Below are 109,504 nucleotides of genomic sequence, written 5' to 3' on the forward strand. Positions count from 1 at the left end.
TGTGCTTGTTCAGGTTCCCTGAGTGCAGCAAACGGGAGAGTTCCCGGCTCGGAGAGGCCCCGCTCAGAGGGAGTCACTGGCCCAGGAGAGCTCCAAGGGCTCCTTTTGGAGCGCTGTTTGCAGGGCCCCAAGAGAGGGGCTTCAGTCCCAGCAATGCTTCATCCTGGCCGCACTGGGCACCAACAGCTTTCTTTGGCAGGGTGAGAACAGGGATCTTGTGCCACTGAGGGAACAAAAACAGTTCCCAGGGCTGCTGCTAAAGGAACCAGGAGCTGGTTGGGCAGCAGTAGTGCCTGGAGCAGACAGTGTTTGTGATGAGCTGCAGAGGAGCTGAGCCCAGGGGCTGTTGGCCAAGGCCGAAGCCCAAGGAGCATTTCTCAGCTGGCAGAGTGGCCTGAGAAAGGCAGGGGGGAATGCACCAGGACAGGGCCATGGAACCAAGGGACCATTGTGACACTGTAGGGTCCTGTGAGAACAAGGGACCATTGTGACACTGTGGAAACTTTGAGACCAAGGGACCACTGTGACATTGCTGGGCCTCATGGAACCAAGGGGACTGTACTGACACAGTGTAGCTCCATGGAATTTAGGGATCATTGTGACACTGAGAGGCCTCATAAAATCAAGGGTCCATTGTGACACCAGGGGGCCTCATGGCACCATGGAGACCACTATGACACTTTGGGGTGTCATGGAACCAAGGGGCCATTGTGACACTGCAAGACTCCATGGAACCAAAGGTTCATTGTGACATTGCAAGGCCTCATGGAACCATGCAAAGACAATTAAGACACTTTACAGCCTCATGGAACCAAGGGGCCATTGTGACACTGAGAGACACCATGGAATCACAGAGACCATTGTGACACTGAAGGGCACCATGGAATCATGGAGACCATTGTGCCCCTGGGGGTCCCGAGAGAACAAAGAGGACCATTGTGATATTGTGGGGCCTCGTGAAACCAGGAGGCCTTTGTGACACTGCAGGGCTGCATGGAACCAAAGGTCTATTGTGACACTGCAGGGCCTCATGTCATCAGTGGTCCATTGTGACACTGAGCAACCAAAGGAGACCATTGGGACACTGCAGGGCTGCATGGAACCAAAGCTCCAGGGTGACACAGAGTGGCCTCCTGTCATCAATGGTCCATTGTGACACTGTGGAGCCAGAGGAGACCATTGTGACACAGCAAAGCCCCAGGGTCCAAAGGTCCATTGTGACATTGCAGGGCTCATGGAACAGGGGAGTCACGCGACATTGTGGGGCCTGGGGAACCACGGAGACCATGGTGACACTGCAAGGCCTCATGGAATCCTTGGGACCACTGTGACACTGCAGGGCCTTATGACACCTGGGGGCCACAGTGACATTGTGGGACACCCTCGAACCTGGGTGCCAGTGTGTCACTGCAGGTCTTCTTGTAATCAAGGGGCCATTGTGACACTGCTGGAACCCATTGAATCAAGTCACCATTATGACACTGCGGGGCCCCATGTGTGGAGAGCTTTGTGGACAGTTGGCTAGCTGAGAAAGGTCACGTAGACATGATACCGCTGATTAAGATAGAAGAAAGCAAGTCTAGGAGTCAGCAGTCAGTGTCCAATCACTGATGCAAGCTTGCTGCAACATTAGGATGGGGGAGAGGAACTTTTGCCAGAAATATGGAGATAGTTTCAGCAGAATAACCACAAGAATATAGAAGTAATAACAAAATAACTATAAGAATATAGAAGTAGGTGTGGTTGCCCGATGAGTAATTAACCAATAATGAGCTCAGCTTTGCAATATGTATAAGCTTCATTAACACCAATAAAAATATGTCTGAAATATCTCAATAAACTTGGAGATTTGCTGATCACTCTTGTTGAGTGCCGCATTTCTTCCGCTGATCCGACAAATGGTGATCCCGCAACATGATACTGGCAACGGCAACCACGGTGGATCGGTGTAGGAGTTCGGGTCCTGTCGCAGCAAGGACGGCAAACAAGCACCGCTGAAAAAGGGAAGGTGCCGCGCCCTGGGTGACCTCAATGGAGAGCCCGACCGATACGTGCTGCCGAGACCTTGTAGGGCTGCAACAGCGCGCTGACTTTTTTAAAATGGATAGAGAAAGGCAAGCAGCATATGATTTATTTACTTGCTTTTTACAAAAGCATCAGTTTAAGGGCATAGATTTGCAGAAAGAGCTTCCTGGGTTGTTAGCTTATGGGTATGAACAGGGAATTTTTCAAAATCCTCGTACAGTACATGAGTTGACAGAGTGGCGCAAATTTGGGGACAAGATGTGGGAGGCAGTCATAGATGATGATAAAACTGCAAAAAAGTTGGGAAAGTTGTGGCGAGTTGTGCATGATGAGTTATTACAATATCAGGCAGAAGAAAAGGCTGCTAAGCACGCTAGCGTGGCGCATGAAAAGAATAAGATTATGGGGACTGGTTTAATTGTCCTTTACCCCCTGCTACATCCACAGTCATTTTGCCACCAACATCGGCTCCTGCTTCAAGCAGCAGCTCACCCCCCGCCTGTGCTACAACAGCACTGTCTGCACCGCCTGTGTCAAACTCTCCTCCTCCTAGTAATGAGCCGATCCCTAGGTCAGAAAGTGACCTAGTGGGGGCCATTGCATGAGAGCGAAGGGAAGCATAGGCAGCAGTAGCAAAAAATATCATGGATACAGGGGATGAGGAAGCTATAAAAGCAGCTATGGATGTTGCTTGTCCAGTGATATATTCTCCTGTAGCAGGGGGTGGGTTTCAAGCAACAATAACTGCTCTAGACTGGAAGTTGTTGTCGCAGTTACAGTCCACAGTTAGTCAATTTAGGGTAACCGGTGAGCCCACTAAACAAATGCTTGATTATATCTGGGGGACTCAAGTTTTGCTGCCGGCTGATTGCAGAAGAATAGAGAAGCTTATCTTCACTCAGCATCAGCAGCTCTTATTTAATGCACACTGGCAGTCATTCTGTCAGGAATGTGTAGCAGTAATACGGCAGCCAGGCGACCCATTACATGGGGTAACCCTAGAGGAGTTAATAAGTCTAGAGCCTTTTCTTCGGACAGAAGCACAGGCGTTAATCAGGCCTGATAAGTGTTGGGAGGCTATGCGTCTGGTGCGGTTGGCTATAGATAGGATAAAAGAGCCAGTGGGAATTCCTTCTTATATGGGAATAAAGCAAGGAAGAGATGAATCATTTGGAGCTTTTATACATAAGGTAGCCAATGCTATTGAGCAAGCAGGAGTCCCTGATTTCATGAAAGGTACTTTGTTAAACAATGCGCCCTTCAGAACAGTAATCAGGATACAAAGAACATATTAAATACCCTAGGAGTTAATTGGTCTATAGAAGAAGCTTTAGAACGATTGGCAAATGTGCCCGAAAGGACTCAAGCAATGTTAGTAGATGCTATTAAGGAGTTAGGAGCAGGATTACAAAAACAGGCAGAAGTTTCACAAAAACAGGCAGAAGCCTCACAGAGTCAGGTGTTAGCTGCTCTTGCCCCCCTACAAGCAGCGGCAATAAATACTCCACGGGCTCTATCTACTGGCCGATTCAAATGTTACCGGTGGGGAGGTATAGGAGACACGCGACAGGCCTGTCAAGCAGCCAGCGTCTGGTGCCAAAATTGTCGCTCGGATACCCACAACACCAGAGCCTGCCAATGCCACTCGGAAAACGGGAAAGCCAGCACATCCACCAGCCGCCGCGCCCAGACACAAGTAGCTGCTGTCAACACCTCAGCCCAGCTTCCCTTCAACCAGCCACCGCCGGGAGCCTTGGATTGGACGTGGCAGCCGCAGCAGCAGTAACCTTAATGACCACCCAACCGGAACAGGTTCCGACTGGAATAAAGAGACCAATCATTATTGATGGATTACCTATGGGAGCTTTACTTCTGGGTCATTCCTTGGCTACCATGATGGGATTATTTGTTTTACCTGGGGTAATAGACGCTGATTATACAGGGGAAATTTGTGTTGTGGTGCATACTCTTTTTCCACCTATGCGACTCAAAAAAGGACAAAGGATAGCTCAATTGGTTCCTTTGGAACAAATGGCTAAAACTTTAGCCCCTCATCAAACACAGTTGAGAGGGGAGCAAGGATTTGGTTCCACTGGAGGACTTACTTTATTAACAATGAACGTGAATGATGGACCAAAGCACACTGTAATAATGGAGTATCGGGGTGAAAGGCAAACCTTGGAAGGATTATTAGATACTGGCGCAGACTCTAGCATTGTTAGTCCAGATTTTTGGCCCCACAACTGGCCATTGCAGTCAACAACAGTGCCAGATACTGGGGTTGGAGGCCTAACACTTGCAAGAAAATCACCCATGTTATCTGTAACTATTGATGGAAAAATTTGTGGAGTGTTTTATCAATTGTACCTTTGCCCCCTACTGTACAATGCCTTATTGGTCGGGACATTTTGGCTCAAATGGGAGTAGTACTGACAAATGAGCACCCTTTGTGCTAATGGCCATTGTGTGGACTTTCCAAATCCCATAAACCTGGACCACGGACGTTCCAGTATGGGTTAAGCAGTGGCTGCTAAAAAGGGAAAGTCTGGAACAAGTTCATAGACTAGTACATGAACAATATACACAAGGTCATTTACAGTTGTCAACAAGTCCATGGAATACCCCTATCTTTGTTATTAAAAAGAAGTCAGGGAAGTATCGCTTACTACATGATTTGCAGGCTGTAAATGAACAAATAGAGCCTATGGGAGCCTTACAACCAAGATTACCTAATTCGGCCATGTTGCCAAGGGACTGGCCACTTTTAATTATTGATCTTAAAGACTGCTTTTTTACTATTGCTCTTAACCCTCGAGACACTCGGAGGTTTGCTTTCACTGTGCCAGCTTTAAACAGGGAGGAGCCAGACAAGAGATTTGAATGGGTTTCTCTTCCGCAGGGCATGCGCAACAGCGCCACCTTGTGTCAACTGTGTGTTGACAATGCTTTACAACCTTTGCGGCAGCCCTGGCCTGAAACAATCATTTATCATTATATGGATGATATTTTATTTGCGCAGCCACAACCTTTTACAAGCCAACAAATTCAAAAGATACATGATGCCTTGAAGCTACATAGATTAGATGTAGCTCCTGAAAAAATTCAATTATCTGCACCTTGGAGATATTTAGGATGGATACTTACTGATCAAATTGTTACCCCCCAAAAACTGCAATTAAATATTAAACTACATACACTTCATGATGCTCAAAAGTTACTTGGTGATCTACAATGGCTGCACCCTATTGTAAGCATCCCTAATGAACTATTAGATGAACTTCAACCTTTGCTGAAGGGAACTGATCCGGCACAGCCTGTTCATGTAACCTCTAAGCAGGTTAAGACACTTCAACAGATCCTGGACTGTGTGACACAAGGCAGTGTTCGGAGACACGATCTTAACCTCGCTATACAGCTGACAGTTTGGTGTGGAACTAAATTTTTACTGGGTGCGCTTACTCAGCAAGACAGAAAAACGGGGGAGGTATGGGCCTTGGAATGGATATCTCCTCCACTTCAACAGCATAAAACCCTTCTTCAAAAAATTGAAACTTTGGCTGATTTGCTGAAAAATGGTTGTGAACGGGCGTTACAGAGTACGGGAAAGGAACCTGATCAGATACGGATACCAATGAAGAAGGATACATTGACCTGGTACCTGACAAACAGTATGGAATTACAAGAGGCTCTCTTGGGAGCCGGTAGCGTGATTGCCACTGATGATATTCCCAATATACCATTGAATTGGATAGGACAGTGGGGTTGGATTCAATGCCCAAAAAGATCACTAAAGCCCTTATCGGATGCTATAACTGTTTATATGGATGCAGGAAGAAAATCCAAAACGGCTGCAGTGACCTGGCAGGAAAAAGGACAATGGCATCATCATATACTCCAAGCTACCGAGTTGGACACTTTGCAAACGATGGAGCTATTGGCTGTTGTATGGGCCATGATGCATTTCTCTGGGCCTCTCAACATAGTGACAGATTCTTTGTATGTTACAGGAGTGTGTGAACAAATAGAGGATGCCTCTATAAAAGAGGTTCAAAACAGGAGGTTGCATGAACTGTTTATGCAGTTGCAGAGGGCAATTAAGCTGAGGAAGCATTCTTTCTCTGTTATCCATATCAGAAGTCACAAATGGGAGATTGGTCTAGGAGAGGGTAACGCACGAGCAGATAAGCTAGTCTCAATCACACAAGCAACTCCAATTCCCAGGCAGACTATGGCCAAAGCGGCACATTCCATGTTCCACCAAAATGCAAAAGGCCTCCATAGAGAATTTCAGATATCTATGGAGGAGGCACGGGCAATAGTCAAAGCCTGTCCCATATGTAGTCATCATAATGGGAGCTGCAGGTTAGGTCTGGGAGTTAACCCAAGAGGGCTGAACACAAATGAGACCTGGCAGATGGATGTCGCACATGTTGCTGAGTTTGGAAGGAGGAAGTATGTGCATGTTACCATAGATACTTATAGTCATTTTATATGGGCCACAGCACAGACTGGTGAAAAAGCAGGGCAGGTGGAGAGACATCTCAGTAGTTGTTTTGCAGTAATGGGAGTGCCACAACACATCAAGACAGATAACGGGCCTGCTTACTGTAGCAAAAGAATAAAGCAATTCATGCAAATGTGGGAGATAGAACACGTGACAGGCATCCCTAATTCTCCTACAGGGCAAGTGATCGTAGAGAGAGCAAATGGTACCTTGAAAAGATATTTGAGTAAATACACAGATATCAGAGAGTCACAAGAAAGATTGTTAAAGTGTTTATTTGTTTTGAATCACTTGTGTGTTTTTGGGGAAAGTAAAGTTCCTGCTTTAATTCGTCATTATGTACAAGAAAAAGATGGTGTGAAGAAAGATGTATGGGTGAGATACAGAGATCCTAAGACAAGACAATAGCAAGGTCTTGCTAAAGTGTTACACTGGGGCCGTGGATATCTTTGTGTTTCTACCCCTACAAGGTCTTTTTAAATACCTGCTAAATGGACCCGAGCAGCTGTGTTTGATGGAACACCTCAATCAACTCAGCGAAGAGGATCGTCAGCAAGTGGAGACGAAGCTGTTCATCCTTCGACCAATACTTCTTAAACTGAAAGGACAGTGTAGTTTTGCCATTGACCAAGCAGTTGATCAGTGCAAATCTGTTGATAATATATTAAGCTTGCTTTCAGCGCTTTCTACATTTGAATCTAGAGGGCCTAGGATTTTAGCTTGTATTAAGTGTCATAATAGACATTGTGCTGGATAGATACTGCTTTTTTGCGGGGGTTGTCTGGAAACTAAGTGGGTGCATCAGTCCCAATTACCTGAATTGTGGTGAAGGAGCTGTGATTTTTCTTGGTGGTTAAACTCCTGGCAGAGAGAACTTAGAGCATTTACAGGGCTATCTGGCCACCAAGGGTTACAGCTGTATGAATCCCCAGAACAGAAAATCCTTGCATGGTTTAGGTGGGAAACCCAGCATTTTGTCAAACGCACTTTAGGGCAATCTCAGTCATGTATTTTACAGTCTAACTGTGGTAAAGGTATTCCCCTGTCACAGTCAAGTGTGATTGGTCCTATTTCAGGAGGTCAGGATCCCAACCGAGTGTGGGATGATTGAGAGAACTAAAGAGGTTAAATCTGGGCAGATCAAAGGGGAAGGAGAGAAGAGGAAAAAATAGATATTCTTAAAGGTTTGTGACAGACATATTTGTTTCCAAAATGTCTGGGTGGTTCAACGTAGTGCCTGGAACGATCAGGGTGACGTGGAGACCTTATGCTATTACTTTATTAATCTTTGACCTTTTTGCGGACAGTGCAGACCATCAAGCATGGGCCCCACTTCAGCCCAAGACTAACATAGGGGTCACCCTGGCAACCTTAACTAAACAGGAGGCTATTTGCCTGTCATTATCTTCTCCTGGCAATCCATTTACAATCTGTTTGGTTGGGTTACCAGCAGACTCCTGGCCATGCCCCTCACATGTACCCACCTGTAGAGTCAACAATGCTAGGGCAAGTGTGGATAATTGGGATCAATGGGTTTCCTTTTTTCCCATAGCACCGCAGGAACCCCAAGAATTGGAGCTGTTAGGTTCAGTGATGGCAGATGCATATATTCATTTTAACCATAGAAGCCAGCTGCCAGCCAAGAACCATTCCAATATTGTAACTTCCAGCATGGCTGTCTACCATAATGCAACAGCCTCGTGCAATTATACCACAAAGAAAGTGTCAATCTCATCAAATGACCCTATTCAATTGCCAGCAGGATACTTCCTGATATGTGGGGACTGTGCTTGACCCGGTATCCCATCAATGCTGCACGGGGGACCGTGTACAATTGGACGGCTGTCTCTACTTACACCCAACACATCCATGATACTAAACATGAGCCACCACCATCGTCGCAATAAATGAATGGCTCATGCATTTGCTGCAGACTGCAGGGATGATGTAAAATTCTGGTCCCTAGGGGCCATAGTTGCAGCATCTTTCTTGACTCCAGGGGTATCAGCAACAGGTGCTCATGCTATTTTAAACATTTAAGATGTTGGCTTTCTAAGCAAACCAATGCCACCTCTCTAGCACTTTCTAGCCTTTTGCTTGATGTTGATTCTAGTTGCCATGCAACACTTCAAAATAGAGCTGCAATTGATTTTCTTTTACTTGCACAAGGTCATAGTTGTGAAGAATTTGAAAGCATGTGTTGCGTGAGTCTTTCTGATAATTCACAGTCCATTCACTCCCAACTCTCTGAGTTGCAGAAGTTAACTAGAAACCTACAGGTAGAATCGGGCCTTGGTATTGATGGATGGCTCAAATCATTAGGCCTGGGATCATGGTTACGCTCTACTGTTAAGGTCAGCATTATAGTGGGAATTATAGCTTTGTTGGTAGTATTAATTTTGCTGTGCTTTTGCATGTGCCTACAGAACATGGTGCAAAAGATGATATCTGCTGCATTTAATCAGACCATGCTTATTCAGCAGAAAAACGGGGGAAATGTGGAGAGCTTTGTGGACAGTTGGCTAGCTGAGAAAGGTCACATCGACATGATACCGCTGATTAAGATTTACAGAAAGCAAGTCTAGGATTCAGCAGTCAGTGTCCAATCACTGATGCGACCTTGCTGCAACATTAGGATGGGGGAGAGGATCTTTTGCCAGAAATATGGAGATAGTTTCAGCAGAATAACCACAAAAATGTAGAAGTAATAACAAAATAACTATAAGAATATAGAAGTAGGCGTGGTTGCGCGATGAGTAATTAAACAATAATGAGCTCAGCTTTGTAATATGTATAAGCTTCATTAACACCAATATAAATATGTGTGAACTATCTCAATAAACTTGGAGACTTGCTGATCACTCATATTGAGTGCTGCATTTCTTCTGCCGATCCGACACCCATGGATCCAAGGGACCATTGTGACACTCTGGAGCCCCATAAAACCAAGGGAACATAGAACAGTTCTGGCTGGTTTGGCCTCCCATGGGCAGCCTGACTGCTCATGGGACCTTTGCATATTGAGGGTCACTTCTCATCTGCTGTTGAAACACTGGGGCTCTGTGCTTCCCTTCCCAAAGGAAAAAAACTGTCCTTCTGCTCCAGGCAGCCATGGCCAGAATTGGGATTTCACCTCAAATTTCCTTCTATCCTGGGATTCTTCCCATAGGAATATTACCAGGACAAGACTGGCTGGCAGTGGTTCACAATGGTCACCTCTCATCTGTCTCCAAAACACTGGGGGAGGCTCCATGCTCTCCTTCCCATGGGAAAGAACTGTCCTGCTTCTCCAGGTGCCCATGGCCGAGATTGGGTTTCCACCTCCAAAATTCCCTAAATCCAAAATCTGCTATTACTGACAAGTCTGGCTGGCCTTGGCCTTCTGAGGCTCTCACCTGCCTTCCAAACCTTGGAGCTCTGTGCTTTCCTTCCTATGGAAAAGAACTGTCCTTCTCAGCCAGGTGCCCATGGCCACAACTGGGATTTCACCTCCAACATTGCCTTTTGTGACAGACTGGAGGAGATTGTTTGCTCCAAATATTTTGTGTGTGAGGGAGGAAGGGGCAGGTCCGGCCTTGCCCTGCCCTGTAAGCCCAGCCCTGCCCTGCCCTGTGACCCCAATGCCCCCAGGGACCTCCAGTGGGTTTATGGTTTCTACCTGAACCGCGGCACACTGAACCCCCAGCACCGCCGTCCGAGCCTGGGCACTGGGGCCCTCTTGGCTCTACTCAGTGCTGCTGCTGTACTCGGGGCACCCCAAACCCCAGTAGGGACCCGTGTCCCCCCACTCCAGGGATTGTGCGCAACTCACACTGCCCCGATCCTCCACGCACCCGGAGCTCCGTTCAGGGTTTGCGTGCCAACTCACCAATTCATCTGCCACCCTCAGCACGCCCTGAGAGCGCCTACCAAGCCTGAAGGGGGAAGGCCGACCCCTTGCTTGCCACTCACATTTCTATTCCTCCCACGCCCGGAGGGGGGCCCACCTTATCCCCCTGGGAGGCGTCTCACTCACTCAGGCTTCTCCTGCTTCCCTCCGTTTCTGGCCAGTCCCCTCGCAGGAGTCCGGAACCGCGGTACTCGGCGGCCCACAGCTGCTTCGGGGCTCCGAGCTGCCGGGCCCCGTCTCACACACACTTCTTTCACTTGCCTCCTACTCCTGACACCGCCTTTACTTACCCATGCTCCTCCACACTCTTTGGTCCTAGGCTGCTGCCGACCGCTCCAGATAGGGCCAGATATCCCGCAGGCCCTCAGTCCTCTTCGGGTGTGGCCTGTCCCGGACCAGTCCCCCAGACTGTTATGAATGGCACATGAGCAGCTCTTTAGTGATTTCAGCTTTACTGGAAACAATCTAGGTAGGGGACCCATGGAGTGTGCTCACACCACCGCTCCTCCTGAGACAGCGTTGAGGAGGAGGAGGTCAGCTCCGTCCTCCAGCAGAGCTGGGTCTTCTTTCCTCACAAGAGTCTCTGAGTAGACGCCTGTTGATTTCAGGTTCATAATCTTTATAATGCTCGTGGCCTGCTCTGGTTAGGGTGACGAAGGTGAAAAGTTCTGACCAGGGTCTTTGATATTGTCTTATGTTCTCCTTGTTTAGAGGTGGTATTTTGTTTCTTTATTTGCATGGTGGTTGGTTGTTCAAGGGGATTTTGTTATGTTATCCTTTTCTGCTAAGTCTTATGGGAGTTTCATATTTGCTGATTAGGTGACGTAATCATCCTCTTTATGGTCTCGGGTGGTTTGCCATTTTAGATGAGAGTGGGAGGAGTGGGAGGAATACCCAACAGTAAGGGGATTTACATAATTATAAAACCTTTAAAAAAACAATTAAAACTAGCACTGGCACTTTATATAACTATAAAACATTAAACAAACAATCTATACCTATCATTGGAACTTTCTATTAACTCCTTTAACAATGTATCAACACTGTTGGAAGTTGTGGAACCAAGGGGATCATTGTGGCGCTGTTGGGGCACATGGAACCAAGGGGCCAGTGTGGAAACAAGAGGCCATTATGTTACACCTGTGGGGTGTAACAGCCCAGAACACTGAAATGCTGCAGGTAACCAAAGGCTCCTTTACTTGAGTTTGGTGCACAGCAGGAACACCAGCCAGATATTCTCAAGAGGTCAAAATGACACAAAATTTTACTGGCAAAGTGCAAAAAACCAAGAAACTTTGGAAGAGGATTTAATGCAACATCCAATTACACAGAAAACACTTATCATAGCAGTAACTTCATTAACTTAGCTCATTTAACCTAGAAATCATTGAACACGTAAGCTGTTGAGGTACCCAAAAATGTTGCATATAATGAGCATTAGAAGGAGAAGAAAGAGAGAAAGACAGAAAGACAGAAGCTCTATAGAAGACACGCATATAACTAACAGCTCCTAGGGTTCCAGTGTGGGTGAGACACAAACCCCAGGAGAAGGCAGAGTCCATACCAGGGGCTGACCTTGTGCTCCGTGTTTTTAAGCTCCTGGGCCTTTGTGGGCCTCCCCCAGGTGGGATTTCTCATCGCTCAGGCGATCAGGGCTGGGTTAGCACTGTCCCCACTGTGTGACTGATTGACAGCTCATCCCACGGTGTCTCAGGACATTGATCTCATCCAGCCTCTGACAGTGACCATGGTGACACCGGGAACCTCATGGAACCATGGGTCAGTTGTGACAATGTGGGTCCAAGGACACCACGGTGACACTGGGGAACCTCATGGGAACAAGTGAAGCTGTTCCACAGCCATTGTGAAGCTGTGGATCCCCATGGAACCAAGGGAACATGGAACAGGCTGATGCCTTCAGTTTTAGCTGTCATATCTCCAGATTCTGTACTGCATTAGTCTGTAACTCTGGACTTCATACAGAGTGTTAGCAAGTTCTCTTCACAGTGTAGTCAGACAAAACAATCCTTTGTTCCTTCTTTGAGGAACTGAGGCTCATGGAGTTGGCACCAAATCTCCCATGGGGCTCCTCAGAGTGCACAAAGCCCTGCTGTGAGGCTTCCCTGGGGCAGTGCTGGCACCAGTGGTTCCTTCAGTATTTGAACTGGAGTCAGCGAACACAACTGAGCCCTGCTGAGCTCTCAGGATGGCCAGGGACAACTGATCCACCTGGACCAACCCAAAATTCACCCAAGTCATGCTGGAGCCAATGGACCCAGTGGCCATGAACAACCCCAGAGCCAGGTAGAACCACTCGCCCTTTTCCAGGACACCGCAGTGGCTCTACCCCACTGTGGCCAGGCATTACAGGTGACCGTGTAGGGCCCCTCACCCAGGAAACCCCACAGCCCCGCAGTGCCCGTAGACAGGTAGACCCAGCAGCCCCATCCTGCCAGGGAACCAAATTTCAAGACCAATAAATAATTTCAACATACTTGTGATATATGAAGATTTATTTTTAGCATTTAATTTCTTTTGAGTAAATCAAGAATTTTGGGGGTGTTCTATTGTATTTGCAGGGATGCCCGACGAAGGCAGGAATGTTGCATTTGAGTCCATATTCTCAGAAGGCTAATTTATTACTTTATATTACTATAATTTATTAAACAATACTATACTATACTATTCTGTACTAAAGAATACAGAAAGGACACTTACTGAATGTTCAAAAGATAATAATGAAAACTCATGACTCTTTCCAGAGTCTCAACACAGCTTGGCCATAATTGGCCAATGAGTCAAAATAACTCAAACCAGAATTCAATCAAACAATCACCTGTGGGTAAACAATCTCCAAACACATTCTGCACATGAGCACAAGACAGGAGAAGCAAATGAGATAAGAATTGTTTTCCTTTTCCTCTGAGGCTTCTCAGCTTCCCAGGAGAAAAATCCTGGGCAGAGGGATTTTTTCAGAGAATGTGAATGCCACAGTGTTAGAGATGATTAATGAGATGGTTGGCTCTCCCATTTAAAGGGTGAACATGATCAGTATGTTAAGAGAAGTTGTACAGATGTAGAGTTCTGTTACTGCAATGTGTCACCCCGCCCAGCATTGTTATCCCAGGATAATCTTGGTAGTCTGGGCATTTGAGGAGAGGCAGATTGTTCCTAAGAGGCACGGCTTAGCAACACCTGATCTCCAATCTAGTTCCAAGAAAGCAGTCTACACCAATGGACAGCGACCAAGAGTCAACAGACAGCCTTTGGGAGGAGCTAGGGCTGCCTGTTGCAACAGCAAGGATATAAAAGGGAGAGCAGCCATTGTGTGGATGAGCCAGCCTCGTGGTTACCAGCCACAAAGTGAGGGAGGCTCCCAGCACTGCAACTTTTTCCTTATTTATTCCTTTTGTTGTAAATTTTTCCTTATTTAGTCCTTTTGTTGTAATTTTTTGTTTTAATAAACTTTTCAAAACTTTTCAAAACTTTGAGAAGTGAGCAGTCATTTCTCACAGGGAGAAAAAGTTTTAAAAGAAAGCTTATTTTTATTTTTTTTTTCTTTTAAACCCAGGCCATTCCTACCATGCTCACAGTGAATCACAGCCTTTCCCACCACCTGGACTCCCACCTCCCTAGTCAACCCAGTCCCCCTGGACTCTGCACAACTCCCAACACACCATTTGTCTGGGGGAAAGCACAGACTGGGTCAAGGCAGCAGAGCCCAGACCTGGCCTGACTTCCACACACCACTGGAAAGGAGGAAATCCAGACCCACAGACACACACACAGACACAGAGCAAAGCTTTACTCAAAGGGTTTGTTGATTCTTGATAATTGATTATTCAGGGGAAATGGCCCAGGGCTCAAAGGGTTCAGGGAGTTCCTGCAGGGATGATCATCTCCTCATGCCACTGGAGAGGAAAAAGGACACTGGTCCTTGCAAGCCTAAAAGACAAAGCCCAGAAGGTGACCCCTGGAGCCCACTGGGCCATGGCTGGGCTTTGTCCCCAGCCCTGTCCCTGCAGGCACGGCTCACCTAGGCATCCAGAGAGGCAGCCAGGCGCTTCTGCCGCAGGAGAGCCCGCAGCTCTTTAGCCACAGGGGGCTGGGGACAAAGGCAGCGTTAGAGACACACTGGGGGCACTGGGCTGCACTGGGAGTCAGGGGAGAGCAGGGGGGCCTTGGGGAAGGGGCTGTGGGAGCAATGGGGTGCAGGAGCTGCTGTGCTGCTGCCCAGGACCACTGGGCTCCTGGCCAAGAGGCACAGCTGGGGCAGGGGCTGCATCCTGGCTCATCCAGGGGGTCCTGGGCTGACAGGGATGGGAATGCAGCAAGGCCCTAGGCAAAGGCTTCCCTGGGGAGCAGCCCTGGGGCAGGGCATTGTCTGGGCTGTCAGGAGGGGTGCACTGGGCTCTGCTGGGACAGACAGGGATGGCCTGGGCTGTGGTGGCCAGGCAAGGGGAAGGTCTGACAGCGGCAGAACTCGTGGTACCCACCAGAGGCGTCTCCAGGACCGCGACATTGTCTAAATCGAACTGCAGAGAGACCAGGAGACCTCGCTGGTCACTGGGATGTCCCCGGTGCCAGCAGGGGATGGGGGGACACCACTGCCCCCCAATGCCCTGAGGGGATGCCCTCCAATGCCAGCCGCCCACTCACCTCCCGGAGATCATCTTGGGTTCCTTCCAGGAGTGCCTGGAAAGGAGAACAAAGGCTGGGTCTGGACTGGACCTTGTGGGGCTGGGGGGGACACGGGTGCAAGGAGCAGGGTGCAGGCAGAGGGATGGGAATTCAGGGCCTCCAAGGAGATCTGTTTGAGGTGGGGGGAGACCCAAAGACACTGATCGGGGGTCACTTGAGGGCACAGGGGACAGTGCTGGGGGTGTGGAAGGAGCAGGGTGTGAGGTACAGGGGAGGAGAAAAAAATTGAGGTAGGGATATGGGAGGGCAAGGGAGGGGCTTGGTGGGGACAGAAGAATGAGGACAGGTGGGGACAAAACCAACGGGACTGGGAGATCATTGGAATATGGGGGGTGAGTCAGGGAATTCTATAGGAGGACCCTGCTACAATGGCCAGGAAGAAAGGCAAAGGACTGAGGGGGGGACAGGGAAGGAAAGGGCTCAGGAATGGTCAGTGGGAGGGCATGTGGGGACCCTGAACGGGACCCAGAGGAGGCACCAAAAGGGTGGGATGGGAGGCCAGAAAGGGCAGGATGTGGGGACAGTGTTTGGCTGGTGCCTCACCTTGGCCTGTGCCAGGGCGCACAGCAGGATGGAGAAGAGCAGGGCCACGCTGAGCACAGCCACCTTCATCTTGCTCTCGCTCTGGACAGCGCTGCCTGAGGCTGCAGCAGGTGAGGAGCACCTTTATCCCTGCCGGGACTCCTCCCTGCACCCTCCTTGCCAGCCCCCAGGCCAAAGCCCAGTTTGGCACAGCACCCAGCCCTGGCCAAAAGCCCAGCCCTGGCACAGAGTCCACCCCACCCCACCTGTGGCACGGATCCAGCCCCCTTGCCCGGCATCTGTTGGATCGGTGGAAGAAATGCAGCACTCAATATGAGTGATCAGCAAGTCTCCAAGTTTATTGAGATAGTTCACACATATTTATATTGGTGTTAATGAAGCTTATACATATTACAAAGCTGAGCTCATTATTGGTTAATTATTTAACCATACCAACGGTATCATGTCGACGTGACCTTTCTCAGCTAGCCAACTGTCCACAAAGCTCTCCACATTTCCCCCGTTTTTCTGCTGAATAAGCATGGTCTGATTAAATGCAGCAGATATCATCTTTTGCACCATGTTCTGTAGGCACATGCAAAAGCACAGCAAAATTAATACTACCAACAAAGCTATAATTCCCACTATAATGCTGACCTTAACAGTAGAGCGTAACCATGATCCCAGGCCTAATGATTTGAGCCATCCATCAATACCAAGGCCCGATTCTACCTGTAGGTTTCTAGTTAACTTCTGCAACTCAGAGAGTTGGGAGTGAATGGACTGTGAATTATCAGAAAGACTCACACAACACATGCTTTCAAATTCTTCACAACTATGACCTTGTGCAAGTAAAAGAAAATCAATTGCAGCTCTATTTTGAAGTGTTGCATGGCAACTAGAATCAACATCAAGCAAAAGGCTAGAAAGTGCTAGAGAGGTGGCATTGGTTTGCTTAGAAAGCCAACATCTTAAATGTTTAAAATAGCATGAGCACCTGTTGCTGATACCCCTGGAGTCAAGAAAGATGCTGCAACTATGGCCCCTAGGGACCAGAATTTTACATCATCCCTGCAGTCTGCAGCAAATGCATGAGCCATTCATTTATTGTGACGATGGTGGTGGCTCATGTTTAGTATCATGGATGTGTTGGGTGTAAGTAGAGACAGCCGTCCAATTGTACACGGTCCCCCGTGCAGCATTGATGGGATACCGGGTCAAGCACAGTCCCCACATATCAGGAAGTATCCTGCTGGCAATTGAATAGGATCATTTGATGAGATTGACACTTTCTTTGTGGTACAATTGCATCAGGCTGTTGCATTATGGTAGATAGCCATGCTGGAAGTTACAATATTGGAATGGTTCTTGACTGGCAGCTGGCTTCTATGGTTAAAATGAATATATGCATCTGCCATCACTGAATCTAACAGCTCCAATTCTTGGGGTTCCTGCGGTGCTATGGGAAAAAAGGAAACCCATTGATCCCAATTATCCACACTAAACCATGCAAGGATTTTCTGTTCTGGGGATTCATACAACTGTAACCCTTGGCGGCTAGGTAGCTTTGTAAATGCTTCAAGTTCTCTTTGCCAGGAGTTGAACTGCTAATAGAAATCACAGCTCCTGCACCACGATTCAGGTAATTGGGACTGATGCAACCACTTAGTTTCCAGACAAAGCCCGCAAAAAAGCAGTATCTATGCAGCACAATGTCTATTATGACACTTAATACAAGCTAAAATCCTAGGCCCTCTAGATTCAAATGTAGAAAGCGCTGAAAGCAAGCTTAATATATTATCAACAGATTTGCACTGATCAACTGCTTGGTCAATGGCAAAACTACACTGTCCTTACAGTTTAAGAAGTATTGGTCGAAGGATGATCAACAGCCTCGTCTCTACTCACTGACGATCTTCCTTGCTCAGTTGATTGAGGTGTTCTATCAAACACAGCTGCTCGGGTCCATTTAGCAGGTATTTACAAAGACCTTGTAGGGGTAGAAACACAAAGATATCCACGGCCCCAGTGTAACACTTTAGCAAGACCTTGCTATTGTTTTGTCTTAGGATCTCTGTATCTTACCTATACATCTTTCTTCACACCATCTTTTTCTTGTACATAGTGGTGAATTACAGCAGGAACTTTACTTTCTTCAAAAACACACAAGTGATTCAAAACAAATAAACACTTTAACAATCTTTCTTGTGGCTCTCTGATATCTGTGTATTTACATAGATATCTTTTCAAGGTACCATTTGCTCTTTCTACAATTGCTTGCCCTGTAGGAGAATTAGGGATGCCTGTTACGTGTTCTATCTCCCACATTTGCATGAACTGCTTTATTCTTTTGCTACAGTAAGCAGGCTCGTTATCTGTCTTGATGCGTTGTGGCACTCCCATTACTGCAAAACAACTACTGAGATGTCTCTCCACCTGCCCTGCTTTTTCACCAGTCTGTGCTGTGGCCCATATAAAATAAGTATCTATGGTAACATGCATGTACTTCATACTTCCAAACTCAGCAACATGTGTGACATCCATTTGCCAGGTCTCATTTGTGTTCAGCTCTCTTGGGTGAACTCCCAGACCTAACCTGCAGCTCCCATTATGATGACTACATATGGGACAGGCTTTGACTATTGCCCGTGCCTCCTCCATAGATATCTGAAATTCTCTATGGAGGCCTTTTGCATTTTGGTGGAACATGGAATGTGCCGCTTTGGCCATAGTCTGCCTGGGAATTGGAGTTGCTTGTGTGATTGAGACTAGCTTATCTGCTCGTGCGTTACCCTCTCCTAGACCAATCTCCCATTTGTGACTTCTGATATGGATAACAGAGAAAGAATGCTTCCTCAGCTTAATTGCCCTCTGCAACTGCATAAACAGTTCATGCAACCTCCTGTTTTGAACCTCTTTTATAGAGGCATCCTCTATTTGTTCACACACTCCTGTAACATACAAAGAATCTGTCACTATGTTGAGAGGCCCAGAGAAATGCATCATGGCCCATACAACAGCCAATAGCTCCATCGTTTGTAAGGTATCCATCTCGGTAGCTTGGAGTGTTTGATGATGCCATTGTCCTTTTTCCTGCCAGGTCACTGCAGCCGTTTTGGATTTTCTTCCTGCATCCGTATAAACAGTTATAGCATCCAATAGGGGCTTCTGTGATCTTTTTGGGCATTGAATCTAACCCCATTGCCCCACCCAATTCAATGGTATATTGGGAATATCATCAGTGGCAGTCACACTACCGGCTCCCAAGAGAGCCTCTTGTAATTCCATACTGTTTGTCAGGTACCAGGTCAATGTATCCTTCTTCATTGGTATCCGTATCTGATCAGGTTCCTTTCCCATACTCTGTAACGCCCGTTCACAACCATTTTTCAGCAAATCAGCCGAAATTTCAATTTTTTGAAGAAGGGTTTTATGCTGTTGGAGTGGAGGAGATATCCATTCCAAGGCCCATACCTCCCCCGTTTTTCTGTCTTGCTGAGAAAGAGCACCCAGTAAAAATTTAGTTCCACACCAAACTGTCAGCTGTATAGGGATGTTAAGATCACGTCTCTGAACACTGCCTTGTGTCACACAGTCCAGGATCTGTTGAAGTGTCTTAACCTGCTTAGAGGTTACATGAACAGGCTGTGCTGGATCAGTTCCTTTCAGTAAAGGTCGAAGTTCATCTAATAGTTCATTAAGGATGCTTACAATAGGGTGCAGCCATTGTAGATCACCAAGTAACTTTTGAGCATCATGAAGTGTATGTATTTTAATATTTAATTGCAATTTCTGGGGGGTTACAATTTGATCAGTAAGTATCTATCCTAGATATTTCCAAGGTGCAGATAATTGAATTTTTTCAGGAGCTACATCTAATCTATGTAGCTTCAAGGCATCATGTATCTTTTGAATTTGTTGGCTTGTAAAAGGTTGTGGCTGCGCAAATAAAATATCATCCATATAATGATAAATGATTGTTTCAGGCCAGGGCTGCCGCAAAGGTTGTAAAGCATTGTCAACACACAGTTGACACAAGGTGGCGCTGTTGCGCATGCCCTGGGGAAGAGAAACCCATTCAAATCTCTTGTCTGGCTCCTCCCTGTTTAAAGCTGGCACAGTGAAAGCAAACCTCCGAGTGTCTCGAGGGTTAAGAGCAATAGTAAAAAAGCAGTCTTTAAGATCAATAATTAAAAGTGGCCAGTCCCTTGGCAACATGGCCGAATTAGGTAATCTTGGTTGTAAGGCTCCCATAGGCTCTATTTGTTCATTTACAGCCTGCAAATCATGTAGTAAGCGATACTTCCCTGACTTCTTTTTAATAACAAAGATAGGGGTATTCCATGGACTTGTTGACAACTGTAAATGACCTTGTGTATATTGTCCATGTACTAGTCTATGAACTTGTTCCAGACTTTCCCTTTTTAACGGCCATTGCTTAACCCACACTGGAATGTCCGTGGTCTAAGTTAATGGGATTTGGAAAGTTCACACAATGGCTATTAGCCTAAAGGGTTCTCATTTGTCAGTACTACTCTCATTTGAGGCAAAATGTCTTCACTAATAAGGCACTGTACAGCAGGGGGCAAAGGTACAATTGACAAAAGACTCCACAAAGTTTTTCCATCAATAGTTACAGATAACATGGGTGATTTTCTTGCAAGTGTTAGGCCTCCAACCCCAGTATCTGGCACTGTTGTTGACTGCAATGGCCAGTTGTGGGGCCAAAAATCTGGACTAACAATGCTGGAGTCCTTGCCAGTATCCAATAATCCTTCCAAGGTTTGCCTCGCACCCCGATTCTCCATTATTACAGTGCGCTTTGGACTGCAATACAGGTTCAGTATTAATAAAGTAAGTCCTCCAGTGGAACCAAATCCTCGCTCCCCACTCGACTGTGATTGACGAGGGGGTAAAGTTTACCCATTTGTTCCAAAGGAACCAATTGAGCTATCCTTTGTCCTTTTTTGAGTCGCATAGGTGGAAAAAGAGTATGCACCACAACACAAATTTCCCCTGTATAATCAGCGTCTATTACCCCAGGTAAAACAAATAATCCCATCATGGTAGCCAAGGAATGACCCAGAAGTAAAGCTCCCATAGGTAATCCATCAATAATGATTGGTCTCTTTATTCCAGTCGGAACCTGTTCCGGTTGGGTGGTCATTAAGGTTACTGCTGCTGTGGCTGCCACGTCCAATCCAAGGCTCCCGGCGGTGGCTGGTTGAAGGGAAGCTGGGCTGAGGTGTTGACAGCAGCTACTTGTGTCTGGGCGCGGCTGCTGGTGGACGCGCTGGCTTTCCCATTTCCCAAGCGGTGTCGGCAGGCTCTGGTGTTGTGGGTGTCCAAGTGACAATTTTGGCATCAGGCAGACGCTGGCTGCTTGACAGGCCTGTCGCGTGTGTCCTATACCTCCCCACCGGTAACATTTGAATCGGCCAGTAGATAGAGCCCGTGGAGTATTTGTTGCCGCTGCTTGTAGGGGGGCAAGAGCAGCTAACACCTGACTCTGTGAGGCTTCTGCCTGTTTTTGTAATCTTGTTCCTAACTCCTTAATAGCATCTACTAACATTGCTTGATTGCCTATGGGCACATTCGCCAATCGTTCTAAAGCTTCTTCTATAGACCAATTAGCTCCTAGGGTATTTATTACGTTCTTTGTATCCTGATTACTGTTCTGGAGTGCACATTGTTTTAACAAAGTACTCTTCATGAAATCAGGGACTCCTGCTTGCTCAATAGCATTGGCTACCTTATTTATAAAAGATCTAAATGACCCATCTCCTCCTTGCTTTATTCTCATATAAGAAGGAATCTCCCTTGGCTCTTTTATCGTATCTATAGCCAACCGCAGTAGACGCATAACCTGTTGACACTTATCAGGACTGAGTAATGCTTGTGCTTCTGTCCGAAGAAAAGGCTCTAGACTTATAAACTCTTCTAGGGTTATTCTATGTAATGGGTCGCTTGGCTGCCGTATTACGGCTACACATTCCTGACAGAATGACTGCCAGTGTGCCTTAAACAAGAGCTGCTGATGCTGAGTGAAGATAAGCTTTGCTATTCTTCTGCAATCAGCCGGCAGCAAAACTTGAGTCCCCCAGATATAATCAAGCATTTGTTTAGTGGGCTCACCGGTTACCCTAAATTGACTAACTGTGGACTGTAACTGCGACAACAACTTCCAGTCTAGAGCAGTTATTGTTGCTTGAAACCCACCCCCTGCTACAGGAGAATATATCACTGGACAAGCAACATCCATAGCTGCTTTTATAGCTTCCTCATCCCCTGTATCCATGATATTTTTTGCTACTGCTGCCTATGCTTCCCTTCGCTCTCATGCAATGGCCCCCACTAGGTCACTTTCTGACCTAGGGATCGGCTCATTACTAGGAGGAGGAGATGGAGGGTTTGACACAGGCAGTGTGGACGGTGCTGTTGTAGCACAGGCGGGGGGTGAGCTGCTGCTTGAAGCAGGAGCCGATGTTGGTGGCAAAATGACTGTGGATGTAGCAGGGGGTAAAGGACAATTAAACCAGTCCCCATAATCTTATTCTTTTCATGCGCCACGCTAGCGTGCTTAGCAGCCTTTTCTTCTGCCTGATATTGTAATAACTCATCATGCACAACTCGCCACAACTTTCCCAACTTTTTTGCAGTTTTATCATCATCTATGACTGCCTCCCACAGCTTGTCCTCAAATTTACGCCACTCCGTTAACTCATGTACTGTACGAGGATTTTGAAAAATTCCCTGTTCATACCCATAAGCTAACAACCCAGGAAGCTCTTTCTGCAAATCTATGCCCTTAAACTGACGCTTTTGTAAAAAGCAAGTAAATAAATCATATGCTGCTTGCCTTTCTCTATCCATTTTAAAAAAGTCAGCGCGCTGTTGCAGCCCTACAAGGTCTCGGCAGCACGTATCGGCCGGGCTCTCCATTGAGGTCACCCAGGGCACGGCACTTTCCCTTTTTCAGCAGTGCTTCTTTGCCGTCCTTGCTGCGACAGGACCCGAACTCCTACACCGATCCACCGTGGTTGCCGTTGCCGGCATCACGTCGGGGTCACCATTTTGTCAGATCGGTGGAAGAAATGCGGCACTCAACAAGAGTGATCAGAAAGTCTCAAACTTTATTGACAGTTCACACATATTTATATTGGTGTTAATGAAGCTTATACATATTACAAAGCTGAGCTCATTATTGGTTAATTATTTATCGGTCAACCATGCCTACTACTATTCTTATGGTTATTTTCTTACTACTTCTACATTCATGTGGTTATTCTGCTGAAACTATCCTCATATTTTTGGCAAAATATCCTCTCCTCTATTCTGTTGTTGCACCAAGGGCACAATGTCCTTGTCAGTGGTTGGACACTGACTGCTGACTCCTAGACTTGCCTCCTTCTAACTTAACCAATGGTATCATGTCGACGTGACCTTTCTCAGCTAGGCAACTGTCCACATAGCTCTCCACAGGCATCCCTCCAGCTTCCTGCACAGGGCAGCTGCCCCTGGAAGGGCCCAGGAACCTGGGGGGCCAAGGGGGGCAGGCAGGGAGCCAAAGGCACCTGGGGACCCTGTGGGGACAACCCCCAGTCCAACACAATCCATCCTCCAACAGCCCCCAGTGCCAGATCCCCCATCTCCTGCTACCCCTCCCCTCCCAGAGCTTTCCCTGGGGGACACCCCAGAGCTGAGCCTGGCCCCAAACCCAACATGTGGGAGAACAAGGGGAACAAGGGACATGTGATCAGGTGGCTGATTGGCATCTCAGTCACTGCAGACACTGGGCAGCACTGGGCAATGCTGATCACCTGCAGACAAGGCTGAGGGCTGGGGAATGCCTCAGGAGTGACAATTCCTACATCCACACAACCCGATATCCCTTTTCCTGCAGATGCCAAACCCCACCAAGCTCCATGCCCACAGCACTGTCCAGAGGGGAATATGCCCTGCCCTCATCCTGTCACACCTGCAGCCACGGAGCCCTCCCAGAGCACCTGGGTCATGGCCCTGGCACTGGGCCCAGGCCAGCACTGGCCCTGAGCAGGATGTGCCCATCCCAGGGGACATGGGGAAGTGGGCACCTGTCGCCAGGCAGCCACTCAGAGCTAATTGGGGTAACAGAGGTGCCCTGTGAGGAGGAGGGGTGTTGGTGCCCTGCCAGCCTCTCTGACAAGCCCTGTTTACCCAGGCCCTGAGGCACCAGGAGCACATTCAGACACCTTGGGCTTCCAGGAAGGAAAATCCACACTGAAGTGCTTCCTGAGAGCTGTCCATGGCTGTGATTCCTGTTTGCCATTCCAGGGCATTAGTGAAGGGTTCTGCACGTCTCTTTCCCCAGGGACAATGTGCATCCATCAGAGAAGTGTTATGGCCCAGCTGGGAAAACATTTCAGGCCACTGCCTTGATTGTTTGCTCTGGAACTCACCCAAGGAGGTGCAGGGCTCAAGGGGGAAGACTTTCCTTGGGGGTTTTGCTGCTTTGTGCCCTTGGATGAGAGACCAGAGTGTCCCTGTGGGGGATTCTTGACCAGATGGACAAGAGCTGTGATGTCATTGGTTTTCTGAGGTCACCTTGGAGAGAAATTGAGGAAGTGTCTGCTGGACCCTAAATAATGAATGAATGGATGAAGGAGATTCTCACTGTCCTGACCCACTATCCAGCAAAACCACAGCCAAGGGAAGAGGCCTGGTGGAATCAGGGGGGAAAGAGACGTTGTTGAGCCTGGTGCACACTGAGCACTGTGGGGTGATCCCCTGCTGGTGTCCCAGGTGTCAGTGCAATACCACTGCTCTGGTAAGACTGGGTCCTTAAGAAACAAAAGAAGTGATCAAGCTCAGGGGAGGAGGGGATCTGGTTGCACTTCTCTTCTCTGGCAGTTTCTCTCCCGGGGGGGACATTACATGAGAATTGGGATGCGGTAAAGGACAGGGCTGATGGCAGCTGCTCCCTCTCTCTCTGGGCTTCGCAGGAGGATGCTGGGAGCTGCTGCCTGGGAAAAGGAATTGGTTGCTGCAGGTGGCCAGAGCAGCTTCCCCAGGCAGGCGCTGTCAGGCACCTGCAGCACCGAAAGCGTCTCCACTTGGGGCTGCCTTGACAACTCCCCCAGCCCAGCAGACGCCTGAGCCTGGATGGTGCAATCAAAGCCTCACCAGAGGGACGAGAGGACTCCTCGAGAGCAGATCCAGCCAGGTTTATTAAGGGAAAATCCAAGGGCCCAGCTGAAGTGAGGGTGAAGAGGGAAACAGGAGCAAGCAGGAACACAACCTCTGCTGAACAGAACCATGTAGTAAACCCCATAGATTTAGGAAAAGCACCATGGAGAATATGAACAATAGGAATGCTGAAACAGCAAAAGAAAATTCCTGTTTCCCTGTCCTCCGCCCTTAACCTATCTCTGTAACCCTATAAGGCAATGTCATGTTAACCCCTTACCCATTGGTCAAGCTTGGATCCTTTCCAACCCTATAAAAGAAGCATACTGTACCCCTTTAGGGGTGAAAGAAGAAGAGCACAGAGACCCTTCACGGACCTCCCCAAATAAAGCCATCTCCATGGAACAGCCTGCGCCTTGTCCTTCTCCTCTCTCTCCGTCTGCTGCAGCCTCCAGCCCAGGGCACCACTACCTAGCAAGCAGAGCTGAAATCCTGAAAGCTTGCAATCACTATAGAGCTGATAATGACCATGCTTGCCAGATGGTAGCCCCATGGCCTTGGCATGAGCGAGCTAGCCTCGGGCACCCGGTACCTACCCAGGGACTGAGCTCCTGAGCCCTATTGCTCTGCTTTATAATAACACCGAATGAGGCTTTATTAGAACCAGAGGCGAAGAGCCAGGAGCAGGGCTGGGGCCAGGGTATATAACTGGAGGAAGGCAGGAGGGCTCAGGGTACAAATTATCCAATGGGGAAGGGAGTCAGAGCTGGAGTTAAGGTGGGGTGACACGGGACGCACCAATGAGGGAACAGAGTGGGAGGGGTCTCTCAGGGAAAGCCAATGGAGGAACAGGGAGTAAAGAACTTTCTGGAACTGGGGGACGAGCAGCAGTCAATTCACAACAGCACATTCACAATAACAAGCAAAGAACCATGGGGAATTGCACCAGTCTCTCACCTTAACTTAAGAGTGGTGTCCTCCCATGGCATTCCAGGTTCGTCTTCTCCATGGCTGTGCCCCACATCTCCCCCTTTTTTATTTATTAAATAAACATTTCCCAGTGTTTTGTAATTTTTTTTCTTAAAACACATCAGTGCTGGTGAAATGATAACAACTATGAGAAGGACCCCCAATAAACTTTTAAGAATGGGGGCACCCACACAGGAGCACTCCACTGCATGAGCATTTTGTCCATCATGTCCACAACTTTATTTTCAGTAAGAAGAGTCTTCATTTGCTCTTACATTTGTTTGATGGTGGCCTGGATTGATGTGCTTTTCCATGACAGGTTAAGACAACAAAGTCCTTTGAAATCTTCACAACCATGGCCATAGGAGAGCAGCACGAAGTCGATGGCCGCTCTGTTCTGAAGGGTGGCATGTCTGGTGGTTTCCTCGTCCGCTAGAAGGTCTGATAAGGCAGCGGATGTAGCCTTGGTCTGCTTACTAAGCCAGCACTCCAGGTGAGAAAGCTCACCGAGGGCCTTTGAAGCTGCAACCCATGGTAGAAAGATGGAAACAGTGACCCTTTTCATCTTGCCCCAATTATAAATTTGGCCATCACAATTTTGATTGAATCGGGAGTATGATCTTTTCTGGTGCGCCAATTGAGTTTCTTGTTTCCAGTTTTTAATTTGGGTAGTGTTTGGGGTGAGGGTAGTAAGCTGGCCAAGACTGCACGGGCCCCCTTTGATCTTCGAGGGGATCCCTGCCCACACCCTGTCACCACAGATGAGAAACACTCCCTTGGGAAGCACTCTGGGAAAGGGAGAGGACTTAGATAATGTTTTGGCAGTATAATTGCACCAGTCAACATCATTGTATCTCTAATCATTTGATGATATATCTTTTCTCACTATCATCTTTGGTTCAGATTTCTCTGATGCCAATTTTGTTGGGGTGGCTCATAGAAAAAGTTGACACAAGAAGTCGCTTTGAGGAGCCCGGTAGGTCTAGTTCTTGGAGGTCCTGTGGTGCATGGGGGTAAGATCTTCATGCACTTGTCCCAGGTGTCTACCAGGGTGGGCTTCTTACCTGCACAGGCATATTCATTTGGTGATAGGGGGATTCCCACCAGACATGTAGACAGCGGGTCTTTTGCACCTTCCATGGCTGTGCAAAAGTTATCCTGCTTGAGAGATTTCCCCAGTGTGACCCATAGGTTTTCTGTTGGCTGTGGCACGACCCATCCAACCGCTGTTTGGATGCACAGGAGCACAGTGACGGTGGCATCAGTTGTTAGGTATTTCGGGGTGTCCTGGGAGTGGCCATCTGCTCCTCCAGTGAGTCAGTTATCGACTGTTTGAGCACTGATAGAAACATGAATGGTCAAGTTAGTTGTCACTGTAATTTTCTTTGTTTTGTCCCTATGGTAGGGAGGGCGAGGGATTGGCAATTGGGGCAGGTAGAGACAATTGCCTTGGCTTGGTCTCTGGAAATCTTAAATTGCCATGCTAAAGCTGGAGCATTCTGAGGGAAGAATGCATGGCTTAGACGAGCCTGTTGAAAGACATGTGGTGCAGCGGGGGAAATGTGGGTGGCACTTGCTGCCATTGCTAACAAGTCTGCTCTCCGGTTGCCCTCAGTGATGTATCTTGGCAGCTCTGTGTGCAACCGGATGTGCAGGATGTGATAAGGTTGCTCTCTGTGGGAGATGAACCAAATTAATTCAGAGAGCAAGCTGTAGAATTTTTTATATTTTGGACTTCCTTGAGCAGGGCACGCTCTGCCCGCTCTGCTATCCCGGTGACATATGCAGAGTCTGTGACTGAATTGAAGGGTTGTTGGAATGTTCGAAATGCCCTCACAGCTGCAGCAAGTTCTGCAGTCTGGGGGGAACCTTCAACAACCTGGATATCAGACTCCCACTTCTGAGTGTCCGGGTCCCTCCAGGTGAACACTGACTGGTGAGGTTGGCTTGAATCGTCAGTGAACTCCGTGATAGCGTTTTTGAGTGGAGTTTTACTTTTATCTGATTTTGGGGCCAAATGCAGTGAATTTTTAAAAAGTCTGTATTTAGGATAACGAATTGAAGTTTTTCCGGGATAGCTGTCGAATGAAATTTGCAGATGTTCAATTGTTTGTAATAGAGAATCCAATTGTTCCGAAGTATAAGGGAGGTAAATGCACGCCGGATCGCAAGCTGCGAGGGTCCGGAGGCGATGTCAGCCTTTAATAATAAGTTTGGCTACAAGTTCTGGTGGGGTGGTAACTGTTTGATGTGGTTGGTGTGGCAGAAAAAGCCACTCCATGATGATGATGAGTGGGGTTTTTGAAGTATCATCCCACTGAAAGAGCAGCACATGGAAGTTTGGGCACTTACCAAAAATACCGAGGCTGAGGGGAAGGGACCGGTCTGTCCGATGTGCCTGGCAGTGTTTGATGGCACTGGCGACTCTCTCCAAAGCCTCCCAGGCTTCTGGCGTTAGCGAGCGTGGGGAAGCCAGGTCAACGTCTCCTCGTAGAAGGTCGAAGAGCGGTGCCAGGTCTTCTGTGGTGAGGCCCAGGAGAGGTCGGATCCACGTGATGACGCCGCACAGCTGTTGCATGTCTCTAATGTCTGGGGGTGCTCGTTGATGGACAGAGGTTGAGGCACGATGGTCCTTCCTGTGCTTAAAACCCGAGGTACTTCCATGGGCTCCATAGCTGGATTTTTTCCTGAGCTATCTGAAACCCCGCGCTTTCGACAGCTGCGACAGTCGTGGAAAGTGCTGCGTCTGAGTAAGACTTGGTGGAAGCACAGATTAGTACGTTGTCCATGTAATGTAGGTGTGAGACTCTGTCTGAAGTTTCTCTCATCTGCCTCACCATCGTCATTGGGGACCACTGAAGAAAAGCCCCTTGTCTGAAGTTTCTGGCCCTGTTGGAGAAAGTTACATGCCAAGGGCTCCGAGACCTGAGCACAGCTCCTGGCATTGCTAAGCTATTGTTCACAGGTGTGTTTGCTGTATGCTACACTGAACCCAATGAAAGGAAGAAGGGGGCCCCTTGCCTTTTTGCAACAATAGCCTTGGAAGTTGTCCCACCTCTCGGCCTGGCTGGACTTCTCCTGAGTTCTGGGTGGTGCCCCACAGAAGACCCCTCACTTGTCTTACAACGGCCGTGACAAACAGACTGAGATGTACAAGGTCTCTCCATCAAAGACCGAGACATGAAATCCCTGTGTGAAAAGGCCCCCCCACACTCTTTCCAAGGACTGGGACTGAGACCCCTAACCTGGGGGAGGTGTGCGGGGGAGGCAAACTAACCAAAGCAAGATGGATGTTGCAGGGGCGAGCAGTGGACCAAGAAGACAATGGCTCTTGCCCACTGCAGAGAACATGGACTGTGTGTACCCTTCTCTAAATACCATTTTTCCCCCAAAAGTACAATAGATTACCTTTGATTCGATTTCAAGTTTTACCCCTTCCCCCATCAACAAAAAGAGTATAATAAGAGTTCGGATGAACTTCAACCCTGAGATCTCCCCAGACGTGACCTGGTGAACTCCATTGGCTGGACATCAAAGGACTTTGCCGTTCTACGTTTGGTAGCTTTATACCTTCCTTTCTCTTCCTCCCTCTTTTTCCCTTTTCCCCAATTCCTCCCCAATGCCTTTTCTTGTGGTTATTCAATGAAGGTACATTTATTCTGATTATCACTGCAACCCCCTGTACCGTGTCGGTGTTTTTTGCACTCTGAGATCAACCCATGAACCATCACGAAACCCGTTCATAAGGATGGATTGTGACACTTGCATACATACTATATAAACCTTCTATCAAACCTTAAAAATTCTCTACAAATTCATTTCCAACATTACTGGGTCTGGCACCGCCCAGATCTGGTGTTTGCTGCCACCTCCAGCGCCCAGATCTGGAAATTCCCTTGTTCCGGCAGAGCCAAGTCCAGCAATTTTCTGGTAAAGAAAGCCAAAATCTGGCAATTTCCCACTGCTGACACTGGCAATGCCAAGATCTGGTGTTTGCTGCCACCGCCCATACCCCAGTCTGGACATTTATCGGTTCTAACACAGCCCAAGTGCAGCAGTTTTTGGAAAAAGAAGACAAAACGCAGCAATTTCCTGGTGCCAAGGCTGTCACCACCCACACCTGGTGGTTGATGGCACCGCCCATGCCCAGATCTGAACATTTCCCTGTGCCACCACAGCCCAAGTCCAGCAATTGGCTGGCAAAGAAAGCCAAAACCAGGCAAATACCTGGTGCCTACACTACTCCGATCTCGTGTGTGCTGACACCGCCAGTGCCCCGATCTGGAATTTTTCAGATGCCTGCACAGCACAATCCCAGCAGTTTGCTGGGACAGAAAGTTCACATTTGGCAATTTTCCTGGTGGTGGCAAATACCCCGCCAAGATCTGGTGTGTGCTGGCACTGCCAGTGGCCACATCTGGCAATTTCCTGGTGCCAGCACGGCTCAAATGCAGCAATTGTCTGGCAAAGAAAGCCAAAACCCAGCACGGCCCAGTGTTGGGGTTCTTTTAAAATAAGAGGGAGACTTCGGCTTAGGGCCGTAGGAAAACCCTCTTTAGTTGGGGTCAGCAGGAGCTCCCACCCATAATCCTCTTGTTCAGTTATGCAGATTGTTACTAGAAAGTTCTGAGTTCTCTTTGCTACCATTGGTTAATTTTACTGCAAAAATTGTAATATTCATAATCCTTCCTTCCTCTTGGATCCTTCCCTCAGATCCCACATTAACCCCTCCCCATATATAAATGTATAAATATCCCAGCTAGACCCTGGACCCAGGCTTTTTTCTGCTTCGCTCTCTGTACTGTGCACGCCGTCCTGTTTGTTGTGTTTGCCTGCATTAAAGTTCTGTTTCCAGACAAGCAGATGAAAGCAGTCTCTCTCTGTAAAGTAGCCAGAGCTGGTTCTCAGGGAAACCACTGGCCAATGGTCCTGACGAGGACCAGAAGGTTTCACTGGTGTTTGCTGGCACCACCAGCGCCCAGATCTGGAAATTTCCCTATTCTGACACAGCCCAAGTGCAGCAATTTGCTGGCACAGAAATCATAAACCTGGCAACTTTCTGCTACTGGCTCTGGCACCGCCCACATCTTGTGTTTGCTGTGCCAGTACCCAGATTTGGAAATTTCCCGGTGCCAGCAGAGCCCAAATCCGGCAGATTTCTGTCGCTGCCAACGACACCACCCAGATCTGGTGTTTGCTGGCAGCGCCAGTGCCCAGATCTGAAAACTTCCTGGTGCCAGCACAGCCCAAGTCCAGTGATTTGCTGGCACAGAAAGCCAAAAGTTGGACATTTCCAGGTTCTGGCTCCAGCACCATCCAGATCTGGTGTTTGCCAGTGTCCAGATTTGGAAATTTCCCGATGCCTTCACAGCCCAGGTCCAGCAATTTGGTTTTAGCTAGCTTAGGCAGAGAAGTTCCTGGGACTGTGACTTTCCTTTTGCTTGGAACTGTTTAAACTTGCTCTGGACTGAAAACCCAGAAAAACACCTGCAGCTCACACCTGTGGCCCACTGTGGTCTGTGACGCTGCATTCCAGCGCCAGAGGGACTTAGAAGAGACCGAGTGAGCCAACTACAACCCACAAAAAGCACCTTCTGAATTTGCCATCTCTTCAGCACAGTCAGAGGTTTTATTTAATATTATTCATTTTTCAGGCTTGTGAATACTTGTTAAATAAACTGGGTTTCTTTTCACTTTTCTCAAGGGAAGTCTTTTTCTGAACTAGTAGGAGGAGAGGCCACTTGAACTTGCTTTCTAGACAGACCCCTTTTGGAGGTTTCCTCCCAAAACTTGCCCTAAACCAGCACAAACAATCATAATGAAAATTCTACCAGTGGCATAATTTCCTGGTGGCAAATCTTGTGACAGAAGCTTGACCTTGTTCTCCAGGAGAGATTCTTGGGAAGAGCAGACAGGAGAAGGTTCCTGGAAAACTGAAACAGCTTTCCAGAAGGGAAATGTAAATGAAAGAAACAATCCAAGATGTTTTCCTCTATTTATTTCTATGCTCCCCTTTTCCATGTGCACTACTTCTCCATCCCAGTAATTCCAGATGCACCTCACCTCTAAGATCGGTGACTTAGTGATTTTTAGACACTCTAAAATACCATGAGGCACACAGAGTTTTCCTTCCCCTGTTTTTACTGGAAGGCAACACTGGAGATGTAAGTGCAGTGCTGGGCTCAGGTAGGAATCCTAGCCCAAGGGAAGGTGTCCCGACAGTGTTTGCCCCTCAGCCAGGCCAATGCAGAGCAGCAAGCGAGGGGATTGCTGTGCCAGTGTGCAGGAGTCAGGGCTCTGCATCTGGGCTCAAGGCTGCAAAGTTCCCGTGTTTGGACAGACTCAGGGGCTGTGCCCGGGGCACGCGGGGCTCGAACGTGGGGCTCATGGGGCGAGCGGGGAACGGACACGGGGACGAACGGACCCGGTGCTTCAGTTGCAGCGGCGGCAGTGGCGGCAGCAGTAGCAGAAGTAGCAAAAGCATATTCGCTTCAACAATCTTTCTCTCTCTCTTTCTCTTTCTCTCTTTCTTTCTCTTTCTCTCTTTGTTTCTCTTTCTCTCCTTTCTTTCTCTGTGCCTCCCTCTCCCGCTGTCGGGCACCCTTCTCCCGGGGCCCCTTGCCCTGCGTCCCTCTCCTCTCCCCGCCTCCCTCTCCCCCTGCCGGGCCGGGCCATGCCCCCGGCCCGCCCCCGGCCCTGGGCGGGGCTGCCCCGTGCCCGGCCCCGCCCGTCCCGCCGCGGTCTCGCCTCCGCCCGGCTCTGGCCGTACTGGCGGTGGCGCTGCTGGGCGGGCATCAGTGCCTGGTGCGGGGGCGGCATCGCCGCCCTTTGCCTCCGCCTGGCCCGAGCCCGGCCCCGGCCCCGGCTCCGGCTCCTCCCGGGGCCCGCGGAGGACACAGGCGGCGCGGCCGCTGCCGCCGCCTCCGCTGTGGCTTCCCCGGCCCGAGCTCCGGCGCTCGGCAGCGCGGCCGCCGGCCCCGAGCCTCCCGTGCCGCGTTGCGAGGAGCGAAGGCCTGGGCATGGCCGGCCCGGGGCGGCTGAGGGGCGCTCGGGGGCCGTTGCTGGCCCCGGGCCAAGCGCTGACAGCCGCGTCCCACCCGCAGCGAAGGCGCACGAGGCCCTGCAGGAGCGCTACCGCCTGGGTTCGCTGCTGGGGCGGGGAGGATTCGGAAGCGTCTTCGCGGCCACGCGGCTCTCGGACGGCGCCCCGGTGAGCGGCGGGGCCGGCGGCGGGCGCAGGAGGAGGAGGAGGAGGAGGAGGAGGAGGATGGGGCTGGGCAGGGTGGGCGGCGAGCTGAGCCCGCTGCTGTCCTTGGCTTGCAGGTGGCCATCAAGAGGGTGCCACGGAACTGCGTCCGGCACTGGGGCGAGCTGGTGAGTGAGCGGGGCCACCGGCAGCAGCCGGGGCTGTCGGGCGGGGATGAGCCGAGGCCCGGCACGGTGGAAGCCGCCAGGACGCCTCGAGGGGGAGCGGGCGTGGGCGCAGCGCAGGGCGCAGAGCATCCCAGGCTAGCTCAGGGCTTCCCTTGTCCTGGCACGGCATCGGCCCCACTGAGGGCATCGTGCTCCTCCTGCAGCCCGACGGCAGCAGGGCCCCGCTGGAGATCGTGCTGCTGGCCAAGGTGTCCACTGGCTTCCCTGGTGTGGTCCAGCTGCTGGAGTGGCTCGAGCTCCCCAAAGACATCGTGATGGTGCTGGAGCAGCCAGAGTGCTGTCAGGACCTGCAGCGTTTCATTGGGGCACGGCGGTTCCTGCCCGAGGAGGTGGCGTGGGAGCTGTTCCACCAGGTGCTGGAGGCCGTGCGGCACTGCACCAGCTGCGGGGTCCTGCACCGCGACATCAAACCAGAGAACATCCTGCTTGACCTGGCCACCAGGCAGGCCAAACTGATTGACTTTGGCTGTGGCACCTACCTGCAAGACACAGCCTACGCTCACTTTGCAGGTGAGCCTCCACAGGGCTGTGCTCCCGCTGCTGCCATCTCATGGCCCAACATCTCCCAGCCCAAGCTGGCTGTGGCAGCGGGGATTCTCCCTTTTGCTGCCAGTCAGGGGACTGAGTCTTCAGCTGAGTTGCTTTAGAGTGGGGCTGGGCGGGGAGCCACCTTCCTGCCCTGCTGGCAGCCTTTGCCAGCCACTCTGCCCAGGACTGGGGCTGGGCTGGGGCAGCCAGCCCGACCAAAACCCCCATGGGTGGGGGTAGCAGAGAGGGGGGCGGAACCTGTGCCCCAGCCAGTTTGGTGTGCAGGCGAGAGGAAGGGCTTGGACTGCTCCACTCTCCCTGTTTGCCTTGGCTTCCTAATATTTTTGGGGCAATGTAGGCAGGGAGGATAAGGTCATGTTTTTCCCCAACACGGAGAGGGTTTTCCTTTGCATGTCATGGTCAGGCTTAGCCAGGGCTTCCTCTGCCCTCTTCCGACACCAGTAGCTTCTTTTCCAAGCCCAAGTTTGTGCACAAGTCCCTGGTGCTGGCAAGAGGGCAGTGGTCACCCTGTATGCCACTGATGCAGCCCCCACAGGCCCAGGGATGCTGGGGCCAGGCTCTGGGAGCAGCAGCATCCCCCTGCTGAACTCCATCTGTATTCCAAAGGAACACCGTCCTACAGTCCCCCGGAATGGAATGACTTTGGCTGGTACCATGGCGAGGCAGCAACGATCTGGTCCCTGGGCATCCTGCTGCACCAGATGGTCTGCGGGGAGCACCCTTTCAGGAGGGGCCGGAACCTCAGCTGGGGCCAGCTCCCGCTGCCACAAGGGCTCTCTCAAGGTGGATCCTCTTCTCTGGGCACGGGGGGAATCCCAGTGCTGGGAGCCAGCAGCGGGCTCGTGAGCATCCTGCTCTGGCAGCTGCTGAGGAGGTGGCACATGTCCTGCTCTCCTCCAAAACAGGGAATTGATGGGAAAGTTTAGGCCCAGCCCTGAGCACATCCAGAATGGCCTGGGCATGGCAATAGTGGGGCAAAGCAGACAGGAGCCTTCTCTGGCTGACCGGCAGTTTCTGCTTTCTCTGCCCAGAGTGCAAAGATCTGATCAGGTGGTGTTTATCTGTGAATTCCTTGGACAGACCCACATTAGAAGACCTGTTCTGTGATCCTTGGGTGCAGGATATTCCTCTGCTGTAGAAGAAGGGAGAGAGCCACAGGCACACTTTGATCCAGGGCCCTGGTAAGTTGCAGCTCCACACATGCCTTGGCAATCAGAAGCAGGGGAACCCAGACCTTTTTGTGCTGCCTGTGTCACTGCACCGGGGTCATGGGATGGGAACACGCAGCCCTTGTGCTGCAGCTGAGCTGCTCTGCCCAGCACTGTGGCCGCCATCCAAGCTGGTTTTGCTTGTCCTGGTTCTCTGAGAGCTGGGGCCCCGGGCAGAGCCCTGAGAGCCTGGTCTCCCCCCAGGGAAGGAGAAGGAGCCCCTGGAGAAGCTGTACCGGGTGGGAATGCTGCTGCTGCTGCTGCTGCTGCTGCTGCTGCTGCTGCTGCTGCTGCTGCTGCTGCTGCTGCTGGAGACAGCCAGGATGACATCAAGGGTGACAAGCTCTTCCTCAGCCTGGCCACTGGAGGCTGAAGGTGATGGACTTTGATTCTGGCACCTTCTTCAAAGCCAAACTCCACAGGGAATTTGCAGATGAGTCCCCACCTGGGGAAATGCTGCCAGATTTGGGCATGGCCCAGCCTGGCTGGGAAGCAAAGGTTCCCCCTTTGCTTGGGCAGATGCAACTCATTCTTCAGTCGCTGCCCAGCTGCTTTTTGGCAGGGCTGAGGGCATGGGCTGGGCTGGGTACAAAATGGGAGTGGGCTCCTGGCCCTGCCAACAGCCCCGAGCACCCACTGTGGCCTGGGCTGGGGCTGGGGCTGAGGCAGCCAGCCCAACACAAACAAAGCCCCATGCTGGGAGCAGAGGTGGGACTCCAGAAGCTGTGCAGGGGCTGCTTTGCTCTGCAGGCAAGGAAGGGCTGGGCTGCTGCACTGCCCTTGTTTGCTTTGGGATCACCGTGATTTTGGGAGGCAGTGCAGGGGGGAAGAGAGAAAGTGTGGGCTTCCCTCAGCCTTGGCTGGGTTTTTCCCTACCATGTAGGAGTTGGGCCTTCCTCAAGGCCCTGACAGAGATAAGAGTTTTTCTCGTTTTTCTTGTTTTCCCTTTTTGTCTCTAATCTCTTTACAAGAATGTGTTGTTTGTTTTTCCAGAGGAAGCCTTCCAGGTGGTCCAGTGCAGATGGGGAAGTGCTTGGGAGCAGCTGTGGCGTGGATGGGCGGTGGCCTTGGAGAAGGCTGAGGACATGGTTTGGGAGCAGCTTTTCTTGCAGCCGTGGCTGGCGTGAGGTGGGTCCCTGTGTGCTTGGCAGGGTGGGATCAGAGCTTTTGGGAGATGGCAGCGAGCACAGGAGCATCCTGCTCTGGGCAGCTGCTGAGGGCTGGATGTGCCGTGGCTGGCTGCAGGCTGGGCACATGTCCTGCCCTCCTGCTCTGCTGCCAAAGGCAGCAGGGATGGGCAGCTCTGGGCACAGCTCTGGGCACAGCCAGCATGGCCTGGGCACCGCAGGCCTTGGCACAAGGGCACAGGAGCCTTCAGCTGACGGGCACTTTCTGCTTTCTCTCCTTGCAGCCGGGCTCTGTGGCTGCTGAGGCTGCTCTGGGCTCTGCCAGGGCTCTGCTGGGCTCAGCCCTGGGCCCAGATGGGCTGGCTCTGCCCTCACATTGCTCTGACTGCTTTGCATCAGACAAGCCCGTTGCGAGCACAGCACCTGAGCTTTCTGCTTTGGCAGCTGAGTGAGACTCTGCTGCAGGCCCAGAGATTGCAGCTGGGGACACACATGCAATTGGCAAGAACCCAAACTCTCCACAGTCCCAGCTGAACACCTGGATCTGCACAGGGTGTTTGTCTGTCCCATTCTTCCTTCTTGATTGGCTGGAATTGTGCAATTGCACTTTCTTCCTCCTCTAGAAGTGCCACAAGTGGACCAAAGCTGGCGAGTGGGCCGTGCTCCTGAGGCAGTGCAGTCTGGAGCTGATGGATGGAGAATTGCCATTCTGCACTGCCAAACCAGAGCAAAAAGCCCTAAGTGGCACTTTGTGTCTCTAAGAAATCCCTGACAGTTTCAAAGGGAATGTGCAGCTCCTTCCCAGGCTGAGAAGGAAGGGCATCTTCTAAAGGATTTGGGCTTTGACAGAGTTTCCATTCCCAGTCCTGCTTGGAGCTGGAAGGGCACAAAGCAATTTCTTCTTGCTTTGAGCACAATTTCAAATGGCAATGTTGGAAACAAAGCCCAAAATCTTTTAAAGGGCTGCTGGGATCAGTAAGATGGATCCTTGCTATCAGCACATTTACAATGTAAATAACTGAGTTCCCTTTGAAAAAAAAACATTTACCTCTTAATGCAAAGTTTCACAAGTTTTTCACTAACACTTGGGTTTTGTTTTACTCTTTCACATTTTATATAGTTTTTTTTCTTTTTCGTTTTTTTCCTTTAAATAGAAAACATGTCCTACAAAAGGAATGTCCTTTGCTCCTGGTTCCTGTGTGGAGCAGCTCCCTTCCTGCTGGCTGAGCTGCTCAGGCAGAGCCCGGCAGCTCCTGGCCCTGCAGGGCTGAGGCTTTTCCCCGTTGCTGGGCAAGACTGATGGAGCAGCACTGCTGAACACGGGCACACACAGAGGGCCCAGCAGCAGCTGCCTTTGGCCACCTGAGGATCCAAGGCTCAACCTCTGAGCAGCCAGGGCTGGAAGCGACTGACAGCATCTGATCCCTGACTCTGGGCCAGGGCTGCACAAATGACCCCACAGCAGCAGCAGCAGCAGCAGCAGATGGAGCTGACTTTCAGCACAGCCCCTGCCCCTGTTCCCTCCCGTGTGCAGCGGTGTCAGAGCAGCCTGAGGCACCTGGGAGCCCCCAGTGCCAGCAGGGACTTGAGATGGCAGCCCTGGGCTCCTGGAGGCTGTGCAAGGAACGGAGCTGGGCACTCCCTGTCCATGGGGAGCTTCCAGATGGAAAAGGCTGCTGTGCCCAGGCAGCTCCAAGGGCACAGAAAGGAGGCTCTGGAGCACTGGATCTGTGCCAGTGCCACAGTCCTGGGCAGCAGCCAGACAGCCCTGGGGGAACAGAGGCCACAGCAAGAGGGACAGAAGCAGGCAAGGGCAGAGACTGGGAAGAACCAGGCCCACGAGCAGGAACAGCTGCTCCATTGCACTCCTGGAGAAAGCTCTTGGCTGGTTCAAAGCGCTGAAAGGCATGAAGAGCAGAGAGGAGGCCACAGCAAACAATGCTCCTGTTTGCACAGCCTCCCCTCTCCGTGTCCCAGAAGGAATTGGATGGACTGGATTCGTCTCTCCGAGTGCTCTCGTTCAGCATGAACAGCTCAGCACCAGGAGCTGAAGGAGCTGAAGCCTCAGGCCGCAGGTGCTGGGCAAGAGGGAACTTTTGGAGCAAAGTAATGCTGCTAAAATAGCCCCAGCTGAATGCAGCAGATATCATCATGGAATCACAGAATCCTTTCTGTTGGAAAAGCCCTCTGAGCTCACCCCGTGCAGCCGCTCAGCCAGCAGTGCCAAGCCCAGCACTAAAGCACGTCCCTGAAGTGCCAAGGCCTGGACAGCAGCCCTGAGTGAGGCCTGGACAGCAGGCCCTGAGCCAAAGGTGGCCTCTGGAGGAACCTTCCAAGCAAAGGTTATCTTTGTATCTGCTCCCTGCTGAGATATGCATGGTCATTAGCACTGTGATAGATGTAGCCACTCCTTAGTGAAACATGGATGGACCTTTGTGTATTTAGAAGCCAGAGAAGGCCATGAAATCTGACATCTGGCCTTGTGTGGGGCTGAAGGATCAAAGTCAGCTGCCTTGGCTCCTCCTTGAGGCCTGGCCAGGCTTTGGGAGGGAGCCAAGAGGAGGATGAAAGCAGATGTTGGCACACTAGCAGTGCTGTCAGATTGTTCATGCAGCACTGCCAGAGCTGGGCCCTCTCCCAGCGGGCTTGGAGCCTCAGCTGGGGCTGGAGGCACCTGCAGGAATTGCCAGTGCCCAGGAGTGGCTCTGCAGCCCTTGGCTGTGACAGCTTCCCCAGCTGCTGTGTGCACCTGGGGGATGGGAAAGGCTGAGGGTAAATGCTGCTGCATCTTTCTTAATCACTGCAGGCAATCTTTGGTGGGGATGATTGGGTGCATTGCTGAGCTGCTCCTTTTGTGATTCTTTGCTGCTCTGAACTGCAGGAAATGACACTGATTCCTTCAGTTGGAGTCTGTGTCTTTGGTGCTGACTTTGGCCACTGGTCAAACCAAACTGGCCCAGTCTGGCCAGATCCCAACCAAATGTCACTTGTTCAGTGTCAATGTGAGGAAAATTTCAGTGCCATCAGAAATTCCCAGATGGGAAGCCCTTCCCTGGAGTTCCCTGGCTCTGGAGTGGGCTGAGGTGGGAGCCCCGTGGGAGCAGTGGGGCAGTCGTGTACAAGAAGCTGCAGCCCTGGATGTCTTCAAATGCATCCAAAAATTGCACATGGAAAAGGAAAAGAACTTGTGGGTTTGGGCAGACAAAGATGAATTTGTTAAGAGTCCATTGGAAACAGCACCTTCAGAAGGAACAATTATTGTTGGAATGCTCCCACATGGAGCAAGAGAAGAAGGTTTTAATCTTGAGCTCTGATGTATTTGTCCCAGGGAAATATCAATGTGATAAATAACTATATACATATTTATAGGATAATACGACCTTAATATATATTTATAGTTTTAGATATATAAATGTCTATATATATATATCTATATTTCTATCTATATCTATATATAGATAGAAATATAGATATATATAGACATATATCTATATGTATCTATCTATATCTATATTTCTATATCACTGTCTACATATAAAATAATAATAATGTGAAATAGTGCTGACAATACTAATTTGGTAGCTTTGGCTGTTCAGGGATGTAACACTAAATACCCTACAGAACAGGATTGGCCAGGACCCTCATGTCAGTGGTCAACTTTGTGAGATTGTATACAATGAAAAAAGGAGGAAGGGAGGAAATTGGCTATTTTCCCAGGGTTTGGTGATACTGCGATGCAGAGTGCTTTGTCTGTTGCTGTGAAAAATACAGTGATGAAGCCTGCAGGGTTTTTCATGTCCCAGACTATGCAAAAGCTGCAGGATTGGTTGAACGGGTGAAGGGGTTGTTAAAAGAGCAGTTGAAAAAATGAGGAGATGGGAACCTTTGCCCATGGAGAACCCATCTCCCAGATGTGCTCCATGCCCTGAACAATGGCCCACGGGGGAAATGGAAACCCCCTGGCTGTGCACGGCTGCCCCCAGTTTTCAAATGAACCATGGGCAGTGAGACTTGGACTGCCTGGGAAATTGTTCTGGCTGTGATGGCCCCTGGCAGGGCCAGCCCAGAGGCTGCAGGGCTGGGCCTTCATGCATTGGAATTAATGAGGAGAAATTCAAAGCAAATGAGAGCCATCAGTACTGAAACAGGAATTCAGATTCCTCCAGGACACTTTGCTTTGGTAACTGCTCCCTTGGAGCTTGGCCTTGCAAAGTGTTCATGTCATGGCAGGAGGAATTGATGCAGAATATGAAGCAGAAATTACAGTAATTCTGTTAAACAATAGTGACCAGGATTGGATTATTCAACCCCGTGACAGGGTAGCACAATTATCGATATTGCAATTTTGAGAATGATTGTGAAAAAAGGAGCTCCAGCTCCAATAACCACCGTTTGTGGAGATAAAGGGTTTGGATGCAGCAGTCCTAATAATGGAGCCAGAGTGTGGGTCCGGAGGCCAAATGGCCCTCCCGAGGCAGCTGAAGGAGCAGCTCCTGGGAAAGACAACTCGGAGTCCTGAAACCTGGGCAGGAACAATGGGAATGTGTCCCTGCAGCCAAGGATTGTGTGTGAGAACAAGTAGATCTGACAGGATATTGTTTTATACATGTTGCCAGACCAAATCTCCCTGTTTGCCCCAAGGGCCCCTTTGGCAAATGCTCTGATCCACGGGGCTCCATGGGAAGGCGGCTGTGACACTGAGGGACTTGCACAGGAATTGCATCCAGGAGCCTGGGAGCCCCTCAGGGACTGGGACCCGGCCCCTTCCAGCCAGAGGGCAAAGGGCCCCCCAAGCCTTGTTAGCCCCAGACAACATGGTAAAGCTGAACAGCAAAGGGCCTGGGGGCATTATTATGGAATTAAAAAGGTGCCAGCTCCATGGACAACAGAATTCTTGTTTCTAACTCCAATGAGATTGAGAAAAAAGAATGAAGAACGGTGTCACCAAAGTACTACTGATGTCTGTAAGGTGTACCTTGATAATCAGCCAGAATCTTTGTCTGCCACAAACACCTCTAGTGTTTGACCAAGGGGTTAGTCATCAAAATGTAATGATGAGTTCTGATGGATTGCTGAGCTTCTTTTGTAATTCTTTGCTAATGATGATGTGCTTTGCTGAGCTTATCCTTTTGTCATTCTTTGCAGCTGTGCATGATATAAATGCCACAATTCCTTCAGTTGGTGTCTGTGTCTTTGGTAGTGACCCTGCCCACTGGTGAAACAGGGCCCCCTCTTGCCTAAGTGTTACCTGGGAAGGCAAAAAGCCTCCCTCCAAAATCCCCCCTTCCTCCTTGTTCCCCCCTTCATAGCCTGAGCATGATGTGCTCTGCTCTGGGCTGTGCCCGGGGTCAGTTGGGGTCACCTGTCCTGGCTGTGTCCCCTGCCAAGCTCCCCCGCAGCCCCAGCCCCTCCCCAGCGTGGCTGGAAGAGGGGCAGGACAGGCCTTGGCTGTGCTGCAGCTCAGCAAGAACAAAACCATCTCTGCGTGCTCAGCCCTGTGCTCAGCACCCGGCCCAGCAGTGTCTCAGTGCCAGGGGCTGTGCCCTCAGTGCCTGCCAGGGCTTTCCATGGCAGCTGCCAGGCCAGGTGACCCAGGTGTCCCCCCCAGTGCCGGTTGCCATGGAAACAGTGCCCAGCCCTGCCCCTTTCTGTCTGGCTGACCTGGCCTTTGGCCCTGGCAGTGCCCTTGGCTGCTGGTTCCTGGTTCCTGAGCGGCCAGCGCGGCACAGGGCAGGTGGCCATGGCACAGCCCCCAGCAAGGGATCCCCTCTGGCTCTGGGCACTGACACCAGCCCTGAGCAAGGGGCCCAGGGCAGCTTTCCATGGCCACCAACCATCACAATGCTTTTGCCCAGAAAAAGGTACTTACCATCCGTAACTCTTTGTTCTTATTGTCTCGTATTCTCCTAAGTCCTAATTGTCCAAATTTTTATTACTTTAATTATATTACTGTTTTTATAACAATTTAATTACTATTAAATGTTTAAAATTTTAAAAACAAGTGATTGGTGTTTTTCACACAGTGCCCAAGACACAACATCCCATGTACTGATGTTTCTGGGGGAGACATTTACAACACTGGGGGGTCACAGGATGTGAAAAACGCCAATCACTTTTTTTTAAATTTTTAAAAGTTTAATAGTATTAAAATGGTTAGGAAAAGAGCAGTATAAGTAGAGTAATAATAACTTGGATAATTTGGATTAGGACAATATGAGACAATACAAACAAAGAGTTATGGACATCTGGGTACCTTTTTCTGGGCAAAAGAAGCCTGAAAAAAGACACACTTTAAGAGAGGATTAACCCTTAAAAACAATAACCTGTTGCATATTCATACACCTCATACATGATGCATAAATTCCATTCAAACCAAGGAGTCTGTTCAGCGTCAACTTCTTCCTCTGAATCCTGACGGCGTCTTCAGGGCTGAGCAGGCAGGAAGAAGTTCGTTTCCTCTGATAGGAAAGCAATAAATTCTCTTTCTCTGAAAGATTTAGGTGTCCTGTGGCTGCTGTCTCGCTGCAAGTCCTTTCTTTAAAAAAAAAAAAGTATCTCACATAGCATAGCTTCTATTTTAACATTATGTTATAAGCTAAAACTAGATTTAACACATTACTTAAGAAAATTAATACAGCATAACTTTCTGACATAACACATATAATATTCATTTGAATATTTGCGAAAAGCCAATCATAAAATTGCATTTTTCCCACAGGAGGACTGGGCTCCCCCAGTTATTCCCTGTACAGGCGGGACCTCCCCTTCCCCTCAGACCTCTCCCGCCTTCCCCGTCACGGCCAAAGTCCCGATGTGCTGTCCCCGGCCGGCGACCACGGCGACATCGCCAACCCGCCCGGGCCCCCGGGCTGCCCCGAGACCTCTCTGGCGTCCACGGGCGACAAGCAAGCCCCGCCGATGGCCCCGCCGATGGCCCCGCGGCCGCCGCTCTGTCCGGCCGGGCCGTGCCCGGGCCGTGCCCCACGAGCTCCGCTAGGCGGCGCCCCCGCCCCCGCGCTGAGGGGCCGCTGCCGCTTCCCGCCCTTCGCGCCCGCCCTCAGCGGCCGCCGGGAGCTGGGGCAGCCCTGGCCGCCCTTTTATCGGAGCTATGGAGAAGGAAAACCGCTTTAAATTGTTCATGCCGCCGCGCCTGAGCGCTGGGCAGGTGTCTGCAGGCAGATCCCAGGTGAGCGCTCGGCCGCGGGGCCGCTGAGGACGGCCCCAAACCCCCCCTCCCCGGCCGCTCCTCGGGCTGTGCTGCTCTGGAGGCCGCGGCTGAGGAGGGGACAGGGGGAAAGCGCTGGGGCCCTTCGCCGGGGACACGGGGACAGTGCTGGGCCCGGGGAGTGCCCGGCAGAGCCCTGAGCTGGAGCACACACACACCTGCCCCTGCATGGGCCGGGACGGCTCCTGCGCTGGACTCATTTCTGTGCGTATGCCTGGAGTGGCATATGCACATACATCTTCGGTTTGAATTTCAAAGACTTTTGTTGTTGTTTTTTATCAAAACTGAAGGGAATCATCTTCTCGAGCATCCGCTCTGTGCTGTAAGTCCGCGTTTGATGTGGGTAATTGAGGCCAGAGAGCGAGCAGGGCTCTATCGCCGGCCGGGGTCTGTGTACAAATCACAAACGGGACGGGACTGCTGAGGAACTGCCTTGAGCTGTTTTATTTTCCAGCATCAGTCTCATTACACGGTGATGACAATGGGAAGATGCCAGCAGCTCACATCCCAGGCAGCAGACAAAGAACTTAATTTTACAACTTACTTGAAAAGTTTTTTGACGAATCACACAAAGCAAAAGCATATTGACAGTAGTTCTTACAGTACCACTGTAAGCACACGTACCTTTGGTTCAAACCTGCACTCGCTTCACAGAGAAGACCAGCAAACGTAAATGCTTTTTTAGCTTTTATTGATCAGAGTAAATGTACTTCTAGCTTGCTCTAAATTCACAAACAGAAGAAAGAAGAAGAAATTTCTCGTGCTGTTCAGAGAAGTTCTCCAGTTGGGATCGACTGGATGTGGCTCTCAGAGTGAAAAGTGAATTTTAAGTGGCTCACAAAATTGGAAGTGAAGCCCCAGGTCTAACAGACTTTTGGTGTGTAATGCTGAATGCAGAGGGCTTTTGAAGCCAGTGGAATTGTTTGCTGAAAGGTGCCAGCCTGGGAGCTCTTTGGGTGCCCAAACAGTGACCCAGGGTTGAGGCCGTGCCCACAGCCCTGACTGGCCCTGGCAGCCGCTCCAGAGCAGGGCAGGGCTCCTCAAGGCTGCTCAGCCCATTGAAGGTTTGCAGGGCCACCCACACACTGGGAATGTATTAAGACATAAGAAGTGACACTTCATGCCTGTTTTTAGGCAGTAGAATCTACTCTAAATTCCCAGCACTCTCTAACAAATTTCCAGAGCTGACATTTCCTGTTTTCAGCCATCACACATTTATGGGGAGAAAAGGTCTTAACCCCAAGGTACAATGAGTAACTGGAATTCTTCTCATGCAACTGAAGAAGCCAAGACAGTTGGACAACTTAATGAAGTTTAAATTCTTAAGGTTTTAAAATATGTTCTTGATTGGAAGTTGTACCTTATATGCAATTTAGAATTGTTATTCTAATCATTAGAATTTTACTAACTTGATCCTGGATACTTAAGAAGTGTCGATTTCTTTTTAGCCTTAATTCTAGAAACACTTGTATATAGATGGACTGTTCTTTTTTGATAGCTGTTTCTTTTACTGTTCTCTTTTTAATTGTTTTCTTAGGAAAAAAATAGTATCAATTACAAAAGTGAAAGAAGGAAAATATGGACATGGAGTGTTGCAATTTTCCAATGACAGCTCTGTGGTTATAGGTATCTGCTGATAGGAAGAAATTCAGTGCTAAACCCTAGATTACAGTTTAGAAATACTAACAGTGTTGATACATTATTATTCAACAGCATTAATACTATAATAATTAATATGGTCACATCAACTGATCCAGAATTACACCTTTCACAGAAAAAAGTATCTTAGGAAGGAAATTTAAAAGCTGAGCTTGCTTAATGTTTCAATGAACTACACATTTTCCCTAGATTCTGTAACTTTTGGCACCATGTTTCATAAGGACTTATTTAATAAGAATGGAGCTGGTAATTCCTTTTTTAATTCATTATGCTGATTAAGTATAATGACTTGGACAGCTGGCATTCTTGTTCAAAAGAAAAACTTTCTCATATGTTCTTGCTTTGATAGATGAACAGGAAAAGGCAGAAACAATACAATTGTATGAGGAACTTCATAGCAACATAGAAGTAAGTGACCAAGCTTGATGAAAGGAATGTGAGTTATGTGAGCTGAGCTGAGTTCCATGTTTATGTTGGGATACTGTTTGTATCCATCATGTGTGGGTATCATGTCGTGTGTGATGCAGGAAGTTGGGTTTTCAATCCCTTTTCAAGAATGATTTTTGTGTTCCATAAAACACATTCAATGGAGAAAGTGCAGCAGTGTGTGGGATGTGGATCCCTGTGATCTGTGGGATGGGTGCTTAGTGCTGGGTCACTGCCACAACTTCTGGCTTCTTTTTGGGCTCTGTTTCACCCACCTGCTGGTTCCTCAGAATGGCTGAGGTGGGCAGCAGCCCCTGGAGAAGTTCCAGGGTTTCCAGTATTGAACTTCAGATATTAAATTTTGGTTTTAGAGAATGACAGCGGCATTTGAAGAGCTTCGTGTGCAAGCAGAGAACGACAGATCGGAAATGAGTTTCAAATGTGAGAATTCAGTTTATTGTGTTTATGCAGCTGGCTCAATTTTGTACTTCATAGCTTGTGTTCCACATGCAGGGTCAGGGCAGACAGATGTGAAGGGCTGGAATGGTGAGCAGGTCACCCTGAGACACTGGGACCCTCTTTTATTCATGCAGCCTTTGTTCACTGCCTGGCCCCTTCTGTTGCTGTTCCACTGGGCCAAATTTGGAACTTTATTTTTCAAACTGTCACTCAACATTGAAGTTTTGTCTGTGAAGTACAGTCTAGAGATCAATACCTATTTCACATAGTTGGTTGATTTAAATGATAATGCACTAGTGTATAGCTACAGAAACTTTAGCTAAATGCTCTCTCTCTGTATGTATAGCCTGGTATGTTCCTGTTTCATTTTCACATGCTCTTTTCTGTTTGTATTTTGATTATAAAATCAAACATTGCCTCAACAATTACTCCTGGGAAACAAAAGGTACAGCTGTACAATTCCAAGCAATCTTAAAGTGCAAGTTGTATTGAACTTGGAGTATATTTCAGCTAGAATGTTAACTGTGGATGTTACTGTATCTCAAAAGTAAAAGAAGAAGCAGAAAAAGTGGACAAGTTTGAAAAAGAATGCAAACTGGAAGTCAGTCAAAAGGAAAAGCAGGTTTGCTCATTTTACCATCTCATATGTAGAGCTTTGTTTGTGACTAAAGGGGCAATGCAAGAGCCAAGAAGTGTTTCTGGGTATTAGTAAAAAAGACAAAATAACATCTGACGCTGCATTTAAGTCAAACTCTGCTAAGTTTAGTGATGTTTCAGTACCTTTAGTCTACTGGAACTTATGGTTTCATTTTGAATTGGAGAACTTTTTTCTTTAGAGTAATGTGACTTGATCAATATTTGGCTAAGATTATATCTAGCCAAATATTTTCTATCTGTCTGTCTGTCTGTCTATCTGTCTATCTCTCTATCTATCTTATCTAATCTAACTTGAATGACAGCAAAATGTCTGCTTATCATACCTGGGGTACAAATGAAAATTAACATCTGTCCCTTTTCCAGACTTCATGATGATATTTCTTGCATTTTTCTAGATTTCAGCTCTCACCATAGAGAGAGATGAAAAAGATGATGTCATAAAAGACATCAAGGCTCAGCTGCAGACGTCACAAAATAAGATTGCTGACTTAATGGAAGCAAAATGTAAGAGTTCTGCCTGCTGTGTTTAAATGTAATTGTTTATAGAATTTAAATGTAATTGTTTATGATTGTTTATTTATGAGATGTAATTGTTTATAGAAGCATAGGAAACAGGGTCATGATGGTTTTATTCTGTTGCTGGTTGGCAGCAGAATTTTGGGGCCTTGAAGGCCTTATTTTTGTTTGGAGCAGGAGCTGCTCATGTGGGAGCAGGACTGGCAGGGTCGTTTTTAGGGTGAGTCAAGCACTGAGAGCTTTGGAAGATTGGAAAGGGAAAATATGTTGCTTCAGTTTTGCAAATTTACAGTCAGGCAGATGTCACTGAGGAAACTTACTTTTCAGAACTTGATTTTCAATACTTTTAAGCCATCTATATTCAAGTTTTATCTATTATTTTATAGTATATGATGTCAGTTCCATTGCTCTGTGTTAAATTCTTTAAATGTATGTAATTTTCCATTTTTAGCAGTACTTTTTAGTAAATATCCTATTTTTAAAAATATTAACATCTTTTTTTGTTTAGTACATCATGAAGAAATGTTAAAGGAATCCCAGGTCAGTAAAGAACATTTGAGGGCAGAGCTGGAAGAGGCTAAAATGTCATTGCAAAAGGCAGAGGTACCCCTTGCTTATAGTTTTACAGTAGAAATAGACTAGAGGAGTATTTGCATAAATAATTATGGATACTTTAGACATGAAACAGCTGTAGCTGTTTGTTCCAAAACATGTTTAGAAATGATCTCATGTCTTGAAGGTTACTCAAAAGAACTTGGAAACTGAGCTCCAGACTAGAGTGAAAACATTAATTCAGGTTACTGGAGAAAAGGATGAGCAGGAGGAAGAATGTAAAAAAATGAAGGCTTTGCTTGCAGCCCTGACAGAGGAGTTTGAGACTTCTGTTGCCAATTTGAAAAGCTTGCTGCAAGAAGAGCAAAATAGGTAAATTAATGAGTTGCAATTCCAAGAGTGATCTTACAGGTTGCAGTCTATGACAAAATCAAGAACAATTGGAAATGAAGCTGAAATTTGGAGGTTTTTTCCACACAGTGGTCTAAATGCAGAGAATTGAATGTAAATTTTTTTGTTGGTGATAGTTGATACTGGTCTATAAAAAGTAAATTTTTGCCCCCTCCAACTTTCATAATTCTGGCTTTAAGAAATAGAGATTTCTGTAGGTATATATTTGTTTACTTTTATGTCTACTGTTCTGAGGTTGTAAAAGTGTAATTTGATATGTGCTGCAGGCAGATAGATCATCTGCCTGTTGAAAGGTAAATGTTCTTAAAGTGCTTGTGCTAAGACTTTGTCTTATTGTCCTTGAAGTTTCAAATGCAGTGAGTGCTTTGTACCCTACATTTGGGGTTTTTAATTTACCATTTTCTTAGATTAAAGAAATATGAAGATGATTCCAAGCTGCTTACCTTGGAGCTCCAAAAGAAATCTGCTGAACTGGGTAAGGCTTGTAGAAAGGCAGAAAATGAGCCAGGCAGTAATAAAAGTGCTTTCTGCTGTTGTGTGGAAATGGACTGTCTCTAGTAGGTGGAGAAATGATTTTACAGTACCGGTACCTATCAGGAATGCCTGAATTTATTTTGACTCAGCTGATCCCTTTTCTTTGGGGGTCATTGGTACTGGCAGCAGCCAAAGGGCAGTGCTGTGCAGAGCTCCAATAGTGAGACCATTCCTGCATGAATTCTTCTGGAGGTAATTTTGGTTTCCAGCTAAGAGCAGCAGCACTGCAGGTGCCAGGAGTGACTTCTGTAGCAGAGATAAAACCCTCCCATTGAGGTTTCTGGGACCCTCCCCGTGCTGGAAGTGGAATGATGCTGGCAGGGGTTGTCTTTAAATATCATAAATGTGATGTCCTGTGCTTTCTAGGGATGTGCTCCTTAGTCCCCAGAGTAAGAGCTCTGCCTTGCTGCTGAGAACTTGCAAAAAATACCAGCACTGTCAATGTGCACAGAGAAACCATTTGGAAGTCAGTAACAACTGGTTTCCTATCTCAGCATATCCATGTGGTACCTTCAGCAGTTCAGATTTTTTTCTGGAACAATGCAGGTGCATCAATACTTGCAGAATACTCTAGTCTAACAGTCCATGGTTTATTTGAAGCTATAATTGTGGAAAACATAGAAAGGCTCTAAACTTTATTTAAGATAAATATTTAGTTTCTCTTCAGATAGAGATTTGCTAATGTCTGAATCATTTTTCAAGTCTACATTTAGATTAAGTCATAAATTAGTTTTTCAGCTTCTTAACTTAATCCAACAAGTTTTGAGAACTGGGTATTGCAAAGGGGTAAATGTTTTATACTGCCTGCTAAATATGAAAAATCATTTCTGTTCCATTAATTTTACATTCCATGTGCTGTAGAAGAGATGACTAAAGTAAAATGTGATAAAGAAGTGCAACTTGAAGAGCTGTCAGAAACTCTGGTAAATGTTCATTTTATTAATCTCATGGCATTTGCTCTTCATATGAAATTCCTCTTGCTTTGTAAGTATCTTAAATGTCATAAATAAACACCATCTAGTCTACCTTAACATTTCTACTAAACTTTCTCACACACAATTTCAGTGTTTTCTTTAAAGAACTTCTTTATTGCCACTGTTTTTCTTGTCTCCTGTGCTTTTGGTTTTTCTTGTCTCCCATGTTTTTGCTTTTCCTTCTCAAGGTTTTTGGTTATTTCCTTCTTTGTTCATGCCCATTCAAATGCCACTCCCTCTGCATATAAAGTTTTCCCCTTTGTTCTTCCTTACAGGAAGGTAATTAGCTCTGGCCTCTGTGAACCCTGCTGTACTGTGACACAGGCCCATTTTCTGTCACAGAAGTCTCAGCTATATGAAATACACTCTGAACAGAGGTTTCTTTTCATTATGATTTTAGATTTACAAGCCTAACAAGAATCCATATCAACTCAAGTTAAGATAGTGGGAAATCAGGTGTGCATTTCACTGTGTTTGCTTGTTGTTCTCATCTGTGCATTGAGTGTTCTGAACTGAGTTTCACTCATTTTCTAAAATGGGCAAATTGGAGGACTTTGACTGAAGAAGAGTCTTGAGGCTACTGTAGAAAATATGCAGAGAGAGAAAAATGTGGAGAGAGCAATGAAAATGCTCTCCAGATGAGAGAGGTCTGAAGTAGGGCAATAGTAACATATTTTAGAAATAGTGAAGTTGCACATCATGACTTGTACACAAGTTTATGCATAAGAAACAGCACCCAGAGCAGTGTCCCACCCTAATTTTGCAGACCAGGTAATTAAACTCACAGCAGGGACAGACATGAACAGCACTGGTGTCACAGTTCACTGTCTCACAGCACTTCCAGATCCCAGCAGAGATTGGAAAGATCCAACCTGGATAATCCATGACATGGATGTTGTTGGGTTCTCCTGAAAGCCTCGTGCTCTTAGTTCATGTCTGATAACCTCCAGCAGTTGGAGTTTGCACATGTAGACTCAAAACTCTTCATTTTGCAGAAAGAATTCCAGGATTTGAAAGCACAGCTGACAAGTACAGCTGAGAAGGAACAAGATTATTTAAAGCAGCTTGTGACTCTGAAAACAGATCTTGAACAAGAGGCGTATGACCATTTTGAAAATACAATATTTAATTAGTTTTGGTGGAGTTGCTTTAATCCACAGTGAAATGAACTAGGATTGTTTTCTAATCAAACTTTTGAACCACATATATGCCATTAATTCCAGACTTACATTTCTAAATTCCACTTTCTCTATTTGTATGTATTCTATGGCATATGTAGTTGTTCCATATCTCTTTGACTTATTTAACAAGAAGAGACAGTTTCTGAATTCATGGTTAATCTTGCTTTGAACTACATCATCTTCACTAACCATTAGATTTATATAAAAGTTGACTCTGATTTTCTTTCTTTCCTTCTTCTGTCACCTTTTTACATCTCTCTGACTCTGCTGCAAAGCTTCTATTTGTAGATAAAGGCCTGGACTTCTTTCAGCATGGAATAAGACTTGATAACGGGTATGTTTAATTTAAAAGGAGATTTCAAAATGCATCTTCTTATTCCTCTTGGCCATTTGTTTGAAATTAGGTTAAGGAATGAACAACTAACAGTGTATCTCAGTAAGCTTTCACTAGAGAAAGAACAAACAGCACAAGAGAAAAATGCTGTGGCTGCAGAAGTCAAGAAACTGCAAGAACAACAAGAGGCAAGTTGTAAACTTCCAGGTTTCATGAAAGGACAATACTCAATTGGACAAATTACTCGGTTTTACAAATTAGATGATGAGCTGCAACATGACTTGGTCTGCAGAGTACCTGAGCTGTTTTTTGTGTTTGAGTTGGAAAGGAAGTGTATTTACACTTGTGAGCAAGGCAGGTCAGTGTGCTTTGGATGTCTTTGAATTTTTTAAGAAGTCACTTTGAATTTTATTTCTTTGCTGACACATGGGTCTTTATTTAGGATAGTAAGAAAAAAGAAGAAAATACAAAGCAGTTAGTTGAAAATCTAGAAGAGGCAAATAGCCAGCTAAGGCAAGTAAAAACAAATATTAATAACTGATATTGTTAAAGGAAGTAGACTCAAATAGTTATTTGGGTTCAAATGCTGCTTTCTGGGATGTTTTGATTAATGTTTTTTCTAGCTTATATAGCTAAACAGAAACTATTCAGAATTGCTGTTGGCCAAGTAGAAATTTTCTCAGATTAGAAATACTAATTGCTGCAGGAACAGTGTTTGCCATCATTTTGTATTACATAGTAGGAGCTGTCTTGTTGTGCATTAGACATCTCAGGTGAGAAGGAAATGAAAATGGAAGGTGAAGGTTATGGATTAAATGTGACAAGGCAAAACTGGGTAAGAGTTACTCTCTGTATCACCAGTTCAATAGACAGGCAGCTCCCATGTTTCACAGCTGCATTGCAATAGTCCAGGTTAGGATGTATTTTCCTTGGCTTAGCTGGAACATCTTTTCCTACTTTTCTTTCTGTTGGTTCAAAGCAACCTGGGTTTTTTAGCAAATTTCAGAATTTCATTGTAACAGCAGGTGGAAAATAAAACCAAATGCATTGAAGAGTTGCAGCAGGAGGTGGGTAGAGATTTTAATTTCACAATACATAAACACATTATATTTTGGGTTGCCTTTTCAGCAGGCTTGTGTCTGCTGTGATATCTTTAGATACACCTATGTAATTTAAAAATTCTCCTTTCTTATCCTAACCCTGAGCAAATTAGGGAGTCATCTCAGGAATCACTTGATTTGTTAAATGTGCCTTAATTTGAAAAGAGCAATTACAAAAATAATGTCTTTAATAAACTTCTACTCTTTTTCATTTAGTGCATGGTGTTATTTTTGTACTCGTAATAAGTATCTCAGTTACCACTTGTAGAAAATAATTCTGCACTGGCACAAACTGTAGTAACTTCACTGTAAAAATAGAGAACTTGTATTTTTTGTCATGACATCTTCACACCTTCTGTCAGCAGCATCTTAGTTGTAATTCCCATTCTGCACCTCATTTGTTATTCCCTGCTCTTGCTCAGGAGGAGCCTTTCTTAAGGTCATGAAGAAACAGTAATTATCACAGAAATTAGTTGAACATTCATTTGTTTGAAGAATTGTTCTGGAACCTGAGCTGCACAACAGAGAGTTATTTGCCTGATGAGAGCTGGAATTTCTTGGTGCAGTTAAACCATTACATAATTCTATTTACTTATTAAGGTACAGTGCTTGTTTTGTTTTATTTCAACAGAATAAGGTGCTGCAAAAGAAACTTACTGCAGAAAGCAAGAAAAGCAATACTTATGAAGGGAAGGTAGGTCTAAATAACATCATGTAGAAGATGAGGTGAGTGTTTTTAAGCCCCACTGTAAGTAATGATAATACTTGTTCAATACGTTCTGAGCTGCTTTGGGATCTGGGATACAGACTTTGCAGGAATGAGCTCACAGTTTTTAGAAGATGCTTCCATTTTTAATCATTGGGCACTGACTGTTGGACATTTAAGAGATGGATTCACATTGCAATTAATGATGTTTCTAATCTGTTCCTTTTTTTTTTCTTTTCTTGATAGTGGACTGAACAGGGTTCAGCAACCTCATTGTAACAGAAAAGCATTTAAAAGACATATACATATATGTATATATATATTACTTTTTTAAGGCTGTTCTTTAAATGTGTTCTGCAGTGGCAATCCCTCTGATGGGAATATTGTGTCCAGCTTTGGGTACTGCACTTGAAGAAAAGTGGACTTTTTTGAGGATATTCATATGATAAACTTAAAAGGAAAAACTGTAATCAAAATGCACAGCTGGGAGAAAAATGTACCATAAAAGCTGTGAAAATCTGATACAGATTTACAAGAGAGGGAATCAAATCTCCATCTGTATTTGTTTTTTTCTGAGGCATTCACAGCATTTAGGGTGACTGCTTAGGGCAGTCTTCCCCACTGGGCTGTTGCCATTCTTTCTTTGAGTATTTTCTAACTCACTTCAGGCCAAAGTTCAACTCTTTATTAAAAAAAAAGCTGAACTTTTAAATAGGAAACACTTTAATCATATACCTGAACAGTAACAGTGTGTTTGTGCTCAAAAACAAGAGGTAAGAAAAAATCATTAACACAGTAATTCCTAAACAAATAACAGCAGCAATTCTGCATTCTCAAAAGGTGAATAAATTGCAGTTAGAGATGGAAAATATGAACAAGCAACATAAGGAAGCAGTTGACATCTATCAAAAAGACATAGAAACAAGAAAAGGAAATGAAAATAAACTTCGTGAAGAGGTGAGAGGTGTTAATTTTTACTGCAATTTAATTTTTTTAATTTAAAATGTTTTTATGAAGCTTTATTGGCCAGAGTCCTTGCTCTTCCATTTCAGACATGAATGGAATTTGTGTATGCCTGTGAGCAAAGCTTTAGTACATGAGGTGCTTAGGCTGACGTATTTCAGTATGTCTTTGAAAATAAGAACTCCATTAAAACTTCTTGCTTTCAAGATATAGTTCAAAGAAATTCCACCCTTGGTATAAAGTCAGCATAGTTAAATTAGATTATAACTTCTCCCATATTAGTATTTTTCTGCCCACACTTTTTTTTTGATGGCAATGCTAAGAAATGTTAGGGCAGAGTGCTTGAAATGGCCTTTTGGTTTGAAGTGAACTTGCCTGCCATGGCTGTACCTTTGATCTTGCCCATTTTAACAATCTGCAGAAAAGATGAGGGATTTGAAAGGGATCTTAAAAGCAAATAAAGCCCAAGTGGGACTGCAAACTTTGCACCCACAGGGGAAAGAAGAAATTAAGATTAAAAAGAAATATATGGTTATGTTGATGAATGAAATGCAATTTATTACTGACAGGTAGAAAAGATGAGGTTGCTTTGTGATGAAACAGCAATGATACAGAGAGAAACTGATGCCAGATGTCAGCACAAGATAACTGAGATGATGGCACTGATGGAAAAGCACAAGGGAAGAGATTTTCCTGCTTGCTGTGGTTTGCAGTGTGTGATACCATGTTAATAGCATGTTTATAACTTGTGATACCACGTTCATGACCTTTCCAAAGCAGAATCAGGCCTGAATCTGGGAAAAGGAAGCTGAACACATGCTGGACTTTGCATCATCTAAAATCAAATTCATTTGAAGATTTTCAAAAGATTCCTGTGGGCAGATAAATTCCATTCATCTAAACTTCTGGGATTTTTAGATTTTTTTCAATTCAGGCTTCCTTTGATACCATCTGAGTGCAATATTTTTCAGTATCAGTTTGGCTCTTTCTCTGAGATGCCTTAGTGACTGTCAGCAGTTTAGCCTGACACATTTTAGTTTTCCTTTCTGTTCCTCTATTTTGCAATATCTTTAGCAGATACATTAATAAAGATGGCACAGCTGGCTCTTAGTGCTGCGCCCATATTGCTGCACAGAAATCAAGCACTCTCTGCCAGTCCACAAAATAATACTTGAATTGAGCATTTTCTGTTTTACAGTTTCTGCAGAAGCATCAATGAATCTTTTCTTTCTGAATCTTAAGAGCCTGGTTTGAAAGAAATGATGTTTTAAGACTGGATAACTCTATAATTGTAACATTTAGTCACATATTTTGAGTTTGGTGTTGGTTTGGTTTTTTTAACCCAGAATGAATATGATAAAATGGTTGAAGAAAAAGATGCAGAGTTAAAAGTATATAAAATGAAACAGCAAAAGCAGTTCTCATCAGCAAGAGCACTGGTAAGGAGTACTTTCCAATGTTCAGTAATTCAGTGAAGGGGCTGATGTCCTTGTGTAGTGGTTTTATGCTGGCTAAGGGCCAGGCACACACAAAAAAAACATTCACTCATTTTTCTCTGCTGTAGTTGAGCAGAGGAGGGGAAAGAAAAATTCAAGTTGAGATAAGGATTAGGAGAAAAACACTTTGAGGGTAAAGCAGATTCAAACTTAAATAGCATCAAAAATTTATTATTAATAGGATTAAAAATGGGTAATGAGAATTAAACTAAACCTTTAAAACACCTTTTTTCCCAATCCCTCCCTCTTGCCCACCGACAGCACAGAGAGACAAAAGATGTGATCTTCAGTCAGTTTGTGACTTCTAAAAATCTTTTTTCAGTTTGCTTAGAGAGTTTCTTTTTCCTGCTGTGCTCTGGGGTCTTTCCCACCAGAGACAGTTCTCTGGGAACCTTTCCAGTGTGGTTTTAATTTTTACCAGTAGCAGTCCCACCCAAGCTGCTGCAGCAGATCTTATTCTGGGCACTAAAAACTCCAAGTGTTTCTAAAAATGAATTGGAGTAGCAGTGTGTTTGTGTCTGCTCTTCCAGACAGTGTGTCATGCTCTGACTTCCCACTTGGAATAGGAAACTTTTGTTTTAAATATTTCGATTGTGCCCTCTCACCCCTGTTCTCCCAAGTGTTTTAAGGTCTTACCTTGAACATTTCTGATCAAGTTCCTGTTTCTTACAGTGCTTCAGTCTTTTTTAAACAAGCTAAAGCAAAGCTTCAAGTATAGGGCTGAAAAGCAAATAGAATTCTCTTGTGTATCTAATGAGTGTCCCTGTTAATTACTGTCTCACTTGGGACTGTTTTCTTTTTTCTGGGCTGTGCATAGTTAACCCTGTGCTTTATTTAATGGTTTGTAGGAAAATGAGCTGTCATGTTTGAAAAGTGAACTGGCCTCCCTTAAGGAACAACTGAAAGCAGAAATTGAAGAAAAGGTGGAGTTTTTTATTCACTGAGCAGTGGGGGTGAGAGGTGTGGCCTGGGCTTGTGCTGTGGGAGGAGTTGGATAAGAAATGAAACTGAACAGAAAAACAGGGACTTTTGAATGCTGGGGTTGTGCTAAATCTGGTCATATATTTGTGTGAGCTTTGTAACACTCTGTGATTATAGATTATATATAAATTAACAACAAAACAAAACTCTCCTTTATTTTAGTTAATTTTAACTAGCTAAAGCAAAAAAGTTCCCTAAACTGTAGGGGTTTTTCAGTGACTTTTGAATGCTGGGGTTGTGCTAAACCTGGTCATATTTTTGTGTGAGCTTTGTAACAGTCTGTGATTATAGACTGTGCTCTGTAATTACACCAAGGAGATTTTTAACAACTGAATTCAAAGAAATATTTCCTTGCTGTCACATAATTCTTTTGTAGGAGAATCTTGTAAAAGAGCACTCTCGCAGTATGATTCCTGAAAGTGAAAAGAAACACAAGGTAACTTCAACTTTTTAATTGCTTTTAGAATTTGGTAGTGTTTATATGTGTAGAATCAATTGAAGTGCCATGATAATTTACTTGCATTCAACAAAAGACACTGCAATGCTTTGGACTTCAAACTTTTTAAATTATAGAAAATAAAAATTTATGTTCCTGAGACTCCTAAACCTTGTTTAGATCTATACAGTGAATCTACTCATGTAAAAATAGAAAGTCTCCAAATTATATTCCTAAAATAAAAAAGGTAAAAATAAAAAATATCTCCTTCAGTGCAGGAAGCCCCTTGGGCAGTCCAACACTGAAGTTTTGTAGCTCCTAACAGTGAATTTTTCTTGTTGCATTTTTCTGCCTGTATTTCTTACTTCTCTGTAGATGATTTTTTTTTCCCCTGGGATAAGAAGGGATTTTAAAGGGTCCTACCATTCCATGGAGATATTGGACAGCAGTTTCTGGAAGGGCTCCCACTGTGTAATTTTTCTTGCTCCGTTGTTGATTTTTTTATGTCTCTGGAATTGTTTTACTCAGTCTTAAAAGTGTCCATTTGTAAAGGCACTTTTCCTCTATGGAAGAGAACAAAGCTGATCTAGCTGTAAAAATGGTCAAAGTATCAAAGTAGTCCTGACTGCAGAACTTACCCTTCTTCCCTGTCAGGAGTTCACTTGTGGGTTTCATATTGGAGCAATGGAATCCAGCACCACTTTGATGTTATCTGTCTAAAAAAGGACTGCACTGGACCATTCAATGCTTCTCAGTTTAACTTCTCGTGAAAAGACTATTTTAAGTAACACCAATCTTGATATAGCTATCAATCTTTCTCTGAAAGCCTTTCCCTGCAGTTTTGTTTGTTCCCATTTTCTTTGATGTTTGATATGGTCCACATGTAGTGGCTACAGTTCAGAATAACCTGAATTTCTGCAGATAAGCATGAAGAACTGAAATACAATGTGCCATGAAACTCAGCTCTTCCATAGCTTCCCCTTCATTCTCCTCATTTGGCAACAAAAATAATATAAAAAATGCTATTTCCACCCCACCCCACTTTGTTTGGGTCATTGCTTCATGTTTGGATGGAAAGAGAAGAGTTCCACCATTTCTCTCAGGTGAATTCTTGGACACTCAGACTGTAACTGGCTCCTGAGTTTGGCTTTAGATTCCATTCTTACCCCATAAAATAAAATCTAAAAATAGAAACCTTTTCTTTCCCAGACATATGCTATAAAGACTCCTCCAATGGATAAGATGCACAGTGGAAGAAGCACAAACCTGCCTTCAGAGCAGAGGAGCAGGAAAAAGCAGAAAGTGCTTGTGCAGCTGGAATCTCAGTCAGACAGCTCTGAGCACACTGACCTCCTGGTAAGAGTCAGAGAGCAAATCCTGTGCTGAGCACTTCTTTGTGCTCACTGCTGGCTCTGAGAATGAAAATAAACAGTTTGGGCTTCCACATTCAAGCCAATATTTATGTGTATATTTTTAATTGATTGGTTCTTTCTGGAATTGTATGTACATAATTAACATTCTTTTTATTGAACTGTTTTGCCTCATAATGACATCTTAATTTTTTTTATTTTTCATAGTTTAATATCCTTAGGGGGAAAGAAAAAGTAGTTTTTAATATAGTGTGAGTAAGTAACTTTTTCATTTATTAGAGCATACTCTCGGAAGAAGAAATGTTTAAAAATTTGTACAAAGATTATCCACAAGCTTCGCAATTACATTCCACAGCACCAAAAAAGGTATGTTAGCCTTTCCTAAGATTAAAGCAAGCAGTTAATCAGATTGTTTACAGAAACTAAAGGATGGCTTTCTTTTCCTTCCTGGACCCCAGCTCCATCCAGTGTGAAATCTCCAGGCTCTGCTCTGAAACTCAAAACCACGAGGAGAATGCGCGAGGCGGGCTGGACTGCGCTCTCCAAAATGGACAGGAAAAGGAAAATTAAAGATGTTGTAAAGTTCTTTGCTTAAAATGCAGAAATACCCAGTGCCCTGGCATTGCTTGCAGGGTTGTTTTTCTCTCAGAGTTAGTGCTTTGTTGCATTTTTCTGTCATACTCAGTGTGTTCAATAATGTGTTCATTCCTTTACACATATGAACTTTATAGATCTATAACTGCAACCCCTGCAGAGCCTTTTCCACCTTTCCTCCCTTGTGCTTCAAAATGTTGGGACAAAAATTGGCCAATTTGAAATTTTGAAATAAATAGAACTGCATAGAAAGTTGTTTCAAAGCTGTTTCTGGCATTAGAAAGTCTGGTTTTAAAGAACTTCTGTTCTTTTAAATTTACTCCATTTTTCTTAACACATAAATACATAGTGAAAGAAATGTTGCTGTTAAATGTATGTTCTTTTACCTGAAGTCCTCTTGCTTTTTCCTGCATTTTAATGGCTGTTAGACCTGTCTTTTTAGACTGTTTTGTTTTCAGTATGTTAAAATGGTTTTGAAACTTCTAAAATTGCAGTAGAATTGCTTGTATTTAAAAAGATTTCAGCTTCACAAGGAGTAAAAGATGCACGGTATAAGATCGTGAAAACAATGTTAAGATGCCATTAAATTGTTTATCTGAAATATCAAGTATGGGACTATTTGTTATTGCTTTAAATATTTGAACACAGACAGAAATCACCCACCAGCCTTCCTAGGGACCAGCAGAAGTCCAAGGATAGATTAGAACATCTATTTCTGTATTAATCCTTGATTAATCTTGGTTTCACAACAACAACAAACCCTACTTCAGAGCCTAGACATAACAAGAAAACTACAAGTACATGTTAAAATATAGTGCAAAATCAAAAATCCCAAATGCAGGTGAAGTGGGAAGCAAAATAGATTTGTTTTCTTCTTTTTGTGTAGTCTTAGGGATAGGCCAGTAGTTTGGGTTCCTTATGTTGAGCTGTTGAGCAGCGATGTAAATGAGATTTGTTATTGTATGTAGCTAACAAATATTGTGCAGAGATCTGGAAGAATCTGCTGTGCTTTCCCCATGAGCACTTGAAAGTGAAAAATGGAAGTTTGTACTGCCCACTTCTGGACTCAAACAGTAACTAATCAACTAGAGCCTTGGTATTTCCTAGGGACATGAATCCATGGGATATCACATAATTCTCCTGATCCTGTGAGTGTGTCCTGTGAGGTGCTGTGTAAATCACCTGAAAAAGTACAAAAATATTGCCAGCAACACTGCAGAAAGCTTGCAGGAAATGCAAACAGCAGGGAAGGGTGTAAAATCCCATCTGCCCGTTTCTGTGCCTGATTTTATTTCTGGGCTGAGGGTGCCCTGCTTGTTGCCATGGCCACAGTGCACAGCTCCATCTCTCCTGTCTCCTTCTCTGGCCTCAGGCCCAGTTCCTGGGAGCACCCCATGGGGGAGAATCCAGGCAGTGAAAGAGACAAAGAGCCCAAACTCCTGGGCTCAGACTCAGACAGGTCCATGGGGGAAGGAAAAGCTGTGCAAGGAAGCAAAACCAGGAATTCATTCCCTGCTTCCCACGGGCAGGTGGGTGTTCATCCGTGCCCAGGTGAGCAGGGGTCCACCCCAGGCAATGGTGACCTGGGGACACAAATGCCATCACTGCCAGCATCCCCCCCTTTCTGCTTCTTCCCCCTCTTTCCAGACTGATTCTTCTTCCACATGGTCTGGGAATGCCCTGGGGTCAAGTCAGGTCACTGTCCCAGCTGCGTCTCTGCCCCTTTCTGGTGCTCCCCAAGCCCTCGCTGCCAGGGCAGGATGAGGAACAGGAAAGGCCTCAGCTCTGGGCAGGAACAAAAACCTCCTGGAACCTTCCCTCTGTTTCCAGGCCAAATCCAAGCCCTGGCCCAGAGAAGCCCCTGGAAGGAAGTTCAGTCTCCCCAGCCCAAAGCAGTCCCCAGTGCCCATCCCCAGCACCAGGCACTGCCTTCCCCAGAGCGTCTCCTCTAGGAAAGGGATGGCTCCACGAGCACCAGGCCGATGGTGATTGCAGCTCGGGGGGAAAACAGGCGGGAGGGGATCCCTGCTTGGAGTTCCAGGGGTGCTTTATGGGCCAACACACCCGAGGGGTCCAGGCACCAAGAACCAAGAACAAAGCAGGGTCCAGGGTTTTATATGGGACAAGGGAGGGGGAGCTTTGGTGTCACCATGATATTTTCTGAAACTGAGAAGCTGAGAAGCCTCACAGGAAAAGAAAAACAATAATTATCTGCTGCTGTGGAATGCAACAGGTGCATCTTTGATTGGTCCATGTTGGTTGTTTCTAATTAATGGCCAATCACAGTCAGCTGGCTCGGACTCTCTGAGAGTCATGAGCTTTTGTAATCATTCTTTTCTATTCCCTGCTTGCCTTCTGATGAAATCCTCTCTTCAATTCTTTTAGTATAGTTTTAATATATCATTTTCTTTTAAGATAATATATATCATAAATAATAAATCAGCCTTCTGCAACATGGAGTCAAGATTCTCGTCTCTTCCCTTGTCCTGGGACCCCTGCAAACACCAGCGCACTTTGGGCCTGAGGGCCAATGGGCAGAGGGAACAAGGGTGGTGCAAAGGCGGGACAAAAGGGCAACAACCAACTGGGATTCAGGGGAGGAGCTGCAGGGAACGGGAACCAATAGGAAAGCGGGAGTGGGGAACATTCTAGAAATGGGGAGGAGAACAAGGATGATGTAACTTGGGTCATCAACATGTAAGGGACATGATGCCACCAGGACACACACCAGGGGACAATCACCACACCTGTGGGGATGCTGCCACCAGGACGCCTCCAGTGACACCCAGCATGGGCCCACATGGCCCCTGTGGGTGACACTGACCCTTGCCCTGTCCCCAGGGGCGGTTGGGATCCCCTGAGCGCAGTGGCCCTGGGACACCCTGGTGGCTGTCACTCTCTCCTGGGCCACTTGTCACCAGCTGAACAGGTTCCCATCCTGCCCTGGTGGGTGGTGACATTCGGCTGGGACACCACAATGGTGGCAGGGGGGACGTGGTGGCAGGAACTGCATCAGGCAGCGCTATGGCAGAGATGAAGGTGCTGGTGGCACTGTGGTGGCACAGGTGGTGGCCTTGATGCTGTCCCAGTTCATGTCCCCATCCATGATCATGTCCTCCCATGTCACCATCCATGGCTGTGTCCCCCCATGTCCCTGTCCATGGCCACTTCCAACTCAGGTCCCCACCCAGGGCTGTGTCCCCAAATGTGCCCATCCAAGCCTTAGTTCAATGTCTTGATTTTTACCCCAATTTCAGGGCTTTCAAAGGTATGAACAGAAACCTTTGTGTTTGAAGGCAAAACCAAAAGGATTTATGTGTCCCTGCCAGAAGAGCATCCATGTGCTTGGGTGGGTGGGAAGAACCTTTTTTGGAGGGCTTTCCAACCCCACTGTCTCCAAAATCATGGGTTTTGCCCCAGTCTGACCCGATTTGCTTGTAGAAGATGCCTGTGGGGCAGAGAGAATTAAAATGATGGATTTGTATTGGAGAAGACCTCCAAGGCCATCCAGTGTTACTTGATGCCACCAGGAAGATGCAAGAAGTGAGATTTTTCTGGGGTCAGAAGTCGACAAATCTACTCCATGTCGCTATAGGACATGAAACAACACGAGCACACAAACCACTGTTCTCAAGGTGAAAAAGGGGAAGTTTATTTCCAGATTCCAACATTTATAGTTTTCCAAAAGTGACAGTGGATTGGAGGATGACAGTGCCACCTCTCCAATGACACTGGACAAACCAACAGTCCATCAAATTTCTTCTCCTCCATAAAAGAATGCAAAACAATAAGTTATTTACAGGAAGTGTGTGAGAAAGTTTGCTACAAGAATGTAAACATCAGAAGGCTTAGAAAAATCTTCAAAAGTCAGGGCGACAGCTCTCCACAATGGATTTCTGATGTTGGTCTGTGGGTGTGTCCAGGTGCTCACGGGGAGCCAGGAGCCAGCCAGGTGTCTTCCTAACACAAATCAGCAGCACCACGGATCACCAGGGCTCTGCCCAACGGGGTCACTGGGGATCATCCAGTGCTGATCCTCCAATGAGGGATGGAGCTGTGGAGCTGGAGCAGCACACAAAGCTCTTCCCACCCTGGGAGCACTCCCACAGCTTCCCTCAGTGCTGGATGAAGCGGTCCAGCTGGAGGAAGATTGATTGATTGTCCTTCTCGGACGTCCCGGCCGGCTGTCCAGCACCGCTAGCAGTAGGGGGGCACTATCCCGATCTCCGTGGTTCGGGACAGCACCTAAGGCAAACGCTCTGTGCCGTGACAGCAGTGTTACCTTGTGGCAGGACGTGGCTTGGCTTATGGCTACAGTCAGCAGAAATAAGAGAGCGCTCTCCAGCTGTGGTGAATCCAGGTTTATTGGGTCCCAGGGGAAACCGACAACCGAAGAGAGCCAGGGGGAATTTGCAACAGCTTATAAGGAGGGAGGGACACAGGGGAGGAGTCAGTCCTTGGACAAATAGGGTTTCAGAGGGGAGTGGGATACAAAAGATTGACTTAGGGAAAACCCCAATGGGGATAACTTCAGGGTGGGGCCCCGGCCCCTGAGCCAATCACTCGACGCTCTAGCTGAAAGTTTCTAGAGAGTTCTAGAGAGAAGGGTGGGAGCGCCGAGTGATGGACAGGGCACCGGGGAGGGATTTGAGAAAGGGTACATTAATCTCCAAGGCAACTGGGGAGGAGTTGGGATAACTGGCAGTAAAAGAGGAAAGGGAGAACCAGGGCAGAACCATTGCATGATAGGGGGAACAGAACAGTCCAACTTACACAGACAACACAACAGCTGGATGCGTTGGTGTTGGGTCAAGGCTGACCTCTGGGAGAAGCTCTTCCCACACCAGGCACACTCATAGGGCCTCTCCCCGCTGTGGATGCGCTGGTGGGCACTCAGCTGGGAGCTCGTCCTGAAGCTCTTCCCACACTCCCCACACTCGTAGGGCCATTCCCCCGTGTGGCTCCTCTGGTGGGCAGTCACTTCATAGCTGGTCTTGAAGCTCTTCCCACACTCAGGACATCCGTAGGGCCTCTCCCGGTGTGGACGCGCTGGTGGTGGATCAGGTTGGAGTTGTGGCTGAAGCTCTTCCCACACTGCCCACACTCATAGGGCCTCCCCCTGGTGTGGATTCCCATGTGGGAGTTCAGGCGGGAGCTCCACCTGAAGCTCTTCCCACACTGCCCACACTCATAGGGCTGTTCCTCTGTGTGGATTCTCCAATGGTTGATCAGGGATGATCTCCACCTGAAGCTCTTCCCACATTCTGAGCACTTGTGGGGCTTGTCCCCATCCTGAAGCTGCTCAGGGACCCCCAACTCCAGCCTGTGGTCACCTTCTGGACCCAAGGTGGGTCTTTCCTCCTCGGATCCCCGTTATCTGCGTTTGCAGCCCCTCCTTGTGTGGGATCTCGGGGACTTTTCCTCCCCGTTGGATTCCTGTGCCCTGGAGCAACTCCAAACGGCCTCAGCCACCAGGTTCTGCTGTGGGGATTTGTCCTCCCTGCTCTCCATGCTCAGCTCCTTCCCTGGGGGAGGAAGGACAAGGAGAGGATGGGATTTGCCTCCGTGCCACAGGGAAGGGGAAGGAGATCCCCCCAGTGCATCCCTGGCTGGACAGCATCAGCAGTGGGGCTGTCCTGCAGCCGGGGGCCGTGCTGGGCTGGGAGATGGAGCAGGAGAGAGGGGGAAAGGGGCACTGACTTCCTCCTCACCTGCCTGGGTGTCCTGGGGCATCTTCTTCCTCCTCGCAGCCTCCTCCTCCACCTGGCCAAGGTTTGGGAATGGGAAATCCTGGTTTGGGGGGCAAAACAAGGGCTGAGCGTGTCGGGTTTGATGGTCCCGGTGCCCAAGTGCAGCTGGAGAAGTCAGCGCCCCTTTCAGCCTCGGGGGGCCCGGACCCCGCTCATCCCCAGCCTCCCCCACCCCTCCAGGCTGCCGGGGCTCCCTCTGCACCGGGATCGGCCCTCTCCGCCATGGATTTGGGGCGACTCCCCCTCCCCGCTCACCTGCGGCTTCCGGAGGGGGCGCAACCGGGGCAGCCGCGGCCCGAGCGGGGGAACCGCGTGGGGTTGGTGCTGCGGCTCCTCCTCCCGCTGCTCCTCTTCCTCCTCCTCTGGCCTTCCTCTTCCTCTTCTTCCCGCTCCTCTCCCTCTCTTTCCCTTTCCTTTTCCTCCTCCTCTGTCCCTCCTCTCCCTTCCGCTCCTCCTCCGCTCCCAGCCCGGCCCGGGTAGTGCCGGCACCCAAAAGCAGCCGCGCTTTGCCCTGGGGGGGTTCCAAAGCGGCCCCGCCACGCCCGGCACTGGGAGCGATACTGGGAGCACTGGGAACGATGGTGAGAGCAGCGGGCAGAAACTGGGAGCGCTCTCCCTGCCGGTCCCGCTCTTACTGGGAGCACTGGGAACGATGGTGAGAGCAGCAGGCGGGAACTGGGAGCGCTCTCTCTGCCGGTCCCGCTCTTACTGGGAGCACTGGGAACGATGGTGAGAGCAGCAGGCGGGAACTGGGAGCGCTCTCCCTGCCGGTCCCGCTCTTACTGGGAGCACTGGGAACGATGGTGAGAGCAGCAGGCGGGAACTGGGAGCGCTCTCCCTGCCGGTCCCGCTCTGACTGGGAGCACTGGGAACGATGGTGAGAGCAGCGGGCAGAAACTGGGAGCGCTCTCCCTGCCGGTCCCGCTCTTACTGGGAGCACTGGGAACGATGGTGAGAGCAGCAGGCGGGAACTGGGAGCGCTCTCCCTGCCGGTCCCGCTCTGACTGGGAGCACTGGGAACGATGGTGAGATCAGCGGGCGGGAACTGGGAGCGCTCTCTCTGCCGGTCCCGCTCTTACTGGTAGCACTGGGAGGGAACTGGGAGCAAACAGCGCCCGGACGCAGCTGCAGCCGGCGGGGGCGGGGCCGAACCTGAGGGCGTGGTTATGCAAATCTGGGAGCGATCGCACGCTGGGATTGGTGGGCGGGAGCAGGGATTTGCGCGGTCACGTGAGGGCCGAGGGGGGCCAGAGCGATGGCGGCGGCGTCCGGGGAGAGGGGACAGGGAATGGGAAAGAGGACAGGGAATGGGGAATGGGGATGGGGACAGGGAATGGGGAATGGGGGATGAGGACAGGGAATGGGGAATGGGGAATGGAATGAGGACAGGGAATGGGAATGGGGACCGGGAATGGGAATGGGGAATGGGGACAGGGAATGGGAATGAGAATGGGAACGGGGACAGGGACAGGCAATGGGAATGGGGACAGGGAATGGGAATGAGGAATGGGAATGGGGAATGGGGACAGGGAATAGGGGACGGGGAATGGGGATGGGAGATGGGGAATGGGGAATGGGGACAGGGAATAGGGAATGGGGATGGGGAATGGGGATGGGGACAGGGAATGGGGAATGGAATGAGGACAGGGAATGGGAATGGGAATGGGGTCCGGGAATGGGAATGGGGAATGGGGACAGGGAATGGGAATGAGGAATGGGAATGGGAACGGGGACAGGGACAGGGAATGGGAATGGGGACAGGGAATGGGAATGAGGAATGGGAATGGGGAATGGGGACAGGGAATGGGGACGGGGAATGGGGATGGGAGATGGGGAATGGGGAATGGGAATGGGAATGGGGACAGGGAATGGGGACAGGGAATGGGGAATGGGGAATGGAATGAGGACAGGGAATGGGAACGGGGACAGGGAATGGGAATGGGGACCGGGAATGGGAATGGGGAACGGGGACAGGGAATGGGAATGGGGACAGGGAATGGGAATGAGGAATGGGAATGGGGAATGGGGACAGGGAATAGGGAATGGGGACGGGGAATGGGGATGGGAGATGGGGAATGGGGAATGGGAATGGGGACAGGGAATGGGGACAGGGAATAGGGAATGGGGACGGGGAATGGGGATGGGGACAGGGAATGGGGAATGGGGGATGGGGACAGGGAATGGGGAATGGAATGAGGACAGGGAATGGGAATGGGGACCGGGAATGGGGACAGGGAATGGGAATGAGGAATGGGAATGGGAACGGGGACAGGGACAGGGAATGGGAATGGGGACAGGGAATGGGAATGAGGAATGGGAATGGGGATGGGGACAGGGAATGGGGAATGGGGGATGGGGACAGGGAATGGGAATGGGGAATGGAATGAGGACAGGGAATGGGAATGGGGAATGGGGACAGGGAATGGGAATGAGGAATGGCAACGGGGACAGGGACAGGGAATGGGAATGGGGACAGGGAATGAGGAATGGGAATGGGGAATGGGGACAGGGAATAGAGAATGGGGACGGGGAATGGGGATGGGAGATGGGGAATGGGGAATGGGGGATGGGGACAGGGAATGGGGAATGGAATGAGGACAGGGAATGGGAATGGGAATGGGGTCCGGGAATGGGAATGGGGAATGGGGACAGGGAATGGGAATGAGGAATGGGAACGGGGACAGGGACAGGGAATGGGAATGAGGAATGGGAATGGGGAATGGGGACAGGGAATAGGGAATGGGGACAGGGAATGGGGAATGGGGGATGGGGACAGGGAATGGGGAATGGAATGAGGACAGGGAATGGGAATGGGAATGGGGACAGGGAATGGGAATGAGGACGGGGAATGGGGATGGGGACAGGGAATGGGGAATGGGGGATGGGGACAGGGAAGGGGAATGGAATGAGGACAGGGAATGGGAATGGGAATGCGGTCCGGGAATGGGAATGGGGAATGGGGACAGGGAATGGGAATGAGGAATGGGAATGGGAACGGGGATAGGGAATGGGAATGGGGACAGGGAATAGGGAATGGGGACGGGGAATGGGGATGGGAGATGGGGAATGGGGAATGGGAATGGGAATGGGGACAGGGAATGGGGGATGGGGACAGGGAATGGGGAATGGAATGAGGACGGGGAATGGGAATGCGGACAGGGAATGGGAATGGGGACAGGGAATGGGAATGAGGAATGGGAATGGGGAATGGGGACAGGGAATAGGGGACGGGGAATGGGGATGGGGAATGGGGAATGAGGAATGGGGACAGGGAATGGGGACGGGGAATGGGGATGGGGACAGGTAATGGGGAATGGGGGACGGGGACAGGGAATGGGGAATGGAATGAGGACAGGGAATGGGAATGGGGACCAGGAATGGGAATGGGGAATGGGGACAGGGAATGGGAATGAGGAATGGGTACGGGGACAGGGAATGGGAACGGGGACAGGGAATGGGAATGGGGACAGGGAATGGGAATGAGGAATGGGAATGGGAATGGGGACAGGGAATAGGGAATGGGGACGGGGAATGGGGATGGGAGATGGGGAATGGGAATGGGGACAGGGAATGGGGAATGGGGACAGGAAATGGGAATGAGGAATGGGAATGGGGAATGGGGACAGGGAATAGGGAATGGGGATGGGAGATGGGGAATGGGGAATGGGGACAGGGAATAGGGAATGGGGACGGGGAATGGGGATGGGGAATAGGGAATGGGGACAGGGGGATGGGGACAGGGAATAGGGAATGGAATGAGGACAGGGAATGGGAATGGGAATGGGGTCCGGGAATGGGAATGGGGAATGGGGACAGGGAATGGGAATGAGGAATGGGAATGGGGACAGGGACAGGGAATGGGAATAGGGACAGGGAATGGGAATGAGGAATGGGAATGGGAACGGGGACAGGGAATGGGAATGGGGACAGGGAATGGGGACAGGGAATAGGGAATGGGGACGGGGAATGGGGATGGGGACAGGGAATGAGGAAGGGGGGATGGGGACAGGGAATGGGGAATGGAATGAGGACAGGGAATGGGAATGAGGAATGGGAATGGGGAATGGGGACAGGGAATGGAATGAGGAATGGGAATGGGGACAGGGAATGGGAATGAGGAATGGGGAATGGGGACAGGGAATGGGGACGGGGAATGGGGATGGGAGATGGGGAATGGGGAATGGGGACAGGGAATAGGGAATGGGGACGGGGAATGGGGATGGGGACAGGGAATGGGGAATGGGGACAGGGAATGGGGAATGGATTGAGGACAGGGAATGGGAATGGGGAATGGGGACAGGGAATGGGAATGAGGAATGGGAATGGGAACGGGGACAGGGACAGGGAATGGGAATGGGGACAGGGAATGGGAATGAGGAATGGGAATGGGGAATGGGGACAGGGAATAGGGGACGGGGAATGGGGATGGGAGATGGGGAATGGGAATGGGAATGGGGACAGGGAATGGGGAATGGGGGATGGGGACAGGGAATGGGGAATGGAATGAGGACAGGGAATGGGAATGGGAATGGGGTCCAGGAATGGGAATGGGGAATGGGGACAGGGAATGGGAATGAGGAATGGGAACGGGGACAGGGACAGGGAATGGGAATGGGGACAGGGAATGGGAATGGGGAATGGGGACAGGGAATAGGGAATGGGGACGGGGAATGGGGATGGGAGATGGGGAATGGGGAATGGGGGATGGGGACAGAGAATGGGGAATGGAATGAGGACAGGGAATGGGAATGGGAATGGGGACCGGGAATGGGAATGGGGAATGGGGACAGGGAATGGGAATGAGGAATGGGAACGGGGACAGGGACAGGGAATGGAATGGGGACAGGGAATGGGAATGAGGAATGGGAATGGGGAATGGGGACAGGGAATAGGGAATGGGGACAGGGAATGGGGATGGGAGATGGGGAATGGGGAATGGGAATGGGAATGGGGACCGGGAATGGGGAATAGGAATGGGAATGGGGACGCGGAATGGGAATGGGGACAGGGACAGGGAATGGGAATGAGGAATGGGAATGGGGGATGGGGACAGGGAATGGGGAATGGGGACAGGGAATGGAGTCCATACTGGGAATGGAGCAGGACGGGACTGGGAGTGGGGTGACACGGGAATGGGCAGCAGAAAGGGGAGTGACAGCAGGGAGGGGGGTATCCGCTACAGGGGACACCAGGAAGTGGGACAAGGGGACACAGGGACAGTTCCAGGCCGGGAGGTCCTTGATCAGCTGCCCCAGAATCTCCACCAGCATCTTCCAAAGCACCCGGAGCCGCTCGGCCTCGTGTCCCCAAAGCCCTGAGCAACCCCCAAGTCCTTCCCAGGAACTCTCAGCTCCCTCGGACCCAGCATCCCCCACACCTCTGAAACAGCCCCCCACTTCTCTAGCCCCATCTTAGTTCAACATCTTTACTTTTACCCAGGTTTTGGGTGTTTTGAAAGAATGAAGAAATGTGAAAAGAAGACCCAGGCCATGAGGAGCCAGGAGGATGTGGAGCCCCCAGCCAGGTGTCTTCCCAACAGGAATCACCGGCACCACGGATCACCGGAGCTCTGCCCACCAGGGTCACTGGGGATCATCCAGCGCGGATCCTCCCGTGGGGATGGAGCTGGAGCAGCGCACGGAGCTCTTGCCACACTGGGGGCACTGGCAGGGCTTCCCTCAGTGCTGGCTGCGTTGGTGTTGGGTCAAGGCTGACCTCTGGGAGAAGCTCTTCCCACACCTGGTACACTTGTAGGGGCTGTGACATCCCAGGAACAGGGCTGGGATGGGCTCTGGTGCCTGGGACATCCCCAGCAGCAGCGGGGCTGGGATGGGCTCTGGTGCCTGGGACATCCCCAGCAGCAGCGGGGCTGGGATGGGCTCTGGTGCCTGGGACATCCCCAGCAGCAGCGGGGCTGGGATGGGCTCTGGTGCCTGGGACATCCCCAGCAGCAGCAGGGCTGGCTGTGATGCTCTCCAGTGCCTGGGCCATGCCCAGGGGTGCTGCTGGCTGGGGTTGGGTTGGTGCCTGTGCAGTGCCCAGGGCAGGGTCACAGCGGGGCAGCTCTCAGTGTCCCCAGCAGGTCACGCTGTCCAGGGCAGCCGGGCCAGCGCTCACTGTGCACTCGGGGCAGGCTGGGCTGGACGGGGCTCGGGGCACAAACGCCACCCCCGGGGCTGGGCTCTGCCCCTGCCTCTGGGGCCCAGCCCCTGCTGGCAGCGCCTTGAGCAGGGCACGGGGCTGCTGCTGGCCCAGGGGGACAGGCCTTGCCCCCTGCCAGCTGCTCGGGCCCCTCAGGTGCCTGTGCCACAGCCCTGTGCCTCCTGTCCCCACTACTCCCTGCCACCTCCACTCCCTCCATCAAAGCCCCACTCAACCTCTGCACTGTGACCTCTGGAAAGAACAAAAGAACAGGAAAGAAAGAATGAGAGAGGGAAAGGAAAAAGGAAAGGAAAGGAAAGGAAAGGAAAGGAAAGGAAAGGAAAGGAAAGGAAAGGAAAGGAAAGGAAAGGAAAGGAAAGGAAAGGAAAGGAAAGGAAAGGAAAGGAAAGGAAAGGAAAGGAAAGGAAAGGAAAGGAAAGGAAAGGAAAGGAAAAAAAGTAAAAAGAAAAGAGAAACATGTAGCCATTTGGCCCTGCCTGGATGCCAGGCACCCACCAAAGCTGCTCTCTCACTCCCCTCCAGAGATGGACAGGAGGAAAAACAGAATGAAGGCTTCATGGCTTGAGTTAAGGACTGGGACAGATCATTCAGCAAATGCCATCTTAAGCAAAACATTTTTGAAATTACAGGTATTAATTGAATTTATTTCTATCCAGATCAGGGCAGGATAGTGAGAAGTAAAATAAAGCTTCACAAACACCTTCTGCCTGTTCCTCCCTCCTTCCCAGCTCTGCTCCTCCCCCAGTGGTGCAGGCAGACAGGCACTGGGGGCTCTGCTCCGTTCATCACCCGTTGTTTCTCTGCTGCTCGGGGAGAGGAGTCGTTCCCCTGCTGTGCCAGGGGTCCCTCCTGAGACACTTCTCCATGAACTTCTGCAGGGTGAGTTCATCTCACGGACAGCAGCTCTTCACAAACTGCTGCAGCTGCCTCACTCTCCCAGGGGCTCACAAGTCCTGCCAGGACCCTGCTCCAGCGTGGGCTCCTCTCTCCACGGCTTTGCAGGTCCCTGCTGGGTCCCTGCTCCAGCACAGGTTTCTCATGGGGTCCCAGCCCCTGCTCAGGCACCCCCTGCTCCAGCACGGGCTCCTCCAGGTGCTGCAGGTGCATCTCTGCTCTCCGGGCCCTCCATGGGCTGCAGGGGCCCAGCTGCCTCCCCAGGGGCTGCCCAGGGAATCTCAGGGCAATCAGCTCCAGCCCCTGGAGCAGCTCCTGCCCCTCCTCCTGCCCTGCCCTGGGGTGTGCAGAGTTGTTCCTCTCACCGGTTCTCACCCTGCTCTTCCCTGCTCACAGTTACACCTACACCATCACCCATTTTCCTAAATCTCTTGCCCCAAAGGTGTTACCACCATTTCCAACTGGCCCAGCCTTGGCTAGTGGCCGGTGCATCCTGGAGCTGGCTGGAATTGACTCTGTGGGACACAGAGGAGCAGCTGCTTCCAGCAGCTTCTCACCGAAGGTGCTCCTTGAGCTCCCCCTTACCAAAACCTGGCCATGCAAACCAAGTATAAGCATGGTAGGGTTTTTATTACCATTATTAATTTTTCTTTTTGCTATTGTCACTATTATTGCTATTATTATTTTTATGACTACTAATATTTTTAGTATTTTTGACTCTATAAATAGTGGCTATAGTAGAACTCGAAAGAAAAGTTCTTAATTGCAAGTAGAAGTTATAATTTTGTCAGCCTCTTGCCCTGCCCTGTTCTGTGTCATTGCTGTGTGTGAAGCTGCTGCTGCCAGGGCTCCCTATTTCCCTGGTTTGGGAAATTCCACAGCATTGCTCACATGTCAGAAAGAGAGGGCTCGTTCCAATCAAATGCATTGCCTGAGCTCTTCTAGTCCCAGTGCTGGAAGCTTGTTTTCTAAGGTTGTTGACTTTCTCAGCTTCTGTTAACATTTGTGATTTTATAACAGAATGTTCTGGGATGTGATTTTGCAAGATTCTCTAATCAGATTTCAGCTTTGCTCTTGGATTCCTTGATGGTGTGTGAGAGCTGAAGGCAGCAGTTTGTGTGGGAAGCCTTCAGCGGGAGCTGGGATTGCCTCAGCAGCAGCTGGCTGTGCCCGTGTGAGCAGAGACACCAGAGATGCCATGAACGGAATGTTGTGCCCGGCTGGGAGCCCTCAGTGCCCGGCTGGAGGGAGCTTCGCTGGGAGCTGCAGGTTGTGCCGGGGCCGGGCAGTGGCCGGAGCGATGGACACTGACCCTGGGCCGGGCAGGGGCTCGGGGCCCTGCGGCGCCGGGCGCTCGGTGCCCGCTCAGAGCGGGGCTGTGCGGGAGCCGGAGCAGCGAGAGAGCCCGGGCCGAGCATCAGCCCCGGGGCGGGCACGGCTGGGAGGGGGCCCAGCCCGGGGTCCCGCAGAGCCTTCCTGCTCCAGAGCCGCAGCTGCGGCAGCACCGGGGCAGCACCGGCAGCTTTGGGGCACGGAGGAGCCGCGGGCGGGCGTTCCAAGGGCTCCTTCAGGGCAGGATTTTGTCCCGGTGCGGGGCAATTCCCGGGGCTGGGCGGGCTGGGGCCGCTGCCGAGCGCCGCCGCCTTTACCAGGAGCCCCCGGGCAGAGCTCTCTGCTCGGGGCTCTGAGAAACACGTTCACTCTCCTGTGAAAATTCAAAGAGTTTAATAAAGGACAAGAGGAGACAAGGACCATGGAGCAAAGGTTATTACGGCCGGGTGCAACTTGGCACTGAACCAAGACCACCCTGTTATCTTCGGGATATCCCTTAAATACCTTTTCCTTCCATCAGCCTGTTGCATATTCATAGACCCTCATGCATAGTAAACTTTTTTCCCAAACTGGTTTCCATATTCCAAGAACTGTTTAGCGTGGCTCCTCCTCGGTTCCACCTTTTTAGAGCACGTGTATTCCTTGGTTGTGGTTTTGGTCCTTTTTTATCATCATCTTCAGTTTTGGCCGCTGCCCACATTGCCTTCAGACGGTAAGTGCTGATGGCTGGTGCATCTGTACCAGGTGTCTTCATCCCATGTTCATTGGATGTTATCCCAGCCAAGCAGGCGTTGTAACACAAGCACACTTATATCAGCTATTTCACTGTTATGTCTAAGCTTATAATTAGCTACAGAAATCAAAACTGTATCTTTATAACAAAGTTATTTTAAGACCACCCATATAAAATCCATGTTAACATTTGCACAAAGCCAATATTGCAATATGTATCTACACCAGGGCCAAGGGCCGGGCGCCCCTCGGTGGCTCTGGCCCGGCAGAATTTTGGGGGTCCCGGTGTTGGTGCCGGCAGAGCCCCAGTGCTGGGCCGGGGTGCGTGGGACCCTCCCTGGGGGGGTTGGGCTGCCCGGGGCAGGCGCTGCATCCTCAGCCCGGAGCCACGGGGGGATCGCCCGGGACCGGCGTGCTGGGGGCTGGGAGAGCGGAGAGGGCGGCACCGGAGCTGGGGGAGCCTCTGCAGCCTGCGGGGTCGGACATCCCCATAAGGGGGACCCGGGAGCCCAGACGGGGAGCCCGGATAGGGGGAACCCCGGCAGCCTGGAGATGTTGGGACCATGGACAAGGGAGACCCTTGGGTACCCTGGGCCCTGAAACGGGGACCCCGCACAGGCGGCACCCCTGGAGCCCCTCTGACACCCACCTGGGGAGCCCAGGGAGGGAACCTTTGGGATTGCCAGGAGCGTTTTGATGGATCTTGGGGCCATTTCTATTGCACAGAGTGGTTTGGGGTGTGGGGGGCAGCAGGGATCTGTGGGGTGGTTTGATGGAGCTGGAGTGGCTGTGGGGCTGGGAGGGGGTTTTAGGGCAGCCATGACCCCCCAGACCCCCAGAGCTGCCCCCAGACCCAGCCCACAAGGTGCTGCTGGGGGACAGGGGCTCCATGTATGGGTTTGTCTTCCTGGTACCATGGGAGTGAGGGGGGATCCCCAGGGGCCGTGTGTGACCCCCCCATGCTGGTGTCACCCCCTTGTCCCTCCCCTCAGGGCTCCTGCCCCAGCTCCTGCTCCCCCAGAGGGAATTTGGGGAGGGGGCAGAGGGGGTGAGGAGCCCCTGCTGGGGGATGACCCTGGCCCAGCCCCTTTGTTCAGCACCAAGCTGGGCTCGGGGCTGCAGGAGGAAGAGGCCAATGGAAAGCAGATCCTGCAGGTGGGACAGTGCTTGGGTCAGGGCAAGGTCCTGCCCTGCACACCTGGCTCAGGTGTGACCCTGCCCCAGCAAGGGAGTGGGACATTCCCATCCCCACGGATCAGGGCTGGGAGCAGCACTTGGAGCAGGGACATGGAAATACTGGGAGCAGCTGGGAGCACACTGAGAGGGTGAATTATCCTCCCCTGCCCTTCTCAGGCCGCCCTGCCAGCTGAGAAATGCTCCTTGGGCCTCGGCCTTGGCCAACAGCCCCTGGGCTCAGCTCCTCTGCAGCTCATCACAAACACTGTCTCCTCCAGGCACTGCTGCTGCCCAACCAGCTCCTGGTTCCTTTAGCAGCAGCCCTGGGAACTGGTTTTGTTCCCTCAGTGGCACAAGATCCCTGTTCTCACCCTGCCAAAGAAAGCTGTTGGTGCCCAGTGCGGCCAGGATGAGTCATTGCTGGGACTGAAGCCCCTCTCTTGGGGCCCTGCAAACAGCGCTCCAAAAGGAGCCCTTGGAGCTCTCCTGGGCCAGCAACTCCCTCTGAGCGGGGCCTCTCCCAGCCGGGAACTCTCCCGTTTGCTGCACTCGGGGATCCTGAACAAGCACAGAGCCTGGGCCCATCCCTCCACTCCTCCAGGCTCAACCCTTTGCCAGCTGGGGAGATGCCAAAGCATCAGCAGGGAGCATTCCCTGCCCTCAGGGGAATTGCTCACAGGTGCCTTGCACTGACTCTTTGTGTCTGTGTGCACACAGGAGTGCCTGTGCTGGGGAAATGTGGCAGAAATGCTGCTCTCTGAGGGCTTGGAGTGCCTTGGATAGCTGAGTCAGTCAGGCCTGTAGGGAAGGTTCAATCACAAGGTCTAAGTGAAGTTACCTGCTGCCAAGAGTTGTTTTAAGTTGCTAAGTTGTTACCTTTAATATAAGTATAAGCTAAGTTAAATACTGTAAAGTGTTATTACTCTGTTAAATTGCAAAGTCATAGGTTTAAGTTAGGTTAAATGCTGCTACGCTCGGCTCTTTTGCAAATTTGTGAAGTTGAAAGTATCAGTATAGGTTAAGGTATAAGTTAAGTCCTGTTAGGTTTGAGCTCTGTTAAGCTTTTAGGCCGTATTCCTTTTATCCTTGCCCTCACTGTCCTTGTGTCACACACACACACAGAGGGACAGTTCTCGTTTCATTTCTGGTTTGATTGCCTGGATTCTGTTTGGTTTTGTTGTTGCTTTGTTTCCCTGGTGTGCCTGAAGTGTCCAGGCAGGAGCAGAGTGACTCTTGCCAAGGAACTTTGTGCTGCTGTCCCTTAAGATTAAATCTGTTTTTTGCTGCTCCCTTGCTGGGGATTTTTTCAGCGCTCTCAAGGCCTTGTTGGTAGCAGGGTGAAGGAGCCCTGGCCCAGGCTCTGGCCCTGGGGGACACGGGGACGCTGCCGGGGGGTCCCTGTCCCCCTGTGCCACCCCCAGGGCCCCGGCCCCCCATCCCCGTGTCAGGCTCTGGGGTCGATCTCGTGGAACATCCTCTGGGGGAGGCTGCGGGGCCGGGGGGACCTGGGGGGATGGGGACCCCGCTGTGCACGAGCAGGGTTGGACTGCTCTGGGGGGAACTGTGAGGGGGCCGGGGCAGAGTGACCTCCCCAGGGACCTCACACAGCCCCTGTGACGTCACACTGCCCCTGTGATGTCACACTGCCCCTGTGATGTCACACAGCCCCTGTGATTTCACACTGTCCCTGTGATGTCTCAGAGCCAACTCTATATCACCTTGTGATGTCATACAGCAGTGCTGTGACATCACAGAAGACTGATGTCACAAAGTCATCCTGTCATGTCACAATCTGTTTTGTGATGTCACAGCCTATTCTATGATGTCACCCAGCCACCAGGTGATGTCACAACCCACTCTCTGATGCCATTCAGCCACCCTCTGTGATGGCAGACTCTGCTCTATGGCCTCATATCCTGCTCTATGATGTCACAGCCAGCTCTGTGATGTCACAGCCCGTTCTGTGATGTCACCATCCCCTCAGTGATGTCACAAAACACTCAAGAACTCAGTTCTATTGAAACACTGAAGTTTCTTGTACTTTGAAGAGATCCCTGTCAGGGACACAGCTGAGAAAGTGTCTCCACGTTCCAGCTAGAGCAGAACACTGCAAGCAGTGATGCCAGCTGGGCACAAGCAAGGCAAAGGTGTCTCTGGTGCTGAGCACACCTGGATGTGTTTGAGGAATGCAAAGGGCCAAGGCCTGAGCCCCAGGGCCTGGCCAGGCAGATCCTGTCCCTCCCTCCTTGCTCAGGGCTCTTCCTGGGATGGGCACTGGCATGTGGGGATGTGCAATGCCAGGGGCAGGAGCGTGGGGTGGCCCCTGCCAGGCTGCTGAGCAGGGACAAGGAGGCAATGAGGCCCCAGGCCTGCAAGGGTCACTTGTCCCCTCCTGGCCCCAGGCCCAGCAGCCATGGCCAAAGTGCTGCCCAAGTTGGCTCTGGCAGGGCTGTCTTGCAGCTGCTGCCCATCCCTGTGCCCTGTGCAGCCCAGGCTGTCCCACGGTGTCCCTGCCCTGCGCCTCTGTCCCTGCAGGCTGTCGGCATCCCCCGGCTGCCCCCCCTGGCTGGGCCCTTCCTTTGCTGACAGCTCTGCCTGGCCACTGCATGGTGTTTGCAGGGATTGAGCAATTAGGTCAAAGCTGTATTGCACTGTCTGTAAGGGGAGGAGTTCCTTAATAAGTACAGTAGGATATGATATAATATAGTAGAATAAAGCCATGGATCAGCCTTCTGCAATCATGGAGACAATGCTAATTATTACCTGGCTGGGAGCCTGCAACAACAGGCAAACACTGCAGTACTGATAAACAGAGGTACAGCCAGGGGAGGGAGGCAGGTGGAAAAGGCTTTGTGCTGTCCCTGCTCTGAGGGGATGCTCAGCACGGCCTGAAGGTCTGCACATAGGAGAAAACAACAATGAACACAGAACAGCCAAATGATAAACAGGCACCAACAGCAAGAAGCCCAAGTTCCCTGGGCTTGGAAGTTTGAGGATCTGGGGGATTTCACAGAAGAACTGGCCCAGGGCATTGCCATGGCACAGGGGCTGGGAAAATGTATTGGCCATGTGCAGCAGAGCAGTGAGAAAGCCCCTGGCCCAGGCAGCTGCTGCCATGTGGGCACAAGCTCTGCTGCCCAGCAGGGTCCCGTGGTGCAGGGCTTTGCAGATGGACACGTAGCAGTTGGAGCACATGAGGGTCAGGAATGAAAGCTCTGCTGTGATAAAGAACAAAAAGAAAAAGACCTGTGCAGCACATCCTGTGTAGGAGATGGTGCTGGTGTCCCAGAGGGAATTGTGCATGGCTCTGGGCACAGTGGTGCAGATGGAGCCCAGGTCAGTGAGGGCCAGGCTGAGCAGCAAGAAGAACATGGGCGTGTGCAGGTGGTGGCCGCAGGCTACGGCGCTGATGATGAGGCCGTTGCCCAGGAGGGCAGCCAGGGAGATGCCCAGCAAGAGGCAGAAGTGCAGGAGCTGCAGCTGCCCCGGCTTTGCCAATGCCATCAGGAGGAAGTGGCTGATGCAGCTGCTGTTGGACATTTGCTGTGGCTGCACATGGGCACCTGTTCATGGAGAAAAGGACAGTGAAGGGTTAGAGGAGATACCTGTAACCAAAATCAAAGCCACTTCCCACATACCCTCCTTTGTAACACACACGGACATGCTCTTGTGTTTCAGAGTTCTGATGTTTTCTTTTTAAGCTCCTTCCATGGACTTCCTGGTACTCTTGGATATCAGAAACCCTGAGCATTTCTGCTGCCCTCTGGTAGAACAGAGTGATTTCCCTGAGGCAAGATAATGAGTGGAGACTGGGGCAGATGATCTGTCACTTCATTCTGTTTGCAGTTCCTCTGGGCTTTCACTTTTCTCAGCTGGAGGATGTTCACACTCCCACGTTCCTCTTACAAACGCCCAGGTACTGTGAGAGCAGATGGATCCAGCACAGCCCAGCTCCACTTTTGTAGCCCAGGACTCACGTTGCTCATTCCACCAGCCCAGCAGCATTTTCAGTGTCACAACATCTCTGCCTTTGCCCATGGATCTTATCACTCAGAGATGCTCTAGGACAGGTTTGCATGCTGGGGTGAAGCTCCCAGCCTGGACTGAAATCTCAGAGGGACTTGCAAGTGTCCTTCTGCTGGCTTTGGCTGAAGGGAGATGCAGCTCCTTCCCTGGCTGCCCTGACAGCATTGCCCAGAGCCGGGCACTGGGGACAGCGTCGCCCTGAGCCAGCTGTGCCCCCTCCAGAGCCCCCAGGGCCGGGCAGCTGCTCCCAGCCCTGTGCTCTGCAGAGGGAACTGGGCCCGGGGCTGCAGAGCTGCCCCACGGCTCTGCTGCAGCTCTGCCTGCACAGGAGGGGCTGCACACCTTGGAGCCCCTGCCCTGAGGGCAGAGGCTTGGCTGGGGCACAGGAGGGAGGGGGCTTGTTCAGAGGGAGGGGCTGCACTGCAGGGGATCCTGTGCACATCTCTCAACTCTCCCTGCCACAGCATTGCTGGGTTCTGTTTTCTCTCCTTCCCTGATCTTCTCTCTGCCTCCTGGAGATTTTCCTCCTGCAGGTGTTTCCCTGTGCCTGATCTCTCTGTGCCAGCACTCACAGAGCCCAAAGCTCTGTGCACTCTCCTTGGCCTGACAGAACCCTGCCTGTTTGCAGGGCACTGCCTGGGGGCAGCTTCTCTTTGCAGCTTGGAGAAAGGACAGCTCAGACTGAGCCTGATGGCTCCAGCAAAGCTGCTGCTGCTGCTGTCCATGGGCAGAGTGGCTGAAGGCACATTAGGGATCTCCTGTGAACCTGCTGGTCGCTAAAAGGAACAGTTTGGTGATCTCAGGCACCACTTGCCAAAATTCATAACTAATAATTCATAATCATCCTTTAATAATTATCCCCCTTCCCTGCCACTCTCCAGTAGAAGGAATCTGAAGACAAAGTCTTAGGAAATTGCCTCATTTCAATCAAAATCCTTGTCTTGGAAATATTCTGAGACTGATCAGCATGTGAGAGCTTCATGAGCATTTCAGCTCCCCTGCAGCAGAAATACTCAGAGATGCACTCCCAGAGTCTGCAGGCATTGGGATGTTGCAGCTTTAGGAGATCAGTGCAGGAGCTGCAGCTGCATTGTCCTGCAGCCAGAGGTTGCTGTGCCAAGGGCTGGCAGTGATTGTGCCCCAGGCACTTCCCAGCACCTTCCAAGCCCTGCCTGATTGAAGCTCTCTGTGCCTCTGTGCTGTGCCCGGGCTGGCTGCAGGCAGTGCCCCAGCCCTGCTGGGCTGTGCACAGGAGCTGCTCCTGCCCAGAGCTGTCTCTCTGCAGCTCTGCTGCCCTTGCCAGGAGCTGCCTCTGGGCCAGGAGCCCGGCCCAGCTCAGCAGCACAGACACAGCACAAGGACTTTAGGAGCCTCTGGGCCTTTGTGCTGAGGCCCTGAACATCAGTCCCTGAGAGGGAGCTGAAGAAGCCTCTCCAGATCTCCAAGTCGCAATCCAACTCCAAAGTTTCTTGGACTTGTAGTGGCTCCCACTGAGGGACACGACAGAGAAAGTGTCCCCAGGCCCCAGGCAGAGCAGAGAACTGGAGGCACTGATGGCAGCTGGGGACAAAGAGAAGCCAAGGCTTGGTGCCCTGGGGCACAGCAGGGTCTGTGCCAGCAAGGGCTGGGAGGAGACACCTTGTGCTGAGGCCCTGGGGCCTCCTGGCCCAGCCCCAGCCAGGCTGGGCACTGTCAGCCCCTTGTCCTGCCCTCTGCATCCCCCCCTAGCCCACATCCCAGGGGCCTCAAGGATCTGCTGCAAGGAGTCCCTGGGGAGCCTTGCTCAGCAATGGCCCTGGCGGCTCCTGAATGCTCCCTGCAGGGGCTGCAGGTTTTTCAAAGGACTTGGGGTTTTGCTTTGGCCTTGCAGTCTCTGAGAACTTTGTGCAATCATGGCCTCCAATTACCTGCTGTAATTAGTCCCTGCAGAGGCTCTGTCAGTAACACCACTCAGTGGGGCTCATGAATGCTTCAAGGTACTTCAGTTCTTTTAAGGTACTTGGTGTTTCCCTTTGGATCCAGACTCTGGGAGAGCTTTGTGCAATCATGGCCCCAATTATCTGCGTTAATGAGTCCCTGGAGAGCTTTGTACTGACACTCAGTGGGGCTCATTCATGCTCTGAGACACTCAAGGTGTTGAAGGTACTTTGGATTTTCCTTTCCACACTGAGTGTCTGAGAGGTTTTTGTGCTGTCCTGGCCACCAATTCTCTCCTCCAAGGAGTCCATGAGGAGCCTGTGTTGGACAGGGACCTCAGCAGGAGCCATGAATGCCTGGAGACACTTTGGGTGTTTCCTCTGACTCTGACTCCAGGCAAGGTTTGTGCAATCTCCTCCCAGGCCCTGAGGTTCAAGGGCTCAGCTCCAAATGCACAGTGAGGCTCATGAGGATCAAGCAAGTCCTGACAAACCATGGCTCTGCCTTGATTTCCCTCTGCTCCAGTGCAGTTCATTAGGAGGGTTATGGAGAAATAGTTATGGAGAAATAGCTCAAAGAGCTTCTAGGAAATATGTATTCCTATTTTAAAGGGTGTCTTTTATTGCTGTTCCCATTACACAAGAAGTGATTGCAGCATTCCAGGTCTGATATTGATGCAGGGACTGTCCTAAGGAGGTCTGGCCTGCTCAGAGAAGCTGTGCCTTGAGCTCTGAGCCAGTGTGGACAACCTTGCTCCACATTCCCCAAGCCCATGGGGTCTCTCCTCACTCACCTGGGAGCTGTTTGCTTGGAGAAGTGGCTGCACTCAGGCAAAGAGGGATTTTCCTTCTTTGAGTTTTGAAGCCATCTAAAACTCCTGAGTTTCCCCATTGCAAACAGACATCCTCCTCAAGTGTGTGCCAAGCCCAGGGTGCCACCAAGAGCACTCCAGCCCTGGCCTGGGCCAGCTGTGAGGGTGGATCATCATCCCAACAGGCAGTGGGCCATTGCAAGGGGCTGCTGCCATGGACACTGCAGGGACCCCAGTGCTGGGTTTGGGTGCCATGGCAACCACCATCAGTTCAGGTTTCCTTGGAAAGCAGCCCAAGGAGCCATTTCTGCAGCCAGGTTCCATGGCCCCTTGCCTGCAGAGCTGCTGCTGCCCTGGGCTGCCATGGCAACCCTGAGGACAAAGCGGTGCCAGGGCTGTTCCAGGTACAATTGCAGTGACACTGGTTGGTGCCACCAGGTGCCATGGCAACGGCCGCGGGGACCCGTTCCTTGGTTTGGTGCCATGGCAAGCAATGCCCGGAGCCGTTGTGATGGTTGGTGGCCATGGAAAGCTGCCCTGGGCCCCTTGCTCAGGGCTGGTGTCAGTGCCCAGAGCCAGAGGGGATCCCTTGCTGGGGGCTGTGCCATGGCCACCTGCCCTGTGCCGCGCTGGCCGCTCGGGCACCAGGAACCAGCAGCCAAGGGCACTGCCAGGGCCAAAGGCCAGGTCAGCCAGACAGAAAGGGGCAGGGCTGGGCACTGTTTCCATGGCAACCGGCACTGGGGGGGACACCTGGGTCACCTGGCCTGGCAGCTGCCATGGAAAGCCCTGGCAGGCACTGAGGGCACAGCCCCTGGCACTGAGACACTGCTGGGCCGGGTGCTGAGCACAGCGCTGAGCACACAGAGATGGTTTTGTTCTTGCTGAGCTGCAGCACAGCCAAGGCCTGTCCTGCCCCTCGTCCAGCCACGCTGGGGAGGGGCTGGGGCTGCGGGGGAGCTTGGCAGGGGACACAGCCAGGACAGGTGACCCCAACTGAGCCCGGGCACAGCCCAGAGCAGAGCACATCATGCTCAGGCTATGAACGGGGGGAACAAGGAGGAAGGGGGCAATTTTGGAGGGAGGCTTTTTGCCTTCCCAGGGAACACTTAGGCAAGAGGGGGCCCTGTTTCACCGGTGGGCAGGGTCACTACCAAAGACACAGACACCAACTGAAGGAATTGTGGCATTTATATCATGCACAGCTGCAAAGAATGACAAAAGGATAAGCTCAGCAAAGCACATCATCATTAGCAAAGAATTACAAAAGGATAAGCTCAGCAATCCATCAGAACTCATCATTACATTTTGATGACTAACCCCTTGGTCAAACACTAGAGGTGTTTGTGGCAGACAAAGATTCTGGCTGACTATCAAGGTACACCTTACAGACATCAGTAGTACTTTGGTGACACCGTTCTTCATTCTTTTTTCTCAATCTCCTTGGAGTTAGGAACAAGAATTCTGTTGTCCATGGAGCTGGCACCTTTTTAATTCCAGAATAATGCCCCCAGGCCCTTTGCTGTTCAGCTTTACCATGTTGTCTGGGGCTAACAAGGCTTGGGGGGGCCCTTTCCCCTCTGGCTGGAAGGGGCCGGGTCCCAGTCCCTGAGGGGCACCCAGGCTCCTGGATGCAATTCCTGTGCAAGTCCCTCAGTGTCACAGCAGCCTTCCCATGGAGCCCCGTGGATCAGAGCATTTGCCAAAGGGGCCCTTGGGGCAAACAGGGAGATTTGGTCTGGCAACATGTATAAAACAATATCCTGTCAGATCTACTTGTTCTCACACACAATCCTTGGCTGCAGGGACACATTCCCATTGTTCCTGCCCAGTTTTCAGGACTCCGAGTTGTCTTTCCCAGGAGCTGCTCCTTCAGCTGCCTCGGGAGGGCCATTTGGCCTCCGGACCCACACTCTGGCTCCATTATTAGGACGGCTGCATCCAAACCCTTTATCTCCACAAACGGTGGTGATTGGAGCTGGAGCTCCTTTTTTCACAATCGTTCCTAAAATTGCAATATCAATAATTGTGCTACCCTGTCATGGGGTTGAATAATCCAATCCTGGTCACTATTGTTTCACAGAATTACTGTAATTTCTCCTGCATATTCTGCATCAATTCCTCCTGCCATGACATGAACACTTGGCAAGGCCAAGCTCCAAGGGAGCAGTTACCAAAGCAAAGTGTCCTGGAGGAATCTGAATTCCTGTTTCAGTATTGATGGCTCTCATTTGCTTTGAATTCATCCTCATTAATTCCAATGCATGAAGGCCCAGCCCTGCAGCCTCTGGGCTGGCCCTGCCAGGGGCCATCACAGCCAGAACAATTTCCCAGGCAGTCCAAGTCTCACTGCCCATGGTTGGATTTGAAAACTGGGGGCAGCCGTGCACAGCCAGGGGGTTTCCATTTCCCCCGTGGGCCATTGTTCAGGGCATGGAGCACATCTGGGAGATGGGTTCTCCATGGGCAAAGGTTCCCATCTCCTCATTTTTTCAACTGCTCTTTTAACAACCCCTTCACCCGTTCAACCAATCCTGCAGCTTGTGCATAGTCTGGTACATGTAAAACCCTGCAGGCTTCATCCCTGTATTTTTCACAGCAACAGAAAAAGCACTCTGCATCACAGTATCAGCAAACCCTGGGGAAATAGCCAATTTCCTCCCTTCCTGCTTTTTTCATTGTCTAAAATCTCACAAAGTTGACTGACAGTAGGGCCCTGGCCAATCCTGTTCTGTAGGGTATTTAGAGTTACATCCCTGAACAGCCAAAGCTACCAAATTAGTATTGTCAGCACTATGTCATATTATTATTATTTCATATGTAGATATACATATTGATATATATATAGACAGATAGATACAGACATATATATAATATATATATATAAATATACAAATACATATATACATATATTAAGGTCTTATTATACAATAAATACATATAGTTATTTAGTATATTGATATTTCACTGGCACAAATGCAGCTGAGCTCAAGATTAAAACCTTCTGCTCTTGCTCCATGTGGGAGCATTCCAACAATAATTGTTCCTTCTGAAGCTGCTGTTTCCAATGGACTCTTAACAAATTCATCTTTGTCTGCCCAAACCCACAAGTTCTTTTCCTTTTCCATGTGCAATTTTTGGATGCATTTGAAGACATCCAGGGCTGCAGCTTCTTTTACCCGACTGCCCCACTGCTCCCACGGGGCTCCCACCTCAGCCCACTCCAGAGGCAGGGAACTCCAGGGAAGGGCTTCCCATCTGGGAATTTCTGATGGCACTGATTCCTCACATTGACATTGAACAAGTGACATTTGGTTGGGATCTGGCCAGACTGGGCCAGTTTGGTTTGACCAGTGGCCAAAGTCAGCACCAAAGACACAGACTCCAACTGAAGGAATCAGTGTCATTTCCTGCAGTTCAGAGCAGCAAAGAATCACAAAAGGAGCAGCTCAGCAATGCACCCAATCATCCCCACCAAAGATTGCCTGCAGTGATTAAGAAAGATGCAGCAGCATTTACCCTCAGCCTTTCCCATCCCCCAGGTGCACACAGCAGCTGGGGAAGCTGTCACAGCCAAGGGCTGCAGAGCCACTCCTGGGCACTGGCAATTCCTGCAGGTGCCTCCAGCCCCAGCTGAGGCTCCAAGCCCGCTGGGAGAGGGCCCAGCTCTGGCAGTGCTGCATGAACAAACTGACAGCACTGCTAGTGTGCCAACATCTGCTTTCATCCTCCTCTTGGCTCCCTCCCAAAGCCTGGCCAGGCCTCAAGGAGGAGCCAAGGCAGCTGACTTTGATCCTTCAGCCCCACACAAGGCCAGATGTCAGATTTCATGGCCTGCTCTGGCTTCTAAATACACAAAGGTCCATCCATGTTTCACTAAGGAGTGGCTACATCTGTCACAGTGCTAATGACCATGCATATCTCAGCAGGGAGCAGATACAAAGATAACCTTTGCTTGGAAGGTTCCTCCAGAGGCCACCTTTGGCTCAGGGCCTGCTGTCCAGGCCTCACTCAGGGCTGCTGTCCAGGCCTTGGCACTTCAGGGACGTGCTTTAGTGCTGGGCTTGGCACTGCTGGCTGAGCGGCTGCACGGGGTGAGCCCAGAGGGCTTTTCCAACAGAAAGGATTCTGTGATTCCATGATGATATCCGCTGCATTCAGCTGGGGCTATTTCAGCAGCATTACTTTGCTCCAGAAGTTCCCTCTTGCCCAGCTCCTGTGGCCTGAGGCTTCAGCTCCTTCAGCTCCTGGTGCTGAGCTGCTCATGCTGAACGAGAGCACTCGGAGAGACGAATCCAGTCCATCCAATTCCTTCTGGGACACGGAGAGGGGAGGCTGTGCAAACAGGAGCATTGTTTGCTGTGGCCTCCTCTCTGCCCTTCACGCCTTTCAGCGCTTTGAAGCAGCCAAGAGCTTTCTCCAGGAGTGCAATGGAGCAGCTGTTCCTGCTCGTGGGCCTGGCTCTTCCCAGTCTCTGCCCTTGCCTGCTTCTGTCCCTCTTGCTGTGCCCTCTGTTCCCCCAGGGCTGGCTGGCTGCTGCCCAGGACTGTGGCACTGGCACAGATCCAGTGCTCCAGAGCCTCCTTTCTGTGCCCTTGGAGCTGCCTGGGCACAGCAGCCTTTTCCATCTGGAAGCTCCCCATGGACAGGGAGTGCCCAGCTCCGTTCCTTGCACAGCCTCTAGGAGCCCAGGGCTGCCATCTCAAGTCCCTGCTGGCACTGGGGGCTCCCAGGTGCCTCAGGCTGCTGTGACACCGCTGCACATGGGAGGGAACAGGGGCAGGGGCTGTGCTGAAAGTCAGCTCCATCTGCTGCTGCTGCTGCTGCTGCTGCTGCTGCTGCTGCTGCTGCTGCTGTGGGGTCATTTGTGCAGCCCTGGCCCAGAGTCAGGGATCAGATGCTGCCAGTCTCTTCCAGCCCTGGCTGCTCAGAGGTTGGGCCTTGGAGCCTCAGGTGGCCAAAGGCAGCTGCTGCTGGGCCCTCTGTGTGTGCCCGTGTTCAGCAGTGCTGCTCCATCAGTCTGTGCCCAGCAACGGGGAAAAGCCTCAGCCCTGCAGGGCCAGGAGCTGCCGGGCTCTGCCTGAGCAGCTCAGCCAGCAGGAAGGGAGCTGCTCCACACAGGAACCAGGAGCAAAGGACATTCCTTTTGTAGGACATGTTTTCTATTTAAAGGAAAAAAAGGAAAAAGAAAAAAAACTATATAAAATGTGAAAGATGAAAACAAAACCCAAGTGTTAGTGAAAAACTTCTGTAACTTTGCATTAAGAGGTAAATGATCTTTCCAAAAAGAGAAGTCAATTATTTTCATTGTAAATGTGCTGATGGCATGGATCCATCTTACTGACCCCAGCAGCCTTTGAAAAGATTTTGGGCTTTGTTTCCAACATTGCCATTTGAAATTGTGCTCAAAGCAAGAGGAAATTGCTTTGTGCCCTTCCCGCTCCAAGCAGGACTGGGAATGGAAACTCTGTCAAAGCCCAAATCCTTTAGAAGATGCCCTTCCTTCTCAGCCTGGGAAGGAGCTGCACATTCCCTTTGAAACTGTCAGGGATTTCTTAGAGACACAAAGTGCCACTTAGGGCTTTTTGCTCTGGTTTTGCAGTGCAGAAGGGCAATTCTCCATCCATCAGCTCCAGACTGCACTGCCACAGGAACACGGCCCACTCGCCAGCTTTGGCCCACTCAGGCACTTCTAGAGGAGGAAGAAAGTGCAATTGCACAATTCCAGCCAATCAAGAAGGAAGAATGGGACAGACAAACACCCTGTGCAGATCCAGGCGTTCAGCTGGGACTGTGGAGAGTTTGGGTTCTTGCCAATTGCATGTGTGTCCCCAGCTGCAATCTCTGGGCCTGCAGCAGAGTCTCACTCAGCTGCCAAAGCAGAAAGCTCAGGCGCTGTGCTCGCAAGGGGCTCATCTGATGCAAAGCTGTCAGAGCAATGTGAGGGCAGAGCCAGCCCAGCTGGGCCCAGGGCTGAGCCCAGCAGAGCCCTGGCAGAGCCCAGAGCAGCCTCAGCAGCCGCAGAGCCCGGCTGCAAGGAGAGAAAGCAGAAAGTGCCCGTCAGCTGAAGGCTCCTGTGCCCTTGTGCCAAGGCCTGCGGTGCCCAGGCCATGCTGGCTGTGCCCAGAGCTGTGCCCAGAGCTGCCCATCCCTGCTGCCTTTGGCAGCAGAGCAGGAGGGCAGGACATGTGCCCAGCCTGCAGCCAGCCACGGCACATCCAGCCCTCAGCAGCTGCCCAGAGCAGGATGCTCCTGTGCTCGCTGCCATCTCCCAAAAGCTCTGATCCCACCCTGCCAAGCACACAGGGACCCACCTCACGCCAGCCACGGCTGCAAGAAAAGCTGCTCCCAAACCACGTCCTCAGCCTTCTCCAAGGGCACCGCCCATCCATGCCACAGCTGCTCCCAAGCACTTCCCCATCTGCACTGGACCACCTGGAACGCTTCCCCTGGAAAAACAAACAACACATGCTTGAAAAGAGATTAGAGACAAAAGGGGAAAACACGAAAAACAGGAAAAACTCTTATCTCTGTCAGGGCCTTGAAGAAGGCCCAACTCCTACATGGTAGGGAAAAACCCAGCCATGGCTGAGGGAAGCCCACACTTTCTCTCTTCCACCCTGCACTGCCCCCCAAAATCACGGTGATCCCAAAGCAAACAAGGGCAGTGCAGCAGCCCAGCCCTTCCTTGCCTGCAGAGCAAAGCAGCCCCTGCACAGCCTCTGGAGTCCCACCTCTGCTCCCAGCATGGGGCTTTGTTTGTGTCGGGCTGGCTGCCCCAGCCCCAGCCCCAGCCCAGGCCACGGTGGCTGCTGGGGGCTGTTGGCAGGGCCAGGAGCCCACTCCCATTTCGTACCCACCCCAGCCCATGCCCCAGCCCTGCCAAAAGCAGCTGGGCAGCGACTGAAGAATGAGTTGCATCTGCCCCAGCAAAGGGGAACCTTTGCTTCCCAGCCAGGCTGAGCCATGCCCAAATCTGGCAGCATTTCCACAGGTGGGGACTCATCTGCAAATTCCCTGTGGAGTCTGGCTTTGAAGAAGGTGCCAGAATCAAAGTCCATCACCTTCAGCCTCCAGTGGCCAGGCTGAGGAAGAGCTTCTCATCCTTGATGCCATCCTGGCTGTCTTCAGCAGCAGCAGCAGCATCCCCACCCGGTACAGTTTCTCCAGGGGCTCCTTCTCCTTCCCTGGGGGGAGACCAGGCTCTCAGGGCTCTGCCCAGGGCCCCAGCTGTCAGGAAACCAGCACAAGCAAAACCAGCTTGGAGGGCAGCCATCAGTGCTGGGCAGAGCAGCTCAGCTGCAGCACAAGGGCTGCATGTGCCCATGCCATGACCCCCATGCAGAGACACAGAAAGCACAAAAAGGTCTGGGTTCCTTTGCTTCTGATTGCCAAGGCATGTGTGGAGCTGCAACTTACCAGGGCCCTGGATCAAAGTGTGCCTGTGGCTCTCTCCCTTCTTCTACGGCCGAGGAATATCCTGCACCCAAGGATCACAGAACAGGTCTTCTAATGTGGGTCTGTCCAAGGAGTTCACGGATAAACACCACCAGATCAGATCTTTGCACTCTGGGCAGAGAAAGCAGAAACTGCCGGTCAGCCAGAGAAGGCTCCTGTCTGCTTTGCCCCACTATTGCCATGCCCAGGCCTTGCTGGATGCGCTCAGGGCTGGGCCTAAACTTTCCCATCAATTCCCTGTTTTGGAGGAGAGCAGGACATGTGCCACCTCCTCAGCAGCTGCCAGAGCGGGATGCTCATGAGCCCGCTGCTGCCTCCCAGCACTGGGATTCCCCCCGTGCCCAGAGAAGAGGATCCACCTTGAGAGAGCCCTTGTGGCAGCGGGAGCTGGCCCCAGCTGAGGTTCCGGCCCCTCCTGAAAGGGTGCTCCCCGCAGACCATCTGGTGCAGCAGGATGCCCAGGGACCAGATCGTTGCTGCCTCGCCATGGTACCAGCCAAAGTCATTCCATTCCGGGGGGCTGTAGGACGGCGTTCCTATGGAATACAGATGGAGTTCAGCAGGGGGATGCTGCTGCTCCCAGAGCCTGGCCCCAGCAAACCTGGGCCTGTGGGGGCTGCATCAGTGGCACACAGGGTGACCACTGCCCTCTCGCCAGCACCTGGGACTTGTGCACAAACTTAGGCTTGGAAAAGAAGCCACTGGTGTCAGAAGAGGGCAGAGGAAGCCCTGGCTAAGCCTGACCATGACATGCAAAGGAAAAACCCTCTCTGTGCTGGGGAAAACATGCCCTTATGCTCCCTGCCTGCATTGCCCCAAAAATATTAGGAAGCAAAGGCAAACAGGGAGAGTTGAGCAGTGCAAGCCCTTCCTCTCACCTGCACACCAAACTGCCTGGGGCACAGGTTCCACCCCCCTCTCTGCTACCCCCATGCACGGGGGTTTTGGTCGGGCTGGCTGCCCCAGCCCAGTCCCAGTCCTGGGCAGAGTGGCTGGCAAAGGCTGCCAGCAGGCCTGGAAGATGGCTCCCCACCCAGCCCCGCTCTAAAGCAATTCAGCTGAAGACTCAGTCCCCTGACTGGCAGCAAAAGGGAGAATCCCCACTGCCACAACCAGCTTGGGCTGGGAGATGTTGGGCCATGAGATCCCAGGACCAGGAGTACATCCTACGTGGGCTCACCTGCAAAGTGAGTGTAGGCTGTCTCTTGCAGGTAGGTGCCACAGCCAAAGTCAATCAGTTTGGCCTGCCCGGTGGCCAGGTCAAGCACGATGTTCTCGGGCTTGATATCCCTGTGCAGGACCCCGCAGCTGGTGCAGTGCCGCACGGCCTCCAGCACCTGGCGGAACAGCTCCCGCGCCACCTCCTCGGGCACGAACCGCCGTGCCCGAATGACACGCTGCAGGTCCTGACACCGCTCTGGCCGCTCCATCACCATCACGATGTGGGTGGGCAGCTCGAACCACTCCAGCAGCTGCACCACACCAGGGAAGCCAGTGGACACCTTGGCCTGCAGCACGATCTCCAGAGGGGCCCTGCTGCCATCGGGCTGCGGGAGGAGCACGATGCCCTCAGTGGGGCCGATGCCGTGCCAGGCCTGGGGAAGCCCTGAGCCAGCCCGGGATGCTCTGCGCCCACGCCCGCTCCCCCTCGAGGCGTCCTGGCGGCTTCCACCGTGCCGGGCCTCGGCTCATCCCCGCCCGGCAGCCCCGGCTGCTGCCGCTGGCCCCGCTCACTCACCAGCTCGCCCCAGTGCCGGACGCGGTTCCGTGGCACCCTCTTGATGGCCACCTGCAAGCCAAGGACAGCAGCGGGCTCAGCTCGCCGCCCGCCCTGCCCAGCCCCATCCTCCTCCTCCTCCTCCTCCTCCTCCGCCCCCTCCTCCTGCGCCCGCCGCCGGCCCCGCCGCTCACCGGGGCGCCGTCCGAGAGCCGCGTGGCCGCGAAGACGCTGCCAAATCCTCCGCGCCCCAGCAGCGACCCCAGGCGGTAGCGCTCCTGCAGGGCCTCGTGCGCCGTCCCTGCGGGCGGGACGCGGCTGTCAGCGCTCGGCCCGGCGCCAGCAACGGCCCCCGAGCGCCCCTCAGCCGCCCCGGGCCGGCCATGCCCAGGCCTTCGCTCCTCGGAACGCAGCACCGGAGGCTCGGGGCCGGCGGCCGCGCTGCCGAGCGGCGGAGCTCGGGCCAGGGAAGCCGCAGCGGAGGCGGCGGCAGCGGCCGCGCCACCTGTGTCCTCCGCGGGCCCCGGGAGGAACCGGGGCCGGGGCCGGGGCCGGGCTCGGGGCTGGAGCCTGCCTCGGGGCCGGGGCCGGGGCCGGGCTCGGGCCAGGCGGAGGCGAAGGGCGGCGATGCCGCCCCCGCACCAGGCACTGATGCCTGCCCAGCAGCGCCACCGCCAGTACGGCCAGAGCCGGGCGGAGGCGAGACCGCGGCGGGACGGGCGGGGCCGGGCACGGGGCAGCCCCGCCCGGGGCCGGGGGCGGGCCGGGGGCATGGCCCGGCCCGGCAGGGGGAGAGGGAGGCGGGGAGAGGAGAGGGAGGCGGGGAGAGGAGAGGGACGCCGGGCAAGGGACCCCGGGAGAAGGGTGCCCGACAGCGGGAAAGGGAGACTCAGAGACAGAAAGAGAGAAAGACCAAGAAAGAGAGAAAGAGAAAGAAAGAGAGAAAGAGGAAGAGCCTTATCGAGTATCTGCTTTGCTGCTTCTGCCGCTGTTGCCGCCGCTGCTGCTGCCGCCGCTGCCGCCGCTGCAACTGAAGCACCGGGGCCGTTCGTCCCCGTGTCCGTTCCCCGCTCGCCCCACGAGCCCCACGTTCGAGCCCCGCGCGCCCCGGGCACAGCCCCTGAGACTGTCCAAACACGGGAACTTTGCAGCCTTGAGCCCAGGTGCAGAGCCCTGACTCCTGCACACTGGCACAGCAATCCCCTCGCTTGCTGCTCTGCATTGGCCTGGCTGAGGGGCAAACACTGTCGGGACACCTTCCCTTGGGCTAGGATTCCTACCTGAGCCCAGCACTGCACTTACATCTCCAGTGTTGCCTTCCAGTAAAAACAGGGGAAGGAAAACTGTGTGTGCCTCATGGTATTTTAGAGTGTCTAAAAATCACTAAGCCACTGATCTTAGAGGTGCAGTGCATCTGGAATTACTGGGATGGAGAAGTAATGCCACATGGAAAAGGGGAGCATAGAAATAAATAGAGGAAAACATCTTGGATTGTTTCTTTCATTTACATTTCACTTCTGGAAAGCTGTTCCAGTTTTCCAGGAATCTTCTCCTGTCTGCTCTTCCCAAGAATCTCTCCTGGAGAAGAAGGTCAAGCTTCTGTCCCAAGATTTGCCACCAGCTCCAGCTTCTCTTGGCTTTCCACACTGCACAGTGTCTGCAGCAGGACTTTTGCAGCAAAGCAGGACAAATGTTTGGAGAACTTTACATGTCCTTTCTTTTCCTGGTGGGCTGGGGTGTTGTGCCACTGGTGAAGTTTCCATTGTGACTCTTTGTGCTGGTTTAGGGCAAATTTTGGGAGGAAACCTCCAAAAGGGGTCCATCTAGAAAGCAAGTTCAAGTGGCCTCTCCTCCTACTAGTTCAGAAAAAGACTTCCCTTGGGAAAAGTTAATAAAACCCCAGTTTATTTATCAAGTAAAGTATTCCCAAGCATGAAAAATGAATAATATTAAATACAACCTCTGACAGTGCTGAAGAGATGGCAAATTCAGAAAGTCCTTTTTGTGGGGTGTAGTTGGCTCACTCGGTCTCTTCTAAGTCCCTCTGGTGCTGGAATGCAGCGTCCCAGACCTTGGTGGGCCACAGGTGTGAGGTGCTGGTGTTTTTCTGGGTTTTCAGTCCAGAGCAGGTTTAAACAGTTCCAAGAAAAAGGAAAGTCACAGTCCCAGGAACTTCTCTGCCTAAGCTAGCTAAAACCAAATTGCTGGACCTGGGCTGTGAAGGCACCAGGAAATTTCCAAATCTGGGCACTGGCGCTGCCAGCAAACACCAGATCTGGATGGTGCTGGAGCCAGAACCTGGAAATTTCCAACTTTTGGCTTTCTGTGCCAGCAAATCACTGGACTTGGGCTGTGCTGGCACCTGGAAGTTTTCAGATCTGGGCGCTGGCGCTGCCAGCAAACACCAGATCTGGGTGTTGTTGTTGGCAGCGACAGAAATCTGACGGATTTGGGCTCTGCTGGCACTGGGAAATTTCCAAATCTGGGTACTGGCACAGCAAACACAAGATGTGGGCAGTGCCAGAGCCAGTAGCAGAAAGTTGCAGCGTTCTGGAATTCTGTGCCAGCAAATTGCTGCCCTTGGGCTGTGTCAGAATAGGGAAATTTCCAGATCTGGGCACTGGCGGTGCCAGCAAACACCAGTGAAACCTTCTGGTCCTCGTCAGGACCATTGGCCAGTGGTTTCCCTGAGAACCAGCTCTGGCCACTTTACAGAGAGAGACTGCTTTCATCTGCTTGTCTGGAAACAGAACTTTAATGAAGGCAAACACAACAAACAGGACAGCGTGCACAGTACAGAGAGCAAAGCAGAAAAAAGCCTGGGCCCAGGGTCCTGCAGAGATATTTATACATTTATATATGGGGAGGGGTTAGGGTGGGATCTGAGGGAAGGATCCAAGAGGAAGGAAGGATTATGAATATTACAATTTTTGCAGTAAAATGTAACCAATGGTAGCAAAGAGAACTCAGAACTTTCTAGTAGCAGTCTGCATAACTGAACAAGAGGATTATGGGCGGGAGCTCCTGCTGACCCCAACTAAAGAGGGTTTTCCCACGCCCTTAAGCCGAGATCTCCTTCCTTAAAACCAACCCCAACACACCAGATCTGGGAAGTGCCGGGTTTTGGCTTTCTTTGCCAGACAATTGCTGCATTTGGGTTGTGCTGGCACAGGGAAACTGCTGGATCTGAGCACTGGCAGTGCCAGCAAACACCAGATCTGGGTGGGGCCAGCACCAGGTATTTGCCTGGTTTTGGCTTTCTTTACCAGAAAATTACTCGACTCGGGCTGTGCCGGCACCGGGAAATTCTCGCATCTGGGCACTGGTGGTGCCAGCAAACACCGGATCTTGGCATTGCCAATGACGGTAGCAGGGAATTGCCAGATTTTGGCTTTCTTTGCCAGAAAACTGCTGGACTTGGCTCTGCCAGAACGGGGAAATATCCAGATGTGAGCACTGGCAGTGGCAGCAAACACCAGGTCTGGGCGCCTGTATTGGCATCAGGAAATTGCCTGATTTTGGTTTTCTGTGCCAGCAAATTGCTGGACTTGGGCTGTGCCAGCACTGGGAAATTTCCGGATCTGGGCACTTGCGCAGCAGGCACCAGATCTGTGTGGTGTGTTGTAGTGTGTTTTTATACTTTGTAATACTTTGCGATAGTTTTGATTTTGTACCCCCGTATTTTTCCCAAATGGTTCATCGCAGATGGTATCCCCCTCCCTTTCCCTGTGTAATCCTTTGCCCTTGCTGAGATCATCCCCAAATCCCCACCCTGGCTCTCTGTCAATCACTCAGCATCCCATCCCCTCCCTCTAGAAGCTTTGGTCCAGGATGTCGAGTGATCAGCCAGAGGCCAGGGGTCAGCCCCCCAAGCCTTGCCCCATATGCTGTCCTAAATGTCCATCCCCCAGTACCCATCCCTTAGGGTCACTTCTTGGTTAGTCAAATGTTCTCTACTTTGGGTTTCCACCTCCCTTTAAATGTAACCTTGGCACATCTCCCGGGCTCTCGGCAGGAGGCCCCTGAGGTGTAGGGGCTCCTTTGGGACATCTGGAATAAAACCTTGGATTAACCCCTGCTAAGAGTCGGCCCTTTATCTTCTACCGATGTCTCTGGTGTCTCTTGTGCTGCAGAGGCGACCAGCCCAGGTGCCCTCAGTACCCTCGGGGCACAGAGAGTGTCTCCCCGCTGTCGGCCGTGTCGGGGCTGCCCCCAGTGTCTGCCGACTCGGGACTGGCCCAGGGTTCCTGAGAGGCTCCCAGAGAGACAGAGACAGTGGTGCTGGTGGCAGCACCAGGAAGCTGCCGGGTCTGGGCTTTCTTTGCCAGAAAATGGCTGCATTTGGGTCGTGCCAGCACTGGGCAGATGTGGGCACTGGCAGTGGCAGCGCACACCAGATCTTGGCGGGGAATGTGCTGGCACTGGAAAATTGCCAAATGTGACCTTTCTGTGCCAGCAAACTGCTGGAATTGTGCTGTGCAGGCATCTGAAAAATTCCGGATCTGGGCACTGGTGGTGTCAGCACAGACGAGATCGGAGTAGTGTGGGCACCAGGTATTTGCCTGGTTTTGGCTTTCTTTGCCAGCAAATTGCTGTACTTGGGCTGTGGTGGCACAGGGAACTGTTCAGATCTGGGCATGGGCGGTGCCATCAAACACCAGGTCTGGGTGGTGACAGTCTTGGCACCAGGAAATTGCTGCGTTTTGTCTTCTTTTTCCAAAAAATTGCTGCACTTGGGCTGTGTTAGAACCGAGTATGTCCAGACTGGGGCACGGGTGGTGGCAGCAAACACCAGATCTTGGCATTGCCAGTGTCAGCAGTGGGAAATTGCCAGATTTTGGCTTTCTTTACCAGAAAATTGCTGGACTTGGCTCTGCCGGAACAAGGGAATTTCCAGATCTGGGCACTGGAGGTGGCAGCAAACACCAGATCTGGGCAGTGCCAGACCCAGTAATGTTGGAAATGAATTTGTAGAGAATTTTTAAGGTTTGATAGAAGGTTTCTATAGTATGTATGCAAGTGTCACAATCCATCCTTACGAACGGGTTTCGTGATGGTTCATGGGTTGATCTCAGAGTGCAAAAAACACCGACACGGTACAGGGGGCTGCAGTGATAATCAGAACAAATGTACCTTTATTGAATAACCACAAGAAAATGCATTGGGGAGGAATTGGGGAAAAGGGAAAAAGAGGGAGGAAGAGAAAGGAAGGTATAAAGCTACCAAACGTAGAACGGCGAAGTCCTTTGATGTCCAGCCAATGGAGTTCACCAGGTCACGTCTGGGGAGATATCAGGGTTGCAGTTCATCCAAACTCTTATTATACTCTTTTTGTTGATGGGGGAAGGGGTAAAACTTGAAACCGAATCAAGGGTAGTCTATTGTATTTTTGGGGGAAAAATGGTATTTAGAGAAGGGTACACACAGTCCATGTTCTCTGCAGTGGGTGAGAGCCATCGTCTTCTTGGTCCACTGCTCACACCTGCAACATCCATCTTGCTTTGGTTAGCTTGCCTCCCCCGCACACCTCCCCCAGGTTAGGGGTCTCAGTCTCAGTCCTTGGAAAGAGTGGGGGGGGGGCCTTTTCACATAGGGATTTCATGTCTCGGTCTTTGATGGAGAGGCTTCGTACATCTCAGTCTGTCTGTCACGGCGGTTGTAAGACAAGTGAGGGGTCTTCTGTGGGGGACCACCCACAACTCAGGAGAAGTCCAGCCAGGCCGAGAGGTGGGACAACTTCCAAGGCTAGTGTTGCAAAAAGGCAAGGGGGCCCTTTCTTCCTTTCATTGGGTTCAGTGTAGCATACAGCAAACACACCTGTGAACAATAGCTTAGCAATGCCAGGAGCTGTGCTCAGGTCTCGGAGCCCTTGGCATGTAACTTTCTCCAACAGGGCCAGAAACTTCAGACAAGGGGCTTTTCTTCAGTGGTCCCCAATGACGATGGTGAGGCAGATGAGAGAAACTTCAGACAGAGTCTCACACCTACATTACATGGACAACGTACTAATCTGTGCTTCCACCAAGTCTTACTCAGACGCAGCACTTTCCACGACTGTCGCAGCTGTCGAAAGCGCGGGGTTTCAGATAGCTCAGGAAAAATCCAGCTATGGAGCCCATGGAAGTACCTCGGGTTTTTAATCACAGGAAGGACCATCGTGCCTCAAACTCTGTCCATCAACGAGCACCCCCAGACATTAAGAGACACGCAACAGCTGTGTGGCGTCATCACGTGGATCCGACCTCTCCTGGGCCTCACCACAGAAGAACTGGCACCGCTCTTCGACCTTCTACGAGGAGACGGCGACCTGGCTTCCCCACGCTCGCTAACACCAGAAGCCTGGGAGGCTTTGGAGAGAGTCGCCAGCGCCATCAAACACCGCCAGGCACATCGGACAGACCGGTCCCTTCCCCTCAGCCTCGGTATTTCTGGTAAGTGCCCAAACTTCCATGTGCTGCTCTTTCAGTGGGATGATACTTCAAAAACCCCACTCATCATCATCAAGTGGCTTTTTCTGCCGCACCAACCACATCAAACAGTTACCACCCTACCAGAACTTGTAGCCAAACTTATTATTAAAGGCTGACATCACCTCCGGACCCTCGCAGCTGGCGATCCGGCGTGCATTTACCTCCCTTATACTTTGGAACAATTGGATTCTCTATTACAAACAGATGAACATCTGCAAATTCCATTAGACAGCTATCCTGGAAAAACTTCAATTCATTATCCTAAACACAGACTTTTTAAAGATTCACTGCATTTGGCCCCAAAATCAGATAAAAGTAAAACTCCACTCAAAAACTCTATCACGGAGTTTACTGACGGTCCATGCAAATCTCACCAGTCAGTGTTCACCTGGAGGGACCCGGACACTCAGAAGTGGGAGTCTGATATCCAGGTTGTTGAAGGTTCCCCCCAGACTGCAGAACTTGCTGCAGCTGTGAGGGCATTTCGAACATTCCAACAACCCTTCAATTTAGTCACAGATTCTGCATATGTCACTGGGATAGCAGAGCGGGCAGAGCGTGCCCTGCTCAAGGAAGTCCAAAATAAAAAATTCTACAGCTTGCTCTCTGAATTAATTTGGTTCATCTCCCACAGAGAGCAACCTTATCACATCCTGCACGTCCGGTCGCACACAGAGCTGCCAAGATACATCACTGAGGGCAACCGGAGAGCAGACTTGTTAGCAATGGCAGCAAGTGCCACCCACATTTCCCCCGCTGCACCACATGTCTTTCAACAGGCTTGTCTAAGCCATGCATTCTTCCCTCAGAATGCTCCAGCTTTAGTAGGTCAATTTAAGATTTCCAGAGACCAAGCCAAGGCAATTGTCTCCACCTGCCCCAATTGCCAATCCCTCGCCCTCCCTACCATAGGGACAAAACAAAGAAAATTACAGTGACAACTAACTTGACCATTCATGTTTCTATCAGTGCTCGAACAGTCGATACCTGACTCACTGGAGGAGCAGATGGCCACTCCCAGGACACCCCAAAATACCTTAACAGCTGCTGCCACCGTCACTGTGCTCCTGTGCATCCAAAGAGCGGTTGGATGGGTCGTGCCACAGCCAACAGAAAACCTATGGGTCACACTCGGGAAATCTCTCAAGCAGGATAACTTTTGCAAGGCCATGGGAGGTGCAAAAGACCCGCTGTCTACATGTCTGGTGGGAATCCCCCTGTCGCCAAATGAATATGCCTGTGCAGGTAAGAAGCCCACCCTGGTAGACACCTGGGACGAGTGCATGAAGATCTTACCCCATGCACCACAGGACCTCCAAGAACTAGACCTACCGGGCTCCTCAAAGTGACTTCTTGTGTCAACTTTTTCGACAAGCCACCCCAACAAAATTGGCATGAGAACCTGAACCACAGATGATAGTGAGAAAAGATATATCACCAAATGATAAGAGATACAATGATGTTGACTGGTGCAATTATACTGCCAAAACATTATCTAAGTCCTCTCTGTTTCCCAGAGTGCTTCCCAAGGGAGTGTTTCTCATCTGTGGTGACAGGGAGTGGGCAGGGATCCCCTCGAAGATCAAAGGGGGCCCCTGCAGTCTTGGCCAGCTTACTACCCTCACCCCAAACTCTACCCAAATTAAAAATTGGAAACAAGAAACTCAATTGGCGCCCCAGAAAAGATCGTACTCCCAATTCAATCAAAATTGTGATGGCCAAATTTATAATTGGGGAAGACGAAGAGGGTCACTGTTTCCATCTTTCTACCATGGGTTGCAGCTGCGAAGGCCCTCGGTGAGCTTTCTCACCTGGAGTGCTGGCTTAGTAAGCAGACCAAGGCTACATCCGCTGCCTTATCAGACCTTCTAGCGGACGAGGAAACCACTAGACATGCCACCCTTCAGAACAGAGCGGCCATCGACTTCCTGCTGCTCTCCCGTGGCCATGGTTGTGAAGATTTCAAAGAACTTTGTTGTTTTAACCTGTCATGGAAAAGCATATTGATCCAGGCCAACATCAAAAAAATGCAAGAGCAAATGAAGACTCTTACTGAAAATAAAGTTGTGGACATGATGGACAAAATTCTCATGCAGTGGAGCCTTTCTGTGTGGGTGACCCCCGTTCTTAAAAGTTTATTGTGCGTCCTTCTCATAGTTGTTATCATTTCAGCAGCACTGATGTGTTTTAAGAAAAGAATTCACAAAAGACTGGGAAATGTTTATTTAATAAATAAAAAAGGGGGAGATGTGAGAGACAGCCATGGAGAAGACGAACCTGGGATGTCATTGGAGGACACCACTGTTTAAGTTAAGGTGAGAGACTGGTGCAATTCCCCACGGTTCTTTGCTTGTTTATGTGAATGTGCTGTTGTCAATCGACTGCTGCTCGTCCCCCAGTTCCAGAAAGTTCTGTACTCCCCATTCCTCCATTGGCTTTCCCTGAGAGACCCCTCCCCTCTGCTCCCCCATTGGTGCGTCCCGTGTCACCCCACCTTAACTCCAGCCCTGACTCCCTTCCCCATTGGATAATTTGTACCCTGAGCCCTCCTGCCTTCCTCCAGTTATATACCCTGGCCCCAGCCCTGCTCCTGGCTCTTTGCCTCTGGTTCCCTTCAGCAGAGGTTGTGTTCCTGCTTGCTCCTGTTTCCCTCTTCACCCTCACTTCAGCTGGGCCCTTGGATTTTCCCTTACTAAACCTGGCTGGATCTGCTCTGCGAGGAGTCCTCTCGTCCCTCTGGTGAGGCTTTGATTGCACCATCCGGGCTTAGGCGTCTGCTGGGCTGGGGGAGTTGTCAAGGCAGCCCCAAGTGGAGACGCTTTCGGTGCTGCAGGATCCTGACAGCACCTGCCTGGGGAAGCTGCTCTGGCCACCTGCAGCAACCAATTCCTTTTCCCAGGCAGCAGCTCCCAGCGTCCTCCTGCGAAGCCCAGAGAGAGAGGGAGCAGCTGCCCTCAGCCCTGTCCTTTACCGCATCCCAATTCTCATGTAATGTCCCCCCTGGGAGAGAAACTGCCAGAGAAGAGAAGTGCGACCAGATCCCCTCCTCCCCTGAGCTTGAACACTTCTTTTGTTTCTTAAGGACCCAGTCTTATCAGAGCAGTGGTATTGCACTGACAGCTGGGACACCAGCAGGGGATCACCCCACAGTGCCCGGCGTGCACCAGGCTCAACAAGGTCTCCTTCCCCCCTGATTCCACCAGGCCTCTTCCCTTGGCTGTGGTTTTGCTGGATAGTGGGTCAGGACAGTGAGAATCTCCTTCATCCATTCATTCAGTGTTTAGGGTCCAGCAGACACTTCCTCAATTTCTCTCCAAGGTGACCTCAGAAAACCAATGACATCACAGCTCTTGTCCATCTGGTCAAGAATCTCCCACGAGGACACTCTGGTCTCTCCTCCAAGGGCACAAAGCAGCAAAATCCCTGAGGAAAATTTTCCCCCGTGGGCCCTGCGCCTCCTTGGGTGAGTTCCAGAGCAAACAATCAAGGCAGTGGCCTGAAATGTTTTCCCAGCTGGGCCATAACACTTCTCTGATGGGTGCACATTGTCCCTGGGGAAAGAGATGTGCAGAACCCTTCACTAATGCCCTGGAATGTCAAACAGGAATCACAGCCATGGACAGCTCTCAGGAAGCACTTCAGTGTGGATTTTCCTTCTTGGAAGCCCAAGGTGTCTGAATGTGCTCCTGGTGCCTCAGGGCCTGGGTAAACAGGGCTTGTCAGAGAGGCTGGCAGGGCACCAACACCCCTCCTCCTCACAGGGCACCTCTGTTACCCCAATTAGCTCCGAGTGGCTGCCTGGCGACAGGTGCCCACTTCCCCATGTCCCTGGGATGGGCACATCCTGCTCAGGGCCAGTGCTGGCCTGGGCCCAGAGCCAGGGCCATGACCCAGGTGCTCTGGGAGGGCTCAGTGGCTGCAGGTGTGACAGGATGAGGGGCAGGGCAGGGCATATTCCCCTCGGGACAGTGCTGTGGGCATAGAGCTTGGTGGGGTTTGGCATCTGCAGGGAAAGGGATATCGGGTTGTGTGGATGTGGGAATTGTCACTCCTGAGGCATTCCCCAGCCCTCAGCCTTGTCTGCAGGTGCTCAGCATTGCCCAGTGCTGCCCAGTGTCTGCAGTGACTGAGATGCCAATCAGCCACCTGATCACATGTCCCTTGTTCCCCTTGTTCTCCCACATGTTGGGTTTGGGGCTGGGCTCAGCTCTGGGGTGTCCCCCAGGGAAAGCTCTGGGAGGGGAGGGGCAGCAGGAGATGGGGGATCTGGCACTGGGGGCTGTTGGAGGATGGATTGTGTTGGACTGGGGGCTGTCCCCACAGGGTCCCCAGGTGCCTTTGGCTCCCTGCCTGCCCCCCTTGGCCCCCCAGGTGCCTGGGCCCTTCCAGGGGCAGCTGCCCTGTGCAGGAAGCTGGAGGGATGCCAGGCAAGGGGGCTGGATCCGTGCCACAGGTGGGGTGGGGTGGACTCTGTGCCAGGGCTGGGCTTGTGGCCAGGGCTGGGGGCTGTGCCTAGCCGGGCTTTGGCCTGGGGGCTGGCAGGGAGGGTGCAGGGAGGAGTCCCGGCAGGGATAAAGGTGCTCCTCACCTGCTGCAGCCTCAGGCAGCGCTGCCCAGAGCCAGAGGAAGATGAAGGTGGCTGTGCTCAGCGTGGCCCTGCTCTTCTCCATCCTGCTGTGCCCCCGGCAACGGCCAAGGTGAGGCACCAGCCAAACGCTGTCCCCACATCCTGCCCTTTCTGGCCTCCCTTCCCATCCTTTTGGTGCCTCCTCTGTGTCCCATTCAGGGTCCCCAAACACCCTCCCATTGACCATTCCTGAGCCCTTTCCTTCCATGTCCCCCCTCAATCCTTTGCCTTTCTTCCTGGCCATTGTAGCAGGGTCCTCCTATAGAATTCCCTGACTCACTCCCCATACTCCAATGATCTCCCAGTCCCGTTGGTTTTGTCCCCACCTGTCCTCATTCTTCTGTGCCCACCAAGGCCCTCCCTTGCCCTCCCATGTCCCTACACCTCAATTCCTTTCTCCTCCCCTGTACCTCACACCCTGCTCCTTCCACAGCCCCAGCCCTGTCCCCTGGGCCCTCAAGTGACCCCAGATCAGTGTCTTTGGGTCTCCCCCCACCTCAAACAGATCTCCTTGGAGGCCCTGAATTCCCATCCCTCTGCCTGCGCCCTGCTCCCTGCACCCGTGTCCCCCCAGCCCCACAAGGTCCAGTCCAGACCCAGCCTTTGTTCTCCTTTCCAGGCACTCCTGGAAGGAACCCAAGATGATCTCCGGGAGGTGAGTGGGCTGCTGGCATGGGAGGGCATCCCCTCAGGGCATTGGGGGGCAGTGGTGTCCCCCCATCCCTTGCTGGCACCGGGGACATCCCAGTGACCAGCGAGGTCTCCTGGATGATGGTGGCGGCAGTCAGGGAGGGACAGCGAAACAATCCTCCACCACGAGAAAGAAGTGGCATGAGGAGAGGTCCCGGGATTTAGGAGGACCTCCAACTGGAGGGAGAGAAGGAGTAGTGTGCTACTATTGTGGTGGAAAAGGACACGTGAAGAGGGAAGGTCGAAAGAGGCTTAGGGATGAGAAAATGTTCAAAGAGGATTAGGGGGTCAAGGGCTCTATCTATTGGGGACCCAAATGTCCTTGGAGCCCTTGGTAAAACTTAAGGTGGGTCCCCAGCAAACCCCCATAACCTTCCTTGTAGATACAGGGGCCGAGAGATCAACAGTTCTATCTTTGTCCCTGGGATGTAAGATTTCACCTTCCACAGTAAAGGTTATTGGGGCAAAAGGAGAACCCTTCAAGGTTCCTGTAATTAAAGATGTCTTAATAGAATCAGAGAAGAAAATAGGGGTAGGATCACTGCTACTGGTTCCCGAAGCCAATTACAATTTATTAGGAAGAGATTTAATGGTGGAATTCGGGATAAATATAAATATTGAAGAAAAACAGCTGAAAGTCAGGTTGTGCCCCTTACTGGGTCACTGACAAAGAGAAAATCAACCCAGAAGTCTGGTATACCCCTGATACAGCAGGAAGATTGAATATAGAGCCCTTCACAGTCAACATTCAAAACCCAGAAATCCCAGTAAGGATAAAACAATATCCCATGTCAGATGAGGGGCGAAGGGGACTAAAACCAGAGGTAGAATGGTTAATACAACAAGGGCTCTTGGAACCTTGCATGTCTTCCTTCAACATCCCCATCTTACCTGTAAAGAAACCAGACGGAAAATACCGATTAGTACATGATCTAAGGGAAATAAATAAGAGAACCATTGCCCGGTTCCCTGTAGTAGCAAACCCCCATACATTGCTCAGTCAATTGAAACCAGATGATCACTGGTATAGTGTTATAGATTTGAAAGACACCTTTTGGGCGTGCCCCTTGAAAGAAGAATGTAGAGATTATTTTATATTTGAATGGGAAGATCCCGATACCCACTGAAAGCAACAACTAAGGTGGACAGTGCTCCCACAGGGATTCACAGAATCCCCGAATTTCTTTGGGCAGGCACTAGAGCAAATAATGAAATCCTATACCCAAACCAAGGAATAACCATTGTTCAATATGTAGATGACCTTTTAATTGCTGGAAAAAGCGAGGAATCAGAGAAGAAAGCATTAAGCTTCTGAACTTTTTAAGCATCCAGGGGCTGAAAGTGTCCAAAAGTAAATTGCAATTTGCAGAAGAAGAAGTGAAGTACCTAGGACACCGACTTAGTAAAGGAACTAAAACATCAGACCCAGGGAGGGTTAAGGGAATCCTCTCCCTTCCTCCCCCAAGAAATAAGAGACAAATCAGGCAGCTATTGGGTCTTGTAGGATACTGCAGACAATGGATTGAAAACTTTAGTGGTAAAGTAAAATTTTTGTATGAAAAACTAACTGCTGAAGGTTTGATGAAATGGACTGAGAAGGATGATGAATCATCAGAACAATTAAAAGAGGAATTGGCTAATGCCCCGGTGCTAAGCCTCCCGGATGTTAGGAGACCCTTTTATTTGTTCGTTAACACTGAGGCAGGAGTAGCATTTGGGGTACCAGCTCAGGACTGGGCCGGCAGTCGAAAACCAGTAGCATTTATTTCTGAAATCCTAGACCCCGTAAGTAGAGGATGGCCAACATGTTTGCAGATTATAGTGGCAACAGCCCTCTTAGTGGAAGAAGCTCTCAAAATTACCTATGGAGGAGAACTGAAAGTCTTTACCCTCCATAACATATGGGCAGTATTGCAACAAAAGGCAGAAAAATGGATAACAGACTCAAGACTTTTGAAATACGAGGGCATTTTACTGTCATCCCCTCGGTTGATACTTGAAACCACCTCTCTGCAAAACCCCGCTGAATTCTTGTTTGGAGATCCATAGGAGAATTGAACTCATGACTGCTTACCTAGCATAGAAAAACAAAAATTCGGCCAGACCTCGAAGAGGAAGAACTGGAAGGGGGAGAAAGGTTATTTGTGGATGGGTCCTCTAGAGTTGTTGAGGGAAAGCGAATCTCTGGATATGTGATTGTGGGAGGTGAAAATTTGGAAATAATAGAATCTGGACCTTTGAGTCCTAGTTGGTCAGCCCAGGCCTGTGAGCTGTATGCAGTATTGCGGGCTCTAAAATTCTTGGAAGCTAAGGTTGGGACCATCTACACAGACTCCAAATATGCCTTTGGAGTGGTACATACTTTTGGGAAAATTTGGGAAGAAATAGGGTTAATCAACTCCTGAGGAAGAGAATTAATACATCAGGAACTAATTACTCAGGTACTACAAGCTTCAAGAGGCCCAAAGAAAATAGCAATAGTACATGTTAAAGGACATCAAAAGGGTCTCTCCCATTTGATCAGAGGAAACAACACAGCAGACAGAGAGGCAAAGGAAGCTGCTCTCAGAAAATTCCAGGATCAGGGGATAAAGAGAATGCGAGATGATGAGAAAGTTTGAGTCCTGAGCTTCAGAGCCCAGGAAAAGAAGAAATTAGACAAAATGGGTATAAAAGAGAATGGGGGTATTCGAAAATTGCCAGATGATAGGGAGGTACTGCCAAAATCTATGGCCCAAGAATAGTGCAGCAGCTGCATGACCAGACTCATTGGGGAACCCAAGCCTCAGTAGATCAGTTTACTATTAAGTACATGTGTATAGGAATTTATGACATAGCAAAACAAGTAGTTAGGAGATGTATAACATGCCAAAGAGTTAACAGACATCAAGCTCGAGAAAGGATTCCAGGAGGAAGGGAATTAGCCCACTGACCTTTTTCACATGTACAAATAGATTTCACCGAGCTACCGAAAGTAGGGAGATACAAGTACTTCTTGGTACTGGTAGATCATCTAACCCACTTTGTAGAAGCATATCCTACATCGCAGGCTACTGCAAATGTGGTGATTAAAACCCTGCTGGAAGAAATAATCCCTAGGTATGGACTAGTAGAAATATTAGACTCTGATAGAGGTCCCCATTTTGCAAACAAAGTACTGAGAGAGGTAACCATGGCCTTAGGCACTAAATGGCAATATCACAGCCCTTGGCACCCTCAAAGCTCAGGGAGGGTGGAAAGGGCAAATGGAGAAATCAAGAAGCAACTCACCAAGCTCATGGTAGAAACTAAAATGTCTTGGGTCAGATGTTTACCCATGGCATTGCTAAACATTAGAACCCAACCTAGGATGGATGTGGGAATCTCTCCCTTTGAAATGCTTTATGGAATGCCTTACGACTTAGAACTCCCAGGGAACCATCCTTGCATCCAAGATAGTCAAATTCAGGGTTACATACAACAGTTAATGAAACAGAGGGAGGAATTAAAACGAAAAGGGCTATTGGTACAAAGACCCCCTTTGGATATAATAATGCATAAGCTTAAACCTGGAGATAGGCTCCTAATTAAGACTTGGAAAGAGACATCCCTAACACCCCACTGGGAAGGTCCCTATGTTGTCCTGTTTACCACAGAAACAGCCATCCCAACTGCTGAAAAAGGCTGGACACATGCCAGTCGAGTGAAAGGACCCATCACTGCAGACACCCCCTGGGAGGTGACCAGTCGCCCTGGAGATCCTATGGCTAACCCTGTGGAAGGCACAGGAACCTGTGCCAGCTGGGAACGGGCATGACTGAATTAGGGGACAGAGAACTATACCGATTGAGACTCTTGGTAAGAAAACCCCTACAGCAACTGGAACAGGAGTTCAAGTGCCCTCTGCCGTGGAAAACCTGGAATGAACTGACACTTGCTCTTTCAGTAGTGGCTGAAGTGAGGCGAGAATTATTCAATTAGACTGAGTGTCTTAAATGTCGGGAATCTTCTTGTCAGGCGTGGGTAAAAATCTTTTCCGGGGGCTGTAAAGACAAATGGTGGATTCTCCAGTCACATTTGGTGGGGAGTGCATGGTGTCTTACTCATGATTGGGATTGGAGAAGAGCAAATCCATTAAGAGCCTTAAGAGAATTTAGAAGGATCCCTGGAGAGCGGGAGATCCCTGACAGAGAAGCAGAGTCACTAGTTGAAAATCTAGAACAGAGAAGAGATTGGGCCCTGGCATGGGAATTCCAACACCAATTGCATAGGATCACACACCAAAACCAGACAGTCTGTCCTGGTTTAGGGCAAATTTGGAGGAGAATTTCCAAATTAGGGCCCCTCCAGTAAGCAAACCCCCACGGCCCGTCCCCCAACCGGTTTGGGAAGGATTCCATAGAGAGAAGTGGAAGGAACCTGTTTATTTAACAGGCACAGCACCCCCCAGCACACAAAATGAACAATACCGGATGGCAACACTCTGAAAAGAGATGATAAATTCAGAAAGTCTCTCTTGGGGGGTGGTCACTCTGTTCTCAGTCCCTCCGGCGCTGGGGCAGCTGCTTCAGGCAACGAGGTGCAGAATCTTGGTGTTTCCCAGGTCCCAGTCCGGAGCAGGTTCGAAATGGTCAGAAAAAAGGAAAGGAGAAATGGTCCATGAAGAAATTTGGACTGTTTAGCTAAACTAGCTAATGAGCAAAGCAAGCAGAAGCGAAGCAAGCAAGAGTGAGAGAGAGCAAAGCAAAAAGCAAAAGCAGCAAAAGCAAAAGCTGTAGTGTCTGTGTCCCGCCAGGCTGATAAGAAAACCAAAACAAAACTTTCCCTCTTCAGAGCCAGTCTTAAAGGTAGAGAATAGAATATCCAACATTAACAGAACACATGAATGGGGATACAAGCATCATAACGTCCCCCTAGGACATTCCACCCCTTATCCCCATATCATCAACATACTACCACACATCATGCATTTATTCACACAAAATTTCCATCTGCTCCCCCCTTTCACCTTACTCACTCAAAGCTCCATCTTCCACTTGCCCAGACCTTCATCACTTACACATTTCCTTCTATCTCATGTCTGTATGGTTTAATGTACAGACAATGGCAGTAACATCCAATGAACAGTGATATTGCATATCATTCTCACCCCACAATCAGATCTCCCTGTGGTACACATCGTGTTGTTCCATCTCTTTGCATTATCCACCACGTGCAACCTGGTCCCTGAACAAAGACAACCCCACGAATGGGTTTGTCTGTACTCAAGGCAGAATTGACCCACACAGTCTTCCCTAACAAACCTCTGACACCTACCACTGGGACTTGATCTCCATCTATTACATTCAGGGACTCAGACTGGGCAGGACCTGCTCGGTTGGTGGAACCTTGGGTGTTAACTAACCAAGTGGCCTTTGCTAAATGCTGCTCCCAATTTTCGAAAGATCCCCCACCCAAAGCTTTCAGCTGGGTTTTTAGTAGTCCATTGTACCTCTCCACTTTGCCTGCAGCTGGTGCATGGTAGGGGATATGATACACCCACTCAATGCCATGTTCGCTAGCCCAGGTGTTGATAAGGCTGTTCTTGAAATGAGTCCCATTGTCTGACTCAATCCTCTCAGGAGTACCATGCCTCCAAAGGACCTGCTTTTCAAGGCCCAGGATGGTGTTCCGGGCAGTAGCATGAGACACAGGGTAGGTTTCCAACCATCCAGTGGAGGCTTCCACCATGGTCAGCACATAGCCCTTGCCCTGGCGTGTCTGGGGCAGTGTGATGGAGTCAATCTGCCAGGCCTCCCCATACTTGTTCTTGGACCCCCGCCCACCATACCGCAGGGGCTTCACTCGCTTGGCCTGCTTGATGGCAGCACACGTCTCACAGTCATGGATAACCTGTGAAATCCTGTCCATGGTTAAATCCACCCCTCGGTCTCTTGCCCACTTATAGGTGGCATCTCTGCCCTGATGGCCTGAGGCATCATGGGCCCATTGAGCTAGGAATAACTCTCCCTTGTGTTCCCAATCTAGGTCTATCTTTGACACCCCTATCTTTGCTGCCTGGTCTACCTGCTCATTGTTTTGGTGCTCCTCATTGGCTCTACTCTTGGGGACATGGGCATCTACATGGCGGACTTTCACAGGTAGCCTCCCTACCCTGGTAGCAATATCTTTCCACTCATCAGCAGCCCAAATTGGTTTTCCTCTACGCTGCCAGTTAGCCTTTTTCCACCTCTCCAGCCATCCCCACAGAGCATTGGCTACCATCCATGAATCAGTGTAGAGGTAGAGCTTCGGCCATTTCTCTCTTTCTGCAATGTCCAGGGCCAGTTGAACAGCTTTGAGTTCTGCAAGTTGACTTGATCCACCTTCTCCTTCGGTAGCTTGTGCAACCTGTCATGTGGGGCTCCATACGGCTGCTTTCCACTTCTGGTTCATCCCTAAGATGAGACAGGAACCATCAGCGAAAAGAGCATAGCATGTTTCCTCTGTGGGCAGTTGGTTATATGGAGCAGCCTCTTCAGCCCGTGTCACTGGTTCTTGTTCTTCATCTGTGACACCAAAATTCTCACCTTCGGGCCAATTTGTAATTACCTCCAAAATCCCAGGGCGATTCAGTTTACCTATATGGGTGTGCTGAGTGATAAGAGCAATCCACTTGCTCCATGTGGCACCGGTGGCATGGTGAGTGGAAGGAACCTTGCCTTTGAACATCCACCCCAGCACCGGTAGTCGGGGTGCCAGGAGGAGTTGCGCTTCTGTGCCAATCACCTCTGAGGCGGCTTGGACTCCTTCATAGGCAGCTAAGATTTCCTTCTCTGTGGGAGTGTAGTTGGCTTCAGACCCTCTGTAGCTTTGACTCCAAAATCCCAGTGGTCCACCCCGAGTCTCCCCAGGCACCTTCTGCCAAAGGCTCCAGGACAAGCCATGGTTCCCGGCTGCAGAATAGAGCATGTTCTTCACATCTGGTCCCGTCCTAACTGGGCCAAGAGCTACTGCATGAGCGATCTCCTGCTTGATCTAGACAAAGGCTGGTTGCTTCTCAGGGCCCCAGTGGAAAGTGTTCTTCTTGCGGGTGACCAGCTAAAGAGGGCTCATG

General features: G+C 50.3%; 3 protein-coding genes and 1 long non-coding RNA gene across 5 annotated transcripts; 3 read left to right on the forward strand and 1 right to left on the reverse strand.

Moving 5' to 3' along the window:
- Positions 1–32,430: 32,430 nt before the first annotated feature.
- LOC136569694 (serine/threonine-protein kinase pim-1-like) lies at positions 32,431–34,896 on the forward strand (the record flags this gene model as incomplete). The annotated part of the gene is made up of 5 exons (XM_066570057.1): positions 32,431–32,985; positions 33,099–33,149; positions 33,353–33,719; positions 34,365–34,541; positions 34,790–34,896. Coding segments are annotated over 5 exons (1,257 nt in total), but the record flags the coding sequence as incomplete, so codon positions are not given.
- Positions 34,897–43,486: 8,590 nt separating this feature from the next.
- Positions 43,487–59,274, forward strand: LOC136569695 (synaptonemal complex protein 1-like). Its single transcript, XM_066570058.1, has 22 exons — positions 43,487–43,526; positions 43,934–43,987; positions 45,327–45,385; positions 45,775–45,844; positions 46,411–46,484; positions 46,915–47,023; positions 47,544–47,638; positions 47,775–47,959; positions 48,406–48,473; positions 49,394–49,455; positions 50,502–50,605; positions 51,092–51,383; positions 52,047–52,088; positions 52,753–52,815; positions 53,668–53,784; positions 54,360–54,468; positions 55,135–55,229; positions 56,135–56,209; positions 56,644–56,703; positions 57,913–58,059; positions 58,353–58,439; positions 58,532–59,274. Exons 1-22 carry the CDS (start codon positions 43,487–43,489, stop codon positions 58,544–58,546), a joined length of 2,022 nt encoding a protein of 673 aa, XP_066426155.1. The 3' UTR covers positions 58,547–59,274.
- A 10,340-nt stretch (positions 59,275–69,614) lies between these two features.
- LOC136569745 (uncharacterized) lies at positions 69,615–73,019 on the forward strand. Of its 2 annotated transcripts, none has more exons than XR_010785438.1 (4): positions 69,615–70,159; positions 71,102–71,208; positions 71,308–71,458; positions 72,533–73,019. It is a non-coding gene; the product is annotated as an uncharacterized lncRNA (long non-coding RNA). The 2 variants fall into 2 exon arrangements; XR_010785439.1 differs by lacking the exon at positions 72,533–73,019 and adding an exon at positions 71,916–71,940.
- A 15,883-nt stretch (positions 73,020–88,902) lies between these two features.
- On the reverse strand, positions 88,903–108,318 carry LOC136569696 (serine/threonine-protein kinase pim-2-like). The gene is made up of 6 exons (XM_066570059.1): positions 107,900–108,318; positions 90,837–91,530; positions 90,664–90,714; positions 90,106–90,472; positions 89,285–89,461; positions 88,903–89,036 (listed from the first exon to the last, which is right to left on the reverse strand). The coding sequence occupies exons 1-6, from the start codon at positions 108,316–108,318 to the stop codon at positions 88,930–88,932; spliced, it is 1,815 nt and encodes a 604-aa protein (XP_066426156.1). The 3' UTR covers positions 88,903–88,929.
- Positions 108,319–109,504: the final 1,186 nt, after the last annotated feature.

The sequence above is a fragment of the Molothrus aeneus genome, unplaced genomic scaffold (genome assembly GCF_037042795.1).
Source record: "Molothrus aeneus isolate 106 unplaced genomic scaffold, BPBGC_Maene_1.0 scaffold_19a, whole genome shotgun sequence".
NCBI lineage: Eukaryota > Metazoa > Chordata > Aves > Passeriformes > Icteridae > Molothrus > Molothrus aeneus.

What these genes read in the sequence shown, in the direction of transcription:
- LOC136569695 (XM_066570058.1), top strand. Translation starts at nt 43,487, where the DNA reads ATGGGCCGGGACGGCTCCTGCGCTGGACTCATTTCTGTGC. An exon ending in AAAGAAATCTGCTGAACTGG is followed by an intron (nt 48,474 to 49,393) that starts GTAAGGCTTGTA and finishes CATGTGCTGTAG; the next exon opens with AAGAGATGACTAAAGTAAAA. An exon ending in AAGCAGAAATTGAAGAAAAG is followed by an intron (nt 56,210 to 56,643) that starts GTGGAGTTTTTT and finishes ATTCTTTTGTAG; the next exon opens with GAGAATCTTGTAAAAGAGCA.
- LOC136569696 (XM_066570059.1), bottom strand. Translation starts at nt 108,318, where the DNA reads ATGGACAGGATTTCACAGGTTATCCATGACTGTGAGACGTGTGCTGCC. An exon ending in GCTGCAGGCAAAGTGGAGAG is followed by an intron (nt 91,531 to 107,899) that starts GTACAATGGACT and finishes TCTGTCTCTGAG; the next exon opens with TCTCCCTTTCCCGCTGTCGG. An exon ending in AGCCTACACTCACTTTGCAG is followed by an intron (nt 89,462 to 90,105) that starts GTGAGCCCACGT and finishes TGTATTCCATAG; the next exon opens with GAACGCCGTCCTACAGCCCC.